This window comes from Ostrinia nubilalis, chromosome 22, assembly GCF_963855985.1.
Source record: "Ostrinia nubilalis chromosome 22, ilOstNubi1.1, whole genome shotgun sequence".
NCBI classification, from domain to species: Eukaryota; Metazoa; Arthropoda; class Insecta; order Lepidoptera; family Crambidae; genus Ostrinia; species Ostrinia nubilalis.
The window spans coordinates 11,409,088-11,549,966 of NC_087109.1; the positions used below are offsets into that span (position 1 = coordinate 11,409,088).

The following is a 140,879-nucleotide window of genomic DNA, read 5'->3' on the forward strand; positions in this document are numbered from 1 at the left end:
AAGCTCAAAAACTGTATTATTTGTGGTAGTGGTTGTAATTTTTAAGTATTGCATGAGTAGATATAGTATAGTGTAGTAATTAGCAGGAAACACAATGAATGCTCAGGCTGGGTGGCGCCATATTGCTGTAACTTTAATAATCTTCAAAAATCTATTAAATTCCATACAAAAAAAACACCCAGTTACTGCTATGGTAACGGTTGAAGTAGGCTGGTGCAACTGAGCCCGAAAAACTAAGGACGAGAACTATTGCCGACAAACTGTAATGCAGTTTGGCAAGTGTATCTTTATATTTGATGTGTATTTTTTTGTGAACAATAAATAAAAATAAAAAAAATATATCAGGGTTAAGGTTCCTCAGATATTCACGCAGCATGCAAAAGGCACGTGGCTGACTCGTACACGTGGCCGACCTCCACTGGCGCTCGCCGCTGGAGCAGCAGCGCGACCACCGCTTCCCCGTGCTCTGTATAGCTGAGCTGAGGTTGAGGCTACTTTTCTACACGTAAAACTTCACACATCGATTACTTACCGTCAACGGCATATCAAAACGGCTAAACCTATGGCATGTGTGATTGGTTGCTATTTTATAACAAAAATATTTTCGTTATAAAGCTGATGGGATGTCGAATAAGCGTTATGAGGATAATTGACTGAGCCCAACGTTCCCTTGATCGAATCTACTAGAGTACGCCCGCCGTAGGCTGGGCTATTTCATTCACAATCCAACACAAGCAACCTCTTCAACTTGTTCGAGCGTCATTATACCTACGTGTACCTACGCTTGAAACGGCCGACAATTGCTAAGCCCTGTGAATTTAAATACCTACTCTACCCGGTGAAGCTGGAAAAGATCTCAAGGGTCAGCCGCGCCACCTTCTAAAAAAGCCTACTAAAATGATAAAATTCCTCCTGCAGGCCAGTCAGAGCTGGGCGCGGTGGTGCCGGTGCTGTTCCTGAACTCGGGGCTGGGCACGCCGCTGCTGCCGCACACGCTGGAGTGCGCCGACTTCAAGGCCGCGCTGGACGCCGCCGACGACGACAACGACAAGGCTTTGTTGAACAAATGGTAAGTCAGCACCTTCTTAGGTCTGTCATGGATCCGACAGCTTCAAGCTACGGCCGCCTGGCAAACTACGGTCTTCTACGTACGACAGGGCTTTGTTAAACAAATGGTAAGTCGGCACATTTTTAGGCCAGCCTTACATGGACAGCTTGAAGCAACTAATGTCAGACAGCTTCAAGTTGTGACTGCATAGCACACTACGGTCTTCTACGTACGACAGGGCTTTGTTAAACAAATGGTAACGGAACTATTCCCACCTCTCGTTTCCACCGCTGCAACTCCTGTGTAGCCAGGATATACAGCTTGACCGCCATAAAAAACCCAACCAATGAAGGTCAAGTTTGTCCCGGGGGAAAGTAAACAAATGGTAAGTCAGCAGCTTCGTAGACCCGCCGTACACGCACAGCTTGAAGCAGCTAGTATCCCGGCAGCTTCAAGCTGCGACTGCTAGCAAACTAGTCTTCTACGAAACCGCTCGAGCCGTCACAACTGCTTCCGTAGTAGCAGTCGCAGCTTGAAGCTGTTGATACTAACTGCTTCAAGCTGTCCATGTATGGCGGGCATTAGATATAGCTAGTGGTGGTGCCGGTGCTGTTCCTGAACTCGGGGCTGGGCACGCCGCTGCTGCCGCACACGCTGGAGTGCGCCGACTTCAAGGCCGCGCTGGACGCCGCCGACGACGACAACGACAAGGCTTTGTTGAACAAATGGTGAGTTAGCACCTTCTAAGACCTGCCATGGATAGCCTGAAGCAGCTAACTGTCAGCTTCAAGCTGTGACTGCATAGCACACTACGGTCTTCTACGTACGACAGGGCTTTGTTGAACAAATGGTGAGTTCAACACCTTCTTAGACTCGCCATAGACGGACAGCTAGAAGCAGCTAGTATCCGACAGCTTCTAACTGCGACTGCATAGCAAACTACGGTCTTCTACGTACGACAAGGCTTTGTTGAACAAATGGTAAGTTGGCACATTTTTAGGCCAGCCTTACATGGACAGCTTGAAGCAACTAATGTCAGACAGCTTCAAGTTGTGACTGCATAGCACACTACAGTCTTCTACATACGACAGGGCTTTGTTAAACAAATGGTAACGGGACTATTCCCACCTCTACAGCTTGACCGCCATAACAAACCTAATCAGTGAAGGTCAAGTTTGTCCCGGGGGAAAGTAAACAAATGGTAAGTCAGCAGCTTCGTAGACCCGCCGTACACGGACAGCTTGAAGAGCTAGTATCCGACAGCTTCAACTAGTCTTCTACGGAACCGCTCGAGCAGTCACAACTGCTTCCGTAGTTTACATGCAGTCTCAGCTTGAAGCTGTCGATACTAACTGCTTCAAGCTGTCCATGTATGGCGGGCATTAGATATGGTGCGGTGGTGCCTGTTCCTGAAGCAGCTAGTACCTATCAGACAGCTTCAAGCATAGCAAACTAGTCTTCTACACACATGCACGGAACCGCTTGAGCAGTTACAACTGCTCCATAGATCGCAGTCACAGCTTGATACTAACTGCTTCAAGCTGTCCATGTATGGCGGGCATTAGATATAGCTAGTGGTGGTGCCGGTGCTGTTCCTGAACTCGGGGCTGGGCACGCCGCTGCTGCCGCACACGCTGGAGTGCGCCGACTTCAAGGCCGCGCTGGACGCCGCCGACGACGACAACGACAAGGCTTTGTTGAACAAATGGTAAGTCGGCACCTTCCTAGACCAGCTTGAAGCAGCTAGTATCCGACAGCTTCTAACTGCGACTGCATAGCAAACTACAGTCTTCTACATACGACAGAGCTTTGTTGAACAAATGGTAAACGGCACATTTTTAGGCCAGCCTTACATGGACAGCTTGTAGCAACTAATGTCAGACAGCTTCAAGTTGTGACTGCATAGCAAACTACAGTCTTCTACGTATGAAAGGGCTTTGTTAAACAAATGGTGAGTCAGCACATTCCTAGACCCGCCATGGACAGCTTGATGCAGCTAGTATCCCGGCAGCTTCAAGCTGCGACTGCATAGCAAACTACGGTCTTCTACGTACGACAGGGCTTTGTTAAACAAATGGTAACGGGACTATTCCCACCTCTCGTTTCCACCGCTGCAACTCCTGTGTAGCCAGGATCTACAGCTTGACCGCCATAATAAACCCAACCAATGAATTTCAAGTTTGTCCCGGGGGAAAGTAAACAAATGGTAAGTCAGCAGCTTCGTAGACCCGCCGTACACGGACAGCTTGAAGCAGCTAGTATACCGGCAGCTTCAAGCTGCGACTGCTAGCAAACTAGTCTTCTACGGAACCGCTCGAACCATCACAACTGCTTCCGTAGTTTACATGCAGTCTCAGCTTGAAGCTGTCGATACTAACTGCTTCAAGCTGTCCATGTATGGTGGGCATAAGTAACTAGGCGCGGTGGTGCCTGTTCCTGAAGCAGCTAGTACCTATTAGACAGCTTCAAGCTGCGACTGCATAGCAAACTAGTCTTCTTATGGTGCGTCCAGACTGGGCGAACGGGCTCGCGCGGCAAACTCGACATCCTGCTCACTCAAGAACAGGGTGAGCAGGATGACCAGCGGGCCGCGCGAGCCCGTTCGCCCAGTCTGGAATCACCATTACACACATGCACGGAACCGCTTGAGCAGTTACAACTGCTCCATAGATTGCAGTCACAGCTTGATACTAACTGCTTCAAGCTGTCATGTATGGCGGGCATTAGATATAGCTGGTGGTGGTGCCGGTGCTGTTCCTGAACTCGGGGCTGGGCACGCCGCTGCTGCCGCACACGCTGGAGTGCGCCGACTTCAAGGCCGCGCTGGACGCCGCCGACGACGACAACGACAAGGCTTTGTTGAACAAATGGTAAGTCAGCACCTTCCTAGACCAGCTTGAAGCAGCTAGTATCCGACAGCTTCAAGCTGCGACTGAATAGCAAACTACGGTCTTCTACGTACGACAGGGCTTTGTTGAACAAATGGTAAGCCGGCACCTTCTTAGGTCCGCCATAGACAACTTGATACAGCTAGTATCCGGAACAACTACGGACTGAACCGCTCGAGCAGTCACAACTGCTCCATAGATTGCAGTCACAGCTTGAAGCTTACTTACTGCTTCAAGCTGTCCGTGTATAACCGCTTGAGCAGTTACCTACAACTGCTTCCGTAGTAGCAGTCGCAGCTTGAAGCTGTCGATTCTAACTGCTTCAAGCTGTCCATGACGGGCATTAGATATAGCTAGTGGTGGTGCCGGTGCTGTTCCTGAACTCGGGGCTGGGCACGCCGCTGCTGCCGCACACGCTGGAGTGCGCCGACTTCAAGGCCGCGCTGGACGCCGCCGACGACGACAACGACAAGGCTCTGTTGAACAAATGGTGAGTCAGCACCTTCCTAGACCAGCTTGAAGCAGCTAGTATCCGGCAGCTTCAAGCTGCGACTGCCTTGCAAACTACGGTCTTCTACGTACGACAGGGCTTTGTTGAACAAATGGTAAGAGTCAGCACCTTCCTACACCAGCCTGAACCAGCTAGTATCCGACAGGTTCTAACTGCGACTGCATAGCAAACTACAGTCTTCTACATACGACAGAGCTTTGTTGAACAAATGGTAAGTATAGCACCTTCTTAGGTCTGTCATGGATCCGACAGCTTCAAGCTGCGACTGAATAGCAAACTACGGTCTTCTACGTACGACAGGGCTTTGTTGAACACATGGTGAGTCAGCACCTTCCTAGACCCGCCATGGACAGTTTGATGCAGCTAGTATCCGGCAGCTTCAAGCTGCGACTGCATAGCAAACTACGGTCTTCATGTACAACAGAGCTTTGTTGAACAAATGGTAAGTCGGCACATTTTTAGGCCAGCCTTACATGGACAGTTTGAAGCAGCTAATGTCTAACAGCTTCAAACTGTGACTGCATAGCAAACTACGGTCTTCTACGTACACACATGCACGGAACCGCTTTCTTGAGCAGTTAAGTAGTAACATGGTGCTATTACTTATTCTGTGTTAGTAACCTGTTCTCACCAATAATCGTCACAGACACAAGTCGTCAAGAGTAAGTGCAGTACTTTCTTACTCCTAGGCCCCACACATCGCGAAACCTGAAGATTCGCGCAATCGCTTTGCTCTGTTGTCGCCCTAATTTTCTGTGATGTGACCACAACCACAATCTTTTTTGAGGGTTGGATCCGCGCCTAATGGAACTACCTAGCGAAATTTATTTTTCCCTATGCGGAGCTGTTTGCTCTGCATCCCCGGTCCTCTTTCTTGCTGAGCGTCCTTACTCCAGTTCCTGGTTTTGAATTTCGTAACAGTTCTACTGAAGAGATGCGATGATTGTATGTATTTTTACCTCGCTCATCGCTCCCCCTTTCTCATAAACAAGTTATTCTATACTACTCTTACTTCACAGGTACAGCCTAGACTCGAGCACGACGCCGCCATGCTACCGGCTGGTGCGAGGTGCGCCCGCGCGCTGGCGCCGCGAGATGGCGCGAACGCTCAGTGTTTTAGTGCGCACGCTGCCACAGGAGGCCTGCGACGCTTACCTCACCACCGTCGTCGAACAGGTACCTTATGGCCTAGACAATAAGGACGATACCGTGCGTGACCACCTAGTAGATAATAGAGACGATACTGTGCCACGAGATGGTTCGCACGTTCAGCGTTTTACTGCGGACACTGCCACAGGAGGCCTGCGACGCTTACCTCACCACCGTCGTCGAACAGGTACCTTATGGCCTAGACAATAAGGACGATACCGTGACCACCCTATGGCCTAGTAGATAGAGACGATACTGTGCCACGAGATTGTTCGCACGTTCAGCGTTTTAGTGCGGACACTGCCACAGGAGGCCTGCGACGCTTACCTCACCACCGTTGTGGAACAGGTACCTTATGGCTTAGACAATAAGGACGATACCGTGACCACCCTATGGCCTAGTAGATAATAGAGACGATACTGTGCCACGAGATGGTTCGCACGTTCAGCGTTTTAGTGCGGACACTGCCACAGGAAGCCTGCGACGCTTACCTCACCACCGTCGTCGAACAGGTACCTTGTTAGTTAGTTAGTTAGGGCAATCGAACACCGCACTTAGCCTCATGATTGGGTCATTGTGAGCGATTTGTGGTTTATCTTTCTACTCCAACTACCCCAGATCCCCCCAGAAGGCAGAGAAATTGAGCCCGTTGTTCTGCTACGCTGCTGCATTCCGTGAGCACATGCTGCAGTGTTTCTTCTGCCTCAATGCATCCCCTGCACAGTAGGCTCTCTGTTATGTAGGTGCTATGTTGTGTAGGTGCTGTTTTATAACACTCAGGACCTTGCGGATGCTGTCCCTGTTTAGTCTGATGAGGCTGCGGGAGAACTTTTTCGATACGTCCGGAACCGCATCTTTTGTTTGCTTGCACCCTTCGCTATTTTTCCATTCCGTGTGGTGTTTCTCAAGGTCACCCAAAGGGCGATGGAGCGGGCTATGCTCGGAGTTTCTCTGCGTGATCGAATCAGAAATGAGGAGATCCGCAGGAGAACCAAAGTAACCGACATAGCTCGCAGAATTGCTAAAATCAAGTGGCAGTGGGCGGGGCACATAGCTCGTAGAGACGATGGCCGTTGGGGCAGGAAAGTTCTCGAGTGGCGACCACGGGCTGGAAGACGTAGCGTGGGCAGGCCTCCTACTAGGTGGACCGACGATCTGGTAAAGGTCGCGGGAAGAGCCTGGATGCGGGCAGCGCAGGACCGTTCATTGTGGAGCAGTGGACGTCATTTGGCTGAAAAAAAAAGTGGTGTTTTTAACAATGTGTGAAGGTCCTTTACTTATTTTTTATGTCTCTCTGTCCCCAGGAAGTCCAGCACACCGTGCTAATGAGCGTGGAAGCGGCGCGTCGCTGTGTGTGGGTGTGGCGCGCGGGCGCGGGCGCGGCGGGCGCGGGGGCGGGGGACGCGGAGCCCGCCGACCACGCCCACCACAGCGAGCTGCAGCGCCGGCTGAACAACGTGCAGAAGGACCTTAAGGTTTGTGTCAACAGCAAGTTACTACTGAATGCAGGAGTTACAACGCCGGCTCAACAACGTGCAGAAGGACCTCAAGGTTTGTGTCACAACACCAAGTTACTACGCAATTCAGGAACCGATCGTCACTGGTTGATTGTACAGAGGACAACTTTTTCCGCAAAGGGGATGCTCTTGACCTGAGCCGCCGACACGCGCAAAACCACCAGCTGCTTGAAGGACCTCAACGTTTGGGAAATCATTATCATCATCATAGGCCTACCTAAGGATTTCCAGATTGACCTGATGGTAGCAGACTGCATCCTTGCAACCATTATAAGACGTCCAAAATCAAAACTAAGCATGTCGAATGTCCATCATGTTTACCTTAGCTAAGTGATCAAAAATATAATACCTAAAAGGAGAAACTGACTGACTTAGTGACATATCAACGCACAGCCTAAACGGCTAAACGTAGGCACTTGAAATTTGGAAGGGACGTAGCTTAGGTACCGTAGAGGTGCACTAAGAAAGAAATTCCCGAAATTCCCACGGGAACGGGAATTAGCGGGAAAATCCTTTTGTATGAAAAATCTAAACCGCTTAAGTTAGACGCTTGAAATTTGGCATGCAGGTACCTTAGGAAACTTAAAGCTTAGTTACAACAGGATATTGCAAAATTCCCACGGGAACGGGAGTTAGCGGGAAAAAACATTAGTATGAAAAAATCTAAACCGCGTAAGATAGATGAAGGGGCTAAAACTGGATTCATGCGTACGAAGTCGCAGGCGGCCGCTAGTTTAATCTAAATTTAAATAACTTAAAGGTGACTGATCTATCAACGCACAGCCCAAATCACTTTACGGATCGGGCTGGATTTTGGCATGCGGGTAGATGTTATGACGTAGGCATCCGCTAAGCAAGGATTTTACGAAACTTCACCCCTAGCGGGTAAAACGGTATCCACGCGTACGAAGTCGCGGGCGGCCGCTAGTGTACTATATTATGATGCAATGAATAATAAAGGCGGGGGACGCGCTGGAGCCCGCTGACCACGCCCACCATAGCGAGCTGCAGCGCCGGCTGAACAACGTGCAGAAGGACCTCAAGGTTTACATCTAATGTACTATAGATGCAATGAATTATTATGAAGGTTTGAAAACATTTTTTTTATCCACAACGAGGAAGCTCTTGGCCTGTATCTCACCTGATGGTAAGTGAGGATCAGGCCGAAGGTGGAAGCGAGCTTCACCCGGAATCCTCAACCACGGAGGAACTGATTCTTACCTCCAACTACAACAAACTCCGGTTGAATAACATGCAAAAGGATCTCAAGGTTTGAAAAGGCATCATCATATCTGGTAGATATGATGATGCTGAACATAGCCGGTCCCAATGATTTTCTAGATTGACTGGTGGCTAGCGGGCGACGACGACGAAGCTTATGTCAAATGTCTATCACCTTGGACAAGTGACCTACTAAAACGTGGCCCTCGCTACACACCTCATAAAAAAACTTAAAATTGCAGTGTGCTCTAGAGAGTGTTTTTTTACGAGATCGCATCAGGAATAAGGAGATCCGAAGACGAACTAATCAACATCACCACGAAATAACATTTTCTTAATTAATTTCGTACCTCATACTAATGAAACTAAGTTTAAAATTGTCAACTTATAAAACTATCTCTCTTCCCAGCTGCACCTAAGCGAGCGTAACATAATTCGCGCGAGCGTTCGCGGGCGAGCGGCGGCCGACGACGACTACACGGAGAGCGTTCGCGCGGCGCTCGGCGAGCGACTCGACGCGTTGCTCGACGCCCTTATAGCGGACAATGAGATGCCGGCCGGGTATAATGGGATACCTACTAGGTGAGATTCGTCCATCATCATCATTTTCATCAACGTCATCATCTTAATTTATTTTTCTTCTTCATCATCATTATCTTTTTCTTCATAATAATCTTCATTTTTAACACCAAGTGTAACGAAACAACATTCAAAACTTTTGTCAAATGTCAGACATAAATTACGTCCTATTTATAACGCCGTCTAATTTACAGACAGCGCCATCTCTCGGTAGATGTTTGCGTGTCTCGTGTGTATATTAAATTGCACCTTACCCCATGTAAGTAACGTTTATTCTTGTTTGCAGTTTATTCGACGAGATCAGCGAACACCTCTCGTTCTGCCAGAAAGCGGCGCAATGTACTTCCAATAGAGAAATCACCTTGAACGAGCTCAAATCGTAAGTGCAAGACATTAGAGTCTTACCCCAAAAAACCCCAAGCGGTCGCAAAAGATCGCTTAGCGAATTGATAAAGTTAAAGCTTCAACCACACCAACGCGTGCAGATCGCCATCGCCGGCGTGACATCTAATAGGCCAATGACAGGTCGTGGGACCCATGACAGTCCGCGCGACCTGTCATTTGCCTACATAAGAACTGCCCGTGTTGGTGTGGTTTATGCGTAAATAGCTTTCATAAGAGTTCAAGAAGACGTGCCGCTAACGTTCGACAAAATAACTCGACAAGTTTCTCGTGGCAAGCATCCTACGTAGCCTGGCAGATTGTTACAGCAAGTAAGATTCCAAGATACCGCTGTACATGATGTACCTATTCTCCTTTTTACATGCAGTATCTTCTACTTACCTGTACTTCTTTAAGCTCAAGGGTTGTGAAACGGATCAATGACGGATAGAAAATGAACGAAGGGAGGGGTAGGCAGAACTATAGGATCCGTTTTATGTGTTTGTGAATACACGATTTATATTTGCAGCGCTTAGTTCGTTCTTTCTGCGCTCTTTTCTTCTTCTTTTATTTTGGCAACGACTTGGTTTAAACCATGACTTTGCGTTCTTTTGCAGGTATATAACAGGGGACAGTAACATTCCCCTCGCCCTCATAGGCGGCGCCGGCTGCGGGAAAGCCACGCTGGTGGCCCGGGCCGTCAGCCTCGCGCCGCAGTGCCAGCAGGATCTGGCCGTCATTGTCAGGTAAATCTAATCAAAAGATTTTTTTCAGTTTTGACCAGTAATTTAGCACTTATTGGCAGGTTGGCTAAGTAAGAAAAGTCTCCAATAAGTCATCATTATCATAAGCTCGAGGCACGAACCCTCTCTTGTAAGGTAAGCCTCTTGGGTAAGAAGAAAAACCTTCACTGGTAAAACTCAGTGAAACTCATTTATTTCTGTAAATAGGCTTAATAAAAAGAACTTTTACACGTCCCAGTATTAAACCTACCACTGCTTCAGGACAATAAATAAATGGGCCAGTGCTGAGAAGAAAGGAGGGAGAAGGGAGAAGTAGGGATTCATTGGAAGCCAAATGTAGATCCTGACTATAGTCTGGTCGCCGAGCACGTAGATTTTGTCCAATGACCCCAAGTTACCCATCCTTATCGCTCGCGCGCAAGTTTCGCGGTAACTTGGGGTCATTGGACAAAATTCTACGTGCTCGGAGACCGGGTTTTATACAATTGCAATTTGCAGTGTTAGGGAGAGAGATTGGATTAGTTAGTAGGGAGCAATATGACAGGGGACAGTAACATCCCACTAGCCCTGATAGGCGGCGCCGGCTGCGGGAAGGCCACGCTGGTGGCCCGGGCCGTCAGCCTCGCGCCGCAGTGCCAGCAGGATCTGGCCGTCATTGTCAGGTACTCATCATCATCAGGGCATGTAGTCCCATCTACGGAAACACGACTGTCTCTTGCCAGTGGGAAATGGAGCATTTGACCTGCACGACGCCACACGCCAAAATAATTTAAAAATACATTTAAAATGTAATGGAGACTCTTCAACTACCATTCCCAAATAACAATTCATAAAATCCCAATAAATTAAAAACGTTTCTTCGGTACTGATAATTATTATGGTATGATTTGTTGAGAACTTGAGACTTCAAATAACAAAACCTTAGGCGATTTTAGTGAACCTGGCCGCAAATAACTGTTTCTTCTTTTATGTTTTAATTTCGATTCGCTACTGTTTTCTCACAGCGTTTTGGGCTTTTCATAAAATTTAAATGTTTCTTTACAACCAAATCATAAATTCTGGCCTTCTGTCAACAAAATATTATTATCTTCGTCTTTCATTAATGGTTCTGATTACTTAATTAAGATTTCAGTGATCTATGTGTTAATGGTAGAATTTGAACGTGATATTTAATTTTGTTACAGGTTCGTAGGGCTGACTCCGCAGTCCAGCAGCTCGCACCAGCTGCTGAAGTCGATAGTGGACCAATGCTACGTGCTGTACACCGGCTCAGTCTACAGGGGACGCAATGTAAGTACACAGTCTTCATGGCATACTCCAACACTCCTAAAGCAATTTACAAGCCATACGGATTCTGCCTGATACACTAATGTAACGCTTTGGCTGTGTTTACTATGTAGAAAAAGAAAAACCTTTATTTGACACGAAAATACAAAGAAAATGAACAAATAAAAGAAGAGAGAGAAAAAACCATTAAACACACATACCTACTACATACACGCGTGTCAGTATTAATCGAGATACGCGTGTCGCGTGGCTCGACACTGGTTTTCAGGCGTACTAGCTATTGTCCAGTAGCTCAAGAGTTGACCGACGTGCATATGATTTATGATACCTACTTATTTACATATTTTGGTTTTACCGCATCATCTAGACGGCATATAAACGCACTTATTGGAACAACTTTCTGGGATCAAATAATAAGTCAATATGCATGACAATGACAATCGCAGTACATATTTACAAGTCCTTTAGACTATTACGGGCGGGTAAAAATCCCGTCACCGCGATGCAGGTTGTGCGTAAGAACAGGACAGCGCCATCTAGTGATAACCCATACTTAAATAAAATTACTTTTACAATTATGCAATATGTTTTATAAGTTTTTATATTGGTGGCAGGACGCTCAATCGCTGGGCGGGGCCCTGCGTCGCGCCCTAGCGGGTCTAGGGCGGGCGCGGCCGGTGCTTCTAGCTGTAGTGGGAGCAGACGCACTACGCGGCGCCCGATGGCTGCCCGAGCGGCTGCCTGATAACGTCAAGATGATCGTCACCGTCACTGAAGGTACACATTCATGTTTCAGGCTTCGATCTTCCTTTCAACCAGTAGCGGCGTAAGGGGGGGGGGGGCGGTGGGGGCGGTCCGCCCCGGGTGCCAAGCATCAGGGGGTGACACAAGTCGCGCAGATTGGTACTCACTGGCGCATCTGCATGGCAAGTCTGCGGTCTGTATCATGATACGGGGGAGGGTGCGATTGTCTTTCAATCTTCGAATCGGTAGGTAAAACCCCTAAATCCTGGGGGGTACCAGGGGGTGCCTTAGGACTTATGACGGGGGGGAGGGGGGTGATCGCCCCGGGTGCCAACCCATGCTACGCCGCCACTGCTTTCAACCACCTTATGATGTACACTTCTAGATGAAGTCCAGGTGCAAACAAAATGGTTCTCTCTTGGAAGATAGGAGTCGACCAATAAGTCCTTGACAGCGATATCACTTTTCACTTCTGAAAAAAAGCAGCCATGAAAACCGAGTTAATTTTCAATTTGCAGTATTGCGTGTAGTCAGTAGCTTTGAGCGTATTTACTGTGCCTATTTTCCAGTGACCGCCTTCACTTTCTTTGTTAAGCTTTGACGAATGCATAGTGCCTTAGTCGTTCGTCGAGCGGACGAGGAACGTATTCTACCTTGACGACATCTTAGTAAAAATTTTAGAGGTCTAAGGAATCCACAATGTGAACCGACGACCTCATAAAGGTAGCGGGAGACGCTAGGTGCATGCCGCTGCCAACCAGTCATTGTGGAAGTCATGAGAGCCTATGTTCAGCAGTGGACGACCTCTGTGGCTGAAATGATGATGATGATTATATTTTGTGCCATCACATAAAGCTGTTAATCATCTTTCAGAGACCGACGAGCCTTCCAGCTCGGCCATAATGGCGGTGCTATCTTCAGACGAAGGCCCGAAGGTGGTCCGAGCGCCGCCGGTCGGCGCGGAAGAAGCGAAGGCTGTGCTCACCGCCTGTGCTGCCACCTACAGCAAGACGGGCGCTGCTTCGCCGCCAGAGGCCGCTGTTAAAGCCGTGCAGAAGTGCACCTTACCGCTGTACGCTAAGGTTGGTTATGGCTTACTGCTCAAATTCGCTGCCACTTCAGGAAGACGGGTGTTGCCTCGCCTCCAGAAGCCGCTTTAAGGCTGTGCAGAAGTGCACCTTACCGCTTTATGCTAAGGTAGGTTTTTGATTGGTGTTCAAATTGTTACACACTTACACCGCGTCAGTCCTCACCGCGTGTGCTGCTACCCACAGCAAGACGGGGGCTGCTTTGCCACCAGATGCCGCTGTTAAGGCTGTGCAGAAGTGCACCTTACCGTTGTACGCTAAGGTTGGTTTTTGAATACCGTCATAATATGCTATTAAGGTTCATTTTTGTAAATTCACCTATAGTCTGATATAGTCTGGCGGTGGAGCACGCTCGCACACTCACTGCTGCCGCCCGTCGCACAGTCGTGACAGTAATATAATTACGCGCGAGCGATAAGGATAGGTAGCTTGGGGTCATTGGACAAAATTCTACGGGCTCGGCGACTAGACTTTACAGCAAGACTGGTGCTGCTTCGCCGCCAGAGGCCGCTGTTAAAGCCGTGCAGAAGTGCACCTTACCGCTGTATGCTACGGTTGGTTTTTGATTACCGTCATAAGATGCTATTAAGGTTCATTTTTGTAAATTCACCTATAGCAAGACAGGTGCCGCCTCGCCGCCTCGCCGCCAGAGGCTGCTGTTAAGGCTGTGCAGAAATGCACCTTACCGCTATATGCTAAGGTTGGATTTTGCTTGCTGTATAAATTACGTAGCAATACGGGCGCTGCTTCACCGCCAGCCAGAGGCCGCTGTTAAAGCCGTGCAGAAGTGCACCTTACAGCTGTACGCTAAGGTTGGTTTTCGCTTACTGCTCAAATTCGAGGCTATTACAGCAAAACGGGTGCAGCTTCGCCGCCAGAGGCCGCTGTTAAAGCTGTGCAGAAGTGCACCTTACCGCTGTACGCTAAGGTTGGTTTTAGGTTACCTTTGTATGCTAAGACTGTTGGTTTTTATAAAGCTGCTACCTACAGCAAGACGGGCGCTGCTTCGCCGCCAGAGGCCGCTGTTAAGGCTGTGCAGAAGTGCACCTTACCGTTGCACGCTAAGGTTGGTTTTTGATTACCGTTATATGCTGTAAAAGTTCATTTTTGTAAATTCACCTGCAGCAAGACTGGTGCTGCCTCGCCTCCAGAGGTCGCTGTTAGGGCCGTGCAGAAGTGCACCTTGCCACTGTACGATAAGGTTGTTTTTTGCTTGCTGTTTAAATGACGAAGAAAGAGCGCCGCGTCTCCATTAGAGGCTGCTGTCAATGCTGTGCAAAAGTGTACTTTAACACTACATGCTAACGTTGGTTTATTTCTATTAAACAGTTCCTTGTTTTTTATTCTGATCATCTTTTGCCCACAGATCCTAGCATGGCAGATATCCCTATCGGCAGAGACCTTCACCGAGCAATCAGAGCCAGAAACGACTCCAGAACTGGTCATCTGCGAGGACTTAGAAGGCCAGCTCATCCAGATTCTGGTGACGACTGAGGCGGCCTTAGGAGAAGAAAGGGTTAAGAACTGCCTGGCGCTGTTAACGGCTTCGAGGAGAGGGCTGGATGATACGGAGATCCTGGATATGTTGGCCCATGATGAGCTGTTCAGGAGTGAGGAGACTTACTGTGAGTGTTTGAACAGCAGTCTTTTGTTTTTGATATACACCCTTACTTGGTGTATATCTCTCTCTCTTAGAAAACCTCGAATTCGTCCACATAGATCCTCTCCCAGAACACATTGAGATACTGAAAGAAGTGTCTGAAGTCAACTGTTACGATCACAGGCGTTCTAGCTATGACCCTTATTTAGAAGTCAATCTCACTCATGTAGGATGCCTAAGTTTGGTGTGTGGTGAGGTGCCTCACACAATGAAAAATAGAAACAGCTGGCGGCTACACTCAGAAACTCATCCCATTTACGTTTAGTTAGAGTCCAATGGCAATTTTACATTCCCCTGAGACTTGTATTGTATACCTGGTATAGCGCGATCAAACATAGAAGTTAATGTTATTAAAACGAGCCAAGGCATTTGTCTATGTACCGATCAGATGCTGGTCTTTTCCTTGCTGAAGAAACCCTCGTTTCGACCACAGATCTCCTAACTTGTTCAGGTTTTCTTCTTCTTTGAAGGATAACTAACTTGTTCAGGTTGTATCATATCTTCATCTTCCCCAGTACCCTGGGCACCAGCGTCCCTATTCTGGCCGCAGCTGGCCGCACTACTGTCCCCCTGGCTTCGGTGGGACGCCCGAGGCGCGGCGCGGTGGCGGGACGCCGCGCTGGCGGGCGCGGCGCGGGACAGATACTTGGCGGACTGCGAGCATGACGTTAGGAGGACGCTGATAGAGTACTATGAGGTAAGTAGTCCCTGTATCCTAGATACTAGCATCGCTGTTCCACTAGCAAAGGTATTCTTCTGTCTTCTTGGAGTTTAGACAGAGAAGAATAGCTTGCAGGGATTGCTGCTTGTCTAGCAGTACTTAATTGAATCCGTTGTGGGAAGATACTTGGCGGACTGCGAGCATGACGTTAGGAAGACGCTGATAGAGTACTACGAGGTGAGGAGACTAGCAGCCCTAGGAGAATTATCCTAGACATAAGCGACACTATTCTGGCCACATTTAGCCGCACTACTGTCCCACTGAGGAGAACGCTGATAGAGTGAGGAAAACTTATTTCCTAGACACTAGCACACTGTTCCATTAGCAAAGGTACTCTTCTGACTTCTTGGAGTTTAGACAGAGAAGAATGGCTTACGGAGACTCCTACTTTTCTGGCAGCATTTGAATCCGTTGTGGGAAGATACTTGGCGGACTGCGAACATGATGTTAGAAGGACGCTGATAGAGTACTATGAGGTGAGGAGTGCCTGTATCCTAGACACTAGCGTCACTGTTCCACTAGCAGAGGTATTTTTCTGTCTTCTTGGAGTTTAGACAGAGAAGACTGGCTTGCGGCTGCTTTTCTGGCAGCAATTGAATCCACTGTGAACAGATTACTTAGCTGACTGCGAGCATGACGTTAGGAGGACGCTGATAGAGTACTATGAGGTGAGGAGTGCCTGTATCCTAGACACTAGCGTCACTGTTCCACTAGCAGAGGTACTCTTCTGTCTTTTTGGAGTTTAGACAGAGAAGAATTGCTTGCGGAGACTTCTGCTTTTCTGGCAGCAATTGAATCCGCTGTGAACAGATTACTTAGCTGACTCCGAGCATGACGTTAGGAGGACGCTGATAGAGTACTATGAGGTAAAGGTGAACACATGACATAGGACACCCTTTTTCTGTTCGAAGGTAATCTACTGCCCTCTTGACTCGCCAAAGACCTAGTGGCAAGAGATTAATGGTTTTAGCAACTTAATCTGCTATTGAAGGACAGTGAAGAGCAAAATGACGATTTGTAAGAACTATTTATTAGAAATTTTGACTTTGACTTTGTTCAAATATCTTTTACAGTAGGACAGCTGCCCATTTTCCATTTTCCTTATGTTAATGCAAAAAACAAATGAATTTATCTTATCTTTTTTACTTTCAGGGAGCATGGTTCACGGAAAACGATCCTAAAATGGCTGGAAGACTGATATCACAAGAAAACAAATTTTCAGAAGAATAGTACGTATCCACTTTATCAGTCCCCAATTTAGCCAGTTATTTTGACAACACCATACTAAAATCGTTACTTCTCTTCTAGCTACAACACTAGAAAACTAGACGAGCTGCCATTCCAACACTACCACCTCTACAAAGATGAGCCAGAAACGTTCGCGAATCAGCCTTACTTCACCCAATTAGAATGGGTTCACGACAAACTCGCAGCCACCGACTGCGGGCACTTTTTAGAAGACCTCGAACTAGTTCACATAGACCCACTCCCAGAACACATTGAGATACTGAAAGAAGTCTTCGAAGTCAACTCTTATGCTCTAGATTACGACCACAGACAAATCTACGGCGTTCTAAGTATGACTTTAGAGAAAAGACAGAGAGATGGTGCGTCAGTGAAGAGTGAGATAGTCCAAGAGTGGCTGAAGGTGATCAAGAACCCTCCAGTGCCAACGTTCTTCCCTATAAATGAGAACTTCTACAAGATATGTGAGGGCAAGGATAAGAGGGACTTGTCAGCTGTGGAAGGGTTTGACAGCAAGACGTTTGATCTGATCGTGAGGTTCGACCAGAGGGAAAAGTTTGTGGCGACGGTTTCGACTGAGAGGGAGGAGATCTGCGTTTGGGACGTCACGACGTGAGTATTAATAGTTTACCTGTACACAGGGCACAAAATCTCCTCAACATGATGCGCTAATTACAATGTATGTAATGCAACCCATTTACCCAATGCATGTACCATTATTGCATCATGCAACGTAACGTTTTGCCTGCACTCTGGGAGCGCTTTTAGGATATTGCCAATGTATTGCACAATATTATTTCCATTAATTTCTCTTGTATCTTCTAAGGATTCATACTTATTTCATTTTGGAAAAAAGCCACATTGTTACAAAACTATTCGAGTATGAAAATATCTATGTAACTATAGTCGAAAGCACATCAGACGATACATTATTGTAGCAATATCTCTCTTATTACAACTGCATAAGATGCCATAGTGTTTATCTTGATGTGCCATTGTCTGTACAATATTTTGCTAACGGGAGCTAATATATAGTTGAAACTTCAGCGAGACTTAAGAGCCAATTCGCAGACGGAAGCTAGCTAAACAGCATTCGAAATTGAACCCTAACGTTGTTGACGGTAGGTGCAAGATGGTGCGCAAGCTGACGGGGGTGACGCACCCCATCAACCTGGTGCCGGTGGACGAGCACCGCTGCGTCGTGCTGTGCCGCCGTGAACTGCGCGTCTACGACCTCGACCAGGTGATGTTATTGTCCACAATAGCCCAATGGTGTCGATATTGGGTCCGATAATGCTCGGGCCACACTAACGGGAAATGCCATTAAATTATTGCGATAATGGACGTTAACCGTAGCTGCGTAGGTGTAGCCACGACTTATGCTTCAACCACATCAACGCGTGCAGATCGCCATCGCCATCGCCTGCGCGATCATAGTGAAATGACAGGAAGGGTGAACTTTCATGGGTCGCGCGACCTGTCATTAGCCTTTGATCGCGCCGGCGATGGCGATCTGCTCTTGTTGTGTGGTTGAAGCTTAAGTGGTCGCATGAGACCGCGATAACATTTTTGATTTCTATCGTGTCTCGATTCGCTGATACTTGAAGGAATAAACACCAATCGATTTTAGCAAACATTAAGCACTCACGAAACTAATAATAAGTTGTTAAATTATAAATTGAAGAGGAATTATATTAGGAAAAAACCTACGACCCTACGTAGTTTCGAAAGCCATAACGCAAACCACGCTGTTGCAAATGATTTTGTGACTGCCCCATACGTTCTTAAGCTTGTAAACTCGAATGATGTAGTCGCTAACAATGCTGTTTAGAAAAATGTTGCATGAGTTACAACATCAAAATTTTTGAATGCAGGGCAAGTTCCTAGTGGCGCTGAAAGGCGTGATGAACCAGAAGATGCCGTTCTACGGGCTCCACGACTCCAAGCACCTGGTGGCGCTCTCCAGGAACCGAATGTATGTCAACCTGATGAACATTGAGACTGGTGAGTGGATAATAATCATCTTTGAATAACGCATTTCATGTTGAAATGTCATCGCCTACGCTGATTTTATGTCCAAACAAATATTTAAAATGCTTAGAATAATCATATTTTGGTCTATTCCACTTTGATCACCTGGACTTGATCACCCAAGTGATCAAAATAGACTCCAGGTGACACTTTGGTGTCCTTTGATCACCTATGGATAAGAAGTCCACTTTGATCACTTAGGTGATCAAATCCATTTGATTAATGTAGAATAGACCCACATTTTTATTGATCTGAATGACTTTATCGACCAAACAAAAGCATTTGATAACCAAGATATTACTTTTAGGTGACTGTGTGACCACGTTCAAAGCTGGTGAAGACAGGTTCCTAAATTCACTGCTCGTTTCGGGTGACGGAAGGTAAGCAAATAACTTAATAATTTCAAAAATTATAGGAGTTCTGCAAGGGTCAGTTTTGAGACCTTTACTTTAAAACCTAATAATGTTTCTTTCCTTTTAGGATATTGGTGTGTGGTGATGAGACACAGAAGCCTTTTCCACTGCTGGTGTGGTCACTCACGTCAAGAAAGCTTTTATACGACTTGAGGATACCACATCACGACTTTGTGACTTCAAAAGCCGCTATAACTTATGAAGGTAGGAATCGATTCAAATGTCATTTTCAATGGCCAATGCTAGATGTAGATATTTCTAATACCATCTTTCCTTGATCAAAGTCTTGGTCGATCCAAATAATTCTCTAGGTCCCAAGTAGCACTCACAGCAGACTTCAAATTGAAATTCTTAATGCAGACTCTTTTCAGAGTCCCTATGTATGGATGCCCCAAATATACTCGTAGCTTGCAGGATTGGGTACTGAGGAAAAGTGGCGAAGAAACCTGGCCAAATGCATTTTCACCCTCTAATATTTTTCTCTAAGATGATTTTCTCTTTCTCCAGGATCGTACGTGTGCGTAGTCTCCCGGGAGCTAGACGAGCCGAGCCCGAACTTCATAGTGGTGTACGACCTGCAGTCCGGCACGTTGTTCAAGAAGTGGAAGCCGGGCTGCGACACCGTGGCACTGGCCATAAGCTCGGTGGACGGATGCGTCGTGTCCGGGCTCGCGGACACCAGGATACTGGTGTGGGACTTGATCACTGGTATGTTTACTTCTAGTAGCTTGGTAGTAGAAGTTTTTTTTACTTCTAGTACTTTTTATTTGGTTCAGAGGTATCCAATCTTTTTCTTCTCGTAAACTTTTCCATATTTTGGTATAGAATAGGCTTACTATCCCTAGGGCGCAATAAACCATTTTACTTTATTTTTTTTAATTTTCATACAAAATTAATTAACTGGTTACTACAACTTCTGCTCACTTAGGGAACTAACTTGTGTGACATTACTGTCTGATGTCTTTGTCTAGGTGGTCTATCAAGCCAATACCTACAGTTTAGAAAGATCACATGACCCATTAACACAAGCATACCTACAAGTTGCTTACTTTACTACGGACTAGCTGGCGCTGTGTAATTGTCCAAAGATTTATTTATTTGTCTCTGTTGCCTTTATTCCTGTCGTTTGTACCTCTATTAACGTCTTGCGGTGTTCCCAGGCAACTGCCGGCTGACGCTGCGCGGGCACGTGGCGGCGGCGTCGCTGCTTCGGCTGGCGCGCTCGGGCGGCGTTTTGCTGTCCGCCGACGACTCCGGCCGGGACCCGTCCGTGCGCCTGTGGGACCTGCACTCAGGTAACTTCCAAACCAACCAAGCTGACAGCCTAGACCTCCGTGGACTATTATTAGGGAATTCAGCACCCTTAAGAAGTCCTTCACCTTTGTTTTGTTTGTAACGTCCAGCAACGACTCATAATATACTTAACCTGGCTGCCAGACCTTTGTGGACTATAAAATTTTCTAATTAGGGAAATTTATGATCCCTATCCCACTGTGCGCCTCTGGAATCAATCATAACTCAGGTAACAAATCAGTCTGCCAGTCCTCTGAGGACTCCGGCCGCGAACCCGCATGCGCCTGTGGGACCTGCACTCAGGTAACCAGGGTTACAGACCTACGTCGAACATTTAATTTCATTATTAGGAACTTTAGCATCTATATGAGAGTCCTACACCTTCTTACGCCTCTGGAATCTACACTCAGGTAACCAGGCAAGCTGCCAGTCCTCTGAGGACTCCGGACGAAACCCCCCTGGAACCTGCACTTAGGAAACTGTCCAATGACAAACTCAGGCAACTGTTTAGTGATGACTCAACTGGCTAGTAGTAATAACGCTTTAGGAGGTGACAATATAGCCCGCAGTGTCGGTGTCGAACTGGCTGACTTGAGATCCGGGGACGCTGGTTCGAACCCCGTCGCCTCTGGACTATTATGATTTTGTGATGGACCCACTCGTAACACATGCATTAGTTTTGTAATATTTCCGTCACTATATGTCACTATTAGTCATTTGTATTGCAAAAATTTGTATTCCTAAAAAACCAGTCCTTCCCTTTCATGCACCTCTGGGATCTCCTAACGAAAGTGCAAACATCCGTAGACTGTACATTTTTAGGGAATTCATGATCCATTCAATGAGGGCCACCGTATTTGCACCTACTTTTTATTTTCGAAGTCGAAGCAACCTTCACTAACCCCACCACTTGTCCGCAGGTAAACTAATATCAGTGTACACGCCTCCCGAGCGCATAACCTCCTGCGAGATTGTCTTAGGGGGCTCCGTACTGGCCCTCACTTTAGAGAACGTGCCCCACATAGTCTGCGCTCGCCTGCTGCCCGCGCCTGTGACGCAGCCCTGCCACGACCACCGGCCCTATGGACAGATGCCCGACTGCTGATATTCGAAGGAACAGGAAGGTACGATCACGCGTCAAGTCGACAAGATCAAACGCCTCCAAAGCGTCGCTTTACCGTCGATGTAGTTTATGAACATTGAAACTGTAAGAACCGTTAAATTTAAATTTTCAATCAAATCTACAATTGATTTAAAACCTTATTATTAAAGTGACTCTACAAACATTTAACAGGTACAATCCAGTTTGGATTGGATTTTTGCAGGATTGCAAGTTCAAAAAAATATACTACGTTTTGGAGCCAGTGAAAATCAAAACTTTTTGACACGCCAAATAACTGGCTACACTATTATTTATCATAATGTATAGTAGGTAAATATTATTATACAAAGATCTTAAATGGTTCGGCACGACGTAGGACAAGCTACCTCTGATACCTAAGTCTTTTGTACATGTATCTTTATGTATCTACCCTCTACATGTCACAGAGTCCTGCAATTTTAAACAGAAATAATAAAATTAACTGAAGGACGTACAATATTTCTGAAACCAATGTCTGTTCACTCTAGTCCAAAATTTGTGCCAGAATTATTAATATTAAAAATGATAGAAGTAAAAAACATTATGCATGCTACTTACTATTAATTTAGATTGCATATAATGGCACGAATCCTAAAATAAGATTCTTGCAGTGCAATTATTGTTCAGTAAATGAATAATTGATTACTAAGTTCTTACTGTAAAAAACATCCTTTTCATTTCTAATAATAGTAGCATACATAATGAAAATTAAATAAGTAAGTAAGTACTTAAATATAAATGGATGGAGACGTACGAGTATTCAAAGTTTACGAGAAAAAGTTTGTGGAACTTGATAAAGCAATCGCCCAGTGACTTACGACCGAAATATGAATGAAGTGAATAAAAAACATTAATGTTTTTGATCTATTACGCTTATTAATTACATTATTGAATTAATGAAATTATATTTAGTGAATCCTCTATCTGTAATGTTGATGTTTAGGTGTAATTTTGTGGTGATTAGGTTTAAGGGATGAATTATGTATAAGTCAATTTTTCGTGTTTTTTCCGCGCAAATAACGGCTAGCCTTTGCGTTGTGCTGGTCAAACTGATCTTCCTTAAACAGATGTTGTGCACATTAAGTAATGTTTAATAATTGGGTGGGATCAATCAAGGCACTGTTTTGGGCCTCTTTCGGCTACCGACAGAGATTTATACTACAAAATGGAGTGAGAAACCCAGCTCTGCGTGAAAGAAGTGAGATCATAAATCCTGATTGGTCTTACTATAGTTTAGGTGTAGGATATTCTACCAATGTGTCATTAAATCTTTGTTGTTGTTACTTCTATCTTGTTTTAAATCATGGTCATAAACACTAGAATAAATTACTTTTTATTACTAAGTTTCCGACGATGTAAAGGCGATAAAAAACTATCAAAATTAAAATCAAACTTTATATTCCACCTATCATCATAAAGTGCCTGCATCAGGCATTATCAGGCATTGCGTTGTTACCTTTAAAACATCGATTTAATGACGTTGGAAAAAGACGCTTCTTTTCATTAATTTGTGCGAAACGCTTAATTTTTGTAGTCATTTATTTTAACCTTGTCTATCCGAATTCTACGCTAACATTCGTACTTAATGTATACTTAGTCATAGATTTTTGTAATTATTTACCATATCTGTATAGAGTTCATAAGCAATACCTTTTAGAGAAGTAGCACACATGGTTTTATTTTTAAAGAAAATTTAATTTTCCTTATAAAAATTGACAGGTAAAAATATAAAAGAAAATTATACATATTATACTAACACATTATAATGCAAAAATCATTATTATATGTACCTATAAGATGCTGGTTCATCATGTAACGGATAGTGTCCTTTAATGTGTTAGCATGCAATGGGTCTTCAAGCAAATGTTGCTAGAAATGGATTTTCAACATTGCGTGCAATTTTCCCATGGAACTATAAGTATTGTAAAAAGGTATAAAATAAGTATAGTAGTATTTGTGTTTAAGTTTACTTGATGCAAATGCCTCCCAACTAACTTTGAAATTAAGATTATTATTTAAATCAAGTGTTTTACCATGGTTACAAGTAAGAGATTAAAGCTGTTGTTCTTTTAAATCTACTGTATTACAAGAATCCAAAATATTATTGTGATTATTATTAGAGATTATTTTACGATTATGTCTGCTTTAATAATTTCATCGTTGAAAGAAAAAAGCACAATAGTTAAAACTTAATGCACAATTTGTTGTTTTTTGTTCAAAGCGCAGGTGGGGATGGTCTAAGTAGGACTATTATTATTCTGTGCTTATACTTTAAAATATGGTTTAAAATAGTAATATTTTTAGATGCGAAAAGTACCTGTTTTTGTTTATTTACAATTGTGTAAAAGTTGGTATGTGTAAGTAAAGGGTTTTACATAGTTATATTTTAAAACCATCCCCGTCTCTGCCTCAGCTTCATAATGTTCCAGCTAACGCTTCTCGACCAATGCAAACTAAAATAATTAGGTTAATCTCGTCTTATCTAATAATTGAGTGAACTGAGTCTCGATGTCTTCTATGTGATTCGTTTTTGTAACTTTCGCTGCCATATTTTTAACGTATCTTAAGAAATCAAGGGTGTAGCCAGATGGAACGAAAGCGGACCCAAAATAGTTCCCTGCGTAACACCTTTTAAGTACTAAAAAGAATCGTTCTCTCTGACTACTCCCTTGCATGTAATTAACCATATTTTCTTATTGATTTATCTTGGGCACAATATAATGAAATGACATATTAAAGTAGGTGTTAAAAATATTCTGCCTTCCATGGGGTTCCGATAATGTACAAATAAAGTAAGATAATTTACTTGTATTAATAATTATTATTGTACTGTTTAGCCATTGTTGAGTTTCAACGGAAAAAGTTGGCGCTAGTTATTTACGTAATAACTACGTAATTATTTGCTGTTTTCAAACAATTTTGTCAAAATTAACAAAAGAAAATATTGTGTGCTCAAAACTACAATATAGACGCACTTTATTATTCTCGGAATCCCCAATCCCTTGCCCAATCTTTAGTAGTCAAATAGAAAGTAACTACTAAATGAACTTATGAATTCTCTTCAAATGTACAAAATATGTACTAAGACACTTTCTTTACAATAGATTATTTTAAGTAGTCCGCACATTTGTTAATTTAAGAAAGACCTTTTCATAATGTCCATTTGGTGTGTTCCAGTTTTTCAAATCCGATTATCAATACAAAGATCTAGACCAAATCGATTTGAAAAACAACATTTTAAATGTTTTTTTATTTATAATATTTTGAGAGCAAGCAGGCTGGTCCCTGTTTTAACTGATATTCTATAATATTAAGTAAATTTTATGGTCACTACGTAGCGATCAATTTGAAATTAAATTTAAGCGATGTAAATTAAGAAGAATGGTGTAATCAATTGACTTGTTAAAATTATTTATGTATTCTGGAAAGTTACGTAACTACTTGATGTCCTGATTAAATTATTGGAAAATAATACAAGTTGTTGTTGTTTTATTGCTAACATTGCTTTTTCGCAAAAACTTGCAAAAACGTCGATTTTTTACAAACGATACGCCATCTGCCGGTGTCGTATTTATTGTATGAAATCGTCGTTTTAACAGTTCCACCACCGATAGATGGCGTTAGGTTGCGGGTCCACAAATCTTAGTGCCATCTAGCGTAGAGTAGAAACATATTATTATCACAAAAAATCATAGAACCCTCAAAAGGTATTACAAAAATAATTAATGTTACAAAAAGTTAGGTATTCAGAAGCTTGGAAATCCGTAGTTTAGTTTCCAAAAAATCATAAATTTCGCGCAAGGTAATTATTATGGATGGTCCAAACCCATTCAAATCTCTGACTATTGGTAGCATTTATTTTAGCGATAATGAGACAAACTAGTAGTTTTTGAATTTTTTTGTATTTTTTAAATATTATTCACAGCAACATAATAATACTACACTATGATCGTATATGCCTAGCAGGATTGGAAGAGGCCCTTGCTCTTCATTTCTTCGAACTCCTTCTCAGCATCGTACGTCCTGAAAAAACAAGAATCACATTTGAAAAATGCTTTCTCGTTTCAGCCAAATGACGTCCACTGCTGGACAAAGGCCTCCCCCAAGGTTTTCCACAATGAACAGTCCTGCGCTGCCCGCATCCAGGCTCTTCCCGCGACCTTTACCAGATCGTCGGTCCACCTAGTAGGAGGCCTGCCCACGCTACGTCTTCCAGCCCGTGGAAAATGCTTTAGTTAGACAAAAAGGCGGCTGTCTGCGCCGCGACAGAGACAAGACTGTGACCGTTACTTGCCTTTAATCAATGTAAGCATCAATTTCCAAGTAATTGTCTTACTTGGGAATTGATGCTTACATTAGAGACAGTGAGTGTGAGATTTATTTATTTATTAAAACTTTAATGCTAAATAAATTTGAACAAAAGGCGAACTTATGCACTAAAGCATTCTCAACTAGTTTACCTTTGGGTTGAACAGAAAAAAATATATAAAAGAATCAGTCACCTGTAGAACTCAGCGTAACGCCTCTTGCGTTCAGTTCCGACGAGCTCCTTGTAAGCGAATCCAGATAATAAACCGACGGTGATGGAAATGTACAAGTTGCGCTTAATGGCGGCGTTGAGGAGGCCCCTCATCGCGGGCTTGGTGACGGTCGACACTGCTTTCTCTCCGGCCATCTAAATAGAGAATTAAATTATTTTAGCGTCTAGCAGTAATTATTCGCAAATTTAGAAAATATGTTGTCCTTTTAGAAACTTAATAACTAGTTTTTATGCTTAATGGAACATGTTATTGGTTCAATCCCAGAATTTGTAATCAATTCTTTTTATTATCGGAGCCGCACCCATGATTCATTATAACTACCAGACTTTTGCTTTTCGCAATGAATCTGACTTGGAGATAGCCAGTAGGTTGATTTAGTTCAGAGTAATAACGAACACTGGGTTAACTTACATTTTTGTTGCAATTTTTTAGATAACCTCTATGAAGATAGAAATGGTACAGACCATTAAATCGATAAGGTTAATTAAGAAAAAATGGAAGGAATCGGCTCGTATAAATTATGAAAGTGTAAAAATTACTCAAAACCTGGAAAATGGGCTTTCCTGAAACCATGTAAAGCCATTATCTCGTCTTACATAACCAGCCAATATTTTGACACAAACCACTTTTTGGGTAATTTATTTTGAGAAAGGGTGATAAATATAATTACGTTAAATCTAAATAAATATTTAATAACACGAAACACTCACTTTATTTACGTTAATTTCCAAAAAATGTTGCGGATTACAGCACGAAACAAATGTCTGTCACTTTGTTCTCAATTACAAATATCGATTTTGTCTGATTGAAGTTTGAATCGATTTAATTTCTTAGTCTAAGTTTTCATTGGCTATCTGACATGTGATATCCAATATCAACCAATAGCAGCACGCAATGTATGTTTTCAGTTACAATTTTACGTTCCTATCTACGCATACGATTAAATTGAAACTTTTTTAAAATATTGTTTGGATTATTTTATGAAAAACATCCGATAGAAATCTTGAAAAAATAAGTTATAAAATTATTATTTCAGCCATGTCGTTCTTCAATGGCAATTTTATAGTATTTGTTAATTAATATACATACATCAGACAACCTTGCAAAGTTAATTTTCGGGACTGTATGCATTTCACTCATGGATAGATATAGGATAGCCTCTCTCCAAGATGCCCCAAGTCAAGTAAAACACTTTAAACACTGATTAATTAGATTAATATTAATCTAAGACTGATGATGTTTAAATTTTTTAAACGTTAGCTATAGCTATAGGTCTAGCGCATATCTCGGCCCGTGCCCGAGGTATGGGAGCGGCACGGGAGGGATGACATTGATTTATTATGACGTGACAGAGCATAGGTACAAATCAGTGGGTCTAGACAAAGTGCAAATTATAATCGCAAACCAGTCGAAAAGTGGTCGAAAAGCCCCTTTTTTTTGTATGGAGTTTTGACGGATTCGATTTTCGATTCGATCAAAAAGTGCGTTTTGTCTAGGGGGGCTGAACCACATTTGAAGGTCTCGCTGACGTCCCAAAAACACCCATGCCACTCCCATACCCCAGGCAATGACTAAGCGCTAGCTAGACTTATAACCTAGACGTACAGGTGATCAAAGTGGTCTCCAAGCGACAGTTTGGTGTCCTTTGATCACCTGACGTGAACTCTAGTTCAATTATTATAAGTGGACTCTAGTCCAACTTTGATCACCGGTCGTCTTATCCATGGGTGGATCAAACGACACCAAATTGACGCTTGGAGTCCACCACACCTGGGTGATCAAAGTGGAATACTACTGTGTGCCAGTGTGCCTACCATGAGTTTACGTTAGGTGTGCTCGCTAGCGACTGCGTAAAAAATTACATTTAAATGTATGACATATTGTGCAGCGCCCCTAGCGGCTACTTTCAAGAAATAAAATCTTCATAGAATTTTTTGACGTATTCGCTAGCGAGCTCACCTAACGTAAACTCATGGTAGGCACACTGGTGTTGTGGTTAGGGTTGCCAGGCGTCCGGCTTTAGCCGGACATGTTTGGCTTTTTACGGTCTTGTCCGGCCAAATATTGTCTTGTCCGGCCTGTCCGGCTTTTGTTAGGCTTTTTATTTGGTTTGCTGCGCCAGGCGAAAGTTGAGGCACAGAATATGAAGCGCACGCATCAGGATGTTATATTGGGCAACCGATAATACGATGACAGTACTCACTCGTGAGCTACGACACTAATTGCACTCCCCCCCCCCCCTCGTCACATGTCCGGCTTTTAGGGTAAAATGTCCGGCCAAATGAAGCACTGAGTCCGGCTTTTTTGATTTTGGACCTGGCAACCCTAGTTGTGGTGTACCTCAACTCCTCTAGATTGCTTTAGTTGTGGTTTGCGTTTGCGAGTTGCTATGGATTAGAAGTGAAACAACAAAATATTTTTATTCATTTATTAATAAACTAACTTTACAAATTTAATAATAGCAGAACAATAATATTCCTTATTTCTTTTCATTCATAATAATATGATAATAATTCACCGTGACTCATCGTACTTTATGAATATAATTATATGATTTAAAAATAATCTAGAACGACAGTGAAAAGCAACTTACAGAAATTAATGCACAATAAAAGGGGATAGACGAAAATATCGCCCCGCCTTCGACGACGCGCTACAAAAATATTACAATAACATAAAAGTTACATTTATTGTATCAATTCTTTTATTTACCATTTCTGCACCTATTTACACGTTATATTATGTTTACATACCAAAACTATAACCTATCTCATGTGTGGTGTAACCCCTATGCTATATTTATAGTGTTTTATACTATTTTGTATTTCTCTTTCTTCATACATATATAAATGTATAATATAGATATTTTATCGGCATAAATTACTATCATTAGTTGAAAATAAAAACAAAACAAGAAATTAAGGATAACTATACACCCAATGTACACAGCTAGTTGAGAGTTCATCCACTACGCTATATGATACAAGCTAGCGAGTCGCACGGTTCAGTATAAGGCTTCGCGCTCCTCCGCCTATACTATGTACAACCACTCCCAATGTCGAAAAGAAAACACTTAATAACATATATTAATTTCCCCATCTATACATAGAAATTTACAAGAGATTTTATCGAATTTTAAACTAATAAAAACGAAGAAAAAAACAAGTTTCGTCACGCTCATAGGGCACTGGCAGGCACCTGCTTACTACACACGCTCCCTACGCCCCTACGCTACTGCTATAAAATAGTCGTCACCGCGGGGACCGTACGGACAACTAATGCAAAACCACCGATAAGCTAAGTTCCAAAAAGCTGTCCAAAAAGGTACAATTAAACTTCACACCCACATATTATTGCTCAGAGTAAACAGCCTAAGAATTAGGAACCGCGAAAGGAAAACGTGCAGCACACATGTCCACCATACTAACTGTATTAAATGCTAAATTTTTAATCGACGAACTGGTTATTGCAAGGTTAAATTTAGAAGTGATCAATTTACACTTTGATGGACGCGATTGGCGCCGGGTCGGACCGGGTCGAGACCCACATGTGACTCAGCTGATTGTGATCAATAAATACTAAATCTAACGAACAAACTAACTCAATTTAGAAATTCGGTCACTTATTTACAGTGCAAAGAAAAATACTAGCTTAAAGTATACTCTAAAACGATCACTGGTCGACGGGACTAATTTGGGTCACTACTGTGGACAGGACAAACGAACAAAAGGGGCATCAAAATAACAGTTTTAAGATACTGGAAGCCCGAACAGACAACTGTTTGAAACACTCAGTCACAATTATTATCTTTTCACTAAGAAATTATCTGTCAAGTTTCACTAAATTACAATTATTGGTCGTGAATTCACTTACATAATACGCTAACTTTAAAATAGCAGCCAGTGTCTTGAGTTGGAACGCGCCATCTTGGAATCTCAGCGATAAATTCAACATCACATCTAGAATTGATAGTTAAAAAAATGCACGAGTGTAAAAAAGTTAACAAAGTAGACTGGTGCTAATCCTATGTATTTGTAATTAAAAACCGAACTGATTCCAACATGGCGCCTTCCCGCCAAAACTAATTACACTACGCGACGTTCATGTCCATGGACGCCGCTCCGTTTCATGTGCAAAAAGGTATGAAAATATCTTTTAAAACTTTATGCATTTATTTCATTTTTATATCTCTCGGGTATTTATTACTATTATAACGATGTGCCTACAAGTCGAGTGCTCTTTTGTACAATAATGATACATCTCTATTCACTAATAAACTAAGGCTTCCACTGAAGGCGTCTCGCCTAGTGGCAAAGAGATATCGCTCTTAACATTACTCAAGAAATGAACTTACGATTATAGAAGTCGATTTTATAGTGAATGGTAACATGATTTGTTCACTAAATTAAAGTCAATATGCCGCGGTTCACTTTGTAACACTTAACTGCTCGAAAAAGAAACGCGATGTGAAAAGTATAAAACACATTTATACAGATTCTTATATATTTTTCAAAACCATTAGAAATACCCTATTTTTAAGCCCAATTATCCGAATGAATTGGTGTTCACGACTTAAGCATGCTTATTAAGTTTTCGTGATCAGTTACAAATACAATTTACTTTTTGAAAATGAATAAATGTGTTTCAACTTCTTATCTTATACATTCATTTAAAAATAGAATTTGCGCTCGGCCAATAATAACAACATTCTACCTGTACAATGATGACGTAACACCAATCAACATCACAACCATCAAATTATAATTACATCTTATTACAATTCGACAGTCACGTTGAATTGGTTATAAATACAGGCAACTCGTGATAGTATAAATCACTTTATATGTGCACTTGAATCACTTTTCATGAACATTAATTATCTCATCTAGTATTGCACGAATTATTTTACGCATAATATTTCCAAAAGTTTGAGATTCGCCGACGAATATTAAAAACCCTCTCAGATAGTTGAGAACATAAAGGTCGCGTCAAATTCTGTAATCATCTGACATTTCTGTCAACTAATTACAGCAGTTGACTACATCAAGGATTAGTGATTCAAACGCATATTAACAAGTTTGTTTACAAAAAATATTTACATCCTCGACTGTTAGGTATGACATTGTAATAAGTAATAATTAGAAGATAAAAATACCCAAATAATCGGTGTTCATGATCTTATTCATTTTATTTGTCAAAACTAGTGAAGTGATTGAACAGAAATGTCAATATATACGGCATAGTGTCAAAATAACTTGAGGCCCCGATGTTCCTTTGATTTTATATACAAAGACGATAAAACAATAAAATAAAAGTATCAAAAGGATTTTTTGTCAATATAATAATGTATTAAACTTAAAAAAATTAAAACGAATTCAAAGGGAAAGGTTTTCTTTGATTTATAAACGGGCTAAGTCTTTAAATATGTATTAATTTTCGCGTCTAAAGGTCATCGAAAATCTAGTACATATTTTTGCAGCCTTTCTGGACTCTTAATATACCCCCAAACAAAGCTTGCTGAGCAGTCGAGGATGAGATACGTGCTACTGTAGAAGTAAAGATATAGAAGAACATTTCAATAAAAATCTTTCTAGAAAATTCGAGAATTCTGTTCACGTAAGACTCAAATATGTGAAATGAAGAACCACTTGCATAGTAAAAAGATAGTAAATCTGAGTTGAATGAACCTCAATCTGTTTTTATAAAAAGTTTGATAAATTAGGCTAAAATAGACTTTGCAAGCTTCTATTTAAAGTCCACGTGAAAGAAACAACAAAGTAAAAATGCGTAGCACAGCGTATTTTGCATTGACATCCATTTAGTATAAGTATAATATATTTTACAACGCATTTATAAGTCTTTTACGTCAATTTAGTATTAGACAGCGGTTTCCAACACATAAAAAATGTCTACAAACGAAAATTAAGAAAAACTAGAACTTCTTAACAACAGGCGTGTTTAACACATTAAATTCCAATAGATCAGTGACTAAAAGTTATCACCCTTTATAAGGGTATATTAATCGAACGTAAGGTCCTACGGTGGCGTACGATAAGCCTTATTCACACTGGTCGAGTAATTTAGGCGAGTGGTGAGTAATTTGGTAGCTAAACGTATCCGAATACCAAAAATTTTGTCGAGTAGGTGACTAAATCGTTCATTCGAGCCAATCCATTTTGAAAGGCGAGAAGTCAGTGCGAGTATTTTAGTAAATAAAGGCGAGTCACTTTACTAAATGACTGGACTAAACACTTGTAAACTTTACTCGATCAAAGTGCGAGTATTTTAGTTGCTAAAGGCTTGTCACTCGACTAAATTATTGGACTAATTTGTTTTTTTTTTATGCATGACCGCAATCGCACCTGGTGTTAAGTCTAAGTGAGATGCAGTCTAGGATGGTACATATCTGCCTATTCACTCTCGCCTTGAAAACGCCCGGATTATATGGTCGAGTAATTTAGTAACTAAAGGCTCGTCACTCCACTAAATGACTGGACTAATTTGGTCGAGTATTTTAGTGACTAAAGGCTCGTCACTCCACTAAATGACTGCACTAATTTGGTCAAGTATTTTACGCCCGTATTCACAAACGATGCTTGCTTATGTTAAGCAGAAAATCGAACGCACAGTGTTGAATAGAGCGCTGTGATTGGTTCGTGTGTCACCCTGTGCGTCCATGCGCACTGTGAGACCTCATAGTAATTTTTGTGAATACGGGCGTTAGTAACTAAAGGCTCGTCACTCCACTAAATGACTGGACTAATTCGGTCGAGTATTTTAGTGACTAAAGGCTCGTCACTCCACTAAATGACTGCACTAATTTGGTCAAGTATTTTACGCCCGTATTCACAAACGATGCTTGCTTATGTTAAGCAGAAAATCGAACGCAGTGTTGAATAGAGCGCTGTGATTGGTTCGTCCATGCGCACTGTGAGACCTCATAGTAATTTTTGTGAATACGGGCGTTAGTAACTAAAGGCTCGTCGCTCGACTAAATGACTGGACTAATTTGGTCGAGTATTTAGTGACTAAAGGCTCGTCGGCTTTGTTTGTATCTTTATATGGGACTAATAATTTGTATGCCACTCATAGGCCAAACATAGAGCTCTACCCATTATTATGTACCACCTGAATTCTACATTTACCTATGTTTTACAAATGAATGATTTGATTTGATTTGATTTGTCACTCCACTAAATGACTGGACGAATTTGGTCGAGTATTAGTGACTAAAGGCTCGTCGCTCGACTAAATATCTCGACCAGTGCGAGCGAGGCGTGACGCGGTTGGAAGCCGCCGCCGCTTCTATATCTTTACTAGTCTAGCGGGAACACCAGCGGCTGCAACAGCAGCGGACGCGCGGCGAGCGCGCGGGCCCGCCGTCACTTGCCGTCGCGAGACGCGCGCCGCCGCCGCACCGCGCCCGCTAAAGGCGTGCCTTCGCCCACTGGAAGGAATAGGCGTGGTTATAATATTGATGTAGCTTATTGGAAAACGAAACTCAAGTCTCCTTAAAGAAAGCCTTTCGAACTAAGGCCCAGAACAGACGGTGAAACGCAACTGCAACGAAACTGCAACTTTCTGATGATTCTTATGAATGAAACTGAAAGTTTCAAACTGGTCGCGTCATGTGTGGTCTCTCAACGGACGCTATGGCAGAAACTTAGATGCAACTCAAAAGTAACTAGCAGTTGCAGTTTCGTTGCAGTTGCGTTTCACCGTCTGTTCTGGGCCTAAGCGTCACAGACGCAGCGTCTTTAGCTTTGGTCTTGTGCCACCAACGCCGCGTCACTAACTCGCTTCGAAAGGCTACCTTTAAGATCAAAGCTAAAGACGCTGCGTCTATGACGCTTAGTTCGAAAGGCTACCTTTAGAAAGAAAGAAAAAATATCTTTATTTAGCATACAATAAAAAGAAAAACATTGTATGAACAAGGAGAAAAAAAAATACTTTACGTTAATTTTTGTTCCGGAAAATAAAACCAAGCCCTATTTATGTAGACCTCGTGAACTGACGGTTTGATAGTTTGCAAAATGCAACTGGACGCAGGCAGCACAGGATTGGTCTTTGCGGAAATCATTGGGAAAAGTCTTTGTCCAGGAGGTGACAGCATTTGGTAGAAGCGAAACTGGTCAAATTACAAATTTGATTCTGTAAATAATTTCTATAGTCTGGTCTGCGCGTAGAATTTTGTCCAATGACCCCAAGCTACCCATCCTTATCGCTCTCGCGTAATTATGTTGCTGTCGCCTTCGCACACTCACTGCGGGCGCCCGTCGCACAGTCGCGACAGCAATATAATTACGCGCGAACGATAAGGGTGGGTAGCTTAGGGTCATTGGACAAAATTCTACGAGCTTACAGACCGGGCTTTATCACTATCGCTTCTGTAAACATACTCGGGTACAATGATAGGTAAGCACAAGCAAAGGAACAGCAGTTTCTTAAATGTCAAAATTAATTGACTGCAATAAATGTTGCAAAGTTAAAAAGATTTCAACAGATAAGAAAGCAACTCACCAGCACTCCTAGTTTTCCGCCTCGCGGGCGTGGTATTGGTCGGCGCTGGCGCAGCAGGCGGCGCGGGCGCGGGCGGCGCGGGAGACGCGGCCGGCCCGTGACGCACCGAGCGTCTGGGCGCCGCGCCCTCCCCGCCCTTAGTCCGGCCCGGGGCTTTGGCTGTCACCGCTTTAGGTGTCTTCCCGCGCACCTTGCAGATTAAAGGCTCGTCGCTGTCGCTGTCCGAATCCTTTTTAGGTTTTATTTGGGGAGTCGGTGCGACCGGTTTGGGCCCGTCGACGCGGCGCGGTTTCTTCTTCGGGCGACCCGCGGGCGATAACCCTTCCTCGCAGCTGACGGTCGACGCGCAGGAGCTTTCGGACTCGCGGCGCTTGCGTTTCGCGGGCGGTTTCGCGGGTGCGGCGGGCGGTTCCGCGGGCGAAGCGAGTTTGCTTGACGCGCGCGTGCGAACAGAGGAGCGCGCGACGGCGAGCGCGGACGGCGACGGCGACTCGCGCTTGTATTCGGGCGCGGGGATCTCGATGAGCAGCTGCTCGAGCAGGCTCTTGTCGGGGAAGTCTGCTTTTAGTGGCAGGCGGTCGAGCTCGGCGGGCGGTTCGGTCGCGCCGTTCTCCGCCGCCGGCTCTTGGTAGGGATACCGGGGGGGTGAGGTAACGGGGGCGGGGTCGGGCGCGGGCGCTTCGCGAAGTATCGGCGACGGTTCGCGAGGCGTTTCGCCGTTGACGCGCTCATGATTAATGTTGACGTCTCTCTCCCTTTCTCTTTCTAGCACACACTCGCGGTCTCGCTCCAAGTCGTCGTCGTGGTCGTGGTCAGCGTGCATCTTAGCTAGCGCTGCCTCGATGTCGCCGAGGTGCAGTTGCGGCGCGGGCTCGTATCGCGGCGCGGCGCGAGCGAGTCGCTCGAGCAAGGCTGGCGGCGGCGGTGACGGCGCACGGGGCTCCTTTCTTTGCGGCCCGGGCGGAGATTGAGAAGCCTGGTTGGGGGACTTCTCTGATAATGCATCCATGGACTCGATTCCCGAGTCTTCTCCTTGAGCGTGGGAGGCGGGTGAGCGCGGCGTGTCTTCGGGCCGGACGCGCTCGGCAGCCAGCTTGCAGTAGGAGCGGTCCTTGGGCCGGTCGCGGCGGCGCGGCGAGCCCGCGGGCGGCGGCGAGGCGCTCCGGCTCGTAACGATGGTACCGACGTTGGTGGAGCCCGGGGGATCTGGAACGCAGATCACTGCCGATTAAAAATATTTCGTCATTATCTGAACACAAACGAATAAACCTTGAAACAAAAGTCACTCAAAGGGAAGAAAAAATGTGGCATTGAGTAACAGTGTTACTAATCGGTAATTTTATTACCAATGGGTAACAGTGTTACACAAAATGGGAAGAAACGCAAATGTGTGACTTTCACATTGCTACAAGACGGGAGACTTGTATGTAGACCGGCCCATATCACATTTTTGCACACCCTTTAGACGCCACATAGCAATGTGAATACTTATATGCTTCTTGAGCTTGTTAGACCGTCTCTCAGTTTCGAGTAGAGGATATGAAAGACCCAATATTTAGGTTTCTAACGAAGTATGCCTGAATGCAACAGATATTGCCAGATTCATTTCAATGTAGCAGTGACATAAGCTGCTTCGTGAAATTTTACTACTGAATCAAACTTTTCCAAAGCGATTCAAGGTAAGTAGTAGAAGACAAAAGTAACTGGTGCAGTAAGAGTTGGATTTCAAATTATGATGGTCCAAAGATTTGTCAGTTTCCTGTTTTCTGTTACCTTTACTACTGTACCATGAGTTTTACGTTGCAATGTTACTTACCTACTTACCAAATTAATTTTGAATTTCCCAGCCAATTTCAGTCAAATTCCTTTCAGTTCTTATTTCTTAGCTTACTTACCCCAGCAAACACGCAGTAGAAGGATATATCATAAACTTACTCTATCTAAGTCACTGTTAAATACAATAATATTATTACCAGGCTTTGATCACTCATTCCGCGCTTGATATGAGGTAGATACCATTCCAGTCTGATATTTTTTATAAGCTATCAAATCTCTCATAGGTTTTGTATAGAAAACCGGATTATGACGTCGCCAATTCGCGAACTCAATTGACTAACAATTTATTGATTTATCACGTCACGCTTTACTTTAGTGTAATTTTTAAAGAAGTTACGTCTTGGTGTCAAATAAAGTCCGGTCGCCAAGCAGATAGAATTCCGCGCGAATTTAGGTAAAAGCTGTCAACGCAACGTCAAAAGAGTAAAAAGAACGCTGAAATGGACAAAAAAATCTTGAGCCGTGACCGTATTAAGACTTGATTTAAGTTATTAATTTTAAGGTAGAATGCGAGGGTTTTCGCGTATGATAGATCCTCTAGATGGCGGGACGTGGATGTGGGGTCTGACTGCTGCGTGATTGGTGGATTTTGACATATCTGTCAATGTCATGTCAAAAATAACCAATCCTGCAGCATTTGGACCTCGCGTCTACGTATTGCCATCTGGCGGATTTTTCATACGCGAACACCCTCATTTCGTCCAATGACCCTTATCGCTTATGACGTCCTTATCGCTCGCGTGTAATTATATTGCTGTCGCGCTCGCACAGTCACTACGGCCGCGCGTCGCTCAGGCGCGACAGCAATAAGGATGTGTAGCTTGGGTTCATTGGACGAAATTCTATCTGCTCGGCGACCGGACTTTACACAAACGCTTACCTCACTAACTTTTAGTACACAGTACCGGCATAACACGTTTCCACGCGACTTCTTTCACCCAGGATTGAATTATCGCCAAATTAACGTATTTTCCATCAATGATTCACAAAAGACAAATTGCAACGTAAAACTCACCACATCAGGGGTTTACTAATATCATTATTTTCTGTTTTTATAAATTTGCCCCAATTCCTTATAGGATAAGCCCCAATATAAGTCCCAAATGTATCTGACATAATAGGCTATTTGATAACATAATAACAAATAACATAAAAATTTGTAAGTAATAAAGAAATATTTTAAAAATTGTACATTTATTTGAATCAAATGGCCTATTTTGTCACTGTTAACTTCTAATCGAGTCTGAAGTTAAAGTACGGCCAACGAGAAGCGATACCAAATTTAAACAAACCCAATGTCATGGGTCCCGTCTGACTTTGACATATTTTGGCGGAAGAACGAGACATTACGACAAATACACAAGATGGGAAGAGACAGAATATATTGTCAACTCGACAGTCGTATCGACCTTTTGTATCGCTGCTAGTTGGCCGTACTTTAGATCCATTTTGGGATGTGGTGCTAGAAAACTAGAAGTCTGTCAATTTTCTTTACCAGGAGTAAGTCAAAAATAAAGTATATTCACATCTTTTTATACCCTTCATTCTCAAATGTATGATCAGCGTTACCGACCATAGATTTGTGTATATTCGGGCATATACAAAAAAACCCAGCCTCTAGCAGAAGACGCGACCATACATAAGTTATTTAGAGCTCAGATTACAAGTTAAATATGTACAGAAATAATTAAAAATGTGTGAACAGATGAACTTAATGCACTCTGAATGTTACTATAAATATATACATAATAAATATAATTATAATCTATACAAAACCAGTTAATTTTACATTGTGAACTGTACTATTGATATAAGTGATCAAAGAATTAAAAAATATATTATTATTATCCCTCCAGTAGGTCGCACTTTTACCATTAGCCAAGTCATATTTATTAATTTTTAATTGTTTCATTTAATTTAAAATTACTGTTAAATATAAAACAAAAGTGTGACAAAATGGGAAGAGGGTTTTGAAGTAACAATTTCGACATATTTTAAATTTTTTAAACATATATTTAATTTTTAAAATAATATATTCAAAAACATTTTGTACTACATAACCTAGAGTAAAAAAATGTATGGCCCGATACACCTTCAAAAATAAATTAATTTTAAACAAATCAAATGATTTCAAAGTGTTTAAAAAGTACAAAGAATGTAGAGTAGACAGAAAATAAAGAGTAACTATCTTAATTTATCAATAAAAATTTGTCTAGCTATTATTTTATCAATTTCCTAATATAAACCAATATTAATTTATAACAGGTTGTGAAAAATAGTTTTGTGATGTAAATTATGATATAAGATTGTATATACAAATGCATTTAGTTATAAATTTAGAGCTATTTACATTAAAATATTAACAATAATTATTTCTGTACATAACTGTGTATGTAAAACATACCTATAATAAATATAGTGCAAATCGTGTGAGTCGTCTTTGAATAGAATTTTCCAAATGGCCAAAATAAAAATACAACAACAGATCATACCTAAAAGACACTGCATACTTACTTTTTGCATTTAAAATGGTGCAAAAGATAACAGAGTACAAATATACTCTTTATTTGAAATACATTGACTATAAAAAATAGTTGTACTAAGATTATGTAATATACAGAAAAAGGGTGAGCATGAAATTGAATTCTAAATCAAAACCTGATAATTCTAAGTTGGTCCCGCATCAAAGAATAATTCAATCTAACTAAACACAATTTCATACCCACCCTGTATATGGTATCTGTCCAGCATGATCTGCAACTTAGAAATGAAATGAGGTAGTTACATAGTTTTGGTAAATTCTACAAAGTCGAAGTATAATCTGAGCTCTAATATAGATCGTTTCATCCACGAAGACGCGCCCCACCTTCCGCTAATGTTTGAGTGTTATACACGCTAAATATCCATGAGTGTACGCACACTACAATAATGACGCTCGGATTGCTCGGATCAAACTTCCCGCACCCGCGATTCCAACCAAAAATTGGTGGGACGCGTCTTCGTGGATGAAAGGATCATCAGTAATCTAGTTAACGCACTGCTGAGGCGACTTAGTGCGAGGCTCCCGGTACCCACCTGGACAGCTGCCATGGCTCGTCTTCCGCTTCTTCTCAGAGGCCAGCAGTCCGTTTGGGGAGGTAATAGCACTATCAGTCAGTGTCCGTTTCAACTTATTGTCACCTTCACTACTGCGCCGCGCCTCCACAAACTTAGACGCGTCCGCCACGTCCTCCGCACTTAGCGTCCGTTCCAAACACTTGAGCAACAAACTGTCTATCTCAGTCTCCATCACACCACTCTTAACACATTCACTACTATCCGTGTCCGATTGCACTGTCTTCCCGTCACTGGACTTATTATCACATTTCGCACCATTATCTACTTTTGGAGTCGGTAACTTCTTTTTCTCGTGGTTGTTCGGCTCTCTGTAGCCCTCGTTTTGAGCGTACTTGCCCTCCTTTTCTAACAGGTCGTTCCGCCACTCTTTGTCCCGCTCTTTCTCTATCGACTTGCCGTCGCCGAGGAGCTTCGACTTTTTCTTCTGCTTGAGGGTGTCCAACGGGACTTTGTTGTTGAGTTTATAGTCGTGCGACTTGGTGACTATGTGGGAGTTCTTGGAGATCGTCTTCATGCGATACACGACGTTGTTGTCGCCTGCCGCGATGATCTCGGGCTTGATCCCGTCGCCCTCCCCATAGTGGTTGTTCAGCTTAATGCTCTTGACTAAATACTCATCAGTCTTTTCTGTGCCATCGCTCGATTTGGACGCGAGCGATTGCGCTTCTTCCGAATCCCTCCGATGCGGTTTCTCGTCCGTCTCGAGGGCTTTCCGGATTTTGATTTTCTTGGACTGCATGTCGCCCAAGCTGAACTTTTTCTTTTCCTTTTTGGAGTTCTTGATGACGGCGGAGTTTCGTCCTCTCAGGCTTATGTGTAAGGGAGGGACTCGGAGTTCGCCGTCCGTGGGTTTGTCGCCCTTGGGGGGTTGGTTGACGAAGCTGACGTCGGCTTTGTAAACAGGCTCGTTCTTATCGAGTTTTAGCCGCAGCTTGATGGATTCCTTTTCTCCGGGCGGCGATTTGGGCGCGTCAGGCGTTGCTGGCGCCTTGGCGGCGGCGGGCGGGCGCGGTAAGGCAACTTTGGTTTTCCCATCCCTCACGATCTTGTCCTTGAGCGTGGCGGGCTTCTCCTTTGCGCCGGCGGTGCGCGGCTTGCCGCCCTTCTGCGCGAGTTTCTCCTCCCGCTCTTTCTTCAGCTTATTCTTAAGTTTCAGTTCCTCCTCAGCCTTTTTGGTGTCCTCCTCTGTGGTGGTTATCTTGGCGATGCCGAACACTTCTGGTTCGACGCAGTTTTCTCTCTTTATAGGAGTTATTAGAGGTTCTTTTACGGGAGTTGGAACAGGAGGTTCGTCCTTTTCGGGTTCTTTCGGCGGCGGCGGCGGCTCAGGCGCGGGCTCGTCGTCCCGCATGAGGGTCTTGATGAGGTACTGCTTGCTCTGCTCCTCGATCTCGTGGGCGGAGGCCTGGGAGCCGACGGTGGCGGTGCGCGCGTGTCTCGCCGGCGGCGGCGGCGGCGGCTTGAAGGCGGGCGGCGGCGGCGGCGGCATGGCGTCGCGCTCGTACGCCGGCTCGTCGAGGTCGAGGTTGAGGTCGAGGTTGAGGTCGGCGCCGAGCGAGGGCAGCAGCGTGTCGAGGTCGCACGCGTCGGGCAGCTCGGGCAGGTCCAGCGTGTCCCGGTACGGCTCGGACCAGTCGCTGGCCGCGCGTTGCGTCGCGATGTACTGCTGCTGGATCCATTGGAACTCCTGGAATGTAAGCGAGAGGATTAGCTAGAAGAGTGCAATGATATTACAATACCCGGCGATAAATATTGCACATCGACCTTTAGAAAGATACAATGGGCTAATTTCGGTTTCGTAGAGCGTTATCACTGTCGCACTTGAACAACGACTGACAATGACGTTTTGTCAAAGTGTAAACGACTTTATATTAAATGTGTGCAATTGATTTTGTGAATTAAATTGCTAAAAACTTTTTATAGTCGTGAAAGAAAAGTGGTTCACAATGTTTTAAAGTATTTGTCGAAGAGAAATACTATGGGTTCGGACAATATTTTCATTGAATAATGTTATGTCAATGACGTTTTGTCAATCGTGTAGGTAGTGTGCAACAGAGATAACGGTCTACGAGCCGAAATTAACCGATTCTCTTTCTAAAGCTCGATGTGCAATATTTAGTGCCGGATACTGCAAAGTTCTGTTTCAATGGAAGGACTGCCGAAAAAAGAAGATTTTCATTCTGGATGAACATGTTTCAATGATTGTTTTATCGATTTGGATGATCATCGTTAAAACATCTGGAAACAAGATGTGGAATTACCAAAAAAGCTAAAGAATTGGAGGCCAACTAGATGTAGAAGTGATTCCCAAAGTAGACCTCCAAATTTTTGACATTTTTTCCGTCATTAAAAATAAGTTTAGTTTCACCTATTTTCATATGTGCACTTTATCAAGACTTTACTGTATAGATACATTTATAATTCGACGAAATCTAATTATGCAAATGCATAAATGTTGTAAGGACTGAAAGTTATAGGTCCCTATAACATCTTTGTTACATTATAAAATGCATGAAAAAAAAGCGAGCGGTCGGGGAGTTGCAAAATATTTTTTCATACTAGGGGGTCATCAAGGAAAAGATTGGAAACACAGTTCCAAGGCATTTGGCGCACTCACCTGGAACCTCGACCTGGTCTTCTGGTCCATGGACGTAGTCGACGGCGGTAGCAACACCTTCAGGTCCTCAGGCGAGAACCTGGCCTGCGGCTGGTGCTGGGCGGGCGTGGGCGGACGCGGCCGCGGCGCCTGCTGGCGGTAGGGCGGCGGCGACGCTGCAAAGGCGGGGAAGCGCGCCCGCCCTACGACGGTTGCGTTGGGCGCGGGCACCCGGTATGCTGGGCCCGCCTGCTGTGGAATTATGGTCGGTTAAATAATATGCATGATTTTTATCGCTTGCACATTAGGGCGTCAAAAGCGCGACAGCAGCGCTGCAGCGGCGTTTTTGTAATGTGAAGGCAGACACCCGCTGTCATATAGTATGAAATTATCGGCAGCGCGTCTATCGTGCGTTTGCAGCGCTGCTAAAGTCACCTAAATGTGAAGGCACTCTCTAATCAGAAGATTTTAGATGATGACTAGTTGGATTTTAATGTTTGTCAGATTCATTATTTATTTATATCCCAAGGTCTATTTTCGATCACAAATTTTCAAAGGTCTGTGCAGAATGAAAAATAAATTTATGGTGATCCTTGGGATGGAATAAGGGCCGACAATAATGTCTTAGGTTTTTTCTTAGACTTCGATTATGCAGGTTGTGTAGGGACTAAGTTATGTTAGTTTAACTTGGCTCGCATAGCTGACAGTTTTTATAGGTTTTCAGTTTGCAAACAACTATGGAAAATGGCGACCACTAACGTATAACACCAATTAAACGTAGCTAAGAACGCTTTCGATCAAGTAACCTTCAAAAAAACATCTAAATCAAGGTTTGTAAGGCTTATAATTTCTAGGGAAGAGGGGCAGCTGTCCTTCCGAATTAGAATATGACGTCTCGTAATTCGGCGTGCCTCTTGGGATAGGCTTCTTCCAGCTCCTTCCACTGAATTCTGTCCGTCGCTAAGTACTCTGGTACAGCATGGTCCCAAGGTTATATTATAAGTATATCGTCTATCGATCTTGTTTTCGGACGCCCTTGCATACATAGTATGTATGCAATGACATACGTTACTCGAAAAGACTTCGTACATAGTGGGTTAAATACCAGCCCCGCGCGTTGATATTGCGATGGAACCTTGTCACAATAACAGTTGCGTGACGTCATCCGTCGTAAAAAAGTACAGACAGCAAAAAAATATAATAAAAGTAAATAAGTTTTAATTATCATTTCATGAGCATATCATTTTAACTCATTTTAACGGGTAACAGGTAACAAAACTAAACAACAAAACTCAACAATAAAACATGATAACAAAAACAAAAAGCTGTAATAAGTACTCGATGCGCGTAAGCACGTAAACGCGGGCTGGCCTTGCGAACGGTACTGACGGTGCACGTCGACTACGTCACCAAGATGTCTGCCAATCGCAATATCAAATTGCGGGGCTAAAGCCCGGTCTCTGAGCACGTAGAATTTTGTCCAATGACCCCAAGCTACCCATCCTTATCGCTCGCGCGTAATTATATTGCTGTCGCGACTGTGCGACGGGCGCCCGCAGTGAGTGTGCGAGCGCGACAGCAACATAATCACGCGCGAGCGATAAGGATGGGTAGCTTGGGGTCATTTTGTCGGCCGTTTGGTGTAGTGGTTCAGAACGGACTACTATGCCGAGAGGTCCCGGGTTCGATTCCCGGCCGGGCAGAAATTGAAATGATGAATTTTAATTTCTGTGACGGGTCTGGGTGTGACTATGTATAATATTTATGTATTTAAAAAAAAAAGTATATAAGTAGTATATCCGTTAAGCTAGCACCCATAACACAAGCATTAAGTTGCTTACTTTGGGGCTAGCTGCGCTGTGTGAAATTGTCCAAAGATTTATTTATTTATTATTTATTTATTTATTGGACAAAATTCTACGTGCTCGGTGACTAGACTATAGTAAGTGTACTCACCGCCGGCTGCTGCGGCGGCTGCGGCGGCGGCGGCGGCGGCGGCGGCGGCGTGTGCGGCGGCGGGGCCCGCGGCGGCGGGGCCCGCGGCGGCGGCAGGGCGCGGCGCACGAAGGCAGGGCGCGGCGGCGCCGGGGCCCGCGGTCGCGCGCCCGCGTATTCGAACTGAGGCCGGCCCACCGCTAGCTCCACCTGCTGTGGTTGAGAATTTAGTTTAGTTTAGTGACGTGGAAAGGAACGTGACTAGTGACGTAACCTGACCTACCCTGTCTGTGGCAAGGGTAGTGAACTAAGTTCTGGGCCCAAATATTCATTTAATTTTTTAGCGTTAAGAGTCGCAAGTTATTTGTAATTTCCAAATGGTCATTTCTGGCTAAGAAACTAGATACGGCCATACACTGACTTGTCTATCGTCTAGAGGACATGACCCCTGTAGGCGCGGGCTCCATCTTAACCCTACTACTGCTTCAGGAAGGCAACTACACCCTCCCCACTCTATCTTTGTGTCTAAATGCGAGGAATTTTGCCTATAAATCTAGATTCGAGTGACTCTCCCTGGCTTAGAAACTGGGTACGATCATGAGCTGTCCCCCCTGGAAATGCTACTCCTCTAGATACCTGCTATGTGTTTCGTCTTTAAGTTTCTAAGTTCCTATACCCCCGGGATCAACGTGTCCTTCTCTGGCTTAGAAATTGGGTACGCCCAGAATACCAGTGGTCATGACTAGAGATGTGCCGCTGAGAAAGTTCTCGTTCCCGGCAATATTCCCAGTGAGAATATTCTCGAGAACCGAGAACGCTCCCGGGAATATTCTCAGTGTTCTCGACAAAATACATTTAGTTTTAATTTTAATTTTGTTGTTTATATGTGATATTATTTGTAATGTTTCAATGTTTTATTACTAATAAACAAGGCATGAAACGTGTGAGTGAGATATTGCTGTCTTGATCACTCTTTTCGTGGTAAACGCGTACCGCGGCTTTAGGACTCGGCTACGGTATTTGAACATCAGTGTGCCTCTGAGTTTTAAGGCCCTTGCCACCCTAGCGGATTGCAAGCGGATTCAAAGCGGATTTAAAGCGGAGCGGCGACGCGAGGGACACAGCGCGTGAAAATATCGTGAAACTTCTTGAAGGCTGCCCAGCCGAGCTGGATTCGATGATTGACCTTTTTTTCAAAGTTGGACCTACCTAGAGCATTGTGCCTGGATCTTCCACGATCTCAACCATGACTACGATATCGTCTGCTATCTGGGTGATGTGCTCGTCGTTGATATTTATGCTGAATCCGCTCCAGCCCAGAAACTTGAAAACATCTTCCAGGGCGGTGGTGATGACGTCTCCCTATCTCACCCCTCGCTGCAACTGGATAGGTTTCGGGTCCTGATCTTGAAACGGACTGTCACTGTGGCGTATTTGTACAAGCTTTTCAACACTTTAATGTATCGATAGTCAATTTGCTGCAACTGCAGCACTGCCCATGTCTCAATCGAATCGAAGGCTTTCTCATGGTTCACAAACGCAAAGTGGCTGATTATACTCCTTGATCTTCCGTATAATCTGCCGTAGCGTATATTATTATGGTCTATGGTACTAAAGCCTTTTAGGAAACCGGCTTGTTCGGTGGGCTGAAAGTTGTCGAGCCTGCTAGCGTGACAATTCGTAATGACTATCGAAAAGAGCTTGTAGACATGGCTCAGAAGCGAAATGGGTCTATAATTCTTCAACAAGGTCTTGTCGCCTTTTTTGAAGAGGAGTATCACCTTATTTCTTTGCCATGCCGTAGGCGTTATTCCTTCGAGGATGACGGAATCGAACAGCTTCTGAAAAGCCTTTAGTAACGGCGTTCCGCCTGCTTTCAGAAGCTCAGCCGTGATTACGGTGCCTTGTTGTTTTTCAGCTGTTAGAGAACCATTCTAATCTCGTACAGACTAATGTCCGGCATTCATTCGGTAAGTGTCGGATCAATCTAGCTAGCACGTATTTTCTATTAAAATGTGTCAAATGATCCGTCAGACAGGCTATCCACAACTTATCCAGAAGTGGCGAAACAGGCCCTTACTAAGCAATTGTGAAATATGCCCTTAATAAATGTCAAATAAGAATAGTTTAAAAAACTAAAAACACGCTTTTAATTACTAACAGCACAAAAAGGCCAAAAATCATCAGGACCCTGGACATCATCTAGCATTAAAGTGCTCGAAAAGACAAATCCAACAAACCCAAACTCGATAAGTTTCCGCCGTTTTGTTTAGGAGTTCCTATGGCCACCTCCTGACTCCATCATTAGGACCGTGGACATTATCTAGCACTTAAAGATCTCGAAAAGCCAAATCCAATGAACCCAAACTTGGTGTGATTCCGCCGTTTCGTTTAGGAGTTCCTATGGCCACCTTCCAGTCCCATCATCAGACCAGCTGGTACCACAATATTGTATTGTCATCTAATTTACATATAATTGCCAAGTTTCATGATGATACAAGACTTAGAAGTGCGTGTAATTCATAGTTAGTTACATACACGACGACCTAATAAAATCGTGTTAAAAGCGAAAAAATTGACAGTTACATTATTTAATTACGTGTAAAAAGAAATTTGTCATCTTACAAATAATTAAAACGAAATTTCACGACGAAAAAAATAAAATATAATAAAGGTGCAGTTGCCGAGAATATTGCCAAGAAAGTTCCCGAGAATATTCTCGAGAACACTGGGAATATAGCCTTTCACTGCAAATAGAGTGTATTGTTTAATATACACTTATCTGTCGACTTAATTTAATACTATTTTACATAAGAAAGTTTGTTTATTTCCATTTGATAAACATGATTCTCAACCTTTCTCACTTAGGAGAACGCTCCCGGGAGCGCTCCCGAGAATATTCTCAGTTGAGAGAGCGCTCTCGGGAACGGCACATCAATAGTCATGACGCGCTCTCTGCCGTCACGGCGTATACTGAGCTGATGCCATTTTGGTGCTTGTACCCGTTCTGTTGTTTAGTTTTATTTATTATCTTGCTGTGTGCTTGCATCGAATAAATACTTCTTTTTTTCTTTCCACTAACTTACGGCGCGGGCGCATCCTTGACCAGCAGTGCAGATAAGGCTACGTCTTGCTCCATCATAACTTTATCACTGCTTCAGGACCCGGCAGGCAAAACTGAGCCATAAGTGTCTAAACGCGGGTGATCCTTCTTGTGCCTCCTGCTTGTACCTTCCTCTAGGTCTGAGTGTCCCTAGCTACTAACCTGTCCGTCGTCCAGCCGCTCCAGCTTGGCCTGCGGGTGCGGCTTGGGCCGGGGCTGCGGCGCGGGCGCGTCGTTCTGCAGCAGGTTCACCAGCAGCGGCGACGACATGGCCACGGTGGGCGGCATCATAACACCAGCACTGCTTCAGGACTATACGCAGTGCTGAGAATGTGTTATCACTTACCTGAGGATGCACCAAGGAAGGGGCAGGAGAGAGCAGCTGTCCCCCTGGAAATGGTATATCCTTACATACTTACCTTATGTTTCGTCCTTAAGTTTCTAAGAGCGAGGGATCCGTCCTATGCTCCAACCCCTGAACCAGAATGCCCTTCCCCCATAAGTCGAAGTGTTCCTTCACCTGGATTTGAGCGTCTCTCCCCCTTGATTTATGCATCTCTCCCCCCTGGATTTGAGCGCCCCTCCCCCTGGATTTGAATGTCCCTCCTCCCTGAATTTGAGCGTTCCCCCCCTGATTCTAAGTGACTATCTTCTCTGGGTCTAAATGCTACTGCCGCTGTATTTTTCTGCCATTCTCCCTGGGTCTGAATTCTTCTCCGCTCTAGATCTGAGTGCCCCTCCCCCTAGGTCTGAGTCCCCGTCATCCTTTGGGTCTGAATTCTCCTCTCTTAAGTACGCCTATGCACTAACCTGTCCATCATCCAGCCGCTCCAGCTTGGCCTGCGGGTGCGGCTTGGGCCGGGGCTGCGGCGCGGGCGCGTCGTTCTGCAGCAGGTTCACCAGCAGCGGCGACGACATGGCCACGGTGGGCGGCGCGGGCTACATCCTAACACTAGCACTGCTTCAGGACTATACGCTGTGCTGAGAAGGTGTTAACAGTCACCTATGGGTGCACCAAGGAGGGGCAGGAGAGAGCAGCTGTCCCCCTGGAATTGCTATGCCTCTAGATACCTACCACGTGTTTCGTCCTTAAGTGTCTTTAAGCGCGGGGGATCCTACCTACAACCGCTCCGGAACAAGTCTGGTACGCCCCCTGGAAATGGCACGTCTCTAGATCTTACCATATGCTTCGTCCTTAAGTGTCTAAGTTCCTATGCCAGAGTGTCCTTCCTAGGCTTAACAGCTGGGTATGCGTACGCGCATGCACTAACTTGCGGCGCGGGCGCATCCTTTTGTAGCAAGTTGACGAGCAGTGACATACTACGGATGCGGGTTACGTCTTGCTACATCCTAACCCTATCACTGCTTCAGGACCTGGCAAGCAGAGCTGAAATCCAGGCAGAGCTGAGCCTTAAGTGTCTAAGCGCGGGGATCCTGCCTGTGCCCCTCCCTGGGCCCAAACGGTCCACCCTGGGCCCAAATGCCCTTCCCTGGGCCCAGATGCCCCTCCCTGGGTCCAAATGCCCCTCCCTAGGTCTGATGCTCTTACGTCTAGGTCTGAGTGTCCCCAGCCACTAACCTGTCCGTCGTCCAGCCGCTCCAGCTTGGCCTGCGGGTGCGGCTTGGGCCGGGGCTGCGGCGCGGGCGCGTCGTTCTGCAGCAGGTTCACCAGCAGCGGCGACGACATGGCCACGGTGGGCGGCGCGGGCGGAGGCTTGGAGGGGGCGGGGTAGGGCGGCGGCGGGCCCGCGAAGGCAGAGGTTGAAGGCCGCGCGAATGGCCCGTCGGAGGGCGGCCGCGCGCTAGAAGGGCCGCTGATGCCTGTGGGGAAAACGTAGGTTAAGACAGTAATAACACATCAACTACCAAAATTAGAATTAGCTTCCATTATGATTTACACAAAAAAAAAGAAATTACCTAAAAATCATACGTATTTTAGGCTCGACGAGGCGCAGTTTTAGACACACCCAATTTTTTCTAAGGCAAAGATATAGACTCACTTATCATATTCTGTTCTAAATCCCGGTCTGTGAGCACGTAGAATTTTGTCCAATGACCCCAAGCTACCCATCCTTATCGCTCGCGCGTAATTATGTTGCTGTCGCGCTCGCACACACACGGTGCCCGTCGCACAACGTCGACAAAATTATACGTGCTCCGCGACCAAACTGTAGTACCTTTCATTTTGTACAATCACCGATGAAACTGTATATTCAATTTAATTTGTAAAAAACTGTTCAAATAACTGAAGCCGTTAAAAATAAATGAAATCGAGATGCTTCCAGATATTGCCCCATTCATATTTTATAGGTAAGATTTAGTAGCCGAGCTCCTAGCATTTTCTAGGGAACTTAGCCGTGATGCAAAGTTGTAGACTCACTAAGCGTCTTCCACCTAGAGAACTCACCACTAAATTGTGACGTCTCCCAGTTTCTTCTAAAGAACTTCCCAAATTGGAAGGTTCTGGAATCCACCCATCGTATTCTAAAGAAGTCATCGCCACATAAATGTAGACTGACACAGCATCTTCTAGAAAACTCACTCAGTCTTCTAGGGACCCATTCGCGTGCTCTGGGGTCACTGGCATAGAAAATTCTGAACTTTAAATACAACTCTGTCATACGGAAGGTTCTAGACTCACCCAGCGTATTCTCCTTGCGGTGTATGACGCGCGCCTGCGTCATGCTCCCGAGAGGGAACTCGCAGCGATCAGCAGCGGGCGGGATGGCGGGCGGTATCCGTCCGTCCATCGGGCCACGGTGTTGACGATGTGACTGGAAGGTTCTGGACTCACCCAGCGTGTTCTCCTTGCGGTGTATGACGCGCGCCTGCGTCATGCTCCCGAAGGGGAACTCGCAGCGATCAGCAGCGGGCGGGATGGCGGGCGGTATCCGTCCGTCCATCGGGCCACGGTGTTGACGATGCGACTCTGGAAGGTTCTGGACTCACCCAGCGTGTTCTCCTTTCGGGCCACGGTGTTGACGATGTGACTGGAAGGTTCTGGACTCACCCAGCGTGTTCTCCTTGCGGTGTATGACGCGCGCCTGCGTCATGCTCCCGAAGGGGAACTCGCAGCGATCAGCAGCGGGCGGGATGGCGGGCGGTATCCGTCCGTCCATCGGGCCACGGTGTTGACGATGCGACTCTGGAAGGTTCTGGACTCACCCAGCGTGTTCTCCTTTCGGGCCACGGTGTTGACGATGTGACTGGAAGGTTCTGGACTCACCCAGCGTGTTCTCCTTGCGGTGTATGACGCGCGCCTGCGTCATGCTCCCGAAGGGGAACTCGCAGCGATCAGCAGCGGGCGGGATGGAAGGCGGTATCCGTCCGTCCATCGGGCAGACGGTGTTGGGCGACTTGAAGCTGTCGCGCGGCGGCTCCGGCGGCGCGCTGGTCGACGGCTGCTCCTCGCTGATGAGGCGCCCGATGCCGCCGAGGTTGGATAGCAGTTCCGCGTTCGCTTGCGGTCGCGAAGCGGTGCTGGTGCTCGCTTCTGGAATGATTGAGTTTGGTTTATTAATCGATCGTTATTTTAGACATAAAGAGACACGAGCTCTCAATTTAGTACTGGATGACCAAGTGGGTAACCCCGTAATCTAACTTTAGAGAACTCGCCATGATGCAAACTTGGTAGCTCACCCAGAGTATTCACAGAATACACTTGTGAAACTTGTCATGACGCAAGATTTAGACTTACCCAGCGTGTTTCAGAACTCGTTCGTGACAAACTCACCTAATGTGCTCTGGAAAAACTCACAGTGACGCAAAGTTGCAGACTCACTTATAGTCTTTTTCACGTAAGATGATTCGTATGACGTTTCGAGTTTGAAAGTTATAGAGATGTCACATAACTAAACCATAGCGATTTATCTATCGATTTTTTTCTAAGAGTTAGTAAAACCTACTTTTAGAGAAATATTTTGTATAGGTGTCATTTAACAAAAAACATGTTTTTTTTAATTACAAATATTTTTGTAACAATTTTTATTGATATTATTCAAATTCCAAGGACTTCGTGTTAAAAAAAACGATTCCTAAAAAGTACTGGTTCTATTACTTTAAATTAAAAACTATTTATTTATTTTCAATGCGTTTATTAAAGTCAACAATCGAAAAATATAGTTGATTTTTGTGATGTTTTTAATAACTAACGGTCTTATTCATAATCATTTTTCACATTTTATCAAATGCTTATTAGAGGTTTATAAAACGTTTGATAAAAATTGTTATTCATAATCGTCATTTAGCGCTAAAATCCTCTTTTATCTGTGTGATAAGTTATCGAGAGCTCGGGCCTTGTTTAAAGCTCTAATAAACCTATTTTAACCTAACTTTTATAAATGTCATTTCATATGAATGTCACTTCGTTGGTTTATTTATTCAAAATATCCTTGCTGTGATCCTTGCTTGTGAAAATGAATGCTATAAATGCAATTGTGCATTTAGCCAATAATGCCGACCCAGCGCGACGTAGAAAGCTCTACCGCCAACGAAGCAACCCATTCGATTTGCGGGACCTAAATTTTAAAATAAAATATAGGTTATTTGCAATTTCGGAAATCCTAACTTTGCTTAAATCAATTAAGCCTTCTTTGTTTAACAGTTTCCTTTTTTTTTTGATTGCTGGTGCTTTAAAATTAGGTTTTGCTTTATTTTCTTTTGCCTCTACTTTTTTATTTTCTTTATCTTCCAATATGCCTCTAGTAGTACAAGCATGTGTATCTTCTATTTCTTCATCAAGTACCACCAATTCATATTGGATTTCTTCATTATTTATCAATTCCTGATCTTGCGTATTTTGAGTTGATTCCTCCTCTTGAATGTTAATTAATTCACTTTTATTTGAGTCCGAGTCAAATCTGTTAACATCGACTACAAATTCATTGGGCAACCAAGATGCTATATCATCAGCCCTATCGTCAGGCACTGATAATGGTGGACCACCGCCAGTTTTAATTTGAGCCTGCCTAGCAATGGTCTTGTCTTTCTTCGCACTGATTTTTATGAGGCTCCATTGCGATTTTAACTGGGTAATGGAGCGGTTCATACCAGCGCACATTGAATTAAACCTGAAAAAGAAATGACAGGATTTTGAATTACAGGTAAAGGCAAAATTTTATATTGAAGGCAGAAATCAAAAGATGTACCAACGTTGTTTGTAAATCAGCCCAAGCCGCAACCTTCCGTTTATTCGTGTTAGTGTCTGTATTTTTATTTTCGATTGCATTTACTCTTTCTTTCACCAACTCTTTCAGCAAATACTGAAAAGCAAACACTAGGCGTCAAACATAAATAAAACCATGCTACAAAAATTAGTAGGCACTTTATCAGGCTAAAAATAAGTACTACCTTATCTTCCTCCAACCAGTTTTCTGATCGTTGCCTTTTAGGCGGTCTGTTCTCCTTCGTCATGGACATAATTAGTATCCGATGTAACTAGCCGGGTCGTCGTAAGAGCTTATTGCAGAGTACAGGGTAAGAGGTACAGAATCCAGAACATACAATCCCAAGTTTTATAAAAGTTTGATAAAACTTGGGAGTTGATCGAAAAAACCGAAAACTTTATTAAATTTTCGTGCCAAATGTCAATGTCAGTAAGTAAAACGTCACAGCTGCCAATTTTTTGTTTTTTTTTTCTGCGATTTGTCTATGATTTTACATGGTCCATCAAGTTAAATCACCAAAAAAGCTGTTTTCGTTCATTCTTTTTGTATAGTCTGTGGAAAGAAAATATTAAACTCTGTTTTAGCTATCAAAGGTTTATAAACGATTATGAATAACGTTTTTTATCAGAGGTTTATAAGAGTGTTTTAAGCCTATCAAACGTTTTAGCTAATGTAGGTTTTAAACCTATATTAGCATTTTATTATGAATAAGACCGTAAGTATTCACTGCAATCGATTAATGAACCGCGGAAATAATCGATTTTGTTAAACAACAAATACCCCAGCACTACATCTATTCCGTTTCACACATTGCGTACATTAAATAAAAAATATTTTTACATCGTATTTAATTAAAATATTAATCAATAGACTCCGATTTTAGTATACAGTGTGAGTCACGTTAAAGTGTACATATGAAAATAGATGAAACTAGACCTATTTTTATCGACAAAAATGAGGTCAAAAATTTTTTGAGATTTTTTTTTAATTTTTTATAGAATTTTTTTTCTTCCAATTACTTATTGTAAAGAAAACGTAATAACTTTTAAACTAAGCGTTATATCCTGATAAAATAAAAACAGTAATAATGCTAAATAACAGGCGATGCTAAAAAATACATAAAATACACAAAAAATGCCAACAAATAATAAAAAACGATACTTTTTGAAAAAAATCTGCTTAAAAATTCGTGTTTTTTTTGGTTATTTGATAAATTTCTCCAAAAAATGCCCCTATAACAGGTGGTTTTTATTACTTTGTATTATTCTCTATCGTATTATCTTTGTAAAACCAAAAATCGCATGTCTTTATCCCTATCACAACATTTGCTATGATCGTTTGAACAAAGGCCTGCCACAACATTATACTCAGCTACAGGTAGAGACAATTTTAATTTTAACTAAAATGCTTATTTTACTTCGAAATCTTTTGTTTTTATTTGAAATCTAACTTGTCTTTATCAAAATTAAAAATCTAGAGCCATTTTCAGTTTCGTTATTAACGAAGCGTTGAATGGCGCGCCCGGAGAGGCTTAGTTCAAACGATCATTGCAAACGTTGTGATAGGGATAGAGACATGCGATTTTTGGTTTTACGAGGGTAATACGATAGAGAATAATACAAAATAATAAAAACCACCGGTTATAGGGGCATTTTTTGGAGAAATTTATCAAATAACCAAAAAAACACGAATTTAAAAGCAATTTTTTTTCAAAAAGTATCATTTTTTATTATTTTTTGGCCTTTTTTGTGTATTTTATGTATTTTTTCAGTATCGCCTGTTATTTAGCATTATTACTGTTTTTATTTTATCGGGATATACCGCTTAGTTTAAAAGTTATTACGTTTTCTTTTCAATAAGTAATTGGAAGAAAAAAAATTCTATAAAAAATTTAAAAAAAATCTCAAAAATTTTTTGACCTCTTTTTTGTCGATAAAAATAGGTCTAGTTTCATCTATTTTCATATGTACACTTTAACGTGACTCACACTGTATATTTCAAGAAAAGTAGTTAATTTTTTTTTATTATATTGCTAATAAAATACAAATATTTTTTCAAAAATATTCTGCATAATAATATGTAGTATGCGTAATATGGATAACCTTGAAGTGTCATACGGATCATCTTAGGTGAAAAAGACTATAGTGTGCTGTAGAAAAACTCGCCGTGACGCAAAGTTGCAGACTCACCTAGTGTGCTCTGGAAAAATTCACAGTTGTGGACTCTTCCAGCGTGTTCTAGAATTCACCGTGACGCAAATATGTGAAGTCACCCCGAGTGTTCTAGAAGAACTTGCCGTGACGCAAAGTTGTTGATTCACGTAGTGTGCTCTTGAAAAACTTACAGTGACGCAAAGTTGTGGACGCACACAGCGTGTTCTATGGAACTTGCCGTGATGCAAAGTTGGAGACTCACACGGCGTGTTCTATGAAATTTGCCGTGACGCAAAGTTGTTGATTCGCGTAGTGTGCTCTTGAAAAACTTACAGTGACGCAAAGTTGTGGACTCACACAGCGTGTTCTATGGAACTTGCCGTGACGCAAAGTTGTTGATTCACGTAGTGTGCTCTTGAATAACTCACAGTGACGCAAAGTTGCGGACTCACATAGCTTGATCTATGGAAATTGTTGTGACGCAAGTTCTAGAGTCACCCAGCGTGTTCTAGAACTCACCGTGACGTCAAGTCGCAGACTCACCCAGCGCCAAATTTTCGCCGCGGAATTCGCCGTGATGCTACCTCGTTAGCGCACATAGCGCGTTCTTTGAACCTCGTCACGCCAAGGTGAATGCACACTCACCGTCCGCGTCGGTGTTGATGCGCAGCTCGGCGCCGTGCGACAGCCGCAGCGACACCGCCGCGTCGCCGTCCAGCTGCACCGACAGGATGCCGAGCGCGAGCAGCTGCGGCGCGCCCGCGGCGGCCAGCGCTCGCAGGCGCACGGCGGCCGCGCGCGGCACCGACAGCGTCACGCGCACTGAGTTCCACGGCTCCACCTGGAAGATATCAAATGTTATACAACTGTCACTAAAATACTTACACTAAGGCCCAGAGCAGACGGTGAAACGCAACTGCAACGAAACTGCAACTTTCCGATGATTCTGATGAATGAAACTGAAAGTTTCAAACTGGTCGCGCCATGTGTGGTCTCTCAACGGACGCTATGGCAGAAACTTAGATGCAACTCAAAAGTAACTAGCAGTTGCAGTTTCGTTGCAGTTGCGTTTCACCGTCTGTTCTGGTCCTAAGTCTGCGGGCACGAAACTGGCGACGGCCGAGCGATGAGGGAGCGACGCGACGGGATCCCCGTCGTCGCCGTCCGTTTCATGCGCGTCACCATATACTGTCATCTTGTTCTAGCGCCAGTTTCGTGTCCGCAGACTTAAACCATAAAGTTAATATTCCTTCGGAATAGAGCAACAACCGTCACATTCGCGTGTAATGTAACGTTACAGATTCGAGCATTACACTAGTCAGTGAGGGAGGAAAACCGAATCGAATGTGGTGTAATACTCAAAGTCGAATCTACACTCGACAGCAAATAAATCGCACCACCCGCGACAAGCATTTTCAAACGTATGCATCCCTACTTCCCACCAATATTGGCACCATTTAAAAGCCTAGTTCTAAACTTCATTTTATTAAAGGAAAGGTTTTTACCCCAAAAATGTGTCTTTACAAGGATCCATAGTCACTTCTTCAAAAAATAGGTAGTGACGTGTACAGGTCTGTCTAATGACGGCCTAGGTAAAATTGTAAAGGTCGCTTATGTGCGACCAAACTCCTTGGCCGCGCGCCTGGCCGGCGAGAAACTTCTTTTTACTTTTTATGTTTTTTATCGATTGTCACTTTTTTCTCTTCTCTTGACTTTTCTACTTCGAACTAAACATGTAACTTGATTTTATTTTACAATATAATTTTATTTTTACACCAAAAAGCCTTTCAATCAAATAATCTCTCGTAGTGTCGGTGACGTATTTCGTTCATGGTCCTACGAGTCGGATTGGCTTTGAAAGTGGTAGGAAAATTACGGTAGTCCATTCTACGGAGTACCGCCCGTACAAATTACAGGATAGCAAACGTGCTATCTTGGAGTCCATGCAGTGGTGTCAGCGGTGACTACACGGCAGCGGAAGGATCCGGTCTTTGGTAAAGACTGGATAAGCAGTACGGGAGGAGCAGAGAGTCTTTGGCAGCGGTTGGCGGCAACCGAGGAGCGCTAGGGAGCGCTACATAGAAAGAGCACGGCGAGCGTGGGTGTGAGAAGTTGCAGCTGGTGTGCATATCATCATCATAGTGTGTGTTGTGAAGTGAAATCGTGAGTACTTTATACCTTACTTATTAAATAAAAACGAAATGAAAACGAAGATAACGTAACTTTGGGACATTTACATTAGTAACTTTGCTTCATATTTTCTTGTAATTTTTAAACTGATTGTATATTTTGTGTTTCTGTGTTCGTGTAGTTGTATATATTTTTGTTTGTGTATTTTGTAAATTGATTTGTAAATATGGAGCCTCTAGTGAAGGTTCAGGAGGCCACTAGGGCCGCAATTGTAAGGGCATTCACGAACTTTAAAAAGTCTCCAAAGGACAGACTGACTCAAGCTTATCTTGAGACCAGGCTAGAAATGTTAGAACAACATTGGGGAGTCTTTTTTAAAACACAACAGGAAATTGTAAGCACTACTGATGAGGACGAATTGCAGGAATCTGACTATTATAGGGAAAGTGTGTTTGATGATGTCGAGGAGCTTTATATGGAGTACAAGTCTCACATCAAGGATAAGTTAAATAAGTTTCATTCACTGCCCATTTTAGAGTCGCACACGGAGCCAGCTCAACACTCAACTCAGTTTAAGTTGCCTGAAATTAAAATCCCAACATTTTCAGGTAAATACGTAGAATGGCAAACTTTTAGAGAGCTTTTTACAGGACTAGTTCACAACAATCAGTCATTAGATGCAGTACAAAAGTTGTACTATTTAACACTAGAAAGGCCGCCGTCCCATTTTTGTCCCACTTGCGAGTTTGATCGTCTCTAACTTTTTTATTTTTTAACGAAAGTCCATGAAACTTTTTGACTTTTTTTGATTTGTTGAGTTTTATCATTTTTTAATGTTTCTGATACTATAATATTAATAGAAAAAAATTAAAAATCGGTTTTACCTAGAAGCGCCACTGGGTCAATTTTGTCCCACCCTGGTATTTGCAACAATAATTCGACGAAGAGTGCTTGTTTCGAGGAGATACGAGAGTGGAGAGGTGAGGAGCGTTTAGGTGACTCGTGACAATGCAGAAATGTAAATATATTGTACTAGTTCTTGCCTGTGACATCACCCGTGAGAAATTAAATTTATCATAGAAAGACCTAATTTCTTTACATTTATCGTTGTTATTTGACCAAATAACTGAACATTATTCTAAATTAAGCCTATATTAAGTTATTCTGAAGTATTAGCAATAAAACTGCAAAGTTTTATTAAGATCGGTTTAGTATTTTTTGCGTAAAAGAGTGAAAAAACATGCATTGATCTAACCATGAATCCATACTCACTTAGTTCAAGTTCAAGGAATATATCCACCCATTCATCCTTCATATCCATTCATCAGTCCATCCATCCTTCAATTCATCAATCTTTATTAACTTTTACATTTATAATATTAGAAGGAAGGTGGCTTTTAGACATTGGCCAGTTCATACATTGTATGATTTGATACATTTTTAAAATGTGTGACTTATACAATTTTGAAAATTAAACGTACATACTTTTCATTGTAACTGGTAAAAAACTTCACTGTGTGTGTACGGATAACAGAAAAATAACCATACCTATAGACATTCCTAAACACATAGTACACCAGAGAGACAAAAAAACCATACAAAAAAACTTTGTGCAAAATGTGCTCTGATATTTTTAAGATATTTATTTTTCTTTCAAAAACAATAATGACTAGTTAAAGTAGTAATTTCATGATTTTAATACAGTATAACACCATGTAATATGAGACTATTTTTATATGAAACCAAAAATATTTAACTTTTGATAATTCAAAATTAAAATTGAATACATTTATGTTTTTAAAGAAATAAGTACATATTGATTTAATTATATAGATAAACCTTTTTTTAAGGATACTACAAATAGTTTTAACCATAATGTTCATGTCTGAAACTAAAAAATGTTACAAAATGTATGCTGGGACAAAATTGACCCAGCGGCGCTTTTAGGGGGGTCGCAATCTTCGGCACTTCTAGTGTTAAAAGCTTACCTTGTGGGAGACGCTGCACAACTATTAAATAACATTTCAGTTGCAGCTGAAAATTACATAAGTTGCTGGGAAAAACTCGAGCTTATGTACAATAACAAAAGGTATTTAGTCAATAATATTTTAAACCGTTTGTTTTCTCAAAAAAGCTTAAACACAGAATCGTCTCAGGGTATTAAACATCTGTTAAGTACCACCTCTGATTGTTTAGAGTCTATTAAAAACTTAGGTGTGGATGTTTCCTCTTGGGACATTTTTATCGTTCACCTAATCAGTGGGAAACTTGACAAGGAGACTAGGAAGGCATGGGAATTAAACATTTCATCGGGCGGGACTGATGAATTGCCGACCTATGAACAGTTTGCTCACTTTTTAACTGGACGATTCAGAGGCCTAGAAAACTTGAATGAAAGGACTAGTTCTGAGAGGGTTACAGGTAGAAGCTCACAATCTTTTCATTCGCGAAATGTAAATACAATTTGTACATATTGTAAAGCTAGTCATAAGATTGTAAATTGTAAAAAGTTTGCTCATGAAAGTAATGAAACTCGTCGATGTTTTGCTCGGGGAAAAGGTTTGTGCTTTATTTGTTTGTATAATAATCACTCTGCCAAGGCTTGTAAAACCAACTTCAAATGCCATATTTGTAAGAAACGTCATCACACGTTATTACATCCCAGCGGTTTATCTACGAGAGAGAAATCAGCGAAGGGCGGTGGCTCTGCCATGCGGGCGGAAGGTAAAGCTAGTTCAGGCACAGAAGTAGGGAAGCCTAGTGAACAGGTGGTATCATTTTCATCGACAGGGAAATGTAACGAAACGGTTTTATTACCAACTGCCTTGGTTGAAGCCGAGTCAAAAAATGGTACTTACCGCGGTATGCGAGCCTTGTTAGATCAGGGTTCGCAAGGATCTTTTATAACTAAAGGAATGGTTCAGCGCTTAGGGCTGAAAGAAAAACCTAACGAACACGCTGTGACAGGTGTAGGCGGGGATATATATAGTATATCAAAATCCACTGTGACTTTAAACATAAAGTCAAGGTTGGACGCAACATTCAGCATGCAGGTTAACGCGTTCGTCCTGAAATCCATTACATCTGTCCTTCCTTCGGTAGAGGCACGTCCAGTAGATTCGATCTACTTGTTACCACAGGACCTTGCCGATCCTGAGTATTACAAACCTCACAAAATTGACGTCTTGTTAGGCGCTGAGGTATACAGCCAGGTCACACGAGCAGGTATAAAACGTAGTGCAGATAGGCGTGTATTAGCTCAGGATACGACGTTAGGTTGGATATTTTCAGGCGTCGTAGATACAAACTGTCCATCCAAAACCAAGTCATTTACAAACATTGCGGTAATGCATTCACATGCAAGGAATAAAACACTTACCTCAATGTATAAGCGGCAATACTGTTTTTGTAAACCTTGTAAATAATTTTAAAATGTATTCGGTAAACCTATTGTGTTTGTTAAAATTGTTAAATTTTTCTATGTGTTATAAACTGTGTTAATGTAAATATTTGTAGTATTCTTACTACAATGCCTAACTGCAGGCAAGGACATTTCTTTTTACTTTATAATGTTTAGTTTAATGTGTTACCTCTAAGGAAGAGATTTTTGTTGTTTCTTGTTTTTAAATATAACTAAAGGACATTCTGCAATAATGTCCTTTGGCGGGCGGAATGTACAGGTCTGTCTAATGACGGCCTAGGTAAAATTGTAAAGGTCGCTTATGTGCGACCAAACTCCTTGGCCGCGCGCCTGGCCGGCGAGAAACTTCTTTTTACTTTTTATGTTTTTTATCGATTGTCACTTTTTTCTCTTCTCTTGACTTTTCTACTTCGAACTAAACATGTAACTTGATTTTATTTTACAATATAATTTTATTTTTACACCAAAAAGCCTTTCAATCAAATAATCTCTCGTAGTGTCGGTGACGTATTTCGTTCAGACGCTATAGCCATTTTTTATGACTATAAAACTGTTAAGTTGGGATTAATCGCTATCGATCTGTTAAAGAGGACACGTGTGATCATTATTTGGTTTTATAACCATAAAATTTGGTCTAATTGATCCCAGAGGTGAGCCCAAAGTGAGGTCTTTTTTCAAGTCACATTTATGGTATATGTTAATCAATTATTAAGAAATTAAATGTGTTTTTCTTTAAGGATATTTATTGGGCTTTCAAATAACACCAATATTGTTGGGGCACCATTATTGTGTCAAAAGAAAATCTTTAAAGTTCGCGTCGCGGGTGGTGCGATTTATTTGCTGTCGAGTGTATAATGTTACATTACACGTAAATGCTCCGGGAGATGGAGCACCTTTAGTGTTAACAGTTTCACAACAAAACCACAATCATGATCTTAAAAATTATTTTAAAAAATTTCGCTCCAAAGACGCTAGTCACTGGGAGGACTAGTCCTTTGCTTGTGCCTTAGAAAGCACTCATCTCACCGACATGTCATGCTTGCTTTGCGGTCTGATGAACACTCACCAGAGTCATTCGACTCTAAAGTGCAGATCGCACTAGCACACTGACCAGTCCTGGATCTGTCAATAGGCCGTATAGGCCGCGGCCTAGGGGCGGCAGATTTCAGATGACGCTTACTCGATTTCAGAAGATAAAAGTTAAATAAAGATCCAACCCCAAAACTGTAAATCCGCCACTGACACTGACCAGTGACAAACTATAGCAGCTTGACAATAACACCAAAGCGTTGGGACAAGGTGCCTAGAGGTCCGCAAAATTTTCTACAGCACCGTATTCTTCAAATTTTAATGTACCACTCATGTGATGTGTGCACTCATTTATTTTGATAACTTATACCCAATAATGTCATACTTAATTGCTAACCACTGCTTGATTCACAAAAAACTTCTAATACTGTTTAAAATTAAATTCCTTGCATCATTTAATTAATTAGTAATTAAACGAGGTTACAAAAAACATACAAGTACCTAATATTAAAAAAAAAATTAAGCATGCATTATTACAAAAACGATACTATGTTTTACGGCTATGATACTACGCAAAAATTATGTAATGAAACATTTCGTGGTCGAATCACGAAAAGGCGTATCTAACAAAATGGAGATATTGAGTTAAACACACCATGCTATTAAAAACTTGCATTTTATAACCTCACAAAAAGTCGTAACTGAATTATTTGTCAGGAAGCCAGTATTGACAGTTAAAAAGGGCCCGAAATGCATTTTTCCATACTTAAAACTTTCTTTAAATGTCGCTCCTGTAAAATTGATAAAAATCAGTTACGTCTTTTCGTGATTCGACCCACGATTTTTAATATTCGAGCATATAACATTTCTGATACAGAGCTATTAATTTTTACTAACATCTAAACGAAGGCTAAAGCCAAATATACGACAAATTAATGTCTTTAATATTAAATGTATTTTCATATAATTGAATACTATGTAATTGCTAACTTGACAGCTGTTTTTTATTATTTTACATCGGCGCCTGTGAATTAACTAAATATAATATGTACTATCTATGTCGCAGAAATAGTGTCGAATTCATTATCATTTCATTAAAAGACTCGTTGTAATGAAGAACTTTTATTTACTAGTTAATTTATATAAAAAATATAATAATAGCTATCACTTTTTGCGCCATACATATAGAAATCTGGCTAATGGATGTCCACTGTCCAGTATACGTTTAAAGTCAAAAAAACTTCATTTATTATTTATTAATTTCTCACAAAAACTCCTAAACAATTGCTTGCTTACGTGGATAATAGTGTAATGAATGATGCAATAGTCAACTTTAACGTTTCGTTTCATGAGTTTAAATTAAGTTAACGACTACAAAAGTCCGTGTGAAACGCGACTAAAAATAAAAGTACCTAACACTTTGACCATTAATTCGAACTTGTCAAAATTCAAAGATTTCTGGTCGATTAGACTCCAAGGTCGTCTATGTATACCCCTGAAATATTGGATCGAGTCACCAACATAAGAGCGAGTTCGAACTACGTCAGATTCCGTCAATATTAAAGTATACAAACAAATGCAAGACAATGCTTCAACCACACCAACGAGTGCAGATCGCCATCACCGGCGCGATCATAAGCCAATGACAGTTTATGACAGGTCGCGCGACCCATGACAGTCCGCGCGTTACGTGACATCGAAAATTTCAATATTGTCTATTGACATAGGACCAGTCAAGAAAAGAACTTCCATTTTCCGCTGTTGTGCAACGCTGATCAACAATCAACATGTTGAGAGTCACGTGTTGTGCGTCAACTTCAACCGTTGCTTAGGGATGCGTGTAGTTTCGACCGACTTATGGGCTCTTTCAAATAGGACGTTTTGAACCAAACGTTAGTCATCCGTTTGCAAGTAAACGGAAAATTATATGACAACTGCGTTGGAATAAAAATGCAAATTACCACAGTTGTGTCGGCGTCCTGCTTGAATGAAACAACTAATTTGAAAGAGCCCGAAGTTCGTACGTAAGGGCATCTATCTAAAAACTAATGAGACTATATCAATCTGGGTAACTTTAGCCATCAGTGGCTCAAAATAGAATTACGAATTCAGTATTTTATAACTTTGATTTACAAGTTTTATGAACAACGAGTCAAAGATAAATAACTAAGCTTGTTTGAAATAAATAAACTCAAAGTGAAAAAAATACCTAAAATCGGAATTATATTTTGAGCTAATGTTATACTGATGAGTTACCTAGTTTGACTGCAATTGGTCCCTTTAACTTACGACCATGCATAAGGCCTACGTGACCACAGTCAGTTTCCACTTGCACATTTTTGGTTCAGCGCAGTGAAAGGCACGATTTTTATCCTCAAGACTTTTTCCTGTAGTTTAAGTGGAGAATCTTGTATAATGACTTGAAAGTGGATGACCACGTGTGGGTTTCCTTTTCATAAAAGGCTCAGTTGAGTCATAAAAGTCATTTATTTTCTAGAAATTGGCTTTTAAAAAGCGCTTTTACAGTAACTGTTTTATTTCAGTAAAGTCTCAGGAACATGTGTGCCAAGTGTGCTTAAGTTGCTGCTGCTGCTGCTGCTGCTACAGACGATGGTGACATTTTAGTGATATGTCGTGTCGTGATACACTAGCGTCTTTCGAGAAATCGTCATCTTTACAGCGCCCCCACAGCGTTATGAGATAACTGCTGCGTTACTTTTCCGAAAAAAAAAAACCGCTGCGTAGATCCAACGTTAGGCAGCCGCTCAGCATTGGCGTCGCGAAAACGCTGCGCCGCGCCGGTAAGACGACTTTGGTTGAAAAGATCCTGCAAAATGAACCTTACCTTGTTGACTTTAAAGCCGCGTTTTCACTCGGAGACATTTGTCCCGCGACTCTGTCGCCAGACACGAAATTCACGTGTCCCGCGCGATGTCGCCCGACGTCGCTTGCGACATCTACGGGTCGCGAGACTTGTCGCTTGTCGATGCTCTGCGAGCGTCGACATGCGCGATCTTCGTGTCCCTCGACAGTCGCCCGACAGCCTTTGAGTAGTGAGGCCGCGTGTCGCTTTGTGTCGCTCCTCGGGCGACATACTGTTCACTACTGGCTAGTGTGAACAAGTCATATGTCAAGGGACAAAGTTGCAGAGACAAACTACGTGAATGTCGGACGACTTATCTCCGCGACATGTCCCCTAGTGAAAACGTGGCTTAAGGGTGTGCGGGTGCGGCCCACCGCTCCTCGTTCGCTGCAAAATGAACCTTACCTTGTTAACTTTAAGGCTGCCGAGTTGGACCCGATTACAACCGCGCCCGCTGCGGGCGAAAACCGCGTCGTGAGTTGTGCATTAGTTTTTACATAAGTATCTGCATTCTTCAACCGCCGCGGGCGCGGGTGAAAATCGCACCATGAGTTCTTAGAATAAGGGTGTGCGGGTGCGGCCCACCTCTCCTCTTCGTCCGCTGCAAAATGAACCTTACCTTGTTAACTTAAGGATGTGCGGTTACTACTCCGTGAACAGCGGTTATTCGAACACCTCTCCTCTCCTCCCCGCTTCGCTGCAAAATGAACCTTACCTTGTTAACTTTAAGGGTGTGTCGGTTATTCGAACACCTCTTCTCTCCTCTCCTCCTCGTCCGCTGCAAAATGAACCTTACCTTGTTAACTTTAAGGGTGTGCGGGTGCGGCTCCGCGAGCAGCGCGCGCAGGTCGCGCAGCAGGCGGCGCAGGCGCTCGGGGAAGCGCGGGTCGCGCAGGTCGCCCTCGCACGTCACCACCACGCCGCACGCCCCGCCGCCCGAGCCCAGCCCGTCGCTGTCCGCTGCCATACTGGAATATGAAGCAGGGGTTGCTTTAAAATAAATAAATAAAATACTTTATTCAGTACATAGGCCCTTTCCATGGCACTTATACACGTCCCAAATATCGTCCCTCGCATGACTAACTATCCTATCTCAGTTTTGCCACTTTCTCGTTAGGTCATTTCAAATTTAGTTTCTGTTTATACTTTACGGACCTCGTGGAAGGAAAAGTAGGTACATACAGATACGTGAGTTAGAGAAAATCGTAGACAATGGAAGCAGGAAAAAATGTGTAGTCCGTTAGGACTTGAGTTATCAAATCGCCAAAAGACTGAGATAGGATAGTTAGTCATGCGAGGGACGATATAGCTCGCCCTACCAACACTTCGGAACAACATAATTATAGGCTGGTGCTGAGAAGATAGGATAGAATTCTCTACATTACATGAACATTAATAGTATACAAGCAACACCTAGCCTAGTGAGAAGGATGAAAGCGCAGGGGGATTCCCCTTCACACTAGCGTTTGTCCAACGTATGCACTGCAGATTCAAATGACTGAATGCTGCGCTAATGCGGCGCAGACGTCACAATTTCGTTGTCATTTCGATAATATCAGATCCGAACAGGAATGTACAGGGAGGTAACTCCAAAAAATCTAATCCGATGTTTCGAATGTTGCCATTCCTCTCACATAAAACGAGATGCCAGCATGCGACGGTGACAGATACAACCGAAACTATGTAAACAGCATTTCAGCGTAGCCCTGCTGGAGGACACAGCTCTGTCCCAGCAGAGACGCGTGCGTCGCGTTAACGCGGCGTCTGCGCTGCGCATACGTTCATCGAATGCCTACGATGGACAAACGCTAGTGTAAAGGTATTCTTACATAAATGACAGCCATAACAAACTCAAATATGGATTCAGTGCCTTGGAATTTAAAGAGAGACGTCTCGTCATTTTAGAATACCAGCCAAAGGATTTCCTGAAAGGACTAGAGCTAAAACTCGACACAAACTCAAGCTAATGTTTGGCTGAGATTTCAATCTGCGCCTTGAGATTAAATCAAGTTTTGAACGTCATTTCAGAATACGTACGACTCGAACAATATAGTTAGAAAGGGGTAATATTTGCATGCACACTCAAACTACGAATATTAGTTGATTCCTTGTCTTTCAATGCAACAATGTTAAGAACACATAATAAGGCCACATTCATGCAAAACGCGTCCATAATCCATATTTTAACTGTCTCCTGTCTCTGTCGCTCATGAGAGCATTTCGCTATCATATAGGGAGGGATAGTTGGATCTGAAAAACAGAAACAGCCTGAGGGTGAAGAAGTCCCGCTGAGCGTGGAAGTTCAAGCAAAACAGAACAGTTTTCTACGCGCATCTTTCAGTCAAAATGTTCTTTATAATATTTATTCTGGCATTTATGCCAAAATTTTGAACTTGCAGGATCGGAAGCCGTCTTGTACAGAGCTCCGCATCAAGTTCCGCTTTTGCATGAACATGGCCAAAACCATTCGAGATTTCCATACAGGGTGTCCCCAAAATTAGCGTCACATTGACACCAGAGGTGAATGGGTCAAAGACGCCTCGAACAAGTCATTTTTAAACGGTTTTATTTAGCTTGCCCTGTTTATTCACTAATAAGTCAAGTAATTATCTGTGAGGTGCTAATTTTGGGACACCTGTAACGTAATAAAATACAAGCTCCATAAAATAGACCATTAAAAATCGAGGTAATAACCGAGTGGTGTTGAAATAACATATTGGTGATGACACTGGGGGCAAGTGGTAGTTTTTCTACTGTTTTATAGACCAAGCTAGGCCGTCGGTCGCGACCCTTTTATAATCATGTTTTTGCTAAATTTTTATTTACATAAATTAATAGTTTTTTAATTTTGTCTGTCTGTCTTTCTGTCAGTCTGTCTATTATGTTATTGACGAATTGACACTATGGTCCATTTGATGAACTAGACGAAATTATACCGGTCGTTTTATACTATGGACGAAATGATACGGTAGACGTAATGTCACTATGGACCTTAAGCACCAGGTTTTCTGATTGCTTCCCTTATGAACTACCCTAACATTTAATTACTTTTGACATTCAAGTACGATGCACAAGTTATAAACTTATTAACATGTTGTTAGAGGCGTCACTGCTCACAGTTCTTCTAACATAATTAACAAGTCAGAAATTAACACAGAAAAGATTTCGATTAGGAAGACAGTCCCAGTTACAGGTCTAGTGCTTCTCAGTCAGTGTCTGAGTTAAGGGAGCGGCACGGGAGGGGCACATACAGGGTGGAATTTTGTAATGCCACCTGGAGGGAAAGTACTCTTAATACTGTAGATAGAAAATTTTACTGAAAGAAAACATTCCTTTATTTTTGAAAAGAAAGAGAACTGCATTCAGATTTGTTGCTGTCGCGCTCGCACACCCACTGCGGGCGCGCGTCGCACAGTCGCGACAGCAATATAATTACGCGCGAGCGATAAGGATGGGTAGCTTGGGGTCATTGGACAAAATTCTACGTGCTCACGGACCAGGCTTTACCATACCATAAAATTTTCTGTACATACTAATTAAAATAATTTAGGATTTCATGGTTTTCCTTTCATTTGATTTATTAAGTTTGTTAGAGAGATTTCATCTTTATACTTAACCCTAACAATCAATGTAATAAAAAATCAGGGTGTAATTTTTAACAGATTTTAGTTGGTTCGATTCCCGGGTGTGGCAAGCTTTTTGGAAATCTTTGAATGCAGTTCTATTTCTTTTCAAAAATAAAGGAATGTTTTCTTTGAGAAAAATTTTCTATCTACAATATTAAGAGTACTTTCCCTCCAGGTAGCATTACAAATTTCCACCCTGTATATGATTCGACATATTATAACGTGACAGAGCAATCTGAAGTCTCGCTGACATTTGACGTAATAAAAAACCAATGCAAGCAATGGAAAGACTTTAGGAAGATCAAACTATACAATGTATGGTATAGGAAGCATTCTTTGCCAGTTAACCCTTCAACTACCGGCAAAACGAGTCACAATAGGAATCAATTGTTAGCCCGGTCTCTGCAGCCACTTTTGTGAATATGACAAACTATTTTTAGGAAATCACCCGAGATTGCATAAAAATTGTAAACAAGCGTTCTTTTAATCCGTAGGCATTACAAGATGCACATAAAATTATGCCTCTCGTAATTCTACATTATACTTCAGTATCATTTGAGTTAGTAATTAAAATGTGAAAAAATATTCTCAATATTGATTGCATGTTCAAAATTAAAAAACAACACAGAGGAGGCTTTGGTCTGTGTTAGTTTTAGGGGTAGATTCAGAACAAGACAGTAAGATTTACTGAAATATATTTTTGACATATAGAAAGAGCGGGAAGTGACTCATATAATTTCATCTAATGGTTATTCCAAAAAATTCAAATTATTTACCCCCTTACTAATAAAACTTACACGCTCGTTGAACAGTGTTTTAAAGTGACGTTCAGTATGGAAATGTCATTTTAAAACAGTGTTCAACAACTGTGTAACTTTTTATTAGTAAGGGGGTTAGTCACTAAATAACATGTATGTTTATAAAAAAAAGGAATAGTGACAGTGTTGTTATTAACATTGTTAAGAACAATAATAACAATCAATGGGACATGAATAGCTCATTAAAGGCCTATTTGTGAAAAAATAATTCTATATTATGTCAATTAAAACTTCAACAACAGCAATATAAAATGATAACAATTATCATGCTAACACACTCAATGCTGGTATGGTATAAAAATCCGGATTTTACCACCTGTATTTACCATGTGACAAGCAAATAAATAAATAAATCTTTAAGACTACAGAAGTTCATAATTTATTCGTTTTTGCTTCATTGGAACTGAATACAGAAGCACAAAATTTTAATACATAAATTCAAATCACCAAAGTAAAAATAAAAATAAGCTTTAGTAAGAACTTTAATAAGATTTAGGAGCTAAATAATATAAGTTTTAGAAAACCAATAAAGAAAAAATAACATTTATGATGGTTAAATAAATAATAAATAAATTATGGGAATTCCAATAATGGAATCATTTGAAAGACAGGAATTTAAAGTTATATGACTCCCACACACAGTTCACACTAATTGTGCCATAAACTTATAAAATAAACCAAAATTATGCATGCATTTGCATTTTGTTGGTAGTCCCTCATATGTTACCTACTGTGTGTGATAGCCAGTAAAAATTAAAAGCTTGTCACACATTTTTTTTTGCAGTTGAGTTGTTCACCAAAAAGGGCTAAATTTTTATTTTTGTAAAATTGAGTGCTTTAACTTTAGAACAAATCAAATTCTTACACAACTATTTAGACAATTTGTCTAAAAACTTGTGTCCTCTACTAGCTGTTATTATACAGTGTGTTTGGGATAGGGCTAGTGATAATTTAAGGCGATTTTATAGACAAAAATGCCCCCAAAAAAGTGCCTGTCAAAACTGAATTTTTTGACAAAAACAAATTCATTAATCTTTAGGTTCCTTAGTAATTTTATTTTTTGTCTTTTTTTAATGACACATATTATTGGCTTACAAATGCAATTTTTTATTATCTGTAAGACGGGCGGTAGTCACATAAAAAATTAAGTTTATTATTGTTTGAAATGCAGTTACCCAACTAACTAATAGCGAGAATTAAAATTAAAGGGGGCTTGCAAAAAACTCTACCAAACCACAAATACATTTTAATTACAAAATCTCCCGTATAACACTACAAAAGAAGCCAGTGTTTAGTTTGACGTGCTACTGTCTGTACTTTTTAAAAATAAATAACTGGTTACGATTTGAGTTTGAGAATAAAGTTGAATTATTTTACACTTGCTATTGCCCGCGACTTCGCCCGCGTTAATTTTGGTCTGTCACAGCACAGCAGAATTAATCCATTCATATTCTATAGCCTATATTATATTCATCAGGACTAATGTAGAATTCTAACGGTGAAATAATTCTTCAAATCAATCCAGCAGTTTTTGAGCCTATTCAGTACACACAATCAAAACATCTTTCCTCTTTATAATATTAGTGTAGAGTCACCTAAGTTTATCAGGGATAAAGTAGGATTCTAATCGAATGGTGAATTTTTTTTCATATTAGTCCAGTAGTTTCTGAGCCTATACAACGCAAACAATCAAATCTTTCCTCTTTATAATATTAGTATAGATGTTAAATAAAGTAAAGCAATGCAATTTCAAAATTCAATAACAATTTGCCCAAATAAAACATGTAAATAACAATGTTATAAAAAATTAAAGTTCAAGGAATATAAGTCATAAATTGGCCACCAAATATGTAAACACACATTCATAACAATTACAAAAACTATGCTCAATGTCATGCATAATTAAACAATTTATCATTTTTACGATGACACTGAGAGGTAGATTTTCAATTTTAAAATTGCATTTCGGTACCTACTAGTTCTTTTCAATTACTTTTATAGTGTATTATTGTTACAATTTGTTTACATAATCTACACAAATGGAAGTAAAATAATCTATCAATATTAATTTATCAATGAGATACCGTGTTTAACAATTTTTAACATTTATTCATTCTACAATAATCTAACAAAACTCCGTTCAATATCTCTCTTTTATGATAGGTTTCAGTCAAGGGGAAAAAAATTGCCCAACACACTAAATACTACATGATATTAATGTGCTAATAAATGACCATATCTGTAATGTTTATGTCATATGCTACTGCATTTATTAGTGGATCCAGTCATGTGAGTCACATGAAACACTAACACCAATAATATTTGGGAACTGTGAGCAGAGAGCAAACACTGCAGTTTACAGTATCCTACCAAATTCCGCCTGGACCTACGCCGTATTTGGTGGCGGCTCTAATACGAAACTCTAATGCGTGATAACAATCGACGCAAGTGAAAAAATTTTTCATGCGTGGAATATGCCTTGGATCAACACGTTACGGCAAGGTCGACGTTTCGAAAACATTGAAACGTGTTACACAACATATCTTTTTCCTAATCTCCTTTTATATCCTAATGCCCCGCTGTAATCGGGTTTCAGGAGGCCGCGGAACGACGGCCGCCGCGGCGACCGACGGCCTGTCATCCACCAATGTGTCCATCTTGTGGAGAACACCGCACGGTTATTACCTCCCCACAAAATGTAAATAAACCAAAAAAAAACACTCACCTCTCATACAATGTCACATTCCGCTCAATTCCACAAAAGTTTTATTGTCTTGTGTCCCAAATCATCCTGGAAATTCAATCGCGACATTACAATCCAGCTCGGACGCAAGGCAATATCGGTCGTATGGTCAGTGTCCACTACTCCAAAAACATATGATACAACACTATTGTCCCGCCCCAATTATGTCCGGGGGATTGTCCAATGATTATTTTCGAATTTTCACACTGGATCGCGAGACTAGAAACACTAGAATTTCATCACGAATCTGATCCACTGATTTATGTTCCAGTGACGCAAAGCTCATATATCGTGAAGAGCAGCAGCCATTTTGAAATGTACGGGGAGTGCAGTCACGGCATGGAACATTAGCAGATTACAGCCGTTCTTGCCTGTCGCTACACTCTAAACGTGGAGTAATAGTTGAAAAACTTTATGCAGTTTCCATTTTTACACTTTAGAACACAAAACTTCACACCATGTTCCTACTGAAACTATCCAAAACAACCTAAGCGACATCCGATAATTCCAGCTTACCCCATTTGCATGACACACTTAAAATACCAAAAAAACACTCAAAACACTTAAAACCGTACATAAAACGCGTCGCGCCGAATTATAAGAAGTTATAGCATCGCATCAATATAACAGTTTGGTAGATAAATCGCTAAAAAGATTGGTATATATTTTACAAATAGTTAATTCGGTACGAACAATAACAACGGCCGCCATTTGCAATTTTCAACTTGACATGCGCACTGACTCGAGCAGCAAAACACATGATTCAACGTTTGACGAGCGGCTATTTTTCTGAAAAAATATTTTTATCTAAAATTTTACCAGGTAAAAAGAATTTCTGATAGGATATTTCTTGAAAAAAAGTTATGCGTTAATTTATTATCATATTTTCGGCATATAAAAACCAATAATAACAATTTATAATTAATGTGAAATTTTAACGTAGGTCTAAGGTTGTATTGGCACCCTTTCATGCTCTAGTGACGACGGCTTGTGATTGGTAGATAAGGTAATCTCCATGTTTTTATAAATCTTATCGTAATTTCGATTGGCTGCCGCCAAGAAACGTGAAGCCACAAATCACTTCCTGTTATTAATTAGCGAAAAAAGTAATTAAAATTAAAATCGATTATGAATACATATTTTGTCAAACAACAAATTCTTATTTAGTTATCTTAATACCCGTTTATATGTATTTTTTTACTCTATATAAAATTAAACGAGAAGAAGAACAACTTTTATAGAAATAACCAATGATATTATATAAAAATATTGGAAATAACTTAAACCATATCGATTTGTCTCACTCGTTCAATACTGGCAACCCTACTATGCGAAAGAAAGAGGACCGAATGACCGATTAAACGAAATAATAACATTATAGGTACATTAAAAAAAACATTATGCGGAGTGTTTGGAGGGTACATTTACATAATCTCAATTAACATCACTCCTGCCAAGTCCTGCCTACAGCTACAGAAGTTATTTAGAGCTAAACAGAAAGTAGATAAAACAATAGAACAACACTTGGGAATCCGTGCTCACTACATCCGGTCCGGAAATACATGAATGAACGTTTATTTTAAATAATAATAGGTTAATAAGGCGACGAATATCTAATAAATGTTTGTTGTTATAGTGATATTAGTCTAACAATGAGTAGTGATAAGAAATATACATTTTAAAAATTGTATACAGAACGCCACAGTTGTAGTTCCAGCTACCCATTCCCTTTTTTTCTCTCGCTCTCATCAAATTAATGATGATTCTTTACGATAGAGACGCATGACCGGAAATGGGTAGTATAACTCCGTTAACCGAATTTGGTGGTGTAGTGGTTCTGTGAGGAGCATGATGAACAAAATTTTGTTTGGTGTAGGTATTTTCGTAGTTGTAATTTCGAAAGCCTTTCACGGAAAACGCCATTTTATAAGTTTACCTCTCTTTAAAGGGGGCTGAGGAAGATTAGAGAGCTAACATCGCTAACATTATCTAAAAAGCGATTTTAGTAGTTAAATGTTGTAATAAATAAATACACCTGTATTCAATCAAATAACAATAATTTATTTTTATTCAACAAGGGTTCAATTATTTTTTCATGTGCTGGTTATCCGGCAAAGATTCTTTGGGTACAGATTGAAATAATCCTTTTCTCGCCATTTCATCAGCCCAATCTTCAAACTCTCCTTTCCTGTAACAATTTTTAAGATAAGTTTAGATGCATGCTGTAGAAGTTCTGAAACATTATTATATCAGGCTGATGATGATGATGTTGCACCGTACTTTTAAATGTTATAACGTGTAGTTTTCAACCTAAAACGCGCCACATTAGTTAAAAAGTCTACAATACAAAAGCATCCTATGTTCTAGACCTAGAGTACACGTGAGTACATCTCATCTCTCTGGAGTACACGTCTGTGGCTGAAATGATGAATGGTAATGATATTGACTTTTTTTTATTATTACCCTCATAAATAATAGCAACTTTTTTTAAATTAGTTGGCAACCAGAATTAGATGTACACTGGACTGTTGTCAAATGGATGTTAATTTATTAGCGGAGGTCCATTAGAGATTTTCAGTTTAATTACCTACCCTACAATTTTTATTAGGAGAATTTTGACCTTAGCGACCTCACGTCCATGAAGCTAAAGATAAAAATGGAGGGCAGAGTTGGAACAAAAACTTGAGTCAAATACCTACTTATATCTATCTCGCTCTCTGCGGCCCTACCTCTCTTTTTAGTGTGAACTGTAGTATTGCTATCTTCTGATTTAAATCTCCTTGCAAATTCTTCGAAATAGCCAATTCACTAACCAAATCAGAAGTTAAACAAATAAATAATTAATATTTGAAACTAAGATTACCTAGTTAAATAAAAAATCACAAAATTGTCGGCCATTTAGGCTTAATGTGTTGGCGAATCAGGGAATTACAATCCCAATTCCTGGGTAATCGGTACCATGTGGCAACATCGGCCCAATCCGGCCCATCATGGCGGTTGTTTACTATTTTGTTTATTAAGCAGTTAATTTCGTTTGAGATTGTTTACAGGAAATAATCATTGTTTTATCACAAGAATTGGTGCAAAATTTTGTAGTGCGTGGTTGCGGTAGTACGTGGTGTCCTGGAAGCAGCGTTGCCAGACGTCCCGATTTTGGCGGGACGTCCCGATTTTTAAATCAAATTTAAATGTCCCGCGCGGGACAGGCTCGGTCCCGCTTTTCGGAGAGAGACACTCACTTCACCAAACTATTGTTTGAAACGCCATATTATTCTAAAGAATAAAACATTTTTAATTTTATTCTTTTTTTATTCTAAAGACGAATTTAACGATAGAGTAAATCTGATTTAAAATATTATTTTTTTGTTAAAATCCATTTTCTATGGCTACTTTTGCTATACATTGTCACGTAAACGTAATTTTAAGTGAAATAAAAAGATAAATATTTAAAAACCTTTGATTATATACGTTTTTTTACTATGTCCCGCTTCTGACGGAAGAGTCCCGCTATTTTCACTCAAAAAGTACTGGTCAAAGTCCCGACTTGGCGAAAAAAAAAACTGGCAACGCTGCCTGGAAGTGACATAAGATTCCACGCGTAAGTGTTTATTTCGTGATTTCCGACATTGGATCATTGTAAACATTTTTCACATTTTTTACAGTAATTTCTTCCTAAAACGTTTTACCAGTAATTACACTTATCATTTTTAATGATACCTATGTCAAGAAATAAAGATTTTACATTGGTTTCATTGAATTTGAGCAATTTTATATTTTTTGTTTATTTAGAAAGAGCGAGTCTGCCCACAGAGAGCGAGATAGTGATACTTAGTTTGTGCTTCAAGTAGGTATTCGGAGTGTGGCCTCCATTTTTATCTGTAGCTTCATGCTCACGTCCCACGAAACATTAAAAGGCCAAGGGATTTTTAAACAACTTAACTAATAACCAATAGGAGCCATGAACATGACATATCGGCAAATTCTATTGGCCAGAAATTTCGTTCCTCTCACCACCACGCGCCATACAATCGCGGTAATGCTAAATAAACAATTTTGTGACAACTATTGCCGGTGGATTGTTTGGAATTTATATTCGGCCAATGAAAATTAAGGAAAACATATTCAAGCCAATAGCAATCATCGATTTTATAAAAAAACCATTGGTCAACTAATCTCAGTCTAGGCGCACGAAACTGTTCGAAATTTTTCATGAATCGTGTTGAAAACGATAAATTTTTTAATACTTTAGTCTTTGTATTTTATTCAAGGCTTATTAATTCATTTACATAATTTATTATTATATCAAGTGATTACAAATATCCAGATGTAACTAGTGTTTTAGTGGTGTAAATAAATAGAAATCAATGGTTAGCAGCTGAGAAACTAACGCAGGTTCGATTGTTTTACTTGCTTTCACTATTTAACTTCTATTATTTATGTACCAAGAGTTTAATATCCTTTGGCTTAAACTGCAGAATGTCAAGTTACCCTAAATAATCGTACTGTGATATAAAACTGTTGTGATTTCTGTCCTTGTGCCTTTTATCCAGTCAGAATGGTATTCTTTGTATTGAAAATACCAATTTCAAAATTCTCTACATTATTTTTGACCATTAGAATGCTACAAAAGGCCCTAACAGAACGAAATTTATGCGAGGGAAGCCGCGAGCAAAAGCGTAGTGTTAAACTCAATTTCAAAGCTGAAGTGAATTTTTTCTCAAGTAGGTACTTGCCTTATCAAAAAGATATATGTATAGAAAGAGTACTTATGTATAATATCTTTATATGCCTCTATCCTTGGCTTTAGATGAACACAAATGCAAGGCCCCCTAAGGCGGCCAGGTCGATGGCAATGATGGGCCAAAATTGTATGGAGTGATTTCTTTCAGCAGTATGCTACATGATAATGTATACCCTAGATATAGGGACATACTAGAATTACATTTAAGTTTACATTTAACACTGACACGGTAAAAGCACTTGTCATTTAGGGTTGCCAGGTTGGCTATTGGTTTGGTTTGGCTAGGGACTTGTCCGGCCAAAAATTGTGTTGTCCGGCCTGTCCGCATTTTGTTAGGCTTTTTATGTGGCTGCCGTCCACAGAATAATGTTCATTCAAAGATAGAAGATAGTACAAGGCCAAATGAAGCACATAGTCCGGCTTTTGTGTTTTTGGACCTGGCAACACTAGTCTCATTATCAATATCAATAGTCATAAGTTAACAACGATCAATACTCTCTACCTCTCCCCGTACATTATGGTCCTTCGAGCCAGATAAAATAGAGTAAATAATATTAAAAAACAGTACTAACTTATAAAAATCTTTATAAGCTGCTATTCTCTTCGTCTTTTTGAAAAAGAAAATGCAAGCGCCTCCCAAGAAGGCCAGGGCCCAGGCTTGGGCTAGGACGCGCTTGGTCTGCGCCCAGTGGAGCCCTCGCATGATGGGCTTCACGCGGCAGGGCGCCGCGGGCGGCGGCGGCGGGCACACTTGCGGGCATACTTGGGGCGATGGTGGTGGACAGCCACTCATGACCTGTGGATTCAGTAGATGTATAACGCAATAATCATGGCCTATGAAGTGTGCTGTAGATCAGCGGTTCCCGAAAGGTGGTCCGCGGAACCCCGGGGTTCCGTGGAAAGGCCGCAAGGGTTCCGTAAAAAATGTTATCCCACGTTTCGTGACCGACGTTGTTCGCGTGCACCGACTTGTTTACGCACAAGGGAGGGGCAGGGCGTGCGGGCGGAGTAGTACGGGGGTTCCGCTAGGAAAAGTATTATCAATTAGGGTTCCTTGGCAAAAAAAATTGGGAAACCCTGCTGTAGATGTATTAATTTGCAATAAGATTAAGAGAGAGAGGTCTTGAGAATGTTTCGCATAGCGCATTGTAGATTCAGCTGACTTGACCAACTTGCAATGAGAATTAATAGGAGCAGAAATTTATAGAATCTTTAGTATATTGGATTTCAGCTGATATACAAACTAGAAATGGGGATAAAGAATAAGAAGAGTGATGAGTCTTGAGAATATAATTATCACATAGCATGTCATGGAAACAAAATTTTGACCAAGATTTGTTTGGGTATAATTTATTGTTTTAGGCTAAACTGAGATGTTTAGGAGATTTTTTGTTAACTCTAAAACTTACTTTTATAGGAATGTTACTATCTGGGGGCACGGCAGTGCCCCCACCAAGTCGAGCAAAAAAGCGGCACGGCCGTACCATCCTTTTCTCGAAGCAATTCAGGCCATTTTCGACCGCCTGTAACTTCGTTGTGGATAAAACTAGAAGGCTGAATTTTCATTAGCTATGCAGGCATTGTAAAGACACGGTATATTTAAAATTTCATTCAATTTAAACCAGTAGTTTAAGAATTATAACGGGTCAAAGTTACTTAATTTTGTCACTCACTGACTGACTCACTGACTCACCGATCATCAAAACTCTAAGGCACTTCTAGCAGACCTAGAAGCTTCAAATTTGGAATATAAGTAGTGTTTGGTGTATGAATCAAGGAAAAACTAAAATATTTGGGGGCACGGTAGTGCAACCGCCAAGTCGAGTAAAATCTTTCAATTTCGGTCCAGTTTTCTAGATACATAACTGCTGTCTACAAAATACAAAAAGAAATGATATTTGGGGGCACGGTAGTGCAACCGCCAAGTCGAGTAAAATTTTTCAATTTCGGTCCAGTTTTCTAGATACATAACTGCTGTCTACAAAATACAAAAAGAAATGAGATCCCATCAAAAACAATACTTGTCAAAAAAACCAAGTCTCGCAACTCAGTTGTTCTACGGTAAAAAGTTGTGAGATCCATGTAATACCAAGTCCAGGCCAGGAAATCTTTAACGTTTTACATAAATATATTGACTTGGCCATCGCATGAAAACACGTGTAAATTAAATTATTTAGTGCGATGGCCAAGTCAATATATTTATGTAAAACGTTAAAGATTTCCTGGCCTGGACTTGGTATTACATGGATCTCACAACTTTTTACCGTAGAACAACTGAGTTGCGAGACTTGGTTTTTTTGACAAGTATTGTTTTTGATGGGATACTGTACTTACCATTACAATTCTGCTGTAGAATGGAGCCTATTCTAAGAATTCATTTTACCATAATTATTATAATGTTGGTATTTCTTCTTCCAGGTAAACCAAGACCAATGAAAAATGGCGCAAAGCTCGCACGGCGGCAGCCATCGGCGCTCCCGCGACCACGAGGGCGCGATGCGGTACACCAACACCGACTGGGAGGCCAAGGAGGCCTTATACCAGCGAGAGCTCGACGAAGCCCGTGCGCGAGCCACGCAGATGGAGAAAACCATGCGCTGGTGGTCCGATTGCACCGCCAACTGGCGAGAGAAGTGGAGCAAAGTCCGCAACGAACGAAACAAAGCCAGGGAAGAAGCCAAACAGTTGAAGGCTAAAGTCGACGTCCAAGCCAAGGAGCTAGCCACGGCGAGAGCTGAAAAGAACGAACTGGAACAGCAGTTGATGGAACTCAAACGGGACAACGAAAAATTGCTAAGCATTGGAGAGAGTAGAATTGTCTCAGGTGACTTGACAACTGAAGACGGAGTCGAATTGCGAAGGAAAAACGTCGGTTATGTATCACCGAACGATCAGCCGTCGATCAGACAGCGAGCGTCCTTAGATTCCCACAAATTTTCCAACGTCGACAACGTTTTAGCGAACAAATTGAGCGAACTCAGATTGAGGTTGGACGAGACTTGCAAGAATTTACAAAGCGAGAAGGATCAAAAGGCGTTCCTTTTGACCAAAATAGAAACGTTGACGGCGGAGCTGCATAATACAAAAATGGAGTTGACGCACTGCGACAGAACTATAGGATCCACCGATTCTAGTCATAGCGAAGTAGAGAGACTGCAAAACGAGTTGCAGGACGAAATAGCAGCCAAACAGGTTCTGGAGGAGAAGATAGCTGAGTTCAAAATGGAGGTGGAAAGGTTGAAGTCGGAGAATACAGTACAATGGAGCAAGAGGGAGTTGTTAGAAACGGAGAACATAGCAATTCTAAGGGAGAACAAGAAGTTGTATGGGCAGGTTTGCGAGTTGAGGGAGCAGATTCATAAGTTAAATCGGATATCGGACGGCAGCGCTTACGGTGTGCCGTTCACCAACGAACATTCTAGACTGGATTCGAACATTTTGTACGTTCGCAAATCTAGCGTAAGTCCGAGATCTCACGAGTCCAGCAATGGGTCGTCGGAGGCGAATCTCGCGCATTTCGACGCGAAAACGAACACGTCGGGCGAAGACGACGAACTAGCAATAGTGGAGACGAGCGAAAATTGTTAAAAATTATAAAATACTCACTATTTATTTCGTTAGCACCAGTAAAAACTTCAAAAGTTTATGCTTTACTTGAAGGATGTTTGACAAACGTTTTTGTGTCAAGAATTTAAAAAGAGAATCCTCTTTTTTGAGAAATAAGAATGTTGTGGATTGCAATATTTTAATGTTGTAGGTAGGTTAAGCAGTGGTTAATATATTATTGTTTCACTGTATGTTTTCCAAACAAAATAAAATAAAATAAAGTAGGTTATACGTCGCTCAGCGAGAGTTGAGGCGATCAACAGAAGCAAAAGTGTATCTATACGCTCGTCACGCTGACGTCTTGCATATTCATGCCCGTATTCACAAACGATGCCTGCTTAAGTGAAGCAGCAAATCGAACGCACAGCGTTGAATAGAGCTCTGTGATTGGTTTGTGTGTCACCCTGTGCGTCCACGCGCACTGTGGGACCTAATAGTAATGTTTGTGAATACTCCTTAAGAGCAAAATGTCGATTTGTAAGAACTATTTATTAGTCTAAACAAATAAAGAAATTTTGACTTTTACTTTTGACAGGCGTTAGACTGATTTGTATTCTGAATTTAATACTATGTTCGCCTCAACTTTCCTCGCGTGATCTATATTTCGAGCAATGAGATAGGAGATTCGAAGAACAGTTAGTTAAGTAGTAAGCGTCAAGTGTTAGGAACTACAAAGTACAATTTAACATTTCATGTATATTTTAACCATACATCATCAGTTTTTAGACTTTGAAAGATAATTATAAACTTAATAGCTGCTTAAAATAAGTTTAACTAATCAATGTATAGCCTGACCAGGAACATAAAAACCCTGGCATAGAGGCGCGTCAATTGCATATGATAGTGCAACACTGAGTACAGTCGTACCTGTGTTAAATTAATAGGCTAACTTTATGTATCAGGATTCAGGATTACGGGCTAATATGATATTTTCATGAATTAACAAAAAAATATTATTATAGGTAACCTGGTTTAAATAAATTAAATGAAAACATCAATCGAGCTAGTAGGATTTATTTTATTATTCATCAATAATCAAATTCAGAACTTGAATATTCAACTGCAATGTCTGCTCATGAACGCTACAAACTCGGTACTTCTTTCCCAATTCCATAAAATTCAACACTTAGAAAGTGACAAAAACCTTTAAAATAGGTAGTTGAAACAAACCACAGCTAATTTTCATAGTGGACTGTACTATACGATAAACATGTCAGTCAATTTGACACCCTTGTCGGAAAAATTATTCAATGAAAATATTGTCCGAACCCTTATTATTTCTCTTCGACAAATACTTGAACACATTGTGAACCACTTTTATTTCACGACTATAAAAAGATTTTAGCAATTTAATTCACAAAATCAATTGCGCACATCTATATATATAAAAGAAAGTCGTGTTAGTTACTTCGCTTATAACTCAAGAACGGCTGAACCGATTTAGCTGAAAATTGTCAGGGAGGTAGTTTAGAGCCAGGAGAAGGACATAGGATACTTTTTATCCCGTTCGAAATAAAAAAAAAAGTCTGCTTATTTATTGCCATTAAGGCGGAACAAAGTTCGCCGGGTCAGCTAGTTTAAAATAAAGTTTGTTTACACTTTGACAGCAATAGACTGACATGCAAGGTGACATGTCAATGAAGTTTTCAGTTACTGTTGCCATTAAAAGAAATTAGTACCATTAGTTTTCCGCAACATGGCGAGGGTTTTTATGTTCCTGGTCAGGCTATAACCCTAATTTTGGTATTGAGCTACATTATTTTTTACCCGACTGCACCAGAAGAAGGGTTATGTTTTCTGATATTTTATTTAATAGATGTTCACTGTATATTTTACTTGGCAGTCTGATAACAGCATTTACTATTAAGACAGAATTCATATTTCTTTCCAGAAAGCATTTAAAGTGCATTCCATTTTATTTTTCTTCAAATACCTAGTTGGGTATCTTATTTTTTTATTTCTACATCCTAAAATTTTTTCATGTTTTTACAACGTCAGCTACAACCAGTTTTGGTACTCATATCAAACTGGTAGGTAAAAAATACCTAAATCTAGACACGCGGCAGCGTGTCAAGCCAAGTTCAAGTAACAGAACTGGCGAGCAGCACCATGTGTAATATTATACGAACCATTTGGAGCCTATACAGGGTGTTAGGTAAATGGGTATATGAGCCGACACTAGCCCATGTTAACATGGGCATATAAATGGTATGGTGAAGTCAGAAATTTGATATTATCATTTTAATTTTTTTTATTTTCATACAAAATTAAATTTACAAAATCCGATTTGTATGAAAAATAAAATAATTAAAATGAAGATATCAATTTTCTGACTTCACCATACCATTTATATGACCATGTTAACATGGGCTAGTGTCGGCTCATATACCCATTTACCTAACACCCTGTATACCAGAGGTGGCCAACTTGATTAGACATAAGATCTACTGTTTACTAACGAAACCCTGGGCGATCTATCACTTACATACTTCTTGAAATCTTAAATGAAACAGCATAGTTTAGTACACAATCATGTAGTATTTTTGCCTTGCCATGATCGACTGGACTAGTATTTGTGATCGACCGGTTGGCCACCCCTGCTATATACCTACTACATACAAGTGAAATGCCCTGCCAAAATTACTCTTGAAAAATAAGGTCTGAAGGTCCACATCTTGTTTGATGGGCGTGTATACTTCAGTATACTAGCTTGAACACATGATGCCAGATTAAAAATGTCTTAGATCTGCTCATTAGTTAATTTTTGAACCAAGTCCTAATTCATGATTTTAGTGTGTTAACAATGTGATAGTCTATAGTTTACGAATGTGTATTGTGGCTCAAATAGCAAGTTTAATAACTGTTAACAAAATTATATGGTAGCGTAAAGATATTTTTGGGACTTGCATTTTATTGTTGAATGTAGAAGTATGATTTTTCATTTGAAAGATACGACGACTTCATTTACCAGGTGATTGTACCTAATCACTTACCTAGAACCCGGTTGAGTTAACTGCGCACCTGGCCACTGTGACGTCACATCGACGTTCTGGTACGGACGGAGCGAGGTGTGCGGGTATGAGGTGTGGATAGGGTTGCCAGGTCCAAAAACACAAAAGCCGGACTCGGTGCTTAATTTGGCCGGACATTTAACCATAAAAGCCGGACACGCCTTTTTTTCATGTCATGCTCATCATAGGTGATTAGCTACTTACTATCAACTATCATCTTCAAATCGGTAGCCCAACATTCCGCGTACGTGTGCTTTTGACTGGGCGCGGCAGCCACAAAAAGCCTAACAAAAGCCGGACAGGCCGGACAAGGGGATTTTTGACCGGACAAGTCCCTAAAAAGCCAAACATGTCCGGCTAAAGCCGGACACCTGGCAACCCTAGGTGTGGAGGCGAAGTGCGCAGTTTGCTCAATCGGGTTGTAGTACTTTCATATTGATTGGTTACGGTGTAAAAACAGTTTTGAATAATTTCAAGCGAAAAATCAAATTTTATCTTAACATTGTGGCTCAAATTGTAGAATTTCAAACATTTTATCAATCAATAAATATGAATTGCAAGAAATACGTAGAGAGAATATTATTATTATTTATTATTATGTGGTCATCCGATTTCTTAGATCTAATAAAGAAAAAGTTATTTTTTCGTGCTATTTCTTATATATTTTATTAAACCTCTTTTACAATATAAATAACATTTCCCCGACAACATCAATACAATAAAATAAATATGTTTGTATCTTCTCCTATTTTGAGAAAACTTATTATAAAGTGTAAAAGTACCAAAATGTATAATAATTTTTTGATTCGCGTTTTTTGTATATTATTTAGTTAAGATATTTATTGCTTAGCTTGCCTCTTTATTTTTATGATCTTATTTTCAATAAGACCAATTTACAGGTATTAATGAAATATTAAAACAAGATTATTTCATGAAAATTATGCACCAATGAAAAATATTACAAATGTGTATCCGATTGTTACTCAATGGCTGAACTGATTTTGATTGTAACTGTAATGAGACCATGATTAACTTAATTTACAGCTTGACTGACTTCAATTTATTGAAAGGCCTAAAATGTATACATAGAAGTTCAAATGTGGTAATTAAGCCTTGTAAAATATAGCTTGATTTCAGAGCAGGACGGAAATATAGCGCGGGCATACATTAGAAAGAGACAGACAATATACCTATTTCGACATCCGTCAGTAATCTAGCTTTATTTTACATGGCGCCCTAAAATTATCTATTCCTAAAGTACCTAATTAATTGTAATTAATAAACATTTTGGTGGAATGTCATGTTTCATTTCAAATTAATATTCCCAGATATTGAAATAAAACTAGTAGCTATGTTTATAATAATGTGTAATATAATATGTATTTGAATCACAATAAACAACTTGCACTGTCTATGCAGTAGTGTGCGAGCGTGCAAAAATATAAATTAAATACACATGGAAGAATGCTTGATCATTTTCCCTCGCGTTTTGATTTTTCTGACATGAAAATAAAACAAAACAAAATTAACATGTGACAAACATTGATCAGAGTAGATAAGTTGGCGTTTTTGGTACTTGCAATGCAATATGCATGTGACCGATGATCTAATGAAGGTCACGGAAGGTATAGATTTATCGTTTCATCTACGCGCCCCACCATTCTTCCGCTAATGTTTGAGCATTATCGGTACACGCTAAACTATCCATGAGTGCACACGCACACTACAATTTATGATCCCGCGGATTGCTCGGATCAAACTCCCCGCACCCCGCGCTTCCTTCGACCAAAAATTGGTGGGGGCGCGTCTTCGTGGACGAAACAATCCATACCTTATGCAAGCAAACGAGGTGGAATTGTGTAAAGCAATCGTTATCATTTAATTTTGACAGTTCATAACGTACGATTATTCTGTCAAACGCTTTGTTTAACGGATTTTATCGTACGTTATGAACTGTTAAATGATTAGGTACGATTGCTATACACAATTCCACCTCAGGACCGGTGATTTTCGTTATGGAAACTTGGGAAAGGCCTTTGTACAGCAGTGGACGTCATTTGGCAGAACGAACGAACTATTGCCATATGAAAATACCTTGCGCACTCCCGCGCATAGAACATAAAGTACATACTTTATTTAGTTCTAGTTTTGTTTTAATTTTTTTATGTTGTTTTGTGTCGCTGAATAAAATATTTCATTTTAATTTTCATTAATCGTCAAGCTACGTCTATGAAAATAATATGTACAGTTTTAGTGTATTGATGGTTATTATGCATGATTTACTGTGGTGATTTTTGAATTTTTTTCCTACCCCTTTTGTTTTTCATTTTCTCAGACAGCTCTTCGGGGGTCATCTCGAAGTTGGTCATATGCAGCAGCCCCAGCCGTTTGAATTTGGACCTTATTTTCGTGTTTTTCAGTTCCTTTTTGTCTGGCTTTTTCAAGTTCGCCTTCTTCTTCATTTCTTTATCAGTAACCACAGTCTCTTCTTCTGAATCTGAGTCTTTGGAAGTGCCTTCTCCGTGTGGGTTTATCTTCGTGATAGAAACATCATCAATTTTGCTCAATGTTGCTCCGGAATCTTCTGTAGCCGGTTGGGATTCGTTCTTTTCATCGATGATTTCTATTTGGAAGAATTTCCCGTCCTGTTCCGTTATGTAAATTGGTATCCTGTCTATCTCGATGTTTATTTCTTTTTCCCCACTTAGATCCGCCTCTTTGAGGTCTGTTTTTTCGGGTTCGACGGCTTTGGTGAATGCTTCGAGATTGAGATCTGTGTATACTTTTAATTTGGGTGATGGTTCTGTGTCAGAATCGCTGGGAGAATTTAGGAGTTCGTTGTCTGTGTCTTCTTGAGATCCATCTGACTGTGGCGGACTTGGTTCAGGGCTATTACTGTCAGAAGAAGAGGATTCCCTCTTCCGTTTGCGGGTTTTTCTAGCGAGGTTTTTGACGAAGCACCTTTTCTTGTACTTCTTCCTGACAAATGCAGGTTTATCCGTTTTAACTTTCTCCTTTTTCTTAGGCTCGTCATTTTCTTTGGCCGGACTCTCTTCTTCGACTCTGAAAACAAGTGTGCAAGTTATTTTAGAAGTAACATTGACAAGTATCATTGTAGACAAGACAAAAGTATTTTGTAAAGAATTCAAGCAACATGACCGTTCCCTAATTTGATGGTAGTTCTAGAATTAGGTCTTAAATAAACACACATGCGCTCTATGGAATCTAGCTATTTAATAGAAGATTAGCAGGGACTAGGGCTAAAATTGATTAATCGAAAATTTTAACTACCCGTAGGTTTTAACAAGCAGTCTGTATGTAACGAATATTTATTTGAGTATCCCATTCTTGCTCCAAAAGGTAGGTAACCTTGTTCAAAAGTTGTCTCCAATAATTAACTTATTAATCATTAATTTCTTACTTTTCTTTAGTGGTGACCAAGAACTTGACGCCTTCCACACCCTGCCTCATGGCTTTATCCTTTATCGCTTGGACAGTGGAGTAGTGCTCTGATATCTTCTTGTTCGCCTCTGAAATATGTGAAACTAGATATAAAACCTCCTTTTAAACCAGGGGAAAATTGGACCCGAAAAATCAGAAGAAAATGATGAGTTTCCTCCAAGAGACAAGAAATAAAGTTATAAATAAGCTAGATAAAGATAATAGAAAAAGGCTTTATTACTATCTAGCTAACTTGCCAGAAACATTAATGGGTGCTGTAAGTGTTGTCATTTTGTTGCCACATAGCATTGGTGGCACAAACCGGCGACCACGAATCGTAAAGCGGGTTACTACTACTAGGTAGATAGTCTAGGTGTCCCACTAGGTGGACAGACGATCAAGTGAAGGTCAGAAAGCACCTGGATACGGGCTGCGCAAGACCGGTCGTTGTGGAAATCCTTGGGGGAGATCTTTCTCCGACAGCAAATAAATTCTATTCGAGATGTCATTTGGTTAAAACAAAGTGTTGCTATAGTTATTATAGATCGTTTCATCCACGAAGAAGCGCGGGGTGCGGGGAGCATGATCCGACCAATCCGAGCGTCATCATTGTAGTTTGCGCGCGCACTCACGGACAACTATCCAATGAGGGTTTTCGCGAATGAAAGATCCGCTAGATGGCGGGACGTGGATGTGGGGTCTGACTGCTGCGTGATTGGTGGATTTTGACATATCTGTCAATGTCATGTCAAAAATAACCAATCATGCAGCATTTGGACCTCGCGTCTACGTATTGCCATCTGGCGGAGTTTTCATTCGCGAAAACTCATTGCAACGCTGCCAATGCCAACAATGACGCTCGGATTGGTCTGATCATGCTCTCCGCAACCTGCGCGACCTCGACCCCGCGCGTCTTCAAATTCAAATTCAATAATTTATTTGCTAGAATACATAAACGTGGATGAAACGAACAATAGATGTTTATATCACTTACCGTCTCCTTCTTCCACGATTCCATTGATGATCCCTTTGAGCGATGTGTCCAGTTCAGTCGCCAGCTTTTCGTTTACGTAGTTGAGGCATATAGGGTTACCTGGACAAATATACATAACAGCTTGTGAAAGTTCGACATGACATTTTGTTCAGCAAATAAAATTATTTGATTTCAATTTGAAGTACCTACTATTTATTTTCAGATTGATATGACTCAGTATTTATATATTTATTTTAGGAATTATTACAAACAAATGTGTACTAGCCAAGTATATTACTACATCTTTCTAGTGTTTTTTTTTTCGATAGAAATTGATTTTTTTTATTCATTCATTTTTCACACAAACGACGAAACCTTGGTGGACTGCAGTATGCTATCTCTAGGATAGATTGTTCAGATAACCGGAAATACAGTCAACAGCACCTGACTAGATAGATACTGTTGAGCAAAAGAGCTCCTGTTGTAACTACTTAAGATACCGTTTATGTTGATGTGCCTTTGTATATTATGTTACAGTAAAAACTCATAATCGGTCAAAACCACTTTTGACTGAAAAAATCAGTCAAAAGCGATATTGACCAAGGGCATCAGTCAAAACCAGTGTGGTCATCAACCAAAAAGTGGTTTTGACTGATTATGAGTTTTGACTGCAACTCTATACATCTTACAATTAGTACAATCTCACCTGGTATGGCCTTCTTGGCTTCCGCGTACCGCCTGGTGATGTGGTTGAGCTCTCTCAACAGATCAAGCTCCTCATTCTGGCGGAAGAACACGCCTTTAGGCCGCACGCCCATTCTGTCTATGCCTGTGGTACCTGAAAGAACATCGAAGAGTCTTAGAACATGTCTAGTAATAATTATACTAAAATTAGTATGTCATAGCTATAGTCTGGTCCGTAAGCACGTAGAATTTTGTCCAATGACCCCAAGCTACCCATCCTTATCGCTCGCGCGTAATTATATTGCTATCGCGACTGTGCGACGGGCGCCCGCAGTGAGTGTGCGAGCGCGATAGCAACATCGCGCATTTACCATCTATGCGTTCACCATTTGGCCAACTATAGAATACTCAGAAATAGCGCTAACTAATAATTGTGAAATAAAATGTGAAATAAATAATCATTGTGAAAAGAAAACGTGAATTTTTAACATCAAATCATCTGCAGCAGAAATCTTGTTGAGAGTGTCTAGACAAAGTTAAGAATATTAATTCACTTTATTAATATTCTTAACTTTGGTTGTTTTTCTTTAGTTGTAATTTAGAAGATTTCGATATCGCTTTTTTTTGCGAATTCGACATTGAAACATGTTTTGTCCCCCTATTGGGGGAGTCCTTTGTCCAGCAGTGGACATCTTAGAAATGATTTATGTTACAATGTCTAGCAGGGCAGTTCATACCTTCAGCATACTTCTTCAAAGCCGCTTCCATTCCTCGTTCCCTGGCTGCCGCGTGGTACTGCACAGGTCCCTTGATCAGCACGGAGCCCAGGATGTAAAGCACATCCTTCCGCCTCGACGCACGCGCCATGGTTTCTATACGCTTGATGGCGTAAACATCCTCAGGCACGAAGCGCACCGTTGCGAAACCCGGATATGGTTGCAGGTTTATTAAACCGTACACTAGAAACAGACCACCTACGGATTCCTAGAAATGTGGATTAGCGTTGACTATTTAGTATGTTGGAGGACTAGGCGTTTTAATTTGCTAAAAAGTGGACCTTCTACAGTCTGGTCGCCGAGCACGTAGAATTTGTCCACTGACCCCAAGCTACCCATCCTTATCACTCGCGCGTAATTATATTGCTGTCGCGACTGTGCGACGGGCGCCCGCAGTGAGTGTGCGAGCGCGACAGCAACATAATTACGCGCGAGCGATAAGGATGAGTAGCTTGGGGTCATTGGACAAAATTCTACGTGCTCCGGGCTTTAGTATCTGTTTATTGATATTATCTGTATAAAGGTGTTGTGGAAACACAAACTTAAATCAATATCTTGGACAATTTCACACAGCACCATCTAGCCCCAAAGTAAGCAACTAATATGCTTGTGTTATGGGTGCTAGCTTAATCAAAGATGAGTAAATATAGATAAAGCATATTATTATGCAAGAATATAATGTTAAATGATATTACCTCAAAGTTATCAGGGTTTGAGACCATGTAATGTTTGGCAATTTGTATGAGTTCTTCCGACAGCTCTGCTATTTCTGTTCCTGAAGATCTGCCACTGAAAGTAAATTCAATAATTTTCAACTTCTATACATTTTTATAGGTTCCATTCATGTTTGAAATAATTCATAGAACTGTTATCACCAAAATTAAATGTAAGTAGGTAGGTACCTAGTTATTTTTTGAACTTGCATTATTTACCTAAATAAATAATCACACTCAGAAACACAGAGCTAAATGTATGTAATGGTAAAGGTGGTTGAATTTTTTCTTATTATTAACTGTAAATAAAACCATTGCCATGTCAGAAACACCTTAAGTAGAACTTTTCTATGAACTTTCTCTAACTAAAGTTTTATTCATTATTCAATTTATTGAAAGGGTCATGCATATGAATAGCACATTCTGAAAGGCATAAAAATTTTGTTATACGTACTGGTACAGCATATCAAATTGCATATCCTTCCAAAGCTCACAGAAAGTTTCGAATGTGAGCGTATCAGTTTTGATCCAACGATGGATCAGTTCCTCGCAGTCATCCGCAAATCCGTCCGCTATGTGCACTTGTTGGATTTGACTCCGAAATCCAATTGCTATAAACAGAATTTTAGATTTATTTACTGTGGAGTAGACTAGAAAAGGACCTCACTATTGTTGCTAATTTAAACGACTTTATTAGTTGATTAGACAAAAGTTATTTCAGTCACTTACGGTTTGGAATCGACATCTTGTTATTAATTATTTGCCTATTATTTCTAAAACCATTAAACAAACTCCTGGCAAATGCAAGCAGCAGAAAAATGTCAGCTGCTCTCAGCTGCTGTCTATCTGTCACTGTCAGTCACGAATACTATGTATTAGGGATGTAATACAACGATAGAAAACTCAACTGATTATTAACTATCTCATATTATATTCATACTTAATCGATATGAGATCTTTATTACTATTAAAATGTTCCATCAACAACACCAAGCCTCATGAACATAACGAAACGACTACGAATTAAATTACTGCTTATTATAGATAGATAAAAACTTCTTCGTAATTTAACTTAAATCTAGTGCAGAAGCAATATAACAAAGCTCGATGTTGATTTTTCATTGTATCAATAAATCAATAGTGTGATTTTACCTAACAATAATAAAATATTAAAAATACTCCAACACAAATCGATTTCGAATACGGACTCGATAGATTTTATGAAACACCTGGCATCCCTAGTACGGCTCCTGTCAGTTATTGTTTTAAAAAAAAGTTATACTCGCTTTCACTTTGAACTAAAGTGAAATGGCCGTTTTACATAACGTTATATTAACGGTATTTCACAAATTAACAACTTTCTTTTTAGAATCATGGCATTGGCAGGTTTTCTCAAGCCGATTTGTTGATCAGTCTACCCCAATTTTTGTAGATTGTACTACTAAGAGTAGGCGCACACCGTTGATTTTTCGTCGGCCGATAGTTTAGTCGGGCAGTTGATTCGATTTGGCCGATTCTTCATACAATTTAAAATCGGGCACAACTATCGGCCAACTAAAAATCAACGGTTTGCGCCTACTCTAACTCAAAGAAGCAAGCATTGCAGCGGCGAACCACCATGAAATCTTGTATTAAATACAGCTACTGCTACATTTCAATGTAGCATCTTCAATGAATAAACCTGTGATAAAGACGCAGGAGAATCACTTCGCCCACGCATCGCATCATAGTAGGTAACAAAAACACAACCGTATTTACAATCGTTGTTTATTCAACTACATAACACTATGTAATACAACGACCAACAGAGGCAGTCAATGAAACACGGTGTATGCTTAAATATTTAATGTTGATTAACGATTTGGTAATTTGAAACTAGCGCATCGTTTATTGCGTACGACATAGCTGTGCGTGGATGCGTCGATGATGTACGTTACTACTTTAATACACTTAGTAGGAATAGCATTTAGATGGGCTTCTTCTCGATGAGTTTGTACCAGTGCCCGCACTCGCAGCGACGGGGGTGCCCCTGGAAAGTTCAAAACAAAATTTAATTCGGTATCAGCCATTAAGGGGCTTATTCCACTGTTCCCTGTTGACAATCCCCGTTAACGCCAAATGGAGCTCATAATGAAAAAGATATAATTAAAAAGAAAATCCTAATATAACGGGGATTAATAAACTTTAGTTCACTAATCCCCGTTGACGGTGATTGACGACAGGGAATAGTGGAATAAGCCTCAGTAAGTTGGGTATCTATCTACTCAGCATTTTTAATCTAATTAGTCACGTGAGGCGTGAGCGATCTGACAATATCGCGGTGCGCACTTTTGTGGCGAAGTTAGTGTGTTTAGTTTATCTTTTTTTGTGGTCTCTCATGCGACAAATTTGTAGGCATATCGGGGTCTAGCCAAGACACTGGCCAATGTGTGGGTGCATTCTAACTAAAACTATAGTAATGTTGCACATAGGCAACTTGTGGCCTTCTGGAATGATGACGGAAACTATATTCATAATAGAGCCACAGCAAACATGCATCAGCATCGGAGATCGGCGATTTTGCGACTTCATAGTGTACGGTGTCCGAACGCCTGTTTTACGGCCGGTTCACACACTCCGTTTTACTGTTCCGTTTTATCGTGTACGTTTTTTTTTTCGTCGATGGCGTATGTAGTTTTATGAGCGACTTCACACATGACACAGTATTCTGTATACAGTAATACGTTAGAGACCAAATCGATGCAGCATTGTGACTTAATGCGTTCGGACGCGGTGTCGAAATCGCGCGTATAATAGCGACTGCTGTCGTTGCGTCAAGTTACATTCAGCTTCTAAAAAGCGGCTAAAACGCCGATGCTCATAGTAGCATGTGGGCTGTGGTTCTTAAATGTATTAAAAATGATGTAGTACCTTGTGTACCCAAAGCCATGTGACGACTGTGGCGTGTTCTTCGCCTGAAACAATAGAATATTTATTAAAATTATGTATGACACAAGCAAATAACCATTATTGTAAATTATCAACGTTCAAGGAAATAGCAACTCTCGTACCTAGTGATACAGAGCATTTTATATGCCCACACATTATGACACATTTACCTGTTTATGAAATCTAAAGAAGCAGTTTACACAATTTTTTAGGCATTAACAGCCTCCTTTTTTCCTCATGCTTGCTTTCAATGGATGGGTGAAAGAGAACTATAAACTCAATTTTGAAAGCTCATTCTTTCATTGATTGAAACTTTTACAGTTTCTTGGTATTTAAGCTATAGATAGAGAGAGATTACAGGACACTAAGAACAAATACAAAATCAAAACAATAAAGGAAGTCGAATCATTATAATTATTTAAGAATATAGCCTATATTCCACTAAAACTACTCTGTCAGATCTATGTCATGCTTTCTTCAGCACCTTCATGTTAAAGGAACGCTGTCACGTCTATTGTAAAAGTAATTCCACTGTCCACCTTATATATAAACACTTGACATTGGCAAAACCAGTGTTCTTTGTTTCTTTCTTGTTCCCAAAGTGGGGGGCGCGGACCATCTGTGTACTTAAGTATAAATAACCTGCGACCGCTGAAAGAATGCATTCCAGACTGCTTGATACAACCAATAAATAATCTTGACTGGAGGAGTAGGGGCGCGGAATTTTTTGTATAGTCGAAAAGCGCGTCTCAAATAAGTTTGGGAACCAATGAATGAGACAGAATAATAATAATAAGTCTTACATATGCATCCAACGATCCTGGCATCAAAGAAGGACGGCACGAGTGTGGGGTCCTCTCGAGTGCCTGCAGCCTTCTTCAGCACCTTCATGTTGAAGGGGTCGTCGTTTCCGGCCTGCATGGCCATGAGCTCCTTGCGCTCGATGCCGGTGGCATGTTCAAGTGGGTCGGGCATCACTGCGGATAGAGATTGCATTATGAAGATAAATCTTGCTACATCAAGATTCTCAAATTATTTTGAGAGGATTGTGTCTCTTCCAGACAATAGAAATCAATTATTACGCGGTCTTACGCAACCACTTGAGGTTTGATGGGTTAAATAACAGAGGGATGTCTCTTCAAAAGTGGCTATTTCCAATGAGGGTTTTCGCAATTGAAAAATCCGCCAGATGGCAATACGTAGACGCGAGGTCCAAATGCTGTATGATTGGTTATTATTGACATGACATTGACAGATATGTCAAAATCCACCAATCACGCAGCATTTGGACCTCCCGTCTACATATTGCCATCTGGCGGATTTTTCAATCGCGAAAACCCTCATTGGGACAGTTTCTGTTTTTTTTTTTTTTATCCCTTTCCGAATCAAGGATTCCTGTCATGCTGAAGCTCGTTTATTTAAATTTCCCCTATAAAATTGACACCTAAATTACTAAATTATTGTACACAACAATAAGAGGAATAAAATTTACTGAGAATAAAACTTTACCTAGCTTTTGAACAAAACATTTTTTCTTTAATGTTTCTTGAATGACTCTTCAGACAATCTCAAAATATTAATTCTTCAAACTTTCTATTTCCACTAATCTATAACAAAGTATCAAGGCATTAAAGCTTATATTTTAAATATGTAAATTTAAGTGTTGAAATGGCCTAAAAGTTGAATAATTTTGATGGATGGATACTGCAATGCAATATGTTTCTGAGATAGAAAGGGAAACAGACAATATGTTCTCTCCCCAGACAATACTTCTATTCCAATACATTAAGAGCTAATTGCTCAAGATAGTTTAGATCCTTATTAGATCAGTAATTGTCAAATAAGTAAGTTAATTTAATTTCATTATAAAAACAATATTTTTTTATCATCTATGATTACTACATGATTCTAATATTTAATTAAGAACGACATAATGGATTAGCAGTCAATCTTGGACGAATAAACGTTTATTCGTCCAAGCCGTCAATCGATTGGTTACTTTATGAAGGAAGTGTAGGTACCTGCCTAGGTATTGATATGTGATAAGACAATAAGATAACCTATAAACTACGTAAAACTACATATAAATCAAAGGAACAGTATCAATTATGTAGTTACTTGCTGAGATAATTGACTTTTAAAGTTATTAAAGGATGAAAATCATATAAAATCAACAATAATAATCAATAAACGTGCTTATTTTTGTTCCTTTTTTTACATAATCAGGACTGCGTATAAGATCATAGCTAGGTGCATTAGCCCAATTAATAAAGCAAAGATAATTCCTACATATTATGTACATTCAATAAATTAGTCAGAAATATTTCCTTTTTGAGTGTTTTTCATAAAATCTACTGATTTGACATTACGTAATGTAGAATTTTGACAGGTATGGCGATCACATCAGAAAACATGGATTTTTATCAAATCTTACTTCTGTCTGCATATCCTCGCCGGGCAGCAGAGAACATAACACTTCTAATCGCATTTCCGCGTACAATTTGTCTACACAAGGAAGCCATTCTTAATTTATTTCTCACTAGACCGCCTCTCACGATAGCAAGTGGTAAAATTTTTCGATATGGACTAGTGAAGAGAAACAACCGGTATTGCCTTTCTGAAAAACCGGTTTTATTTAAGGTGGGTACATGAGTGTGACTGTGTGACAAACGTTTGGATTCGTAATCGGTTCATTCGTTTATTTCAGCCAAATGACGTCCACTGCTGGACAAAGGCCTCCCCTAAGGATTTCCTCAAAGACCGGTCCTGCGCCGCTCGCATCCAGGCATCTCCCGCAACCTTCACCAGATCGTCGGTCCACCTAGTGAGAGGCCTGCCCACGCTCCGTCTTTCGGCTCGTGGTCACCACTCAAGAACTTTCCTGCCCCAGCGGCCATCAGCTCTACGAGCTCTGTGCCCCGCCCACTGCCACTTTATTTTAGCGATCGGTAATCGTAATCGGTACTACACGAATATTCTTCATTTCATTTGTCTATAAAGGGTCGTGCGTGCTCCTGCAATAGAGAATGTTAATTTATGAAAATTTCAAAAGGATTGAAAATTTCATTTAATAAAAACGGATTTTAACATATTCTTGAATGTATTTGAATCAAACAATGCAGAATGGTAGATGAACTGTCATCTAAAAGTATGGACTGTGTTACTACTTTACCTAATCTACCTACCAGCTAGGTTATTGAAATTTTCTTATAAATCAGATTCAAATTGAAATATTTTATTCAGTACATAGGCCCTTTCCAGGGCACTTATACCCGTCCCAAATACATAGCTTTGGCTTGCCCTACTACCACCGAATAAAATCTTGCCCTTTACAATAATTTAAGGGTAGATATTATCTTTTATTCACTAGACCCTGTTAGAGTTCAAAATTGTTGTAGAAGTAGGTAATTGTATTCAGTTCAGGTATTGAAACAAACAGCTTATTTCTAAGAAATCGTTATATTTAGATAGTATTATCGTGTGGTTTTGGTGTACTGTGCGAGTACTGCTGTGATGATGATACGGTTACATTGAGCTTTATTAGGTAGTTAGGTACCTAGGTACTTGGCTAATAGACTGAACAATGTGCATTAAAATATTACAGAATGACTTCACAACAAAGAATATTTTTTTCTTATAGGTAAGGATAACATGAAAGTATGGACTACGCAGAGAGGAGAAAAATGTGAATCTGTAACAAAATAGGCATTACATTTTTCGTTCTTTTATGACGTATGTTACGAAGTTCATTCTCATCAACACGCCATTTGTTATTAACTGCAACAAAAACAAGTAGGTAATAATTAAAAAATATCATAATTCTTAAAAGTAGGTATACTAATGTTGTAAGTATAGTTAATAAAAATACCTTAATTTATTTAATGAACTGGGTCTGTTCCGATTCCCTAGCAAGTTACGCAAGTGAACAAGGAAATAGAATAAGAACATTGGTTTATGATAGCAGTAGTAAATATTGCATTTATGACCATAAAAACTTACCAAAATGATCAGCTGTACTTTTCGACGGATTTTGTTAATTTTATTAGCACATAAGATCAGAGATGAAATTAACTTGAGAGAAAATCAATTTCTCGTTCTGCCACTCCTTTGTATGAAACACCCCTTGAATGAGTTTAGTCGAACATCGATTTCTCCATCTTCTAACTGAAAAAAGAATTGTTTATATGGAAAAATTATGAATTTTGGAATCTACACGCAATGTTTAGATTCAAGATCTCAATCTGTTCTTCCGTCTAAAAACGCAGAGTCCTCAAAGGTTTAAAAAAACTGTGGTCACATCCGGAAATAAGACCAAGCCAAAATAATGATATTCTTGCGATATCATTATAATATATTTACCGGGTCATTCTGGTAGAGATCTCTATAGCAAGAAGGCGAAACGCACTCCCTTACGCAACGGGTCCTTGGAAGACCATTCATGTGATTGCATGCGCTACTTTGTTCACACGCTGTTTCAAACTCCCGAAACGTCATTTCCTGCAAAAAAAAAAATATTTTTTCTCAAAATATAACACAGACATTATTATAGAAAGATGTAATGAAAACTAAATTGTAATTATTGATCATTAGCTTACATTTTTTGGTGAGTCCTTGTATTGATATTCTTTAAATGTGAAAGTCACTGGACTTTGTTCAGCAGAAGTTTCAATTACTACAAGACTTAAAATCGTACAGCATCCAAATAGAAGGCATATTCGTGTCATTTTGTGGATAAATATTAGAGTTAGTATTCGTACAAGTGCAATTTACAGAATAATCAATATAATCACCAAACACTTGTTGCTTCTTGTTCTGCAGTGCGCAAGTCACAAATAAATGAATGTTGTGTGAAGCAAAAAATATTTGAAAAATCTGTATAGGTGGGTTAATAAAATTAATCCAAAATGAAAGTTTTTCAAACTATCTATAGCCTGACCAGGAACATAAAAACCCTGGCATAGAGGCGCGTCAATTGCATTTGATAGTGCAACACTGAGTACAGTCGTACCTGTGTTAAATTAATAGGCTAACTTTATGTATCAGGATTCAGGATTACGGGCTAATTTGATATTTTCATAAATTAACGAAAAAATATTATTAAGGTAAACTGGTTTAAATAAATTAAATGAAACCATCAATCGAGCTAGTAGGATTTATTTTATTATTCATCAATAATCAAATTCAGAACTTGAATATTCAACTGCAATGTCTGCTCATGAACGCTTCAAACTCGGTACTTCTTTTAGTCCAGTCATTATAGTAAGTTCACCTCGGAATTCGAGATACCCAGCTGTAAGTCTGTAAATACGTGTATATTGACACCCTAAAAGTTGTCTCAAAACCTACATATGGTAGGGTGTAAGCAACTATTAAATTTCAAGGTCAACGGTCACAAAAATCGGTATTTTGCGCGTTTTTTAGAAATATCTCATTTCCTATGGGTTTTTTGCTATTTGTATTTATCATCAATATTGTAGAATACTAAATTCTCTACAAATTTTGCTTCAAAAATTTTTTTATACGGTGAACCGTTTTCGAGATAGAGGGCGGAGAGTGCGCGGTCACTGCATCACTTCAGGTCAACTTAAGCGCTAATTCCCGTGGGAATTTCGGGAATTCCTTGTTGTAAATAAGCTTTAAGTTTACTAAGGTACCTACATGCCAAATTTCAAGCGTCTAACTTTCGTTAAGCGTTTAGATTTTTCATACAAAAGGATTTTCCCGCTAATTCCTGTTCCCGTGGGAATTCCTAAGTATACTATAACCTGCCCAGGTGTATGAAGAATAATTGTACCAAGTTTCTTTAAAATCCGTCGAGTAGTTTTTGTTTCTATAAGGAACATACAGACGGACAGAATTCTATACATGAAATATATTTTCAAAATAACTATCAGGGGGTGATTAGTGATCGATACTGATGCCAAAAATGCAATCAGTAAAATTTTTGTCTGTCTGTCTGTCCGTCTGTATGTTCCTTATAGAAACAAAAACTACTCGATGGATTTTAACGAAACTTGGTACAATTATTCTTCATACACCTGGGCAGGTTATAGTTTACTTAGGAATTCCCACGGGAACAGGAATTAGCGGGAAAATCCTTTTGTATGAAAAATGTAAACGCTTAACGGAAGTTAGACGCTTGAAATTTGGCATGTAGGTACCTTAGTAAACTTAAAGCTTATTTACAACAAGTAATTACCGAAATTCCCACGGGAATCAGCGGGAAAATCCTTTTGTATGAAAAACCTAAACCGCTTAAGTTGACCTGAAGTGATGCAGTGACCGCGCGTTCTCCGCCCTCTATCTCGAAAACGGTTCACCGTATAAAAAAAAAATTTAAACAAAATTTGTAGAGAATTTAGTATTCTACAATATTGATAATAAATACAAATAGCAAAAAACCCATAGGAAATGAGATATTTCCAAAAAAAGCGCAAAAAACCAATTTTTGTGACCTTTGACCTTAAAATTTAATAGTTGCTTACACCCTACCATATGTAGGTTTTGAGACAACTTTTAGGGTGTCAATATACAAGTATTTACAGACTTACAGCTGGGTATCTCTAATTCCGAGATTCTTACCTAATTTAAGCTTAAATGACTGGACTATTTCCCAATTCCATAAAATTCAACACTTAGAAAGTGACAAAAATTTTTAAAATTGGTAGTTGAAACAAACCACAGCTAATTTTCATAGTGGACTGTACTATACGATAAACATGTCAGTCAATTTGACAACCTTTGTCGGAAACATTATTCAATGAAAATATTGTCCGAATCCTTAGTATTTATCTTCGACAAATACTTTAACACATTGTGAACCACTTTTCTTTCACGACTATAAAAAGATTTTAGCAATTTAATTCACAAAATCAATTGCGCACATTTAAAATAAAGTTTGTTTACACTTTGACAGCAATAGACTGACATGCAAGGTGACATGTCAATGAAGTTTTTAGTTACTGTTGCCATTAAAAGAAATTAGTACCATTAGTTTTCCGCAACATGGCGAGGGTTTTTATGTTCCTGGTCAGGCTATACAAATAAAAATATTTATAAAGTATTTTTATCGCCATTTGAGATCACATTCAATACCGGTTATTTTTAAATGGGACAGCACTAGTATACAGTACACTGTCTCAATAGCAACCTGTTTGACAGTGAAATAAATTACAACCAATCAGAGAACACTTTTGGTTTTACTATTGGAAAATAATGTACAATGGCGTCATTTCATTGGTCCGAATTTTTAATTTTTCAGTCCTTCCTTTGTGCCAATTAACCGTGATCCTGTTGCTTGCAAAGACTGGAGGAATTATCAACAACCAATCAAAGCGTGTTTAATATAATTTTCATGATTTCTATTGGCTGTATTAAGCACCGTTTATAAAAACCGCGCGCTCAACGACATTAGTTTAGTTGTTTCAGTCAGCTGTCAACAAGCTGTCATTTCGTATTTCACAAAAAGTGAAGTGGCGATTGAATAGATTCTTGTAAGATTTGCTAAATTTTCGAAATTATCGCGTCATCCGAACTAATTTGTGTGAATCGTGTAGTTTCATAGTGTATTAGTTTTTGTTTTTATTTATACCCAGCCATACGGTTACTTTCTGTGTTGGAGGAAGAGCATACAACAATACCAACCATTTGGTAAGTGGTTTTATTTATTTTTATTAGTGTAACGAATCGTTCGTTGTTTCATGTTTTATGCTGATAATTGTTGCGTAATGAACATAATCTTGCCCTTCCATTTGAGTTGATGGAAGGCTGCGCAACGTTTCAGTGTTTCAAAGGTGACAATACATTCACTGGCACTATTTTTACCAAATTATGCGATAAAACAAAGCTTACATCCAAATCCTGACCTCGGACAAGAAATCACAATGATTCATAACATAATACTGATACTATTGTTACAATGAAAGAATACTTGCATGTAAAATACCTTTTACTTTTTATTGGTTTTTAGCTCAACCTCAGATTTCTTTGTAACAACTTTTTCAGTCCAGATTTCACCTTTATCAACAATCACACACAGCTCTGCACAACCCAAAAAAAAAAAATCTTTCTTTCTTCCAGAAAATTCACCATTATTTTGCTTTCATGCAAAGTTTCTGTAAAATTAATCCTGTAATGAAACTGACTTTTTTTTGTATTGAGTTCTTGCTATTTACTAAATAACCCAAAACATTATGTTATGGGGGCTCGGCAACATGTTACATACTATGTACATGAATTAAGTTTTTATAATACATTCTAAATACCATATTTCATTACTATTCAAAAAAGCATTTCAAGTTGAAATTAAGTAGATAATAAAGTTAAATTATCAATTGATAATGTATATTTTGATGATGAGCAGTTGGTTCTTACTAGCATGTTTAAATAGGCCTGCATTAGTTAATTTTCAGTATAAATAATTATTAAACAATGACTTACTTTTGCCTAGAGACTTTATAAATGTAAAATTTTTGATTCCTCAATATTAATTAAATAATGTAGGTTTAATAAATAAGTAGGTATTTAACTGCTATGATTTTTTTATGACCATTAATCCATTTCCAAAAATACACCTGGTTTCATCATTTAACAAGTGTGAATATAACAGTATGTATCTTTTAATCATTCCATATTAGTTATTGACCTGAAACAGCTCTTTATTATTACAACACAACAAAAAGCTTCCAATATGTTTCACATTATTATTCAACATCTGATACAAGTAAAAACTCAAAGAATCACACCCAAATTGTTCAAAGACTTTGTACCCTATTTCTATAACATGAAGGCTTTCCTGTATTCATTTTCATTCGCTTGACCCCACAAGCCGGTGCAAACTCAGTGCATCAGCACCGAGTGCTTGTGTGCAGTCATTTTTCAAATTGCAACACAATTCTTTACATGATAAAGGCTATTTCAGTTCGTCAAAATATATCTTCAGCCACAATTTTTTCCTGCATGGAAGTTTCAACCTAATGAGAATAGTGTTAAAGTTGGCTATCTAAGGTTGTTGTTTCTGAAATGGATTGCTGGTATTAAGGCTTGAATTTTGCAATGTTGTCGGTCCATATCTATTTTTTTGTTCAGTAAATCAGGTTCTTGAAATGGACTTTTAATGAATTGTTTTTTACAGAACTGTATTGTAGTTGCTAGAAAATTCCAATGGCTTTATTATTATCAATTAGTCTTCAGTACTATCTTTAATACATTAATCCACTTTTTTAACTCCCTTCAAAAGCAATTCAAAAAAGTTTAGATTTTACAAGTGTTTTTAAACGTAACACGCGCGATTAAGACTGCAAAGCCGCGGGCAGAAACTAGCTTAGATTTCCCATGGTCGTTAATATGCTTTATTACAAGCATCTGACCATTTAATTGATGAGAAAACAATTCAATTCTTGAGGCCTAATAATCGATTAATCAATGGCCTAACCAACGCCTGAGCCTCCATAGAAATTAGTTAGCCATATAAAGTAACTAGCGGCCGCCCGCGACTTCGTACGCGTGGATCCCGTTTTACCCTCTTAGGGGTAGAGTTTCGTGAAATCCTTTCTTAGCGGATGCCTACGTCATAACATCTACCTGCATGCCAAATTTCAGCAAGATTCGTCCAGTGGTTTGGGCTGTGCGTTGATAGATCACTATGTCAGTCAGTCAGTCAGTGACCTTCGGACTATAACGCAACGGTTTTGGGTTCCAATCCCGCAAGGGGCAAAGTTTTTGCATCATGCCGGTGGAAAATTAATGAGTCATCGATGTTTCAGTATCCGTTATCTACCTAGTTGCCTCAGTTCAAAGTACGATCGGCAGCACGTCGCACAGTGTTGCCACGGCCGGACAAAAACCAAATTTTGGAAACTGAACGTAAACGAAAATTGATTAACTATTATTCAAACTGAATATGTGTGTCGTGAAAATGCAAAATATTGAGGATAGATTGCTAACAGAAATGAAAATATGACTGGTCAAAGTAGGGCGTCCGATAACAAGGTTTCCTTGGAACAAAAATATTGCTTTATTCATTTAGGCACTGTTTTGTCAATTGACAATATTTACACGATTAAAAATATGGGTTCTAGAGTTCAAGGTACTGTCTTTTAGAAAATGTATTTGTGTTTATAGAACTTAAGCCTATTTATTTAATAAAAATTAACAAAATCCGTGATTGAAAACTACCTTAAAAATTATACTCACAAGGCTGAAAGTACATACTTTCCATTACTTTCCGTAACGAAATATTGATAGAAATTATCCTCAGATATTATATTTTCATGTTGTAAAAACAAATTTTGCTACGACATACTACCCGCGCTGTTTTTAGCGATTCTCGAAACTAAGAATTTTTCCGAGGCGCTGTTTCAGAATTGGATCAAGTTCCTGTAAACAAGCGGTCAATTACACATGGTAACATACTTAACGTTATTATAAAGGTGCACCAAGAAATACATTTGGATGATATAAGCCTATCGAGCTATGGAAAGCCAAAAACCCTAATCATAAAGCTGAAGTTAGATGATATTTTTGCATTCATTTTTGTTCCAAGTTTGTACTAAAATATGTACCAATTTCAAAACTAAAAAATGTATTTTTCTATTAGATATAGTTATATTTTATACAAATCTGACATAAGGTAGTAAGTTTAGATGGAAAATAATTTTGTCCGTTACCTACTATGAACCGGCAACACTGTGCGTCGAGTCAAATACTGTAGCATGATACCTACTAAACTGTACACCTAAGATGGGTGCGATATTACAACCCGTTCGCGCTAAGTTTGCCGGTCCGTGGAATGCGCGATCCCCCAACCGCGATTAAACGCAATTAGTTAGTGATAAAACGCAATTAATGTGTCTTATTTTACCCAAATACACAATTTTTATCCTATCAATTGTTATAGTTATCTACAACTTCTAAAGAGAAATACAAAGTAATCATACATTATGCGGGCAGAATTTACTTGGACCTGACTGCATACCGTATCCAGTGTGGCAATCCTCGATTCCTCTACTGGGCGATGTCCTATATGAATGGGACGAGAACTAGGTTCATATAAACCATTTAAAAACAATCCACACGTAGGTAAAGCCTGGTCCGTGCTCACGGACCAGGCTTTACCTACTAAGTCGCGGGCACAGTTAGTTGTACAACGTTAAAGAGATCGTTAGTGCTAACAACTGAAGGTATTATATTATTTTAATTAGCAATAACTCACTGATAACGAGAACAATGTCTTGATAACGTGGTTTTTGTTGCACAAGTCAAAACAGCACATAATGTTCTATGTGCTCTAGTAAATAGACCTCCAAAGCATTAACACAATTCTTAATTGGAAGTAACTAAGTGGTTCTAGAAAATACGGTCAATGCAGCCATGGTTAAATTTCCTGCGGTAGTTAAATTATGTATTTACGAATGATTTCTGTATAGGTCTTTCGGATTATCATGCTCTTTAATTTGTATCTCTCATGTTAATAAAAATGCAGTCGTAAGCGAAAAAGCAATTTTAAAATCATAGATTTTAGATGCAATAAAAATCGAAACTCAAAATATCGCAAAAGTCCGCATGATTAATGTGAAAACGATTGAGTTGCTAAAATCTTGTGCAAATAGCGGTAGTCGGACGCCGCATCCGTCATAAATTCGCTCATCCAGTGCGCTCCGGAATCTTGTCAAATATTTTGTTCTCGATTGGAATCTCTGTAAAAACAGATGTTCATTGTTTATATTTTAGTTTTTTGCCCATAAGAAATTGAATTTCCCGCATACTTTCTTTATTGGGGGCTGCAGCAGGTTGTATGAACTCCATGAGGAATGACCATCAGCCCTATACGTCAAGTTTATCCACTAAAATCTTCAAGTGTTCTTTCAGGCCGCTATTGGTTGGATGATAGATGATAATTGTATTAATTGTTCATCCGTCGGGAGTAGGGTTGCCAGGTCCAAACACACAAAAGCCGGACTCGGTGCTTAATATGGCCGGAGATTTTGCCTAGTCGCGGCAGCCACAAAAAGCATAGCAAAAGCCGGACAGGCCGGACAAGAGAATTTTTGGAAGGACAAGCCCCTAAAAACCAAACATGTCCGGCTATAGCCGGACACCTGGCAACCCTAGTCGGGAGTCGCTTCTATCCTTTGTCTTTTCCATCATCCGGTCATTTAGTCACCACTATAGAAAGCACGATCTCTCTAATTTACCAAAGGAGTTCTTCTACGCTTCCCGCGTTGGCCAGACAGGTTGGAGAGGCCTAATAGCTAAGTCCCCTTCTATCACTTCCTCGCTAAGAATGGGAGTCCTATTCTTCTCTGACGGATCCACGTTGTTATATCCTACTTTTCAACTCATCATCATCACTTCAGCGGCTTCAGCCACAGCTAAACATAGGCAATGATTTCCTGATTGGAAGCGGCCTGCATCCAGTGCAACCTTTGTAAGGTCATCTTGTGTTCGACTATAATATACTCCACTAGCGGCCGCCCGCGACTTCGTACGCGTGGACCAAATATTTTACGGAACCCTATTTTTTTCCAAAATAAAATTTAGCCTATGTTACTCGTGGACAATGTAGCTTTCGAATGGTGAAAGAATTTTCAAAAACGGTCCAGTAGTTTTTGAGCCTATTCATTACAACCAAACAAACAAAGTTTTCCTCTTTATAATATTAGTGTAGATTAAAAACTATTCCACCCTCTCCTCTTTCTGAAGTGTTACATAAAACAAAGCAAAAGTGACTACATGATGCACCAGTGAAAGTCTAGTACATAACGCGTGCACAGCGCACGGTGCAAGCGCACCCGATGCACCGACGCTAGTTCAATTAGTTGCGTCTGTAACAGCTAACAGCCACATGATGTGGTGTTTACAAGGACAAATAACAATGGTTTATAATTTATATACCAACAAAACAATAACATACAAGCAGGATACTAGCATCCTCCTTTACGTTGGGGGTTGATATAATTGATGCCCTGACTGTCGTGGTAAGGCAATAAGTGCCATGAAAAAGGCCTTTATATGAATGACAAAAAAAATGGAATAGCTCTATAGTTGTTACCAGATCGTCGGTCCACCTAGTAGGAGGCCTACCCACGCTACGTCTTCCAGCCCGTGGTCGCCACTCGAAAACTTTTCTGCCCCAACGGCCATCGTCTCTACGAGCTATGTGCCCCGCCCACTGCCACTTGATTTAGGCGGGAAGAGCCTGGATGTGGGCAGCGCAGGACCGTTCATTGTGGAAAACCTTGGGGGAGGCCTTTGTCCAGCAGTGGACGTCATTTGGCTGAAACGAACGATGTAGTTGTTATACCTACTTGTTATTGATAGAGTCCGGTTGCCTTGACCAAATTTTGAAATCCAGGATATGAAGGTTTATTTGGTTGACACACTGAAAAGAGGAAAGGCATTTCTTCACTAATATTATAAAGAGGAAATATTGTGTTTGTATTGAATAGGCTCCGAAACTATTGGAACGACTTGAAAACTTACTTCACCATTATAATCCTACATTATCTGATGAACATAGGCGGTACGAGGTTCGCCGGGGCAATCTAAATATATTAACTCAAAGGTGACTGACTGACAGTGATACGCACAGCCCCAAACCGTTGGACGGATCGGGCTGAAATTTGGCATGCAGGTAGATGTTATGACGTAGGCATCCGCTAAGAAAGGATTTTACGAAACTCCACCCCTAAGGGGGTAAAACGGGATCCACGCGTACGAAGTCGCGGGCGGCCGCTAGTTAGCAATACAATTGCACTTTTTATTGAAGTGTTAATATTAATCTAAACATTGAAAATGAAATTGAAATGCGAGTAATCTAATAATACATACATATTATACATACACTGACATTATATCGTGTTTATAAACGCTGTTTAAGGTCAATCTCGATAAATATTCCGCGGATTTTCCTTGTAAAGACTGATATTCATTTTAAATCGGATTTACAGTTCCAAAGTTTATCGAATCGTTGCGTGATTCATTATGTCCACATGACCACATCTCACATTAATTACAGAAATAACAATATTCTGAGTTTGGAACATTCTAGTTTTGTTGACAACAATCTCACACTTGAAGGTAAGTGTTGAGGACTTGGACTCGGATGAGAGAGACATGACGAGGAAATCCTTATTCCATTTTGGCTCACATTTGGCACTTATTAAGCGTCGACAAATAAAATAAAAACTCTGTTTACTCGAATAAAGATATTCAGGTTGTACAGTCAGAGTCAAATAGTTGGTGATACCCAAAGTTGAAAACGCAAAATAACTTTTTGGCTACTTTGGGTATCACAAACTATTTGATGCTGACTTATAGAGCGCGAAGAGCTAGAGTTCTGTTTCTTGAGCTTCTTTTATACCAGAACCAGTTCTCCATTGTGAAGAGATGACGATCCTGGTTTGCTGTCCTATCTATAAAAAGGGTGGAGATGGAGATCAATGACATGTCCTGAAATGCTGCATGTAAAGTTTTGAAGTTGGCAGTTGCTATTGCCGCAACTTACCTAATCCCACGTTGTTACATTTCACTGCCTCTCAAAGTGTCAGGCTTTCATTCACGAAGCTTTTTTGCGAGGAGCAAAAAGACTTGAGCATATTGTTACTACCTAAAATATTTGCATAGAGTCATCTGTAAAATTCACAGTAGGCCACGATAAAAAATGATTATTGTTTGACGTAAAATGTTTGTGGCGCGTCGTCGCAATTGTTCTAACTTTTAAATTTATCGCTAGAACAAATTTGTTTGCCGCGGTTTCCCTTGTTTACGTAGGCTGTAGGCTGTTATCTTATCACTCACTTGCCAGCTGCACACCGAGGTTATATCTGCTCTGATAAAATAGCTATTTGTCTAAAATAGTAATTAACAATGGCTCTAGGGCATTTATACTTTTTTTCCATTCTTCTTCTTAGTCGGGCACTCTCGTCAGAGTGGTCGTGGTTCCGCTGACGAGGTACACGGTGGGGTCATCTCCGAGGGTAGCTCTCCTGGCGATGTGCTTCCATTTCTGACGGTTAGAGGCGTCGCGAGTACACTGGACCATGGTGGACTCTGTGGCCTGATGGCGTCTATCCAGCGGGTTGGCGATCGACCGCTAGCTTAGCTTAGCTTTTTCCATTAGCTAGTGTCAAATAAATTAGTAATCCGGTACACAAGATTCCTCCCCAACCCGTCTGGCCAGCGTGGGGAATGTAGGCCTACTCCTCCATTTACCGGAGCTAAATTAGAGATGGTTGTGCTCTCTCTCTCTCTCTCTGCACATCGCCAGGAGAGCTATCCTCGGAGATGACATCGAACACCCCACCGTGTGCCTCTAAGCGCAATCACGACCAATCTGACAAGAGTGAGTTGCGAATTGGATGAAGAAAACAAAGTTTTTTTTTCTACTATTTGGTTTAGGCGAATATTATTCATCTGCTTGCACCTACTGTGTTTGCTGAACATGACGCATCACTTTCCCGCCAAGAAGTTGTGTTTTAAATGTGGAAAACAATCGATAAGCAAACAGTTGGGAAAGTCGATGAAATATGCAAATCGTTTCCAGCGACTGACTCCAAGGTTAGGTTTACCTCAACAAAGGTGCCCTTGAAATGTGCTAACAATGCCTCATAGCAACCGCTGGTGGAAGAGAAGCAAATCGCAATCATTTAATTATACTGTAAGGGGTTGAACACGAACTGGTAGAGCTTTTGTAGGTGTCATGATGTAATTTAACGTAATGAAGTTATCTTTTGTTTATTTGCTGAATTTGATAGAAAAAGAGGCTGACAAAGGTGACCGAGTTTCTTCCGCCACTTCTTCTCAGCACCAGCTCATATAATGTTGTCCCGAAGTGATGGTGTGATGTGATGTAGCGCAAGCTATATTTAGGGTGTGTATAAAGACGTGTGCGACCTGGAAAGGGCCTAAGTAACTGAATAAAAACTTTGACTTGGAAGATTAAAATCTCATTAAAAACCGGGATTATTCCCACCTCTCGTTCCCATTCTTCAGGATCCACAGTTTCATAGTCTCTTGGTGATAAACTGGTGACCTCTGGAGTCAAGATCATTGGCTTTTTCAACCGACTTCAAAAAAGGAGGAGGTTCTCAATTCGACCCGTATGTTTTGTTTTTTTTTTTTCTATGTTTGTTACGCGATAACTCCGCCAATTATGAACCGATTTGAACAAATCTTTTTTCGGCGTATAGGTAATACCTCAAGGGTGGTCCCATTTAAATTTAATAATAGAAAAAACAACCCCCAAGGGTGGAAAATTGGGGATGAACTTTTTTATACGCAATATCTCCGCCGATTATAAATCAATTTGAACGATTATTTTTTTGTTGAATAGATATTATCAAAAGGGTGGTTTCATGCGAATTTGAAGAAAATATTTCACCCCCCAGGGTGGAAAATTGGGGATGAACTTTTTTATACGCAATATTTTTAATTTTTAGTTTTTTTTTGTGTTCACGCATTTGAAGTCGGTTTTATTTTTTTTAAAAGTTAATTATTTGAGACCAGTTGCCAACTGAACACTAGTAATTTTGGACACAGTTTTACTAGTAAATAGTTTTGTATTTGAATGACGTGCATGCGTCAGACTTGTGCAGCGACGTAGATGAATTAATTAACTAACACCAATCGTTCGGTTTGTAAAACCGGAAAAACCACTCAACCGTAATACGAATTGCAGACCAAACTTTCGCAGTTTTCCATAGTCATCATCATCATCATCATCACAAAAAGACGATCCAGGACCGAGCCGCCTGGAGACGTATGATACGGAGGGCCGACCCCAAATAAAGTGCGAAAGGGCCAAGCAAAGAAGAAAAAAGAAGAAATCATTATTATTAATTTTAGCCACAGGATGTCCCTTGCTGAACATAGGACTCCCCCAATGATTTCCATCTTGACCGGTTGGTAGCGGTGGTTTTCCATAGTGTTAGCAGCATAGTTTGCAATATGCACAGAACCTGTTCAAAGTAAACAAACAATCTATTTTATGACACAAAAGAAAAAATATGATGTTTAGGTGTCTGTCACCAGTAGTGACCCTCACAATAGTAAAGTAACCTATTGTTAGTGTACCTATATCCTTCCTTATCTATCACATGGGCCTCCACGAGGGTTAGTAAAGGACGAATTAACCAGTATATCGAAATAGCTTAACGGATTTGCTTTAGGCTTCCGATCTACGCTGATAAATCCTCCATACGAATTGTCAGTAATATTATAATCTTATCATATCCATTATCTTATAGATAAGAGGAGTGTATTGAAGAGATAGATTTGCGAACTTTTTTGCTGAGAATTTGTTGAACTAATGACTTCTTTCGGGTGTACGCTAATGTGTTTCAAATGACGAAGCAGATCCTCTTATTGCCAAAAGATGGCACTGCTAGTAAATTAGATTGTGGTGGCGTGATGTTTCAAGCGTCTCAGCGAATAACAACACTTGCGTATTTTTCTTTAATTCTTCAAAAGTCATCTATCGGCGACTTGTAGAAAGTTTTAATATTGAACAATGCCCATACATAGGTCTGCTATTCTAGCACCATTTGTATAGGAAGTTGTTCCTTTGTTCGTAGATGTTTAATTGTTAATGTTTAGGCTGGATGATTTCCTGCAATACAGTTCATAGGCTTAATTGTAATCGCCTTACTAATTGATAGTTTTGTTTTTATAAGAATGAATGAGCACGTTGTGGCCTCCTAATGAGAGATGCCGGACATTTTGAGAGAGTCATAAGTTTTGTGTTTGTTTACAACTGTTCTGTCTTCTCTGGTATTTATGAATGTTGTTGGGCCATCAGAGTTGGTTTTCAGCAGCACTATTTGTCGCGGTATTATGTTAATTAGGTTCTTGTTGATATCAACTCTGGACGAAAAAATTGACGCTAGCTCTTCTACTGACATAACAGTGTGACCGATACAACTGACTTATTTGTCTGTCTTTATAAAATAAAGGCAATCCCCAATAGGATTTTGGTTTCCAAACACGGGTGCAGAGGTTCAAATCGAAGATTTCTCCAACTCTGCGCATAGGCGCATACGCACCTAACTTACAAGGAAACCTGTTTGTATAATACGAGGTCAATGACCGGCTGACCGGTCCGCAATAAATGTAAGCCGCTGATTACGGCGCGGTGACATAAAAACTGTGATTGCTATCGTTGGATCCTCGCCTTCTACTTTCCAACCGATTTTTCCGGACTTGTCGTTGGTGTGTTTGCTGAACCTTATTGCCTTGTAATAAGGTGTTAATTAAACATAATGTCAAATGTATTTTTGCTTGTGGGTTCCCTGGATCAATTTTTGAGACTGGCAACTGACGGCCTATGGGGCAGCAACTGCAGCAAAGTTCTGGAATGGAGACCACGTACCAGAAAACGCAGCGTGTGACGTCCACCCACGTAGCAGGGAGGCTAGATGCAGGCTGCTACCAACCGGGTGATGTGGAAATAATTGGGGAGGCCTATGTTCAGCAGCGGACGTCCTGTGACTAAAATTGATGAACTGAAAGTTTTTAAAACAAATACATAATTTTGTGAGCTCGTAAACGCCATTGAATAATTTACGATAGTTTTTTCTGTGATTGTATATTGTATATGCTATGGCTTGTGTATGCGGCTATGCCTGGCGCCTGCCTGCATTTGAGACTGCCTCAGAAAATTCTTATTCTTATTATGCGTTCCGCAATAAAATCCCTTTGTAAGCTGAAGGAAATTTGAGAAACAACCTGTCCCCTATATTTTGCATATCGCTTCACGGTTTTTCAGGACAAATAGTTCTATGTTGTGTTATTCTATGTTCTTCCCCCAGCATCTCAAGTCCAATCAGATGCCAGATACTTACCTACCAAAAATTTTTTGTATGTAAGACAAGGCAGGTATTTGACCGCAATCGCATCAAAATGTTTCAGCGATTCAAGTGAAATGTAAAAGGTAGATAGACAGAGTGACTATCGCATTAATAACATTGTATGTAAATGTTCCTTTATTCGTATTCGAAGAAGGTGCTTCTAAACAGGTTCATTTGACTAAACCGCCTCGTCGGCGTAAGACATTTTATGTATTTATTTATGTGTATTTTACATATTACACTTGCACTTTACATAGACCATTGACCAGTTGTGATGGTCCTTGAAGATTGTTTCTTGATAACATATTTTTTATTCCTTTGAATCATTCGAACGAATTGAATTCCTGCGCAGTACCACTTTAGTTTCCACAAAATACCAGCTTTATATTTATAGGTGATCTGTGTTTTACTCTAGGCTGTAGGGTGTGTATTGATGCAATTTATCTTTCTTCAACCCTGTCATCATCATCATCATCATCATTTCAGCCATAGGACGTCCACTGCTGAACATAGGCCTCCCCCAATAACTTCCACATCGCACGGTTGGTAGCGGCCTGCGCTGCGTCCAGCGCCTTCCTGCTACCTTTATCAGGTCGTCGGTCCACTTTGTGGGTGGACGTCCCACGCTGCGTTTTCCAGTACGTGGACTCCACTCCAGAACCTTGCTGCCCCATCAGCCATCAGTTCTGCGTACTATGTGCCCTGCCCATTACCACTTCAGCTTGCTAATCTGTCAGGCTATGTCTGTGACTTTAGTTCGTTTACGTATCTCCTCATTTCTGATTTAACCCTGTATTAGTAAGTATGTGCATTTCACCTTTGTATGTAACCAAATAAACCATTTTTGTCTTTTTTTTTCTTGAAATTTGCTTGCTTAAAAAACATAATCACAAGCTTTTGCATTTATGGTATGGTATTAGTTATTTTTTTTATATGAAAGCCATGGTTTGCAAATAATATCTCACGTCATGTCAACATGATGTAGCCATATATGAATTTACTTTTTAATGTGTCATCAAGGCACTTAATTAGTGCTGATGCAATGCGTTCGTTAATACACAAACAAACAAGGAAAAAAAATGTTTATCTTTGATAAATACATGTCTTTGCTAATTAACATTGGGGTAGGTATTCGTTAATATTTTTATTTATACGAATAAAGATAACCTTATCCCAGATAACTGCTAATGATGTGACTGTTTAATTTAAAATGCTTTAAACGAGCACTTAGCGCTGTTGTTAATTAATGAACGCTTAGGTCTTGTATTAAAAAAGATAAGATAAGAGGTCAGTCCTTGGCTCTCTTAATAGGCAACTGGGAGAAATTATCGAAATTCTCTAGAAGTTTCTGACATTGGAATGCATTGGACTTCTTGAAATCTTAAATTACATATTTCTTATTAATGGTTAGGTAACATAATACTCAGAGCTTAATCTTAATCACAAATTGTTACGACTGGCGACGACAGTTAAACCTACGACCATTTTGGCAAAATAGGGAATCCCCGTGCTTTCTTCGTGGTTCGTTTTTGTATTGCTAGTATTAAAAAATGGTAGTTTTAGTAGAAAGTTGTCGAAGTCACCGCTTCAAATGAAAAATGGTTTATTTTATTTTTTAAAAGAATCAAAATTCTCAGAAACAAAACAATCATGAATTCTATCAACCCTGGACTTATGGTTTTCTCTTCAATCTAAACAAAAAAAAAAAAATCTCCTTAAAAAAACTCAAAAAATATTTTAAAAATTCCATAATTAAAAACCCAAAAAATATTACAACAAAACTGAGCTTTTCTAAAATTTACAAAAAGACGGCATTATCATAGGCAAAGAAAGACTATTAATAGTCTGAGGATGATCCACAGTTCAGTTGGTAACCGAAAGCGGTCGCAGCTGCATCCGCTGCCGTCATATTTCGCATGTGTCAAAAGTCATCGTTCCAAATATAAAGAACAAAGGACCGTGTACTTGTTACGAATAAATACATTAATTAATGTCGCCCGCGTATCGGTGATTCGCGCCTCGCGCCCTGAGGCGAGTGACCGTGTGATAACTCGATTTATTTACATCGCATATCGAGATGTCGATGACAGTCGCAGCGGCCAGTCGTGTGCGCGCTGCGTGTGGAAAATAAAAAAGATTTCGGTGGCAATTTAAATTCGGAACGCAATTTTTTTGTCTGTTTTCAAAATAGTGATGTTGAAACTTCGATTTTTAATCGATTGTGTTAACGTGATTGTGAATTAGGAAGTTCGAAAATTATTGTGCGATTTATATTGTATAAAATTTTAAAATTAAAAAAAAAAGTAATTTTGTGTTAGTGCAAGCAACGATTCAAAACGAAAATTCAATAAATTGATACGAATTATTCGAGTGCTGCAGTAACTAGTGACCAGCTGTTTTTCAGTAAACATAAAGGTTTCAGTTTCAGTGCGTATCGTTGTCTGTGGTCTGTTTGTGGCAAACAAATAAGTTTTTATCACTTTTTGTGTTAAGTGAAATAAAAAATAAGTTAATGAGTGCAAGTGGTGTGATTCTATGAGCGCCATTCAGTGACTAGCTGTCTGAAAGTTTTGGCGCGAACTCTTTTGGCATTGGAGCTGTCTAGTCTAAGAAAAGGAATGCGCGTGTGTAAGTAATTTATTGCTGATAGTACACCCTTTATTTTTGTGCCAATCATAGTGATGTCACGTAACCCTATTCTAAATATGGTACGCCCCTTTTTTTCTTTTGTTTTTTTTTAGGAGGATAGCCCGTGGGTTCATAAAGCTACATTAACAATTTTATATAATAGAACGGTACCTTTATAACTTAAATTTTCTATGACAAGTTAAAAACATTGTTTTTCATTGGAACCACAGCATTTTATAAAATTTTGTGTGTAGATTTAATCAACACTAAGTAATACGTTACAAAATTAATAAAAAATAAAAAAAAACTAGAAAATGACTGAATTCATTAATTAATTAAACTAAAAAAACGTTCATTTTAGTAAATAACGTTTAGTAAAAACCTATTATTAAGGAGGGTTTTGGGCTGACACTGTGTAGGTTTGTTCTCGACACGAAAAGAAGAAGAAGGAGGGTTATGTTTTTTTAACGCTCCTAAAGGTTAAATATTTTATATTCCATGTAAATTGGTGACGTACTGGGGGCAAAAGTTAAGATTCACTTGTTCATGAACATGCTTTAACTATATTATGTACATTTATATGTTATGTATTCAACGCAAATTTGTCATTGTGTGGCAATGGCTTGTTTTGAGGTAAAATGCACACAAAGATAAACATTCTAGTTGCAAAATCGACCCTATTGCAAAGACATAAGGCGTTACAGTGTTAAGCTTAATGTACTGTCGTCTGTACAGTATGTTTGTATTGTACGGCACTTTAGATTAAACATTTGTGTTGCAAATACAGCTCTATTAGAAGTAAATAAGATGCCACTGTGCTTGCCTTGATATCACAAATTCACGACTATTCACGAATTGACGACGACATCTGTATTCCATACTAACTTAATTTTTTGGAATATTATTTAAATCCTTTTTTTTCTTTTCTTTACAGTAGGTATTATTATGTTATTGTTTTGTTTTAATAATTAATGCATATTTTACCATTTTCGATGCTTTATTTTGAACCTGGACTGGGTGTATGCATTTTTTGTTGCGAGATACATTGTCTAGTATACAGACACTGACGTTGTTAAACGTCATGGCTCTATAAAAAATTTAATATTTTTGGGACAAAAAACACTCGTACGTAAGTAAAACATATTTTTTCACAAAACAGTACCTACTTACCAAATACCAATAGAAAGCATTTTAAGTTGAAAATTAGTGAGCTAGTTTGAAAGTTAGGTATCATGGTATGTCTTTATTTTTTTATTTTTTTTATTTTATTTTATTAGGGACAACAAACAATTGTACAAACGGTTTTACAAAAAGTCTTACAGATATATCTTAAATAAATGCACAACCAGCACCGTTATCCACGAAAATAACAAATAGAACAGCTACTAAGGTCGCACACGTTTGAAGATGTCTTTGTGTATTATTAAAAAAATAAGACGTCAATGTTTCGAGACGTATTTTCAGCAAAAAAAAAACTCATAGCAACATAATATCGATCCAGTTGTTTTTACTATCAATAATTTAAAAGTTCAATCTCATATAGTACAATTTTCAAATCTTGACTTACGCATTGCGGACATGCGACCTTTACATCAAAAGCACGTGCAACATTACCGCAGCGGCGAATCTGAGGTGGAATTGTGTAAAGCAATCGTTATAATTTGACAGTTCATAACGTACGATTATTCTGTCAAACGCTTTGTATAACTGACTTTATCGTACGTTATGAACTGTCAAATGATTACGATTGCTTTACACAATTCCACCTCAGATCAGTGCAGTGATGTGTACTCGATTAAAGCTCTATCGATATGTGTGCCTTTCGAAATCGATTACGTTCATTTTATCTGATTCTTAATCGAGTTCAGGCTGACATGATTAAATCCTGTCGTAGATAAATTGATTATGTTGATTGTCGTCATCTACTGTTTTTATTGATTAAACCTTCTGACGTTTAATATCATTTTATTCTTCGATCTCAAGTAAGGATTTAGGATCTTTGTAACAGAACTAAAGGGAAGGTTCCCTTTAGTTCTAGAAGTAAAAAATAATTTTCCCACAGTGGAAAACCTAGGTTGCAATTGCAAATGAAGTATTAATTTCTATAAATAAAAAACTTAAACGACTGAGAAATTATAGTCAACATACAGTCGACATACAATGTATCGAATATCGATAATTCGATTGTTTCACTGCACTAGATCTGACCATATGCTTTGAACCTTAACATCACGTGTACACACCAGTCGGTTCGATCTTTAGTTGGATAATCAGCTCTAACTCGTTAAATGATTAGTCATGGATTAATTAGATTGGATTTGGTACTTTTTTAGACTAATACAGATACTAATACTGGATATCAGCGCCTTTTTAGGTATTGAAATAAATATACTGAGCTGGTGTCCTTTTTACCCGGCTGCGCCAGGAGGGTTATATTTTTAGCACTCGTGATTAAGTATTGTAAACAAATGTGTACAAATAAGCAGTATCAGTAAATCAGTAGCCGTTTTAGGGCAGAAAAGTTCGAGTGGCCATCACGGGTCGGAAGGCCTGGTGTTGGTAGACCTTCCACTAGGTGGACCGACGATCGTGAAAGTCGCGGGATGTACCTGGAGGCAGTGCAAGGCGTTGTGGAAAGCCTTTCTTCAGCAGTGGATGTCATATGGCAGAAACGAACGAAGCAGCATCCAATGACAGTTTAACTTTCCCCCGGGACAAACTTGACCTTCATTGGTTGAGTTTTTATGGCGGTCAAGCTGTGGATTCTGCCCAACTAGCACAAAATAGCTGTAAAATAGCTGATAAATAGATTTTTCCGGTTCCTTAAGCTGGTTTAAGATGCTGTTTAAAGTGCTGGCTAAGCGCTTATGCAGCTGTTTTAAGTGTAAAAGAGGACCATATTAAACAGCTTTATTCCATAGAAAGGCTGGTTAAAGTATTTATGAGAGTTGATTATTAGCTGTACTAAGGCTGGTTAATGGCTTATTATTAAGCTAAACGTTACGCTTGTGCCGCTGTACATCTCCTATACTGGTTTTAGTTTGATATCTTACTTAAATTAATCTATTCATACGTATAAAGAATAAAAGTTTTAAAAAAAGCAATACTTGTATTGACAAATAAATACATGTGACATGTGTAATAAAAACTCGTAGAGTTTTATAAATATTGGTAAGTATTTTGTGTTTTTTCATCTGCATTAAGCAGTGAACTAGTGCGAGGGTCAATTTATTGTGAAATTATATATGTATTATAGTTAAAATTTTCAAGCGCTCTTAAATAGAGTTGTTTTGGGGAAAAAAATATTTACTTATTAAATAAGTAATTATAGGTTATACTATGTTTGCGATTATTTACCCAAAATTTGGGTTTTTCGTAAGTATAAGTTACATAAAATAGCTAACAGGAAAGTTTTTAGTCATTTTCAAAGCTGTTCTTGTACATAATTTTCGTAAAAATAGGAATTGTGAATCCATGTGAAGTAAAAAAAAATGGCGTAAAATTTTAGACAGCCTTAATACTTAAAAACAGGGCTTTTAAAGCCACAAGCTTGTCAAAAATCTTAAACAATATTTCATAAGGGCAATGTGTGGTGTATGTTTGGAAGAGAGATTTTAGTAAGGTTTTGGCTGTATGAAGATCTTTCAAGATTACATTTTAAGCCTAATAGTGCAGCGTTTTAGGGTACAATACATAAAATAGAAAAACGCTACATAGGTCCATGTTGCAACAGTTATTAGGTATATATATGGTGAACCACGATCGAAAACCGAGTTGCAAACATTTACTTACGTAGGATCACACACAATCACACAACCGAGTGTAAGTAATCATAATATAATGCAATACGAAAATAATACATGTATAGGTACCTACTTAGATCCTACTTCCTACTAATCCTACTAACATTATAAATGCGAAAGTTTGGATGTCTAAATGGTTGTATTTTTGTTACTTTTTCCCGCAAAAACTACTGAACCAATTTTGATGAAACTTTTTAGTATTATTTTTTAACCCAGAATAACGTATAGGCTATAATTTATGACGATATGTGACAAACTAAATTTAAATCTGATCTCATTACAGGTTGTATGCGAACAAAATGAAAATTCTGCTAATTTATCAAGAGATGAAAATGTTTTAGAAAGCGTTGAAAATACTGCAAACTTGCCTCGTAGTGAAAATGAAAATGCTAAGAATAAAATATAGGGTGCGATTTTATTTATTAATATGTCATGACAATGTAGCTTTCCTTTCATTTACATTTTTATTGATGACTAGCTTTCCGCCCGCGGCTTCGCCCGCGTGGAATTTTGTCTGTCACAGAAAAACTTTATCGCGCGCGTCCCTGTTTCAAAAACCGGGATAAAAACTATCCTATGTTCTTTCCCGGGACTCAAACTATCTCTATGCCAAATTTCATCAAAATCGGTTGCGAGGTTTAAGCGGGAAAGCGTAACAGACAGACAGACAGACAGACAGACAGACAGACAGACAGAGTTACTTTCGCATTTATAATATTAGTTGGGATAATATTGATCAAGTCTTTTCTCATCGGAATGATAACAAATAATTTTGAGTAGTTACTCAAAATCGTCAAAATCGGAATGACAACAAATAATTTTGAGTAGGTAGTTACTTAAAATTATTTGTTGTCATTCCGATGAGAAAAGAATAACACGTAATCTCGGGACTAATTTTGTTATTATTACAAATAAAGATTTTGTTTGGTTAAAATAGCTATTTTAGCTAACCCACCAGCAGGTGGGTTAAAATAGCTACATTTTTAATTACTGCGAGTATTATGAATCCGAAATTTAAAATTTATTGTCTGTCTTATTTTTGAATATTGAAAGTAGGTAAGAATAGAGTATGTAACAATTTCAAGGCCCCTATACTTAAAACAATGATAAACAGTATTAGAAAATACTTACTTATCTTAGAAGTAAAAATAAGCTTAGATAAAACTTAAGTGTTTTTTTCTTACATGAACACCCATTTGAATTTTAGTTTTTCTATACATATATTGTACCTAATCTCTATAATGTGTGCAACAGAGGCAATAAATAAAGTCGAGACTTATATTCAGAGCAAACTAGTTTCAACTTTACATCTTGAGGACCAAAGATTATTTCAGTACGAATGCTAGGCAGATAAGTCTTGAATATATTTAATCTAGATGATTTTACAGGATATATGAACATATCCGTCAAGCCAGTAATTTTATACCCATGAATATGAATAGCACTGTTTGATGTAATAGATATGTTTTTTTGTTCAATTACATGGTAATTTTAGAATTTAGAAACAATAACGTGTTGTTTAAAGCAGATAAATAATGTTAACTAAATAATTTGTTGGAGTTATTAAAGAGGGTCATGTATTCTATGACGTACGCTGTAACAAGGACCTAAAGTTGAAGTGTTGATCTTTCTTTGCCTAATATTTATCCTTAAGATCGTGTAGAGGTCGTGAGCATATACGAGTGGATACAAACGACGGTATGTCAAACCAAACACAGTGGCATCTTATTATGTAGTCTAGCTGCGCCCGCGACTTCGTACGCGTGAAAATTGATTGATTGAGCTGATAATGAGCTCGCAGAATTGCTAAAATCAAGTGGCAGTGGGCGGGGCACATAGCTCGTAGAGAGTTAGAGACGATGGCCGTTGGGGCAGGAAAGTTCTCGAGTGGCGACCACGGGCTGGAAGACGTAGCGTGGGCAGGCCTCCACTAGGTGGACCGACGATCTGGTAAAGGTCGCGGGAAGAGCCTGGATGCGGGCAGCGCAGGACCGTTCATTATGGAAAACCTTGGGGGAGGCCTTTGTCCAGCAGTGGACGTCATTTGGCTGAAACGACGACAACGAGCTGATAATGGTCGTGCGACACGAAGCGAGATGGGTCTTTAAAAACTTATTATCATCAGTACCGGTACTTATTTCAAAAACGATTGAAGGCGCATGTAAAAAACAAAAATGTTGATAACTCATTGTAGAGCCACTTTTTTCCATCCTTAATTGCTAACGTTGGTACACTTTATGACGTAAAAACCAAGGTATAGCCATTTTTTATCCGATGCTTACGTTACGACGTACGTCAAGCTAATAACCTACGGTAGAGCCACTTTTTGTCAGGTGGATAGTGTGCTTGCGTGATGTCCCGACGCTCCAAACAAGTTTCGGTTACCTCTATGCATCAATATGATCATCATCATCATATCAGCCATAGGACGTCCACTGCTGAACATCGACCTCCCCCAATGATTTCCATAATGATCGGTTCTGCATCTAGCGCTTTCCTGCTACCTTTATGGAGTCGTTGGCTCATATTACCCTCATTGCTTAAACTTTGAAGTGGATTCCTCTGAAGTGAAACTGGAGAAGCATCTTTCGGCTAGTTAGGATTGTATGAAAAGAGATGGTCCGAAAAAAACCCAGAATCGATTGGGACTAAATGGGTATCAATAGTTTCTTTATAATGCACATGTTGCTCCACCGAGAGCTTAATGTAGAAATCAATGGGGTATGAAAAAATCATTAGTTTTTTTCATACATTGTGGACCTTCTCCTTTACGAGTTTTGGTCGAATCGGCTGTCCAGTTATGACGCTGCATGAGTCTTAAATACAATTTTATGTCGTTCTATCTAATCTTATGGATTTTTATGTCAGTTTAACAACCATTTCCTCCTGGCATGATTGAGATTTTTTCTCTGCCATAGCAAACATGCCATCAGCAATTCAGCGTCAACATTTACCTTTAAACGCTCTTCATTAACAAACATGTGACGTAGTTATCTGAACCGTAAACAGATGCTGGAAAAAGTAGGTACAGTCGACAGCATCAAGTTACACTGAAGTCTCTTATGTAGTTGTAATAGAGCCCAATTTGCAACAAAATTGTGTAGACTGATGCTGATGACGGTACTGAAAAACATCGTAAAATTATTACCTGCTTTGTTGATGTTTCTCAAAATGCAAGCGTCTTGAAGTCTTGATAATATTTATCTTGGAAGTGCGAAAGGAGAGCAAATCTCCTTAGAAAATTGTTATTAGTGGCTGTCTCCAAATTATTTTGGTGTTGAGGAGACCAGACCAGCTATGGCGGAAATCGGCGGAATATCTTATTCCTGACTTTTTCTATTCGAGTCTCGTTTACGAAGATTCTCAAGATCTCAGTTATTCTTGGGAAGCCTAAATGGTACGTCCACACTGGGCGAACGGGCTCGCGCGGCAAACTCGACATCTTGCTCACTCAAGAGCAGGGTGAGCGAGCAGGATGTCGAGTTTGCCGATTTTTGTTGATTCTCCGTTATTCTTCTTAGGTCAAATATTGCGGTATGTTGGTTGGTGCATCATGGCAATATGGCATCATCATTATTTCTAATGCAGTTTCCTTTCGGTTATATCTCTACAGCCTTCAGCTACCTGTTGTTGTATACAGACAAACACAGAACTGTTTTATAGAGATCCCCCGCAAATTCTAACTAACTACTTTTGGTATAGGTAGTCATTGTCACGTCACAAAAATGAGTAATAATGGTAATCAATAACACGTGTTAATCCCTTGATAATGAGAACCTTGATGTTGCTATTAATACGTCTAATCATCAAAATTTCTAAGCTATTAATCTTTATTTATGTTAGGTTTCGAATAACAATTCTAATGTGAAAGTAATTCTTTTCGTTACGTTGCCACGCCTAAACCGCGGACCTATTTTAATTAATTTTGTCATAAGTTAATTTGCACCACTAGTCAGACATACTTTTTAGGGGCTTTTGATTTGAATGACTGAAGTGACTCTCCCATTGATTTTGTAGTGTTGGGTTCCAACACTAAAATTCATTAATTCTTTCATTCGTTCGGTCTTGTGACGTTTGTATTTGAACGCCATCGCGCCCAGTAGCGTTTCGTACTCCGGCCATTACACTTGTGATTGTGCTGTATTATCTTAAACTTTGCAGACCTGGCAATAAACTAAATTAGTGAAACACGGCCTTTAAATCATCAACAACAACAACTCCGCTGCCCTACATATAGCTTAGGCTCGGTTTACACCAAGGCGGATCATAGTGAAGAAATGTTTTGAACAACCGATCAGGATGTCATTCAAATTGAATGAAATTGACAGAATGAAAACTGATTGGTTATTCAAAACATATTTGCGCTCCGTTCCGTCTTGGTGGAAACCGGGCTAAGGGAAACTATAACGCGTTTAGTTCCGGAGCTCAATTTATTAATAAATAACTTAATCGAATTTTCCGAGAACCGGAAAAAATTTTTGGTCACAAAAAAATCTGGAAAGTTTTATATTAACGAAGATGAATGCATCCTTTTTCTCGCTACAATATAAATATTCCACTCATTCATAACTCTATCATGACATTGAACTGTTGAACTGTTTACACACCATACAAATACTGTTATGAAATGGTGTGGCGATGGTGGATCGCTCGTTAGTCATCCTATCAACACCACGTGTATAAGTACATGCGCACATGTTGCCTATAATACGTAGTAGCTAGCTAGCGATTCGTCCCGGTTAATGTATAATTAACGAGTGCAATATAATATTAAAAATCTATACTAATATTATAAAGCTGAAGAGTTTGTTTGTTTACTTGAACGCGCTAATCTCTAGAACTACTGGTCCTATTTGAATAATTCTTTCAGTGTTAGATAGCCCATTTATCGAGGAAGGCTATAGGCTATACAACATTACGCTACGATCAATAGGAGCAGAGGAACAATGAAAAATGTTGCGAAAACGGGTTTTCACGCGTACGAAGTCGCGGGCACAGCTAGTAATGAATATTCTTAGACAAGCACTTCACTGTCCAACCTTAGTGTTGATACTGTGATGTCTGTTGTCATATTTCAACGAATTTTCACAGAACAATAATTCTATTGATGAAGAAAAGTGCATTCAAAACTGTACTGTAAAAGATCCAATCTCACAGAAATACAGAACGACTTGTTTTATATTATGTAGAGATACTATAGCATACTTTAATTAATAATTATTACGTACAAAAACAACTAGTGACAGGTGTAGACTGAACGACGCGGATTTTGTTCCATAGACAGTTAGACACGTTTCTAAATAAATAATTAATTGATAGAAAAAACCCGCAGTTACATACTCGTAAACTAAGCAGCAGCTTATAAAATCGCGTCGTAAAATACCACTTATTGCAAGTACTTACATAAATGCCAGTGCGTAGAACCATTTGTTATACACGCTTGGTACGAAATATCAATTCGCAGGAAAATCAGCTTTATGCGCTTTGGGATAGAAGGATACGGAATATCCCTGACATAATATTGGGACCCCTATTCCGTGATCCGGGTCAAGGTTGTTAGATTATTCAGACTTATAATGTAATTTTTATTATAATTTTAATGAAATCGTATTTTCTTGGAATTGTCACAAACTGCATAATTTTGATTTAATTAAAAGCTACTCATTTGATTTAACATTTTACATTGATCAAAATATATTTTAATATAATATTATATAATTATACATTTGAATATTTTTATTTAATTATTATTGTAATTTTAAATAACGGAAGTAATTTGAGTATTTGTGGCAAATAATATTATTTTAAAAAGTTGCTCATTTGACTAAAATCAACCATTCGTTCGTCAAAGTGGATAGTCGAAAGTTGATAAAATAGTTAGTTCTCTTCGAGCGCTCGAGCAGTACGGTCCAATGAGCAACTAATGCCGTGATTATGTCCGTTGTGAAGTTGTGATGTGATGTGAAGTGATAATAATTGTAATATTGAGACACTATTGCAATAAACTGTATTACTGTGGAAAGTGCTGGCAGTTTCATTTATCTACGTGGAATTTAACAACTTCAGAAGTGGGACGAACACGTCGTGCTGTTCGGTACAGGTTTGTTTAAATAAAAAACCGAAAATTTAAGGTAAGTCACTTTTTATTACTATTGTGAAAAACAATTAGTTTACAGTATCTTTCTTTTGTGTGACCCATGCAAACCATGGTAAAATATCCTTTTAGAAAATTGATCGTATTAAAATTTATATTATATTCAATATAGACAAGGTCACTATAGTATATTAGTAAGAGTGTAACTAAGTAACATATTATTATAAAATACTCGAGTGGATTTAGCTGACTTTGGTTTCCCATAATTCAGGTAGAAATAAATGTCGTTGTTACGTAAATCAATGAAATAATTAAAACCACATCATGCTTGATTAGTTTAATTAACACATAATACATAGTAATTATTTTTATACATATAACAGGCGCTGAAATAAATTAATAGCAAGTGATATTCTTGCTTCGGATTTATTTGCTTACATACTTCAGATACTAACTGTATTTTATTTTACAGTTTACTCGGTCATTGTTTAATTACAATGCCAAGCGAGAGACAGTCACGAGATCCGCAGCGGCGCACGACGCCAAGGCGGCGATCGCGGTCCGTTGCAGACCGGCGGCGGTCCCGTTCCGTTGCGAAGAGAAGAACGCGGCCCAACTCCAGTCGGCGGTCGCGGCCCACCTCGAGTCGGCGGACGCGGCCCACCTCAAGTCGGCGGACGCGGCCCGCCTCGAGCCGGCGCTCGCGGCCCACCTCAAGTCGGCGGTCGCGATCTCCCGTTACGCCGCGATCGAGGTCTCCAGCAAGACGGAGGTCCCGCTCCAAGATAAGGCGCCGATCTCCTCTCAGCGGCAGCAGGCGCACTCGGCATCGCAGCAGAGCATCGCACCGGTTGGAGACACCCAGACCGGAGCACCGATCCCGATCAAAGTCAAGGTCAGACTCAACTTCTTTATCTAAAAGACGTCGTGCTAATACACCTAGGGAATATAGATCGAGACGATCCGATTCTAAAATTGTTTCTCAATCGGAAGGTCATAATAAGGGATCTAGTGTTACTGGCATGCATGATCGTAGAGTAAATAGTCCAGTTAATCTTGGTAGTGTAAACAAATGTAATAAAGAAAGTGAAGGCACACCCAATGAAAAAGACAAAAATAATATTCAGCCGGAAGTACCCTTATCATCTTCAAACAATATAAATGATGGATTTTTAGATAATTTCGGTAAAATTTTGCAAGCCATCTCAACTGCAAATCCGCATAATAGAGAAAAGTTTGTTTCCATTAATGTCGTGCCAGAATTTGATCCTAAAGTTAAAAATCAGACCATTGTAACTTGGTTAAATAAAGTTAACGAATGCGCGGAAATTTACGGATGGGATGGCAAGCAAACGGCTCATTATGCATTACCTAAACTAATGGGTACGGCCAAACGGTGGTACGAGGGTCAACCAACAGTAATGCATACCTGGGAAGAATGGCAGGAAAAACTCAGGTCAGCTTTCCCGGTTTATGAAAACTTTGGGCGTTTGCTTACCGATATGCTCAACATAAGGGCCAAGTTCGGAGATGATTTGGAGGAATACTACTATGAAAAGTTAATAGCGTTAAACCGATGTGGTATTAATGGTAAAAATGCAATTGACTGTATTGTTTTTGGAATCGATGATAGGTCAGTCCGATATGGTGCTGAAGCTGTAGGTTTTGAAAACACAGACAAACTATTAGGATATCTAAGAAGCGTAAAACACGAAAAATTTGATAAAACAAAAAGGTTAACACGACCAACAAGTGATACTAATCGTAAACCAGCAAAATTAGAGTTTAACAATAGGCAGCCTAAATGTTTTAACTGTCATGAAATAGGGCATACGTTTAATAATTGCAAGAAACCCATCGTTAAATGTCAAAAGTGCTCAAGATTAGGTCACAATGATCCAAATTGTTCAAGGGAAGTCTGGAAAGACAAGTTAGAAGTTAAATCATTATGACTAGTTCATTCCGAGACCTTAATGGATGACAAATTTAAAAAGAAGGTTATTATTCATGGTTCAGAGCTTAAGTGTTATATAGATTTTGGTAGTCAGTGCACGTTGATTAGAGAATCCATTGCCAAGAAAATCTTTAATTATAACGATTGGAGATTTACAAGTTTGCCTTGCTTACGAGGGTTTGGCAACTCTCTCATCCAACCTGTAGGCGCGTATACGACTGATTTAATAATAGATAACATAAAAATAAATGTGGAATTGATAATAGTACCGGATCGTTTCCTCAGTTACGACATGTTAATTGGTCAAACTGTGACTGAACAACCATTTATTGAAGTGCACAAGGATGACAAACAGCTAATAATCAGATCTAAACATTCAATTACTGAAAAACGTATTGTTTTGACAATATGCGGAACCATTAACTTATTTGGAGATGCTATGATTAAAGTTAAAACCGATTGTGACATCACGGGAGAATTATGTATTGAGGATAGTCATAGGGCTAGATATAAAGTAGTCGGCGGAAGGATAAAAATTAGAAATGGCATAGGTTACATTCAAATAGTCAATTATAAACAACTTTTGCTTCAATATCAGGCCGATCAGGTTATAGCTCGAGGGATAATGTATTCAGGGAATTCAAACCAAAACGTTTGCTTTAACATCAATAAAATAAGTAGCGATAACAAACCATTTGAATTGCAGGATTTAAATATTGGTGAAAATCTAAATGAGAATCAAAAATATGAATTATTGAATTTAGTCAATGAGTATAGGGATTGTTTTTCACAAAATTTAAATGAACTAGGCTGTACTATTACTTCAATGGACATTGAGCTAAAGGATTCTAACCCGGTTGTTTATCGTCCATATCGTCTTAGTCATGCCGAAAGAGCCGAGGTTAGGTTAATGACGGACGAACTTCTACAAAATAATATTATTAGGGAAAGTTCTTCACCATACGCATCCCCAATAATATTAGTTAAAAAGAAAACTGGCGAAAAACGCCTATGCGTGGATTATCGAGGGTTAAACAATAAAACAGTAAAACAACATTACCCCATCCCACGCATTGAAGATCAGATAGACAGACTAGCGGGTAATAATTACTTTAGTACGTTAGATCTTGCATCTGGCTATTACCAGATACCAATCAGCGAAGAATCAAAACCCAAAACGGCATTCGTGACTCCGGACGGTCAATTTGAATTTAATAGGATGCCGTTCGGGCTTGCCAACGCCCCTGCGGTATTCCAAAGAGCAATCAATATGGTATTGGGTAACTCACGATTCGATTCAGCTCTAGCATATATGGACGATATTCTAGTTCCGTCAGAATCTTTTGATCAGGGGTTGGAGAGGTTACGCACAATTTTCGAGAAAATTCGCAATTCAGGTCTAACTTTAAAACCACAAAAATGTTATTTTTTCAAAAAGCAAGTCGATTACTTGGGTTTTGAGGTCTCCGGAGCTGGAATTAAGCCAGGTGCACGAAAGGTAGAATCTGTTAGCAACTTTCCCACTCCAAAAGACGTTCATAACGTTAGGCAGATAGTTGGACTAGCCAGTTTCTTTAGAAAATTCATAAAAGACTTTGCACAGATTACCAAGCCTCTAACAAAATTATTAAAAAAGAATGCTGTCTGGGAATGGGGCGTGGAACAAGAAAGCGCATTTACTGAAATTAAAAATAAATTAGCTTCTAGGCCTGTACTTGCTTTATTTGATCCGACCGCTGAGACTCAAATTCACACAGACGCGAGCAAACATGGAATAGGTGGCGTACTGCTGCAAAAACAGAATGATTCTAGTTTCAAACCAATAGCTTACTATAGCAGACAAACTTCTCCCGAAGAATCACACTACTCGTCTTATGAATTGGAGACATTAGCGGTTATAGCTTCATTAATGAGATTTAGGCCATATGTTCTGGGATCAAAGTTTACTATAGTTACCGACTGCAACTCACTGAGGGCAACCTTTCAAAAGAAAGACATGATACCCCGTGTTGCAAGATGGTGGAGTTTAATTCAGGAATATGATTGTGATGTCATATATAGGCCAGGACAAAATATGGTTCACGTTGACGCGCTGAGTAGGAACCCAATATCTGATAGAATAGGTATTATAGAGACTATTGAAGCTTTTGATGTTATGAGCATTGAGAATGATTGGCTAGAGACGGTGCAATCGAATGATTCAGAATTAAAACGTATCAAAGACATTTTGTCAGATCCCCAATATGACGACATCATAGATATAAAAAAGAATTTTACATTAAAAGGCGGGAGGATTTACAGAAATACTGATGAAGGGTTAAGATGGGTGGTACCGAAGGGATGTCGTTGGCAAATTCTACAAAAGAACCACGATCAGATAGGACATTTCGGTTTTGAAAAAACATTCGATAGAATTAAACAACACTATTGGTTTACAAAAATGAGAAAATTCATAAAAAAGTATATCAATTCTTGCCTTGAGTGTGCCCACAATAAAATGCCTGCAGGCAAAAAGGAAGGTTATCTTCACCCCATACCTAAGATTTCTACGCCCTTCCATACTGTCCATATCGATCACGTTGGTCCATTTGTGAGTAGTAAACGTAAAAACACATACATTTTAGTAATTATAGATGCATATACTAAATTCATAGTTTTAAAAGCAGTCAAAAATACAAAATCAAATACGAGCATAGCAGTTCTAAGAGATTATTTTGGTACATTTGGTTTACCGACACGTTTAATTAGCGATCGTGGAACTTCTTTTACTAGCGCAAAATTTAAGAAATTCATCGAAGAATTGGGAATTAGACACATTCAGAACGCAGTTGCCTCTCCACGAGCCAATGGTCAAGTGGAGAGGTATAACCGCACTATATTAGATTCTTTAGCTGCACAAAATCATGGCAATGATGAAAGATTATGGGATGATAGACTTTTACAAGTTCAGTGGGGCTTAAATAATACGATTAATAAAGGAACGGGGAAATCACCGTCAGAAATTTTATTTGGGCTAAAACTTACCAATTTAAACGAAGGCCATATTGTACCTGAAATTGAATCTGATCTAATAAATGATGGTGTAATTAATGAAGATAATGTAGACAAGGGTAATAATAGTGGAAGTAACAATGATCAATCCAATGTAACAGTTAACCCAGATGTTTTACCATCTGAAGATAATAATACTGAAAGTAATCTTGCACCTAACAGTCTAATAACAGAAAACCCAATTGCTACCGAAATAGATATTGCTAAGGTTAGGTTAGAAGCGGATAAATTTATTTCACAATCTCAAGAAAAACAAAAACTATATTTTGACAAAAAGAGAAAACAACCAAGAAAATATAATGTAGGAGATCTAGTAAGAATCGAAAAAGTAGTGCACAGTGTAGGTAAAAGTAGGAAATTGTTGCCTAAGGTTTCAGGTCCTTTTAAGATTACAAAAGTGCTAGAAAATGACAGATATGAGGTGCGTGATACACCTATTACAAAAAAGAAGGGTAAAAATGTTTACACTGGAGTTTATGCTGTTGACAAAATATTCCCATGGTTGTGTTTTAAGGATAAAGTAAATGATTCCAATTCGGATAGTAATAATGACAGCGATAGTAGTGAATAGCGTAATAAATAAGTTTGTATTGATTTTGCATGTACCTATGCCTTCACGAGTTGGGTAATAAAGCACATTGTCATTTATTATTGTATTCGCAAAGTGCGATTAGCGCGAAGTGCGCTGTATAAGGTTTATGTATTATGAAATGACAGTGTACTATGCAAAATGTATATTGGAAATGATTATGATTATATTAATATTTAATAGTATGAGTGTATATATAGCGCAAGGTGCGCTACGCGCAAAGTGCGCTACGCGCAAAGTGCGCTACACGCAAAGTGCGTTACGCGCAAAGTGCGCTACGCGCAAAGTGCGCTACGCGCAAAGTGCGCTACGCGCAAAGTGCGCTAAGAAGCACAAAGTGTGCAAGACTGAGGTACTCAAACGCAAAGTGCGTTAAGCGCAACGTGCGCAATCTAGTTTAAATGTTTGTAATGTACAATTTACTTATTGGTTGAGTAGTGATAATTTGCTATGAATGTTTTGTTAATTTGTTTTAAATCTGCTGTTCACGAGGACGTGAACCTATATCAGGATGGACGAGCTGTTAGATTATTCAGACTTATAATGTTATTTTTATTATAATTTTAATGAAATCGTATTTTCTTGGAATTGTCACAAACTGCATAATTTTGATTTAATTAAAAGCTACTCATTTGATTTAACATTTTACATTGATCAAAATATATTTTAATATAATATTATATAATTATACATTTGAATATTTTTATTTAATTATTATTGTAATTTTAAATAACGGAAGTAATTTGAGTATTTGTGGCAAATAATATTATTTTAAAAAGTTGCTCATTTGACTAAAATCAACCATTCGTTCGTCAAAGTGGATAGTCGAAAGTTGATAAAATAGTTAGTTCTCTTCGAGCGCTCGAGCAGTACGGTCCAATGAGCAACTAATGCCGTGATTATGTCCGTTGTGAAGTTGTGATGTGATGTGAAGTGATAATAATTGTAATATTGAGACACTATTGCAATAAACTGTATTACTGTGGAAAGTGCTGGCAGTTTCATTTATCTACGTGGAATTTAACAAGGTCTATGTGCGGAAGGACATCCTCCCATTGTTCAGGGAAGTAATGTTAATAGGAACGCAATAGAGATGTAATTTCTGGGGAAAATTTAAGACATGAAATGGGAGCTTTATTCATTCTGGTGGAACAATTGAAAGTAGCAGTTATAATGAAAACATATTGATGCTGCCTGATTTTATAACAACTTCATAATAACTTTAAAAAATATGATAACTAATACATTGATTAGTCATAACAAAAATAACATTACTAGCTTTTCCCGCGACTTCAGCCGCGTGAATTACGATCTGTCACAGAAAGTCACCCTTCCATAAACCGGGAAAATCCATCTGTTTTTCCTAGAATTTCAAACTTTCTCTATACCAAATTTAACCTAAATCCGTTCAGTAGTTAAAGCGTGAAAGAGTAAAAACATTAATTCTTACATCCTAACCTAACAAACTTTAAAATTTTAATTTTAGTAGGATATGATAGAATATTTGTTATTTTCGGCTCTATCTTATACTTTTTTGTTGCATTATCGCACTTATATCTATCTTCATAAGATGCCAGTTTGAAATATAGTTCCGCTTGTTCAGCCGTGTATTCCATTTTATTTTAATTTAAAGCCAGTGTAGCAGTTAACCCCAATATGTTAGGAAGCAGTTAATTATATAAAATGCAACATTTAACCAATTAGTATGACTCTACGTGAAACGGACTAGTTATTTTTATTGACTGTTAAATTCTTTCGAATAAGTAATCAATGTTTCCTATATTGTGCAATTTTATAAATTAACTAAGTTTTTTTTAGGTTTTAATTTCAATATTCCGGCTTAAAAGATATATTTAACGAAACAGTTACTAAATAAAAAAGAAAACAACTTGTGTACCAAGAACACATAGAAAATGATTCTTTTAATATCTCTGCTAGATTTTAACACCTACCAGTGTTTAATCTAAAAATATTTTTTATCTAAACTTTAGACAAAAAAAAAATCGTACGCCGTACGAGGTCATTAAGATTAAATGAGTTGTTCTATATTAGGGACATAAACAGAAATCATATGAATTTGAATTGCAAATGTCGTATTTGCTAATTTTAAAGTAGGTACACAATGATATTAATGTTTTTATATAATATCATTGTAGGTACACCTTTTTTTTATCTAACCAGACAATAACATTTTACTTTGTTTAAATTTAACCACATGGGTTGTTGTTCCACGTGGTGTAACGTAATAACATTGTTATTAATGGTTTACTATGTGAACAAGTAGTTTCTGTATAAACTTTGTGATCCATTGAAAGATGCGAGTCGAAAAAGATGTAAACTGAATAAATATTTTTCATTTTCATATAATTGATGTGTTAATTTCAGTATCTTTTTTTTTAAGGTTCTTTTTGTTTTGTTTACGTTACTTTTCATCTTACGACATCTACGGGAAGAGAGGAGCTGGTCCTGGTGCCCCTATTCTGCTCTGCCGGAGCACGCCTAAGTTTGCGTCCCTGGCTTTCAAAGTAACTTCTTTTCAAATTCAAAATTCAAAATATTTTATTCAGTACATAGGCCCTTTCTAGGGCACTTAAACATGTCCCAAATATAGCTTGCATATGGACTGGTGCTGAGAAGAAGTGGCGGAAGAAACTCAGTCACCTTTGTCAGCCTCTTTTTCAATAAAATACAGTAATTTATAGTTTACATGACACGCAATAAGTGCGAGCTAGGCAGGTATAATCCACACACTCTTGTCATTTAAATAATCGTTTACTTTATAGTATCCTTTTTTCATAAGGACTTTCTTAACCTTTACATCTTTAGCATAGCTTTCACTGGAGGCATGCCCTAGCTTCAGTAGATGTTTACAAACAAACTAGAAGTAGGTCAATAAGCGCGCCGGGTCGCTGCGCCGCACTGCTCGCTGAAGCCCTTTATTATTGTACCTAGAGTAGTCAAAGTAGCTTCTTCACATCTTAGAGTAGCTCCCACTGGAGGCATGCCCTAGCTTCAGTAGATGTTTACAAACAAACTGGAAGTAGGTCAATAGGCGCGCCGGGTCGCTGCGCCGCACTGCTCGCTGTAGCCCTTCGTTATTATACCTAGAGTATTCAAAGTAGCTTCTTCACATCTTTAGCGTAGCTTCCACTGGAGGCATGCCCTAGCTTCAGTAGATGTTTACAAACAAACTGGAAGTAGGTCAATAGGCGCGCCGGAGTGCTCTCTGTAGCCCTTTATTATTTTACCTAGAGTAGTCAAAGTAGCTTCTTCACATCTTTAGCGTAGCTTCCACTGGAGGCATGCCCTAGCTTCAGTAGATGTTTACAAACAAACTGGAAGTAGGTCAATAGGCGCCGGGTCGCTGCGCCGGATTGCTCGTTGGAGCCCTTCGTTGATTGTATGTTATTGAATACTTTGTATGTTGTTGGATGGTATTTGTATGATATTTATATGATGTGCGCGGGTGGTTTTACTTTTACGCAGTATTTCTGGAGTGAGTCATCTCATCAGTTCAAGCAATGAAATAAGGTTGATGGTTTTATTTAACTCCACTTACCGCGTATACAAAAAAGTTTTGGTAAAAAAAGAATTTAGTGGCCTAATAAAGATCCGCGTTCTTGACCTGACGTAGAGAGAATAATAAAGGGTTTGGGCCCGCCTTTCGCTCATATGGCGACCCTAAATACACACCATTTGCGAAAGAGATGTACCGAGCCCTATGTAGCCAAACCATACATGTACGTATCAGACCCCATCGTTCGGGTCAAGGTCTCTGCAAACTTTGCAGCTTTGTTTTTGTCTTATTTAGTTGAGCTCACATAGTTTTCAACAGTGTTTGTGAAGTTTCTAGCTTGCACACAAGTATGGATAACTGCGTCAGCTATGCGAGCTTAGCTAAACTAGCTTAGCTCTTGGTCTGTAACCCACATTACGATTGTGGAAAAGGAATAGTATCATAGAAATCACTATTTGTGAAAGAGATAGACTTACAGAGCCATAGATGTGCGTATAAGGTCAAGGTCTTTGCAAACTGTGCAGCTCGTATGTTTTTTTTTTGTGTTATGTTGGCTTTGACGCATGTGCCTATGTTTACGTTGTGTGGGCAAAAAGTCTGTAATGTAGTTTTAATTTAAATTAGTGTTCGATGCATTATCCTTAGTATAGTAAACATAATTCCAAATATGAAATAGAGAATAGATGAAAAATTGCATTAGGAAGCTGCGGGCAGAAAGCTGTAGGTACTTAAGAAATTAAATTCCATCAATTAGTTGGCTTAGTTGCACCACCTTACTTTAGTCATAACTATAATAATAACCGGTGTTTTTTGTATTGAGTTTGGCACATTTTTGACGTTTGTTAGTTAAAGTAAGATGGTATAACTCAACCTTAGTTGTTTTGTTAAATACACAGGCGTTCACAAACATTTGGTTGACAGTTGTTCCAATTTTACTTGCATTTCACGCATTTCGACCAGTATTTCGGGCGTTTTCAAGGCGAGAGTGAATAGGGCAGATATGTACCATCCTAGACTGCATCCCACTTAACATCAGGTGCTATTGTGGTCAAATATCTGCCTTGTTATGCATAAAAAAATATTAAAGAAAAATAAACGTGAAATTGGTCTTGGTATAATGACCATGGTTTTTAAGTTTGTGTGCAGTTGGTCCAATGTCGAGTGTCACACTGTCAACCCAGTTACCTTATCTCTGCCACAGGCACGTGCCACCAGCCTACCGGGAAAACTACGAGGTTGGATTGACCGCAGTGTGTTTCTTAATTACTTGTGGCTTTGCGTTGGTAAAAATATGTATTGTTCCTGCATTTTAATTGAAGAAAATCGCATTCACATCTGAATATTAATTACAACAACAGGAAAGAGTTAGTGTGAAACCTAAAAGACGAAAGATTTTATCCCAAAAATCAAGCTTTGTCGCGATAACTCATATCATGTTTTTTTATAATACGTTTTTTTTAGTGAGCCTTTCTGTGAAAGAGTTTAATTTACGTGGGTGAAAGTCGTCGGCAAAAGCTTGTTGCTATATGAACCGCATTCCATAACTATTTCAGAAGAATTTGGTCTACCACAGTATCTGTGTCAGCAGGTTCTACAGCAGAAAAAATGCATCTATCCAATTCAAAAATAGCAGTAGTAGTTTTGCGGCTTCATTCGATAAAGGTGTACGCCCACTCGCCTGTTAGCCCGTAACGGGCTGACGGACAAAATTGAATTAGCACTGGTTAGGTTAACGGGATCTGCATGTGGTTCGATGATACAGAGTACAGATGACAGCACAGGTTAAATATTTTTGTTGCAAATTCGCTACTATTTACAACTACATAAGCAAATTATGTATTATATGTTGCAAGGGAGCAAGGCAAGCTATATTGAGACGTGTAAAGCCCTGAAAAAGGCCTACATAATATTACTAATAAATAATTTGAATAAGATCCTATGGTGTATACCAGGGGTAGCCAATACTTTTGACCTGTGAGGTCTACTTATGCTCGAAAATATTTCTTGCGGTCGACAGCAAGGCACAGTTTAGATGAGTGAAATAAAACATTTTTCATTTTCAATCATTCTGTTCAGTTTATTTAACTATCGCGGGCTACCAAAATCGTTACGAGGGGGCGGTATACACAATTTTTCGGGGGTGTAAGCTTTCGAATCATGTTGAATTCGCTCTAAGTGTGCCTCCATCATCTTTAGTCATTTGAATTTTATTGGTTACAGCTTACAGCATTTCGGCCATTCTAAAATATTGTCGCTATAAAAATCAAGTCTCTACATGGCTTTCGCTTAAAGCTAGCAGTAAAGTAGAAAACTGGAAATCAGTAAACTCTAAAATTGACGGGACATTTATAAAACGTGTTTAGTTAGTTAATAACTACGTATAAATATGGTAACTAACTTCAGTTACTTCTAGATCTCTTCGATTACGCTGAGGGTACACCCACGTGATAGCGATAGAGTATGATTGATTTTTCTCGTAGTAATGTCGATGTTTTTTTCCTCATAAATATAGTATGAGCTTCGTCGTCTCAATGTGAACACCATAACGCCATGGCTCACAATCACAAACAAACGTTACACCAAGGCCGACGGGTAAACAGTAAACCGGCACGTTCCATCCAACTGACATTGAATTATGGCCGCTGTACAAGCCATACCATGTTGTATGGGAATTGATTACCATGAGGAATTGGTCTGGCGTTCTGGATCTTACGCACATGTTTATTCCTTAATTTAGTGGTCAATGCATGAGGCGAATTTAATGCCATAAAGACTGTATAGTTTACAGTGTGCACACAACTATGAAAAACTACGTTAGCTAGTTTATAAAACTAATTTAGCTCTTGGTCTGAATAGATCGGTCAATCTGAATTTTCCTGAGTATTTTGCTCAGATACTTCGCTTGGTTTTTGTCGCAGTCATTTTAGCCAAATGGCGTTTATTTTTACGACATTTTTAAAGTTAATCGAGGCGGATACCGTCTTCAAAGGGTTTTGGCAAAATTCCAACCGAAATAAGGCGCAAATGTGGACGCGGGAAAATTTGAAATTTTCGTTATACAACGGTGTGACGTAACGCCCCCGAATGCCAGGTGAAACTGATGCCAAGTTCGGAAATTTATACATACTTAGTCATTATACAGGCAGAATATCAAGCTATACATTGGTGTCTTATGTAGTTGTGATAGAGTGGCTTTTTGCAACAGCAATGGAATCTTGACTGTACTTTAGTCTCCCGTCCGCATATAAAATTTATAAGGGGTGATTTGCTTGTCAAAAGTTTTCACCTTGATTTTTCTTCCTCGTTTCAATATTTTTTGGCATAGAATCGGAAAACCTTCAATATCCTCTATTCCTGATATTAACCATTGAATTTAAATTCACTGTATTAAGCTGTAGTAATGTGGGCACTCAGGGGGAACTGAAACGTAAGATATTATTGGCTAAAACAAATGACATCCACGTTGTGTTCTAAAATGCAAGTGGGTTTGGGCCCAACGCGGAGTCTGCCTAAAACTATAGATCTCATTAGTTCAGTATTCAAGCGAACTCAAATAGAGCAACTATGCTACAAGTTTTTGATCAGATATTATGACCGGCCGATCGAGTTTTAACATTTGACGTAACTCTCGAAGTACTTAGGGATCTGGATTATGAAACAAGTCAATTTAATACAAATCATTTTTAGCACCGTTTGAACATTAAAGAGCATGTATTAATAGTCACCCATTTTCAGAATTAAGTTCTTATCGACCTTAAGTCTGAAAATGGGAGACTACTAATACATGGTCTACATACAATCCAACTTTAAAGTTGGATTCAATTAAGAGTAGACTTATGATGTTATGCTTGTGACCGATTTATAACTTCAAACTTTGCTTGACTTATTAGGACTTGTAGACTACAATTAACAGCAGATTGGGTACGTTTAAATTGAGGAATCAAATTGATTGAGATTAGAACTTAGGTTACGTTGGTCGTTTCGGAAAGGAACAGGTCTATTCACACCTTACATTCTCATTGCTACCACTCCTGTAGCCTGTTTAACCACCAATAAAACCCAAATAGTGAATGCCAAGTTTTGAAAAGAAAAGTAGGTATCATTCAAAATGCTCTGTCAAGTGACGCGTAACATTGGTGTCCATCTGGTGGCAAGAAAAAGCCTTTAGGTATTTTACGAATTACCGTTACATCTACTTATTATGAGTTCTTCTGCCATAAGCCATTTGAATAATAAATTGAATTGCAAATAAGGCAATGTAGCATTATTTACCCTCAAGTCCCAAGTAATTTCTATTGGTTTATGTTAATTACACTGTCGCTGAAACAAAGCATCCGCCAATTTGCTCTTGGGTGATCGCCAGAGTGCGGACATGGAATAGAAATGTCTTAATTTTGGTTTCATTAAGCGACATTTGCCGTATTTGTATGCTGTCTAGCTAAAAGTTAAGCTAGTGGGCGTATTTGAAAGAATTATTGAGCTTTTTATTCGAAATAGGCGGGCATATACACGAGTATTCTAGGAGATACCTATATGATGGCACAGTAAAATTCATAACACTCATTTATTTATGCACAAAGGCTTTTAAAAAGCACTTTTACACGTCCCAGTATAAACCCTACCACTGCTTCAGGACAATAAATGGGCCAGTGCTGAGAAGAAGCAGCGCAAGAAACTCAGTCACTATTGTTATTTAATTTGTTTGTGCTTCTGTATAAAGTTTTCGCTGAGTTCTTATGATACTCTACAACGAAATAATTAATTCATAATGTGTTTTGTTTTGTGCGACACCTGAATATAATTAATATTTACATTATTATTTGCTACGAGACAAACACGTGTGTTCCACGTTTGGCTACACTCAGCTTTTGATTGTCTAACCTCTAGAAATAAATTATTAATTACATAAAACATCAGTGCCAATTTGAGACTTATTTGTCATACAGATATGTCTTCGTTGAATGGCAAATAGAATTGTCATTATTGTTGGGGACATGAGCATATGCTACTTATTCTCAGAGTCATGCAGCCTTCAGCATGAAGGAAGAACTACAAAATGATTGATGTCAAAGTCAATTAATTGTAGAGGAGTTGTAATGGCTATGCTCACGTGACATTGGCAAAAGTGGAAACACAATAGCCATAGAGGAGAAGAAGAAGAAGAAGAATGTGGTAGTCTGTGGTAGTTTGATGTTGAGTCAACGGAACGCACGTTTTTATATTTTTGTTAGTGTTTATTGAAGAATCCAATAAATAGGTGGAGCTAGTTATTTCCCACAACACAATAGGAGTATTGTTCAAAATGACATTTGAACTTTCCCTATTGCTATGTTTGAATTGAATACCATTTAACTGACTCGAATTTTAATTCGGAGTCGTATTTTGGAAGCATTCGAATTCTAATTCGCGTTCGAAATTACGAGTGGGCTTTATTATCGGTCATCCTTTGTTTTAGCGTCCACAACACGATGCTAGCACATATTGTGACGTCACTGATTGTCTTTGTCATCGGCCAGAAGGCCACAGGCAGAGTAATTATAGAGCGGGGTGCAACGACCTCGGGCGAGATGTGTTACATAAACACATTTCACTTCGCGGTGCGCGCGCGCCGGTTAAAGGGCAGTGCCTGTTTGGGCACTTCCTTACGCATTAACTATTATGTATAAATACAACACATTTTATTATTATCAAAAATATTTAATGATGTCACTGAGGTTATAAAGATGGCACCAAAATAAACGACCAAGGCAAACCGCAATGTTTTTGTTTGACTCAAAAGTCATTACACACATGTCATTGTATTTTATTTTAGCGCACAGATTATATATTTCGCAATTTGCTTTGAATTTAACTATACTCAACATCAAATAAACCGCACCTTCCGCGACGCGAACTTTAACGATTTTCTTCTGACACAATCATGGTGCCCCAACAATATTGGTGTTATTTGAAAGCCCAATAAATATCCTTAAAGAAAAACACATTTAATTTCTTAATAAATGATTAACATATACCATAAATGTGACTTGAAAAAATACCTCACTTTGGGCCCACCTATGGGATCAATTAGACCAATTTTTATGGTTATAAAACCAAATAATGATCTCACGTGTCCTCTTTAACAGATGGATAGCGATTAATCCCAACTTAACAGTTTTATAGCCATAAAATTTGGCTCTAGCGTAACTACCTATTTTTTGAAGAAGTGACTCTGGATCCTTCTAAAGACACATTTTTGGGGTAAAAACCTTTCCTTTAATGAAATGAAGGTTAGAACTAGGCTTTCAAATGGTACCAATATTGGTGGGAAGTGGGGAAGCATATGTTTGAAAATGCTTGTCGCGGGAGGTGCGATTTATTTGATGTCGAGTGTATTATTTAGTCACATGATTGAAGAAGAAGATGTTCCATATGGTTCATTTTGGAGATTCGCTATACAATTTGAAATTACCCTCCCCAATCTGTCGGGCCAGGGTGAGGAGTGTAGGGGAGTATAGGCCAAGTCCTTCATTTACCTAGTTTGGTACCATACCATGGTAGTTTGGAGAGGGTCGTGCTCCTGCAGTGGGGATTTAATGACCACTGGGTCTAGATATGTGCCTACTTTTTGTTTACGTTCACGGAGCGATGTTACTCCACACAAAAAACGCCGGAGCTAAGGCCTTTTGACCAGTAGCGGCGTAAGGGGGGGGGGGGGGGGGACCGGTGGGGGCGGTCCGCCCCTGGTGCCAAGCATTAGGGGGTGACACAAGTCGCGCAGATTAGTACTCACTGGCGCATCTGCATGGCAAATTTGCGGCATTCTGCGGTCTATGTCATGGATACTGGATACGGGGGGGTGCAATTGTCTTTCAATCTTTGAATCGGTAGGTAACCCCACAAAACCTGGGGGTGCCTTAGGACTTATGACGGGGGGGAGGGGGTTGATCGCCCCGGGTGCCAACCCATGCTACGCCGCCACTGCTTTTGACATTACAACTGTTACATTTTGCCACTTGTCTATGTGGAGCTGATGTTATCAAACTGTAGAGTCGCTCGATGGTTCTAAAGGCATCAAACGCCATTTAAAACTAAACCCGTTTTAAAAGCGGACAAAAACGACGGTTAAGCAAACGTCCCCGAGCAAGGTCTTGAGCATATAATAGTAGTCTTTGGTCTTGAGTTTGCAAATAATTAGCATTTTTCCGGCACTTAATGGTCGGAAGTTGTGATTCATGACAATTGTGATGCCAAACGGACCGGTTTACGTTTTGTTGCTTTAATAGATAGACAGACGACAGATATAAGGCAAACACTGTGTGATCTAATGTAGTGGCGATAGATACTATTTTACAACAAAAATACGTAGTGTCGCTGTACGTCTAGGGTTGCCAGGTCCAAAAACACAAAAGCCGGACTCGGTGCTTAATTTGACCGGACATGTTACTCTAAAAGCCGGACACGCCTTTTTTGCAATGGTTCATACTCATAGGTACTATCAACTATCATCTTCGAATCGGTAGCCCAACATTCTGGTACGCTCATGTGTACTGGGCGCGGCAGCCACATAAAAAGCCTAACAGAAGCCGGACAGGCCGGACAAGATAATTTTTGGCCGAACAAGTCTCTTAAAAGCCAAACATGTTTATTTTGCGGTGATTCTGCCTATGTCATTTAAGATAACTTAATCTTTTCTTATCTCACAAGTGTTTGAAGTGTCGAAGTCATTGACTATTGTCTCAGACTCGTATCATACTTAAATGATTTTTTCTTTTGGTGATTACTACGAAATCATAATCCATTTCCCCATCAAAATCAGTATTCTAGCAATCTAGCTAAATGTCAGAGTGCCAACCTTTATTAAAGTCAATGTTTTCGATGTCGATAGGTTTAGTTCTTCTGATTATTACAATCTACTTATTATTACTAGGCTGTTACTGGTAATATATCAGTGATTTAATATCAATGAAGGCTAGCCATTATTTCCGGCTGTGGACTATAATAGAGAAGCGTTGGATAATCACAAAATTATAGGTCTCATAACTAGAGCAAATGTTATTAGGTAATCACGGCGCTGACCTAACACAAGAGATCGACAACTTTCTAATAACGCTTTGCATCTATATCTTTAAAAGCGAAAGGTCACTGACTGACTGACTGACTGACTGACTCACTGATTCATCACGAAATCTCAGGAACTACAAGTGCCAGGAGTCTCAAATTTTGCATGGTGGTTCCTTTTAGAACGTAGGTGGTAGAACCCCACACAACCCTCTAACTGCCCCCGCGG

The 140,879-nt window shown here is 39.7% G+C and overlaps 9 protein-coding genes and 1 long non-coding RNA gene across 11 annotated transcripts; 3 read left to right on the forward strand and 7 right to left on the reverse strand.

The window, feature by feature from the left end:
* Window positions 1–6,027: 6,027 nt before the first annotated feature.
* On the forward strand, window positions 6,028–10,044 carry LOC135083081 (uncharacterized). Its single transcript, XM_063977847.1, has 6 exons — window positions 6,028–6,108; window positions 6,901–7,071; window positions 8,074–8,157; window positions 8,744–8,916; window positions 9,200–9,292; window positions 9,912–10,044. The coding sequence occupies exons 1-6, from the start codon at window positions 6,028–6,030 to the stop codon at window positions 10,042–10,044; spliced, it is 735 nt and encodes a 244-aa protein (XP_063833917.1).
* Window positions 10,045–11,826: 1,782 nt separating this feature from the next.
* LOC135083082 (uncharacterized) lies at window positions 11,827–23,077 on the forward strand. Its single transcript, XM_063977848.1, has 16 exons — window positions 11,827–11,832; window positions 11,939–12,101; window positions 12,942–13,150; window positions 13,773–13,873; window positions 14,009–14,222; window positions 14,523–14,781; window positions 15,332–15,513; window positions 16,690–16,766; window positions 16,846–17,394; window positions 17,908–18,025; window positions 18,657–18,786; window positions 19,121–19,193; window positions 19,294–19,430; window positions 19,734–19,934; window positions 20,387–20,521; window positions 21,440–23,077. The coding sequence occupies exons 1-16, from the start codon at window positions 11,827–11,829 to the stop codon at window positions 21,622–21,624; spliced, it is 2,739 nt and encodes a 912-aa protein (XP_063833918.1). The 3' UTR covers window positions 21,625–23,077.
* Window positions 23,078–25,543: 2,466 nt separating this feature from the next.
* Window positions 25,544–27,004, reverse strand: LOC135082842 (cytochrome c oxidase subunit 6C-like). The gene is made up of 3 exons (XM_063977606.1): window positions 26,912–27,004; window positions 26,163–26,335; window positions 25,544–25,683 (listed from the first exon to the last, which is right to left on the reverse strand). The coding sequence occupies exons 2-3, from the start codon at window positions 26,333–26,335 to the stop codon at window positions 25,620–25,622; spliced, it is 237 nt and encodes a 78-aa protein (XP_063833676.1). The 5' UTR covers window positions 26,912–27,004; the 3' UTR covers window positions 25,544–25,619.
* Window positions 27,005–30,081: 3,077 nt separating this feature from the next.
* On the reverse strand, window positions 30,082–48,226 carry LOC135083083 (titin-like). The gene is made up of 8 exons (XM_063977849.1): window positions 48,119–48,226; window positions 47,655–47,698; window positions 47,471–47,609; window positions 44,227–44,415; window positions 42,292–42,522; window positions 39,633–41,361; window positions 34,722–35,942; window positions 30,082–33,648 (listed from the first exon to the last, which is right to left on the reverse strand). Exons 1-8 carry the CDS (start codon window positions 48,224–48,226, stop codon window positions 33,584–33,586), a joined length of 3,726 nt encoding a protein of 1,241 aa, XP_063833919.1. The 3' UTR covers window positions 30,082–33,583.
* Window positions 48,227–48,519: 293 nt separating this feature from the next.
* LOC135083084 (nuclear receptor coactivator 6-like) lies at window positions 48,520–71,967 on the reverse strand. The gene is made up of 8 exons (XM_063977850.1): window positions 71,239–71,967; window positions 64,866–65,037; window positions 55,272–55,467; window positions 50,535–50,801; window positions 50,319–50,453; window positions 50,103–50,237; window positions 48,888–49,129; window positions 48,520–48,597 (listed from the first exon to the last, which is right to left on the reverse strand). The coding sequence occupies exons 2-8, from the start codon at window positions 65,034–65,036 to the stop codon at window positions 48,520–48,522; spliced, it is 1,224 nt and encodes a 407-aa protein (XP_063833920.1). The 5' UTR covers window position 65,037; window positions 71,239–71,967.
* Window positions 71,968–73,296: 1,329 nt separating this feature from the next.
* On the reverse strand, window positions 73,297–79,686 carry LOC135082835 (uncharacterized). The gene is made up of 3 exons (XR_010259494.1): window positions 79,604–79,686; window positions 76,570–76,793; window positions 73,297–73,444 (listed from the first exon to the last, which is right to left on the reverse strand). It is a non-coding gene; the product is annotated as an uncharacterized LOC135082835 (long non-coding RNA).
* LOC135082834 (coiled-coil domain-containing protein 102A) lies at window positions 75,489–79,610 on the forward strand. The gene is made up of 2 exons (XM_063977598.1): window positions 75,489–75,648; window positions 78,416–79,610. The coding sequence occupies exon 2, from the start codon at window positions 78,437–78,439 to the stop codon at window positions 79,583–79,585; it is 1,149 nt and encodes a 382-aa protein (XP_063833668.1). The 5' UTR covers window positions 75,489–75,648; window positions 78,416–78,436; the 3' UTR covers window positions 79,586–79,610.
* A 4,278-nt stretch (window positions 79,687–83,964) lies between the features above and the next one.
* On the reverse strand, window positions 83,965–90,031 carry LOC135082715 (snRNA-activating protein complex subunit 1). Of its 2 annotated transcripts, XM_063977488.1 has the most exons (9): window positions 89,931–90,031; window positions 89,656–89,812; window positions 89,184–89,277; window positions 88,450–88,696; window positions 87,735–87,866; window positions 87,050–87,148; window positions 86,036–86,144; window positions 84,926–85,677; window positions 83,965–84,112 (listed from the first exon to the last, which is right to left on the reverse strand). In XM_063977488.1, exons 1-9 carry the CDS (start codon window positions 89,944–89,946, stop codon window positions 84,087–84,089), a joined length of 1,632 nt encoding a protein of 543 aa, XP_063833558.1. In that variant the 5' UTR covers window positions 89,947–90,031; the 3' UTR covers window positions 83,965–84,086. The 2 variants fall into 2 exon arrangements, with proteins under 2 accessions (XP_063833558.1, XP_063833557.1); XM_063977487.1 differs by lacking the exon at window positions 83,965–84,112 and having other exon boundaries at window positions 84,535–85,677.
* A 921-nt stretch (window positions 90,032–90,952) lies between these two features.
* Window positions 90,953–94,730, reverse strand: LOC135082841 (cytochrome c oxidase subunit 5B, mitochondrial-like). The gene is made up of 4 exons (XM_063977605.1): window positions 94,564–94,730; window positions 92,933–93,106; window positions 92,112–92,155; window positions 90,953–91,230 (listed from the first exon to the last, which is right to left on the reverse strand). The coding sequence occupies exons 1-4, from the start codon at window positions 94,649–94,651 to the stop codon at window positions 91,168–91,170; spliced, it is 369 nt and encodes a 122-aa protein (XP_063833675.1). The 5' UTR covers window positions 94,652–94,730; the 3' UTR covers window positions 90,953–91,167.
* Window positions 94,731–95,699: 969 nt separating this feature from the next.
* Window positions 95,700–96,926, reverse strand: LOC135082800 (uncharacterized). The gene is made up of 4 exons (XM_063977560.1): window positions 96,725–96,926; window positions 96,489–96,626; window positions 96,129–96,293; window positions 95,700–95,906 (listed from the first exon to the last, which is right to left on the reverse strand). Exons 1-3 carry the CDS (start codon window positions 96,851–96,853, stop codon window positions 96,213–96,215), a joined length of 348 nt encoding a protein of 115 aa, XP_063833630.1. The 5' UTR covers window positions 96,854–96,926; the 3' UTR covers window positions 95,700–95,906; window positions 96,129–96,212.
* Between the last annotated feature and the right edge of the window lie 43,953 nt (window positions 96,927–140,879).

Coding starts and splice junctions, on each gene's coding strand:
- LOC135083081 (XM_063977847.1), top strand. CDS start 6,028: ATGGTTCGCACGTTCAGCGTTTTAGTGCGGACACTGCCACAGGAAGCC. Junction 6,109..6,900: donor TCACCACCGTCGTCGAACAG/GTACCTTGTTAG, acceptor CTCTGTCCCCAG/GAAGTCCAGCACACCGTGCT. Junction 8,917..9,199: donor TATAATGGGATACCTACTAG/GTGAGATTCGTC, acceptor TCTTGTTTGCAG/TTTATTCGACGAGATCAGCG.
- LOC135083082 (XM_063977848.1), top strand. Junction 13,874..14,008: donor AAGGTTGGATTTTGCTTGCT/GTATAAATTACG, acceptor AGGCTATTACAG/CAAAACGGGTGCAGCTTCGC. Junction 19,935..20,386: donor GGTGTGGGACTTGATCACTG/GTATGTTTACTT, acceptor CGGTGTTCCCAG/GCAACTGCCGGCTGACGCTG.
- LOC135082842 (XM_063977606.1), bottom strand. CDS start 26,335: ATGGCCGGAGAGAAAGCAGTGTCGACCGTCACCAAGCCCGCGATGAGG. Junction 25,684..26,162: donor CGTTACGCTGAGTTCTACAG/GTGACTGATTCT, acceptor TTGTTTTTTCAG/GACGTACGATGCTGAGAAGG.
- LOC135083083 (XM_063977849.1), bottom strand. CDS start 48,226: ATGTCGTCGCCGCTGCTGGTGAACCTGCTGCAGAACGACGCGCCCGCG. Junction 44,416..47,470: donor AGCGGCTGGACGACGGACAG/GTTAGTAGCTAG, acceptor CAACCACAGCAG/GTGGAGCTAGCGGTGGGCCG. Junction 41,362..42,291: donor AGACCAGGTCGAGGTTCCAG/GTGAGTGCGCCA, acceptor CTTACATTCCAG/GAGTTCCAATGGATCCAGCA.
- LOC135083084 (XM_063977850.1), bottom strand. CDS start 65,036: ATGGCAGCGGACAGCGACGGGCTGGGCTCGGGCGGCGGGGCGTGCGGC. Junction 50,802..55,271: donor CATCAACACCGACGCGGACG/GTGAGTGTGCAT, acceptor CAATCATTCCAG/AAGCGAGCACCAGCACCGCT. Junction 48,598..48,887: donor AGCGGCTGGACGACGGACAG/GTTAGTGGCTGG, acceptor TTGCTACAAAAG/GATGCGCCCGCGCCGCAAGT.
- LOC135082834 (XM_063977598.1), top strand. CDS start 78,437: ATGGCGCAAAGCTCGCACGGCGGCAGCCATCGGCGCTCCCGCGACCAC.
- LOC135082715 (XM_063977487.1), bottom strand. Junction 87,867..88,449: donor TTTGAAGAAGTATGCTGAAG/GTATGAACTGCC, acceptor ATGTTCTTTCAG/GTACCACAGGCATAGACAGA. Junction 85,678..86,035: donor TTGGTCACCACTAAAGAAAA/GTAAGAAATTAA, acceptor ACTTGTTTTCAG/AGTCGAAGAAGAGAGTCCGG.
- LOC135082841 (XM_063977605.1), bottom strand. CDS start 94,651: ATGGCTTCCTTGTGTAGACAAATTGTACGCGGAAATGCGATTAGAAGT. Junction 92,156..92,932: donor CAGGATCGTTGGATGCATAT/GTAAGACTTATT, acceptor CTATTGTTTCAG/GCGAAGAACACGCCACAGTC. Junction 91,231..92,111: donor CATGGCTTTGGGTACACAAG/GTACTACATCAT, acceptor TGAACTTTCCAG/GGGCACCCCCGTCGCTGCGA.
- LOC135082800 (XM_063977560.1), bottom strand. CDS start 96,853: ATGACACGAATATGCCTTCTATTTGGATGCTGTACGATTTTAAGTCTT. Junction 96,627..96,724: donor ACAAGGACTCACCAAAAAAT/GTAAGCTAATGA, acceptor TTTTTTTTGCAG/GAAATGACGTTTCGGGAGTT. Junction 96,294..96,488: donor ATCTCTACCAGAATGACCCG/GTAAATATATTA, acceptor TTCTTTTTTCAG/TTAGAAGATGGAGAAATCGA.